The 140,591-nt window shown below is 29.2% G+C and overlaps 12 protein-coding genes across 13 annotated transcripts; 5 read left to right on the plus strand and 7 right to left on the minus strand.

Moving 5' to 3' along the window:
• Positions 1 to 2,672: 2,672 nt before the first annotated feature.
• Positions 2,673 to 10,450, minus strand: LOC114164036 (protein PHOX1-like). Its single transcript, XM_028048497.1, has 3 exons — positions 7,565 to 10,450; positions 7,247 to 7,487; positions 2,673 to 3,044 (listed from the first exon to the last, which is right to left on the minus strand). The coding sequence occupies exons 1-2, from the start codon at positions 9,591 to 9,593 to the stop codon at positions 7,339 to 7,341; spliced, it is 2,178 nt and encodes a 725-aa protein (XP_027904298.1). The 5' UTR covers positions 9,594 to 10,450; the 3' UTR covers positions 2,673 to 3,044; positions 7,247 to 7,338.
• Positions 10,451 to 18,065: 7,615 nt separating this feature from the next.
• On the plus strand, positions 18,066 to 21,441 carry LOC114162243 (protein OS-9 homolog). The gene is made up of 8 exons (XM_028046071.1): positions 18,066 to 18,307; positions 18,443 to 18,546; positions 19,458 to 19,661; positions 19,814 to 19,885; positions 20,545 to 20,660; positions 20,787 to 20,853; positions 20,923 to 21,029; positions 21,110 to 21,441. The coding sequence occupies exons 1-8, from the start codon at positions 18,232 to 18,234 to the stop codon at positions 21,261 to 21,263; spliced, it is 900 nt and encodes a 299-aa protein (XP_027901872.1). The 5' UTR covers positions 18,066 to 18,231; the 3' UTR covers positions 21,264 to 21,441.
• A 1,107-nt stretch (positions 21,442 to 22,548) lies between these two features.
• Positions 22,549 to 27,166, minus strand: LOC114164707 (NEDD8 ultimate buster 1). The gene is made up of 11 exons (XM_028049451.1): positions 26,790 to 27,166; positions 26,593 to 26,715; positions 26,418 to 26,514; positions 25,805 to 25,840; positions 25,138 to 25,325; positions 24,924 to 25,026; positions 23,912 to 24,093; positions 23,769 to 23,846; positions 23,345 to 23,447; positions 23,182 to 23,275; positions 22,549 to 23,093 (listed from the first exon to the last, which is right to left on the minus strand). The coding sequence occupies exons 1-11, from the start codon at positions 27,086 to 27,088 to the stop codon at positions 22,759 to 22,761; spliced, it is 1,638 nt and encodes a 545-aa protein (XP_027905252.1). The 5' UTR covers positions 27,089 to 27,166; the 3' UTR covers positions 22,549 to 22,758.
• An 8,143-nt stretch (positions 27,167 to 35,309) lies between these two features.
• LOC114162797 lies at positions 35,310 to 36,921 on the plus strand. The gene has a single exon (XM_028046772.1). It carries the CDS (start codon positions 35,947 to 35,949, stop codon positions 36,745 to 36,747), a length of 801 nt encoding a protein of 266 aa, XP_027902573.1. The 5' UTR covers positions 35,310 to 35,946; the 3' UTR covers positions 36,748 to 36,921.
• A 1,107-nt stretch (positions 36,922 to 38,028) lies between these two features.
• On the minus strand, positions 38,029 to 38,753 carry LOC114162804. Its single transcript, XM_028046778.1, has 2 exons — positions 38,237 to 38,753; positions 38,029 to 38,072 (listed from the first exon to the last, which is right to left on the minus strand). Exons 1-2 carry the CDS (start codon positions 38,751 to 38,753, stop codon positions 38,029 to 38,031), a joined length of 561 nt encoding a protein of 186 aa, XP_027902579.1.
• Positions 38,754 to 47,243: 8,490 nt separating this feature from the next.
• Positions 47,244 to 49,868, minus strand: LOC114163790 (protein NUCLEAR FUSION DEFECTIVE 4-like). Its single transcript, XM_028048112.1, has 3 exons — positions 49,317 to 49,868; positions 48,207 to 49,102; positions 47,244 to 48,082 (listed from the first exon to the last, which is right to left on the minus strand). Exons 1-3 carry the CDS (start codon positions 49,638 to 49,640, stop codon positions 47,593 to 47,595), a joined length of 1,710 nt encoding a protein of 569 aa, XP_027903913.1. The 5' UTR covers positions 49,641 to 49,868; the 3' UTR covers positions 47,244 to 47,592.
• Positions 49,869 to 69,624: 19,756 nt separating this feature from the next.
• On the minus strand, positions 69,625 to 70,574 carry LOC114162518. The gene has a single exon (XM_028046438.1). The coding sequence runs from the start codon at positions 70,490 to 70,492 to the stop codon at positions 69,902 to 69,904; it is 591 nt and encodes a 196-aa protein (XP_027902239.1). The 5' UTR covers positions 70,493 to 70,574; the 3' UTR covers positions 69,625 to 69,901.
• A 14,114-nt stretch (positions 70,575 to 84,688) lies between these two features.
• On the minus strand, positions 84,689 to 86,121 carry LOC114195918. The gene is made up of 2 exons (XM_028086365.1): positions 86,034 to 86,121; positions 84,689 to 85,419 (listed from the first exon to the last, which is right to left on the minus strand). The coding sequence occupies exons 1-2, from the start codon at positions 86,034 to 86,036 to the stop codon at positions 84,877 to 84,879; spliced, it is 546 nt and encodes a 181-aa protein (XP_027942166.1). The 5' UTR covers positions 86,037 to 86,121; the 3' UTR covers positions 84,689 to 84,876.
• A 6,239-nt stretch (positions 86,122 to 92,360) lies between these two features.
• LOC114164556 lies at positions 92,361 to 94,559 on the minus strand. Of its 2 annotated transcripts, XM_028049271.1 has the most exons (6): positions 94,357 to 94,559; positions 93,976 to 94,284; positions 93,490 to 93,536; positions 93,088 to 93,150; positions 92,617 to 92,743; positions 92,361 to 92,443 (listed from the first exon to the last, which is right to left on the minus strand). In XM_028049271.1, exons 1-6 carry the CDS (start codon positions 94,460 to 94,462, stop codon positions 92,427 to 92,429), a joined length of 669 nt encoding a protein of 222 aa, XP_027905072.1. In that variant the 5' UTR covers positions 94,463 to 94,559; the 3' UTR covers positions 92,361 to 92,426. The 2 variants fall into 2 exon arrangements, with proteins under 2 accessions (XP_027905072.1, XP_027905073.1); XM_028049272.1 differs by lacking the exon at positions 92,361 to 92,443 and having other exon boundaries at positions 92,651 to 92,753.
• A 10,246-nt stretch (positions 94,560 to 104,805) lies between these two features.
• LOC114163862 (repetitive proline-rich cell wall protein 2) lies at positions 104,806 to 105,988 on the plus strand. Its single transcript, XM_028048224.1, has one exon. The coding sequence runs from the start codon at positions 104,832 to 104,834 to the stop codon at positions 105,723 to 105,725; it is 894 nt and encodes a 297-aa protein (XP_027904025.1). The 5' UTR covers positions 104,806 to 104,831; the 3' UTR covers positions 105,726 to 105,988.
• Positions 105,989 to 118,074: 12,086 nt separating this feature from the next.
• On the plus strand, positions 118,075 to 118,933 carry LOC114162467 (repetitive proline-rich cell wall protein 2). Its single transcript, XM_028046373.1, has one exon. It carries the CDS (start codon positions 118,091 to 118,093, stop codon positions 118,712 to 118,714), a length of 624 nt encoding a protein of 207 aa, XP_027902174.1. The 5' UTR covers positions 118,075 to 118,090; the 3' UTR covers positions 118,715 to 118,933.
• A 7,849-nt stretch (positions 118,934 to 126,782) lies between these two features.
• On the plus strand, positions 126,783 to 127,550 carry LOC114162188 (repetitive proline-rich cell wall protein 1-like). The gene has a single exon (XM_028045994.1). The coding sequence runs from the start codon at positions 126,796 to 126,798 to the stop codon at positions 127,297 to 127,299; it is 504 nt and encodes a 167-aa protein (XP_027901795.1). The 5' UTR covers positions 126,783 to 126,795; the 3' UTR covers positions 127,300 to 127,550.
• The last annotated feature ends 13,041 nt before the right edge of the window (positions 127,551 to 140,591 follow it).

Below are 140,591 nucleotides of genomic sequence, written 5' to 3' on the forward strand. Positions count from 1 at the left end.
TCTAATTAAAAACATTAACTAATCAATTAAAAGTTAAAATAATATTTTATTTGATTAAATATGACTTTAATAATAATTTATATGTATATATAAACAAATTTAAAAAATAAAATAAATTAAAAAATTTGAAAACTAATTAAAAAAAAAAAAACTAGACGGGCCAACCCGGCCCGGCCTGTTAGCCCGTCCTATACGGGGCGGGTTGTGAATATTGACCCGTTTCTGTTTGACGGGTCAGCCCGTCCCGGCCCGTTTTTCGACGGGCCACATACAGGCCGGGCTGGCCCGTTTGCCACCTCTACTTATTAGCGAGTCAAAAAAATTTGAACCCGGTTCAACCTACCATGGGTTGATGGGTAAAATGGGTTGACTTATGGATTCACTTAATTAAAAATAAATACAATTTTTTTATTTTTTTTCAATCAAAACTAAATTATAATTTTATTTAAAATCTAAATAAATTTCAATACAATCCAAATACGAACCAAAATCACAAAAATACAAATTATCTATGTGTTGGCTAGGAAAACAACCTAACCTGACGCAAATGCAAAGCCAAACTTAAAAAAAAAAAATACTTGTGTGATCATTTATTTACGAGTTGGTAAGCCAACTCGACTCACCACGGGTTCAACCCAGGTGAGCCGGGTTCTAGGGAGATTGGGTCAAAAGTCAACCCGTATTAAAATTTATAAAAAAATTTCAATCCAACTCGATCCAAACCTATGATAAACCGAATTGGCTCGTGGATTCCGATCCATTTTCACAACTCTAAATAATCCAAACAGATTGAAGCAACTTTCTGTTTTTTGTTAATTTCAGCTTATGCATATGATAGTGAAAGCACTTTCTTAACTAAATTCAAAACTATATCGAGTACTCCATCTCCACTAACTTTATGAGGGTTCATTTTGTTGTTCAGTAGATATCAGAAAATACAGGGTTCAGAAGATAGATTCGAAGGAACTTCAAACAAAACAAAATAATCACTTCCTACACTGGAATATTCCTCATAATAAATCTGTTAATGCTTTCAAATTATGGATGACATCACGTGAAGTGGTTGCAACATTATACTCCTAAATTACTTTCAAAATCACCAAACCAGAGTTCTAACATAACCACACAAATAATTAATGTTTGTGTTAGATGGTATAACAACTCAAATTATTCTCATATATTTTGAAAACTCCATTCAAATTAATCCATTGTTTATATAAATTGTGAATACATTTTGAAATCTTGTGAAATCCAACATATCTAAATGTAGGTCTACAAGTAATTAATGGTGTTCATATGAAGATTGAATTTGGAAATGTTTTTTTTTTAACCATACAAATTTTATGGTACAAATTTGGAATATCAAATCATTATCCTTTGAAGTGAAACTTTAGTTTTGAATTTACTTCTATAATTTTAATTTATTCTATTTTGATTTTGTTTTTTTATAATTTAGTTTCGCAATCTTTAATTCTGCTTGAATTTAATTAAAAGAAAATTTTATTTGAATCTATTTCAATTGTACTTTAAATTTAATTATACAATTCTAATTGATGTTTGTTTTAATTTAATTCTTCAATTTTTAATTGATCCTATATTTATTTTGTTTAGAATTTAATTTTTCAATCTTGATTGAACTTGTTTATTTTTTATTTTTTAATTTACCTCTATAATTCTAATATATTCTATTTTTACTTTATTTTTTGATTTAATTCCGTAATTTTTTTAAATTTAACTTTATAATATTATTTGAATTTGTTTCAATTTTTTAATTTAATTTATAATGTTAATTGATTTTATTTATTTTTAATTTAATTCTGTAATATTAATTGTTCGTATTCAAAATTTATTTAGTATTTAGTTTTATAATTTTAGTTGAATTTGTTTCAATTTTATTTTATTGTAACTTTAATTAAATTTGATAATGGTTATGCTAATTTCGAATTCAATGAATTTATATTTCATAAAAAATGACACACGATATTTTTCATATTACAAATTTTAAGAAATTTGTGAAACTTTTTATAATGTTTAATAATAATTAATGAAAAACAGATCAAACTATGAATTTTCTATACGTAAGTAATATTATATACTTTGCAATTTTTCATTTTCTGAAAATACCACAAATCTAATATTTTGAAATGAGGTTGTGATACTTAAATCTCTTGTTCCATTACTCTTCAATGTCTTTATTTTCTTTATTGTAACTAAATTAAGAGACACTAGCATGTTTTTTTTTTCTCTGTTGAAGAAAACTGTAATATACCTATAATCTCCTTAAAAATAATAATAATAATAATAATAAGTATAAGAGATATGAGTATGATATTACCTAAACAAAAAAATCTAGCTTAATTTCTTCTAAAAAGTGTTAGAAAATAGTCCATGGTATAATGTTAATGACATTATATTATAAATCCCAAAAAATATGTCAAAATTTAATTCATACAATTTTCTTACTGGCTTCGATTTCAATTAACTTACAGTCTGGCAATTATGAGAATTGGTGAAATATCAGAAACAGAAAATTTAAATGACAAATGTTAATCTACAGAAAACAACAATTGACTAACAGTTAAAAAACCAAAATTACTGAGCCAAATTCAAAGGGACAATTTTTTTGTGAATGAATTATGAAGATGTAAGAATTAAAATCTGCTACTCTTTCCTTTCAAACAAATTTAAAATGCCTTTTTCCCTTTAACTTTATGAGCAGAATGTGCAGCAAGTTGAATAATTTAGTACAAGGAAACCTCATGTAGTTAGAAATACTAATTCAACAAGTAGTTACATATGATAAACTATTGAACAAGAGAAACAAGCTCCAACTTTCTTTCAGTATAACTTTAATTTCCTACAGGCCACTATAAATCTAACCATAAAGGGAAGGAAATGTGAGCAAAGGCAGAAAGTAACTAAAAGGTAATTTCTGCAACTCCATCTTCCCCACCTGTCAAGAATCTCCCAAACTTTTAAATTCTTGTGAAAGATAGTTTCTTTCTATAACTACAGTGTTGACTAAAGATAGTAGGCAAAGAAACCTGCAAAATAAGCCAACAAAGATGATAAAGTATAATCCATATTTTATGAACAGAGAGGGCAAAGAAAAGAAGCTAGTAGCAGCAAACAGTATCAATCATGCACATAGCTAAAGGTTGCATGGAAAACCATGTCAGTTGAGTAGTACAATAGCATACAAAAATGGCTATTTGTTTCTGCATCCTCAACCATCTCAAAACCTAAATCCCTTTTAAACTTGGATTAGGTAATCTGAAATATAAATCTTTCATTCTGGATTAACCTTTCTGCAACAAATGCAGACATCCATATGTGGACTCCGGATTAGGTATAGATCATATACCTTGTCCATAAAAGGTAACAGTACATTCAATACAATTGATCTTATGTCTTAAGGTGTTTGGATTCTTGATTCAGGAGCAACTGATCACATGACTAGAGAACAACTCCTTTTAGTCAAAAGTGGTGATAGTGTACTAATGCAGATCTGGAAATATAACTTCAGAAACAACTAATGTATTAAAGGATGTTTAATATGTCCAACAACTGACCAGTAGTAGTCCTATATTTGTGCAGAAAGTTACAAAAGATTTGAACTATTTAGCAACCTTTTTTCTCTTCTTATTATGTATTTCAGAACCTTGCCACAAAAAAGATGAATTCAATTGCTAAAAGGACTAGATTGGGTTGTATCTGTTGGAATCCAAGGACCATAACAAAATAAAGGTCACAATGCGGCAAGCAACATCAAAAACATGGACAAGTTTTCAAACATGGATTTATTATATAAGACTTGGGCATTTCTCATTCAACCTTATCAAATCATAGTTCCTTCATCTATTTACTAAAGAGTCTATTAAGTCTTTTAAATGTGATATTTGTCAATTATTAAAGCATCACCATGCATCTTATCCCATATGTGGTAAGAAGTGTTCTATTTGATTTAATTCATCCTGATGTTTGGAGAACTATTTTAGAATATATTTTTTTATCAAAATGGTTTGTTACTTTTATTGAGGATTGTATTCATTACATGAATATAGATTATGAGAGGGAAATTTGAGGTATTTCATATCTTTGTTATCTAGTTCCGTATTATCAATATGGAAAAAATGTCAAAAGAATTAGATTTGATAATGGTACTAATTATGTGAATTATGAATTCTACAAACTTTTGTCTCATAATAGTATTGTTTGTGAACTAACATATGTAAACACTCCACAACAAAACGAGGTTGCAAAAGGGAAGAATGGTTACCCACTGGTGTCCTAAATGGCATTAGTCTTATTGACTCTTTATTGTCTTTTGTTCCCTTTCCTCCCTAATGCCAAGTCAACCTTGTCTAGTTTTTGTGATTTTGTGATTACAACCTACTTTGATTATCAAAGAAGGAAATAACCCACTTTGATTCCAAAGTAAGAAGAGTTGTCTATCTTACAGGTGAGGATCCCTAGAGATAAAAGTAAGGAGGTAAGTATCATTAAGAATTTACCCATTGCATTGAGAAAAAGGAAAAAAATCATATGTTAAATATCTTATTTCTCAATATGTTTAATCTAACAATCTTTTTAATAAACATTGAATTTTTATTAGTGTCATTGAATTCTCCTTATAACCCAACGACATTATCTTTTTCTTTGTGTTAAAGGGCATTTCATGCTATCATTTGAATTAGAATGTGTCAAATAGTGTAAACAATTCAAACACAACCTGAAATGTGGTTTAACACGTCAAAATAAGTTAACGTTGTTGGGCTAAAAGGATTGTATCCGTCCATTCTTAAAAGTTTGAGGACCTTTAAGGATCAAGATGTATCAAAATTTGAAACAGCAACAAATTCTAATTATGCGTCTAAATTTAGAAACTAAAAACATATTTAAACCTTTTGAAAAATACTCTAGATATCATGTTAAAATCTAGGAAAGAGAGAAACATATAGCTAAAATTGTGTTTCTAAAACAACATGGGAACTTCATTTATATTGAGAAAAAGGAAGCAATACAATAAGTAGAGGAAATTTGATATCCTTTAATAATAAAGATATGATATGAGACTAAGTAAAAGGTTCCTAATATATAGATATTATTAATTTCATAAGATCAGTTCTTTATTGCTATAATCATAACAAGACTCAATATCAGATATTGGGAGGAAAACTTATTTATTAATCACACATGAGCCCAAATATTGTTTATGCAGTTAGTGTAGTAAGTCAATTTATACAAGATCCAAGATAAACATACATGCAAATAGCTAACAAAAATTCTTAAATAGTTGAAGTCAAGCCCAAGAAAGGGGTTATTGTGAAAGGCTCTTGATAAAAATTATACTAGATAACCGAAAAATAAAGTTTGACATTAATTGTATTGTGATAACAAGTTAGCCAAAGCATTGTCATTAATCCAGTACATGATAGAACCCAACATATTGAAATTGACACTCATTTTATCAAGGGTAATCTTAACAAATGTTTTGTGGTCACAACCTATGTCCATTAAGGACTTCAAATAACGAACATGTTCACAAAAGGTCTTTTCTAGGGCAGATTCCCTTGTCTTGTAGGCAAGTTCGGAATGATTGATATATTCATATATCAACTTGAAGGGCAATGTTGTACATAGCAGATTATTAAAATAAAATAAAAAAATCCTCAATGTATCCATAGTGATTAGAAAGAAACATACATATATGTAGAATCTTTCCATTCATCTCAGCATACTTTATTTCTTTATTTTTAAGAATTTGATTATCATAAATAGAGATGATAAGAATGTATTTGGTATAATTATTATCAATAAAATAATTTTTTATTTCCATACGAAGTTCAAGTAAAATAAAACCTGCATGATTGTCGCCTAGAAACAAAACAGCAAACTACAACAAATATTCAAGGTATATATACAATCGTTTAAATTGCAGAAGTCATTTATAAGATAATGTAAACTTTAGTAAGTATAACTTGATGGAAGAAAATCTACAAAATAGCAAATTATAGAAATAAAAATCTTGAGAGTCCAAAGCCTTGAAATGCCCGATTGTATTGTAGTCAAAATACCTTTATCATCTATTTCCAGAGTATGGGAAAGAATAATCACAAAATTACCTCAGATGCCTCACAAATAAAAACTGAAAATTGTTGGTGCATGTATGTACACGTTAAGATCTTAGAATGTAGTCACAATATTAAACCGCTAATGTCAGATTATTAGGTCCATAAATTCATAATTTATTTCACCACAGTCAAAATTTCTGATTTAGGATTTCTTCACTTTCTCTCCAAATCGCCGGCATATATTATTACTATTACAAACATTCAGATGTTTCCAAAAGTTTGTTATTTTCCTTAATGTAAAATTTACAACACAAACTATATATGTTCAAAACATCTTTGCATCTAATCTTCAAGGTAACACACTGTGCTCTAATGAAGCAAAGGCTTGATGTCATCACATAAACAAATTCATTTTCATTAAATCAGCCTGCTCTACAATTGATTCAACTGAATATCAAGTTCTTTAACATTATTTCTCAAAGATTCATGCAGAAGAATTGGGCTATAAATTTATAACCTAGTTCTGGCAAGTTAATTTCAATTAAACTGTGCTTGATTCTTGTGAAAGTATTTCTTCCAAATAATATTTAATCTTCCTCTGGTGAAGATATAGCAATCTAAAATCCTTTATTGAGAAATGGGTTTTGTGTATTGAAGTCCTTGCTAGTAACTTCATATGAAAACCTCTTGTATATGGTCAACAAATGTTTATGCTATAAAGAAAGGATATGTACAGAGCAGCTTGTTCATTTTAAAAATAGATTGCAGAAGTGATTCTAAAAGATAAGCATGAAATTTACAAAACTTCAACACATTGCATATCGATAATCAATGACAAGACTTCATTCATAATTAGAAGGCAGATAGTAAATGTCAAAACAGTGCCAAAAAGAAATTGCTATTTTTTGAGGCACTAATCAGTACCTAACTTCAAGCATAATTCTCAATTTACTGCGATGATCACAAAGACAATAATTTTCGCCAGCTAAATCTAACACCAATAATCTACAGTTACTTATCAATGCTAAAATCTATAAGATACTTTTGCAAGATGCCCCTAGAGTCTCATTCCACAAACATGTACACAAAAAGAGAACAAAAGGTGTAGACTAATAAGCAGGGACAATTAATACTACTAAAACAAAAAGAAATAACATAGGACTCTCAGTTACCTTCATGAAGACAATAGCATTTCGGTCACAGAAGCAACCCATGTGGATGTTGGCTCTGTTATTCCTCAACAACTTGCAGAAAACGATGCAACTCATTCAAGCTCAAAGGCATGGAATGTTTTAGATACTCTTCTTCTAAACAAGGGCTCCAAACGGTATGATGGAACACCTTTCTGCAACTTTTTAGCGTTGTACATCTCATTCCATGGTCGGACTATTTCATTAATGTTGAATCCAAGACCTGTTGGGAAAGTTGTAAGTATATATGAATACATATCTGTTCAGCTATAAATTTTCTAACTAGGAAAGAAAATGTACCGTCTACAGCCAAGTTATTTGAACAGTGATTCTTCAACATTACAGATATATCTTTTGTAGAAATTCCAGCAAGTTGAAACTTCTCAGCTGCAACTTCAAGACTTTCATTCCATCCTGGTAGCCCTAACATGAATTCCACAATTGAGCGCTCATATAGTATGGTACCCCACAGAAGATTCATTTGCGACCTCGTATCAGCCACCTGTGAAGCAATTTCATGTGCTGACATATTTTTGAATAGTTGGTCCAACCCCATGTCCTTTAAATGTAATAAAGTATCCTTCGGATTGGAAGTTTCCAGCAACTTCTGCTCTCCTGATTCTTCCCATATAAGCATTCCTTTCTCCAGACTATCCTCAGCACTGTTGTAAAGCTGAAGAAGCTCAGTGGAGGAGGACCATGTTGATAAATCTACCTTAGAACAGAGTGCATAATTCCAAGAAAGCTTGGCTTGCTCAAACAGCTGTTGGCCTAGGGCCAAGAAGCCTTCATAGAAATCTGGTTTAATTTCAATGGCTGTTTCATACTTCTCCCCAGCTTTTTCATATTCTTCGTGTGCCCATTCATACAAACTTCTGATTTGTTCATGCAAATGCTCCTTAGAAGAATCTCCAGTAAAATAAACTTTGTTCCTTGCGCTGGACATATGCACATTTCCCCAATTCAACAATGCTAGAGCTGCCATCTCTTGGAACTTACCTTCAGCAACATCAAGTAGGCCTTGAGCTTCCTCACTTATAATTGTCTCCTCCACAACCTCTGAATAGAGCTTCATACCAAATTCATGAAAATGTAAATATCTGTCAGCTTCCAACCCAACATGGTTCTTGAACAGTTGTGCAAACTGAATTATCCAATCCTCAATGCAAGATGAGCTAATAATGTTCTTTGCCTTCACAACAGATCCATTCACAGGAGAATTAGCAATACTAACCTTTTCTCCACTCTTTGCATTAAGCTTCACAAAGAATGGATCATGTTCAGGATTAACTTCCACTATGTACAGCCGTATAGAACCCTGTGATCCTGTTTCAGCCCACCTTAATTCTTCATCAGAAGTGATAGTGACCAGATCACCCTCTTGGTCCTTATATTTGACAAGAACTGCTCCCAGTCTAGGGAAACGATCACAAATAATTTCCCTAAGCTGAAAGAGGCTGCAATTAACTGGCAATTCAGCCCATCTTATATCCTCACCAAAAACAAGTTTTGCTGCTTTCTTAGGTATATCTTCACTTCTACCGTTACTCTTTTCCTCAATAACTTCCTTAACATCATCTTTTTTCTCAACATCTTTTTCCTTGGCCTTCTTCTTCTTATATTTCTTAGCCTTCTTATCTTTCCGACTGTCCTCAGCTTTATTCTCTTCTAATTTCTCCTCAGCTTGCTTTTCTTCAATTTTATCAGTAGACCTCACCTTCTCTTTGCTTTTCTTCTTCCTGTAAATCTTTTCTCTGTCAACTTTTTCCAGACGTAAATCAGGAGGTCCGGTATAGTCTGGAGGCAACTCAATTTCCGTATCATTTACTACTAATCCCTTAACTTCAAGAGCTTGCTTCACCTTATCCGAGACCTCCAATGCCATTACATTATTTGGCTCTATCTTCAGAACAGTGCTAACATCTCTCAGCGCAAAATCCAACCTATTTAAAGCTTCATAGCACCTTGCCCTCTTCATCAGAGCTTTACTATATTTTGGTGATACTTCAAGAGCCAAATTGCATTCATTGATTGCTTTAGGATACTCACGAAGACCCATCTGCATGTAGCACGCAGCCATGTTACTCCTCAAATAAGAAATATCTCCATGATTTCTTGGAAGCAAATTCATGGCCTTCTCATACTTTGCCAAAGCCCCTTCAACATCCCGCTTCTGAAACAGCTTGTTCCCTTCATCCTTCAACTCTTGAGCCATTGATATAAACGCCAAAGTATCGTTGTCATATGATCTGGAGCTTTCATCTTCTGTCTTCTTATGATCTCCTCTACCTTCACTTGTTTCTCCTACCTGATTCTTTTTCTTCCCCATTTTGAACCCAATAATCCAACAGTAAATAAACTAATCAAAAATACCACTCCTCCTAGTCCACAACAGTTCAATCCACTCAACAACATAAGAAAAGGAGGCTCTTTTTTTTTCCAATGAATCAATTTCACACCCAAGATAACCAATCTAAAACCAAACGCAAAGCCCTCCTCAGAGAAAAAGACAATTTAATAGGAAAGAGCTTCACAAAAACCTATGAACATAGCAGAAGGAAACAATGGAAAAGATACAACTGTCAGGTTGATATAAGAATCACCTAACCAAGATAACCAGCTTTATATATATAACAGTGGCAGCAACTATGAGGAAACATGCTCAAAACCTCAAAGTTGAAATTACTGAAGAATCAACTGGGCTGGGTTCAGGGAATACAAATGCACCACCCTTCTCTCCAAATCAGGATTTGTTTCTGCTGATACAAATCCCAACTCAGAGAGGGGACAAGGACAACCCAACTCAGATTTGAAGGTGAAGGAAATTACCCTTTGGTTATATCACAGAAAGGGATTGAAAAGAGAGAAAAAAAAAAGACCCAGAATTCGGTAACAACGAAAATCTTATCAGGGTGACAAATTCAGGGGAAAAGGTTCAAGCTTTGGGAAGGAAATCCAAACACCAAGAGAGAGCGAGAAAGTCTGAAATGCGAGCAATGGAAGAAAGCCAAACCATCATAACGTTACGTTGTTCCTTCGTCCCTCTGGAAAAAAGTATTGGATTTTCTTCCCCACCCTTCACCTCAACGCCACAAATGAAAAAATAAAAAAGGAGAAAAGAAAAAAGAGAAAAAGATAGATAATGCCGAATTTGTTGTCTGAACCGAAAATTTCAATCCAATGCAATGCAATACAATATCCCTGGGGAATTAGTTTCCATCACTCTCTAATTAATTCCCTAAATTCTTGAAGAAAAAAAAAAAAAAACAAAATCTGTTGGTGGGTCCCACCATGCAAAATTTTGTAATGAATTAATTAATTAATCCTTTCCTTTAGGACAACCTTAGTGTGAAGTGGCACAAACATGTTGACCTTTATGTCATATCCATCAGTTTGTTAGTTTTTTTATTTTTTATATTTTGGCATATATAATGGAAAGGTCATTCATGTTAGTTGGTGTCTCACAAAGTGTATCACTGTATTTTCCTCTTTCAATTTTTTATTTATAGTTATGTTTTCATTCCATTATTTTAAGAATATAATAACTATGATATATATAAATTAAGAAAGTTATAAATAAATAAACAACTATATACCTATTTAAAAATTGTATATATTTATTTTTGTCATCTAAATTTTTAAAATATAACATTATCTATACTTATGACATTTTATATATGGCCACTCATTACATGATCTAGTGAGATTCATTCTCCATTTGTCACATATCTAAAGTCAATAAAGAAAAAGAAAAAAGTGAGATATAGTTCAATATTATTGAAGCATGGATTGTTATTAGATTGATTGGCACCATTATCTTTGATTAACATGAGTTTAGCAATCATGTAAAGGATGTGTGTTTTGGATAAATCTAAAAAGCAAATGGCTATGCGTGAAATATTGGGAATTAGTTCCACACTCCACGGAAAAAAAAAAGTGTTCAAAAGTTAATGATCTTTTGGGGAAAATCTGATTGCAAAATTCAGTGAAGAAAAAATTAAAAAAATAAAAGTTAAAGTAAAAGTGTTATTTTGATTACAAATAATTTATCCAAATTATGAAAACTCAAATCAAATGTGTTTTATAAGAACCGAAAATCTTTTTGGAAACAAAAATGGGATTGAATCTTGCAATACATCATCGGATAATATTTTTAATATGATGGTTGTATGAGACATAGATTAATATAAAGATAAACGAAAATATAGGTAAGTGGATGCAAAGAAATGTATGATCGTTTTACTTTTTTTTTTTTCATCATTTGCTATCCTTAACAAGATGAAGTAAAACCATTTTTATCTTCTCTTTTTCATGTTTCTTTTTTAATAGTTCTTTTATAATGTTAAAATAAAATAAAGAATCGACTTAATAGTTTACTCATTATAATAAATATTCAAATATTTTACTTATAGTTAAAAAAATAAAGACTAATCACTTATAGTCATTAGATATTAGAGAGAATATTAACGCTAATATGCAATATTTTTCTAATAAACACACGACAATTAAAGACTAATCTTGTATTTAATTATCTTATCCATTAAAAAAGTTCAAATAACATTAATAAGTTTATGCATTGATACTAAATTTTTTTTATTGTACTAAAAATAAAATATGTCAATACTTGCATTGAACCAACTATTTATCTTAAAATGTTTAAGTAAATATGATTATGTATTGGATTTCTGAAAATTCAATAAAATATATTTATAGAATTATTTTAAGTAGATAAGATCGAATTAGATTTTCTCAATCTAATTTAAATTAGATTAAATTCAATTTGCATAATATTTCTAAGTTGGATTTAAAGTAAGATTTTAATTAGTTTGATTTGGATTCAACTCAATTAAATCCAGCCCAATATGGATTTGACTTGCAAAGCCCGATATAAAGTGAACTTGACTCGATTTGGTCTCACCAAGCTAACCTAACTTTGTTCCAATTTGACCTATCTTGACTTGGACTAGGCCCGATTGAGACTAACACGAGCTCAACCTAACTTGAACCGGTTTAACCTAGGTTAGACCCAACTTAATCATAGTCTATCTTAGACTCGACCCAACATAATATAACAAAGGTTTGACATGCTCTAATGTATCTAACTGTAACTTGATCTAATGCAACTTGGGCTCTTCACATTGCAACCTAACCTTGAATAAATTTGGCCTCACCCAAATTTTCCTCGACCTTTACTCAACTATATGCATCCAACTAACTCAACCCAATGTGGGCCCATCCCAACTTGGTCTAACATGGACCAAACCTAACTTGACCTAATTTTGGCCCCTTTTAACTTGACTCGGCTTGGACTTTGGTTAACTTGACACGACCTTCTTGACTTGACTAAACCTCACTTGGGTCTATCTCGATCAAACTTGAAATGGAGTCAAGTTGACTTAGCCTAAATTAGGCCTAGGTTGATCCAAATTGAAATAGATACATGATTGTCCTTAAATGAATGTGCTTGATTTGACCCAACTTGGCCCTATAATTACTTGGCTTAGCCTATCTTAATTTAACATTATTCAACTCTCATTCAGCTTAACTTGGGCCTAACCTTACTCAGCTTAGCCTAGGTACAACCTTATTGGAGGTCCTGACCCAACCCAAATTGACATAAGTCCAATCCAACAAATTTGTCATGGTTCTTGCTGAATCTAACTTAACTTAAATTTGACTTGACTTTAGGTTAGGTCTTCAATTTTTAATTTACTCTCCTAACCTTTTAAAGTAAATTATTAATTATTAATTAAATTTAATATAATTAATCTAATCAACTAGAAAAATATTTTATCTCAAAATGAGTCTAAGCAATCTTAATTTGAACGAAGAACTTTAAAAAATGATAATAATTAAAAGTATTACCAATAATATTACATAAACATTTCATCCATGTAAAAAAGTAAATTTAATATAATTGAATACTTCTAATATGATATTAAATTTTTTTAATATCTTTTTTATAATACAATCAATTTAGAAAAAAATTTAGTCAATTTAGAAGAAAAAATAAAAATAGTCGTGTACGAATTCTGTTAATCTATAATTTATTCATACAATGAACAACAAGAAAGTTGAAACTCAAATTACCTTGACAAAACCTTTTTAGGGAAAAAGGCATATTTTACGCTATATATTCACAATTAAGAGTACATTAGTAGATTAGTTTTAGTAAATTAATTTTACTTCTTAGAATTATAATTGATTGATATAGGTGCCATTGATAATTACGTGCCATATCAGTGGATGATCACATCGTTGCATTGGTTTGCTTCTTGCACAAAAAGTTTCTTGCATACTTTGAACAAATTATGGTTAGTAAGAAAAACTAACATTTTTTGCATAAATATGAAGGTTACAAAGTTGTTCCATAATCAATATCTTCATGGTATCAGTGTCTATTATAAATATAAAATATTAAGCGATGACAGATAATAAGATCTTGTAAACTGACTCGATTGACCTGGATCCAAGGTCAATCATAGTTGGATTGGACAAAAGATTGAGTTGAGTTGGCTTAAGATGAATGTCAAGTCATGTCGACCTAGGTAGAACAAAGTATGTCTAGGTTAACGATTGAGTCGAGTCTCTCCGGGTTATAAGGTTGAGTCGAGTTGGTATGGAACACATGTTAAGTTGAGTTGGTTTGGGTCACATGTTGAGTAAAGTCGGTCTGAACCACAAGTCGAGCCAAGTTGTTCCAAGCCAAAAAAATTGAGCCAAGTTGGCTAAGGTTGAAGGACAAGCCAAGTCTGCCTGAATCAAAGAATCGAGTCGGGATAATTCGGGTCAAAGGTCGTACCGACTTGGCCTGAGCAGAAAAATATAGCCAAGTTGGTCTGATATGAAGGTAGAGATAAGTCGGATTACATCGAAGAATTGAGTCGAGTTGACCTAGGTTAAAGTTGAGTCGAGTTGTGTTGCTAGGTTAAATGTTGAGTTTAGTGTTCCTCAACCAAAGATTGAGCAAAGTTGGACTAGACCGAATTTTTGAGTAGAGTCGTCTTGGATCAAAGGTTGAGCCAAGTTATCTTGGGTCAAAGGTTGAGTTGAGCCTTATCGGATCAAATGTTAAACCGAGTTGTCCCCGATTGGAGAGTGAACCAAGTCGGTACCAGCTAAAGGTCGAGACTAGTCAATGCAAACCTAAATAGAGCCAATAATGCACAAATCCTAATTGAGTCAAGTTAGTCCAAAACACAGGTTGACTTAATTAAACTTTCACTGATGAATAAACATTGTTTATCTCAATGTTAAACTATATCTACATTTTTGGACAAATTTATGCATTTTTATTTTCCTTAAAAAATATTTGTTTATAGTTGGATCCAATCAATTTAATGGGGTGGTTAAATTATAAAAAAAAACATAAAATATATAATATAATAGTCTTGTCATTAAATTATATATAACAATATATAAAGATAATTCTCTCTTTCAAAATTCTAATTTTACTCTTTAAAATATAATCATTTATTAAATTTTTGAAAATTGACTATTATTTTTATCCGTTTTTTATAAAATCGTCTATCTCTACTTCTTTTTTAATAAATATAATTTAATTTTATATATTAACTTAATAATTTTATAATATTATTATCTACTAATATAATATCGTGTATATATAAAAAATACATACACATATATTATCGCATATGTGTTTACACTGGTATTAATAAAAACCGAACACTATCTAAATTTAGAACATAAAAAAAATTCAATCTGGCATCATATATGTAACTATTTTAAAAAAACAACCCCTAATACGTAAATATTATTTAAAATGATCCCACTTTCGTAGATAACCCTCCTAAAATATCATCCGAAGAAGTTAGGTGGATTGGAATATCATCCTGGGAATGTGATTTTCATTTGTCGGTTTACTTAACCAACAACCATCATAACTTTTATTTTTTATTTGCTTTTTATGTTTTCAAGTAAAGGAAAGAAGGTTATTCAAGGTTATTCAAGTTATGGCGTTCCACTACGTGAAAAGAATTATTTATAAATGAAATATTAATATAATATGAACTTTACCATAAAAAGTTTAAAAATTACAAATATTAATAAATATATCTCGTTTTAACTTAAAATAATTTATATTTGTAACATTAACGCTATTTTACATTTTTATTTATATATAACTTTTATAAAAAAAACTATTATTAAAAATAGTCTTATGAAATATTTTTCTTCATCTGTAACTTTACTATAAGCTATTCAGATGGCTTGAGGAAGATGGAGACCACACACGTGACCACAAGGCTCTTTTAGTTGAAAAAGCAGATAAAAGGCAAAGGTATCATCATATCACATCATCACCATGTAAGATTTTATTATTACTTGTTAATTAAAATAATAATAATAAGTAAATAAATTAATAATAAAATATCAAAGAATAATCTTTCATACAAAAAAAAAAAAAGTTAGACATATACTACCTTCAATAATTTTTGATTTTCTAAATCCCATTATCAGTTTCAGATCCAAAATCTAAAATATGGATAAAAGGATTCCAAAAATCTCATTACACCGACTAAAAAAAAGTATATTATATAGATATATGTATATCTAGATATGATGTATTTAAATTTAAGGGTTTAGATTTTTTCCATTTTTGTGCCTACACCTTCTGTCTTGTGTCCCAACTAACTTTACATTTCAATTTCATCTTCTCTGACACTTTATTAGTAGTGGGTGGGAGCAAGTTCCTGAACAAAGTCAACGTCACCAAAATTCATAATCATCACAAATTCATAGAAAAGAAACAACACCAAAATCTCAACACTTGATGAATTTTAATACACTGAAAAACTTATTTTCTAATCCAGTTAACGGAGGAGAAAAATATAAAAATAAAAATAAATTATGTTTAAATATAAGATTAATCTACTAATTAAGTCTATAAATAATCACTCCTCCTTTATATTTTGTCAATATTTCATTTTATTTAGGTATATTAAAGACTTATATAAAACCATTTTTAATAAAAGTAACATCAAGTCATTATTCAAGAAAGATTTTATTGTTTTTTATATGAATCTTAATTTGGTATTTAGACATTTTTTTTTCAAAATTCATCTTCATAGATATTAGCTTAATAAAAATGGTTGTTTTTCTCATAGCTCATTTAGTCCGTGTTTGGATGGAGGCTTTTGTATTGTGGTGATGACAAATTCCGTGCTTCCCTAGGTCAACACAATTGAGACAATTTTTTACGTGGAAAAATTTTATTTACTAGGTCAAATTTAATATACTTTTGGTTAACAATAATTTAAATAATAATAATAATATAAAATTATTATTTAAGAAAATGTATTAGAAATTTATTCTACTAATCTCTTCTGTAAATTTTAATTTTATTTTTGTAATTTTAATATTTTTAAATTAATAATAATTTCAATTTTATTTTAATATAATTTTCATTACTTAAATTTAATTTTATAACAAATTTCTAAAAAAATAATATATTGGTAATCTTCTATTTCTATCAATTAAAATATTTTTCTAATCTATCACACCAATCACATTATTTACAAATTTTGAAAAATTTCTCTTCAAATACCTTCATTCATCCATTTTAATTCTTTATCCAAACAACACCAAAATATCATTTTCATTCTTTCAAATTCATTTACTTATTTTTCTTCGTATCCACTTTCCAAATCAAACAATATTTTAAAGAGATTTAGTTTTTTAGGTTTTGATAAAATATTTCTTACTCAATTTAAAATATTCATAAAGATAAAATTCAACCAAATATATGAAGAGGCACGTAGAATTTTTTGTACATTTTTCAATATGGATGTGAGCTCTCCATCCATGTGGATTTACTCAAATAATCTAGTAAAATCCTTGGTGAAATTTTGCACAATCTTAAAAGCCATGTAGATGTAGCCACAATTTTTATGGTCAAAATTCTAGGACAATTTTTGATAGGTGTCTTCATACCCATGTAAAAGCAACCATATGCTTGTAGTTATTCATTGTTTTATTTTATTTTTTATGAGTATGTCTCACACTATCGTGGAAGTAGTCACACCCTTGTGACAAAATATTTAGCGTAAAGTGCACACCTATATTAGTAGATAATGATTTCTAATGTTGATAATACAAAGAGTTAGTAAATCAAAATAACTTTAATTCAAGTTTTAAAAAGATCATTGACACAATATAATCTTTTAGTGAATTCTCTTTATTAGATATAAGAAATGAACAATCCCTATAACATAAAATAAGAATAAGTATGAGTTATTATAGAAATATGATGTTAGGTTAAAATCATATACACATCCACGTATGAATTCTTATTAGAGTAGTAACAAGATCGTACGATGTTTAATTTAACAAAGAAAAAAGGTGTATTATAGATAAAAAGCGTACTTTTGTACTTAATTATTTTTATCACTTAATCAAAATTATAGAAAGTTAAACTTTTTAATTTTATTATCTTAGGTGGAATAACCATAAAATATTGATATATGCGTGAATACTTAAGCTAAATTAAGTAAATTAATATTGGAGAGATAAAAAGAAAATACAATATGAAGTTTTTACATTGTACCAAAAGTAAATTAAAACTATTAATTTTTCACGTCAGTTCAATGATATTATAAAAATGTAACGTTAGTAGAAAAAAACAAAAATTAAACAGATTAATATTATTTTCTTTTAAAATAAAACATAAGTAAATGATACATCTTAAGAATTAAATTAAAAATCAAACTTAAAAAAAATCACCAATCAAAAACAGTATAAAAAATTTAACATGTGAGAGAGTATATGAATATATGATCTAACATGAGAAGGCCATTCCATTGTGACACGTGGCAATCGTGGATTGGTGAGTAGACGTGGACGGTTTGGCATCACGGTGATCCTGGTTCGAACTTCTTTTCGTTCAGTGCTGAGGAAACGACGTCGGAGCTGGGTTTGGTTGGTTGTGATCTGTGAGGGTAAAGAAGACGATGAGGCCACTCTTTCTGTTCTTCATTCTCTTCTCTTTCACCTATGCCTCCGAACAAATCTTCCCTGCTCATATAGGTCATTATCTTTTCTTTCTCCATTCTTTCTTAGGGTTTCAAATTCAATTATTGCCATCGATTCTTCAGATTTCAGAATCATAATTCTTTCAGCTTTTCCATTTTTTTTTAATTTTCTCTGTTGTTGTCATAACAGGTAGTATATTTGGTGGTGCTGGTGCTGGTGCTGCTGCCGGTGGCCGTTCACGGGAACCTAAATACAATATCGAATTCCATCCCCAAGATTCCCCTTTTGTCCCTGTGAGTTTCTTTATGTTTACTATTGTTAGGGTTGCTATACTGCACTTTAAGTGAGTGTTCCCTGCCCCCTTGGTTTTGGAAAGGAAGTAGAGGTTTTCACGGAGTTTGCACTCTCATGCATGGATAAGTATTGTGTGTCTCTTGGACGATCAAATACGTTTGTGATTGGAATAATATTTACAGTTTATTTTGGTAATACTGGTTCTGAAAACCCAAAGTACTAATCGAAGAGATTGGAAATAAGAGTGCATGGTTCTTTTTGATGGATTAGGAATTAAATGTCCTGTTTGTTTTACTGCAAACATTCATTTGTGATAAACAAACATGTCTTTACTAGTGTGCATCGTGTTTGGTTAATTTTTGAGGTGGATGAAATTAATTTTGTTGAGAAGATGTTAGGATCTAATTGCATGGTATGAGTTCTTTGAAAGGAAATATTTTAGCTTTAAAGGCAAATATAATTGATTGAGGGTTGAACCTACAAAATTTTTAAAAACATCTTAGTTTACGATACACAGTCAGTGATTCTTCTTCACCATCCAAGCGATTAAATTCTTCTAGAGTCTAAACTCACTTTCAACATATCATTCCCAAATACAATTTAATTATTTTTAAACATCAATTGTTTCAACACTGGTTATTTCTATCACAGTTCTTTGAAAATCAATTCTATAACAAAACAATCTAATATAAATAGTACAGACCCAAAATAGTTTAACTAGTTTGACTGACAACTCAGTAACTCACAATTTATGGTGGTTGCCTTTTAACGAACATACTAGGCTTTTTAAGTTCCTTTCTAAGCCTCTGGGCATAACTGGATTTTTTCTTTTCAGGATAAAGTCAATTTCAACTTTATATATGTTTATCTCATGACCTGCTGATAAGAATTTGTGATACTTCATTTGCAGGATGATGACCAGGAATCTATAACAATACCAGATAAAAATGGACAGAAGTTTATCTGTTACTTACCTAAGGTGGAAAAGGAAAAAAGTGGAAAGCCTGTTATCCAACACAATGTTAGCAGTATGATTGTTGAAACAGAGAAACGGATTAAGCAGAAGACACCAGATGAACTGCTAGAAGCATTAAAGGGTCCGTGCTTTCTCAGGGTTAGTATTTGAGTTATTTCCAGTGGTGATTTACTAATTACTATTCATGAAGTTTGTGGTCTGGGTATTTGGGTTTTGGGTTTTGGTGAGTCTTATTTAAACATATGGCATCTATTGTAAATCATTTCCTTACTGGGTGTTTGAATGTGCAGCAAGAAGGTTGGTGGTCATATGAATTTTGCTATCAAAAGAAGTTGCGGCAACTACATTTGGAAGATGATAAGGTACCCTCTTGATTGCATTCAGTTTTGGCCCTTCATGGGTGTTTGTATAAACTTCTCTTTGCTCCGTCCTCTCTTCAGCAGCTCAAAGTGATGATGTATTTGTTAGGGGAATTACATTCTTGAATAAGTTTAAGAAGTACTGACTGAGACACATATGGATACGACACTGACATGGATACCAGGACACGACTAATGTTCAAAAGTGATACTGCTGATTACGCGCTTACACACACACACACACATATATATATATATATATATATATATATATATTTATTTATTTATTTATTTATTGACGTGTGATAGAGACATACAGTGTATCTGTATGAAATTTATACTCCCCAACATAAAGCATGTTGCTCACTGGACAAGAAAATTTATCTCTTAATGGGACACTTTTGTTCCTGCGTAAAAGGAGAGGATCCAATATTTCTTGATAACATCCTTGTTCAATTTTCCTTGCCGTAATTATTGATTGTAGAAGTTAGTCTATAAATCGTACATTCAAAAGACCTATCTTTTAGTTTCTCAATTTTATCGAAGTGCATTTTAGCAGGTTCAACTGTATAATAGTGGATATGTTTTATTATTATTATTTAGAAACTTGTAAAATCATATATCCATGTATCTTAATCAGTGTAAATTTTTCCTTTTCACAGATCGTCCAGGAGTTTATCTTGGGAGAGTATGATCCGGAGGCTACAGCTGCATTTAACCAAAATCTTTCCGACATTTCTACATTGAAGGATCCCCGTTCAAAAGATGCATCTCAAAGGTACCTTATCGATGTCTGTTTCTAAGTGCGAGAATTGGGTTAACTTGGAGAAATGGTTTCACATGATATATGCTGTGGATGACTGAATGATCAAAACAAATACGTAATTATATAATATTCTTTCAGGTATCATGCTCATCAATATACTAACGGAACCATGTGTGATCTTACAAATAGGCCAAGAGAGACCGAGGTATGAAATTGCAGAATTGGGTCTTTTTCTTCCTTCCCTCATCATATTGATTTCATATTTTTATTTTAGGTGAGGTTTGTATGCTCCGAACCCAGAACGATGATTAGTTCAATCACTGAGATTTCCACTTGCAAGTATGCACTTACAGTGCAATGTCCGACGCTATGCAAGCACCCGTAAGTCCTCTGCGCATCTTTCTTTGAAGTTTTTTGTCTCATCACTATATCTAAGTTTTATGCTATTAATGTTTCGGCAGATTGTTTCAAGAGGAGATACCAGTATGGCACACCATCGATTGTAATGTGCTCCCAAAGAAACACATGGGTTCCGAAGTGAGGCAAGAAAACCTAAACATGGAGATTGTTATGGTCACAGATTCAGAAAATAATGACTCAGAATTAGAACAATGATATAAATGTACAGAAAAAAACCGTAGGGAAAGTAAGTGACATGTATTTTCTACAGTAAAGGAACATCTATTTTCTATTAGCCTATGGCTAGGTGGGAGACTAGGTCATGTCTCCCATCATGGAAAACAAGTTTTACAAAGTTAGGTTTTTGTTCAAATTCAGATTGGTCGTTGAAATTTTCTGCTCTCTTTTTCCTTTTCCCAGTCTTTCTGGTATTTATCTTTTTTAATTCTCACTCCGTTTTTTTCTCCTTATCGTCTTTTAGTCTTTTCCATTCTACATTAACCACTGTCTGTGTTTGGATTTTCGTTGGAAAATTAATTTGAGTTCAACTCAATGGGAGTGAAAAAAAAAAACAATTTGTCGTAATTCTTAAATTAATTTTATTTTGAGGTGAATATTCTTTTAACTGGATTTAAAAAGTGTTAATCACACTTGAGAGTTGATTTGGGTATTCCATCTAAAATTCAATCACACTCTACGTTGGTCTTTCGTCATTTCCTTTTCTTCACAAAATTTGTAAATTTTGCTCATGAAACACCTTATTGATGAAACTAGGTGTCCCTAGCCATCGGATACATAACCTACTTTTTCACCTAGCGAGAGCCTTTCAGTTGAGGCAAATTGATCGATCTGGATTAGTTTAATCTGAAAGTTACCGATCTCAGATACTTTCTAAAAAATATTACAGATAAGGTCAAACACGACTTCACTTAAAATTAACCCAACTAAACTATGAACTAGGTGAGAGAATAACATTTCTGAATTTACAAAATCTAGTAAAAATGTGAAAAATTCATTTTAAGAATCTAATTATTAAATTTTAAAATCTTTTAAGAGTGTAAAACAACCTACCCTAAATTAAATTTTGAATAAACATTTCATGTTTTGTTACCATTTTAGAAGATAGGATCTGTGTATGGAAAAAGAAAAAATAACTTCGAAATTTGTAAAAGATATTACGGACAGAAAGCTAAAGAAAGAAGGTTATTAAGAAAATAAGAAGACGGAAAAACGAAAATGATCTACCGGCTTTGACGATGAAGTTGTTCATAAGAACGTAAATGAAATGCAATGAAAGTAATTTCTTTTAATATTCCTTATATATATATATATATATATATATATATATATATTAGAACGACAAAATTCCAAATAATGAAGTTGATCCTTAAAGTTAGACATGAAAAAAAATTAGGCTAGTTTAGGTTCTCACAATGATTGTTTTTCGTAATTTTAATATTTTACTTTTCAATTTTTTTTTTCATACATGTCAACCAAATCATAAAAAAATGACATAAGATAAACACGTCAAATTCGTTATCTATCAGCGGAAGGACAATGTGCTCGTTGGGTGGAGTTTTTATGATACTATTTACATCAAGCTCCCACGAGCATCAAATACGTTGTTATCTATATCAACCTGCTATTTACATAAACTGCTCAATATTATTCTAAATATTTTTTTATTTTTTATTATAAATAATTTGTTTTCCTAGTGGGAAGCAGTTTGAAGCAGGGCCAGGTACTCGGTTATGGCTTCTCCTTCTACATTAACTTCAATGTCATAATCAGCCAAGGCATCTGCTTTTGCAATATCTGCAGAGAGCTCATCTTCCATTTCTTTATCTCGTTCTGTTTTACTGTCTTCAACCTCATCCGTCGTGTTTAGATGATCATCAGAGTTAACATTGTTAGGTAATGGAGCAGATGAAGTAGCACCACCATTGGAGGTGCCCGTTGAATCTGTATTGGGTTCAATCCCAGGTTGTGCTGTCAGTCTTAGCAACACTTGTTCGACACCACCTCCGGCCTCAAAAGCAGCAACAACTACAAAGAAGCAGCAGTATCAGAATAACCCTATATATGCATAAAACTTTGTATAATGTGACTTGAATATCTGTATAAACTTGTATACCTCTTGCTCTATCAAAACCCATTCGCACAACTTTCTCAATTTCATAATCTTTTGCTTGTTTTTGTCTCTTCCTTTTCCTTGACTCGATCGCAACCTTCATATTCATGATAGTAAGTAGGAAAATTGTTTTAAGTGACAGAATTTTGTTAAGACAAATACTAACCTGTAAAGCAGAATTAGTTTCAGGATTCGTCAAATCATCCAATGCTTTCTGAGTATCATTTTCATTTTGTCTAAGGGCTTCAGCAGCAAGCTCCTTGTCAAACCTGCCAGAATAGCAGTGTCAATTCTGATGACTAGTTCGATTATGCAAAAGCAGCATTATAATACTAGAAGAATAAACCTGAAATTCATCCCTGAAGTAGTATCCTCTCTCATATGTTATGTATCAAGTATTACAAGTTATGCATGCTAAGTATCATGTTAATGCAAGGATAGATGTCCGGCACGAATAAATAAATTCTAAGTGCCACAAGCCTAGGTACTTACAATACGTTCCAAAAAAGTATCCCCCCTTATAGACCAATGTTTACAATACGCATGAACAAATATCAATACTCACAATACAGAACATAAATAGCCCTTACCCAATAGAGACCAATTCATTCAATCTCTCTAGATCCACAGCTTTCTTTAAGGGTGTCATTCCATATCGCTTTTGTTCCCTGGGAACAAGCTATTTAGAAAGAGAAACACAAAAAGAAAATAAAGCAGATAAACATTAACTCACTTAATTTCATTTCTTCTCCTCACATCCTCCTCCCGCTTTTGCAATTTCTTTGCTTTCTCCTCAGCAAGGAAATCAATGGCACCTCCAACATCTTGATTGTTCATCCGCAATGCTCGCTTTGCATCGCGTTCAACATAGCCCATGCTCATAACAAATGATAAGGCTTCATCTGACACTTGCAGCTGCAACAGAAAAGAGCATTGCTTACTAGAGAAAACGAGGCAGGGGTCATACAAAACAAAACTGTATATATCAATCAATTTCAAAAACATTTGAAGCCAGAGGGATCCTAACTATCTACTGTTAACTTCAAAATTTTAAATATTAAACTCCTTATACAAGGTCAAGCTTCAGCCACTTCATCTAATTTAATGTGCATTTTGTAAGATTATCATATATGACAACAGCTACGAGAAACTGATGTAACATACATACAAATTATTCATAACTAAAACAATATAAGATTTTGAAAATTAAGATAGTAATTTACAAGCTTAGGGGTGGTTACATGCTAAACTAGAGTGAGATAAGTCAACTGATGCACAAATTTAATTATCTTTATGATACGGCAGAGAAATTTTATTGTATCAACATATAGTCCAAACCCATCACATGAAACCTGCTAATGACAGCTCCTATTAAAGTCTCTTCCTGTAAGGCTGAGAGTGTCTTTCAATTTCCACATGGTTAATATAATATCATACTAGCAAAGAAATATAATAGTCTATATAAAATTTGGATAAAACATTTATATCATGTTAAGAATAATTTATAATGTAAATAATTATGAGTTCTGATTATGGTATACACACACGTATATTAAAAATAACATTGTTTATACAATATATATATATATATATATATATATATATATATATATATATATATATATATATATAAGACAATATGACAAGAATACTTAAAAGGAAATTTGAAACTCTTGTCTAACTCCAACAAATGTGTAAAATGTTGTCTATATTTCTTCTATCCAATTTATCGCACTTTTACAAACCTGTTCAAACTTAGCTCTTGCAGAGGCTAATGCTTTTCTGGATTTCTCTAACTGGCCAGTATGATATGCCACTACCCCTTCAAGCAGCTCTAGTCTCAAATGCCTATAAACCAAACAAATTCATTTACAGGATGAAGAAAAAAATTAGCTATTTATATTTCACCACATACATATTGAGTGTTTTAAGGGGGAAAAAGCAAGGGAAACAACTCACAATGCAAGTTCTGGAAATCGACCACCTTGTAAGAGCCTCAGGCGAAGAGAATCCTTTCCATGAGCCCGTTCAATTCCTATCCTAGCTATTTCAAGACGCTTTCCTGCGTCTGCGAGCCATCTGATGTCTCGTATCATAAAATAGCACCATACCATGTCTATTTGTAGTATAGGAACATTGTCAATAAGCTGAAGAGACAAAATTTGTATTAGACTCAAAACAAAAACATATGTATTAAAAAATTTGGCTCTTCTAATTTTTTTTTTTTTTTTTGTGGGGGGAACTATAGAGGAAAAAATACAGTTATAAACAATTAATAGAAGAATCAACACTCAAAATCTGCTACTTTGACACTTCAACAAATATTTATAACTACGTATTTTCTCTGTCTCTGACTTCAGAGGATTTCAATCCTATATTCCCTCTAAAGATCTGTTTCCTAAGCAATCAAAGAGCTTCATTACAAAATGCATACATGCAACAAAATATTGCCAACGACAAGTAATTTTCAGCAAAAGAAAAGGAATAGGTAGCTAAAACACAGTTTTCAGTGAAATAAGTACACAATTAGACTAAATCATGCCCCATTTCTTTACTTGAGTAAATAATTTGCAACAAAATTCTCTCATGGGCCCAAATGAGGATAACGTTTGAATAAATTACTCACCTCAATGACTTTTGAATCACAAAGAGAGAACGACTCCTGCAAAAATAAATGAAATTTTGAATTAAGAGTGAAATTAATAAAAAAAAATCACTATCCAAGCAACACGGAAGAGAGGCCATGCGCGCAATTTCATGATTTATATATAAGTAATTTTCTGCCAAAATAATAATAATAATATAGCAAAAATACTACTCAAAATGTCAAGGTTAAAGAAAGACAGTAAAAATGTCACAGAAACTATAACCACAAACTCTTGCCCTGACAAAGGCTACTTCCTTCACCACACAATGCTCATAAGTCAGTGCCTATTCGTCACGTATCATTGAGCATAATGATGGTGAGTTACACCGAGCAGCAGTATTGCAGTTCAGGACTCGATTCTCCGGAATTCACCCTGCTTTTTCCCCCGTACAGTAATCCCTCTTAACTGTTTGAATCAGTGGCTTACACTACCCCAACACTCTTTTTCATCCAAAAAGTACATTGCAACAAGTTTAAAAGGCAAGTGTAGAGAGTGAATTTCAGAGAAACCAAAAGCAGTGTATAAGTTTCAGTGTAATTTGCTTATCAGAAAAACACATTCGCAACAAAACATTAACCTATAAAAACTAACCTCTCCCATGCTAAGCACTTCGAGCGCATCTTTGTAATTCCCCTGTTTGATAAGTTTCTTCCCCTTCGCGTGAAGCATCAGTCCCATCATCACTGCCCTGCCACAGAACCCAAACCCTCACGTTCTAATTCAAAACGAAAATTCCAAACACAAAAAGCTCACACGTGCAACACACCTTTGATCAGTCTCAGAGCCTAACCGCACTTTCTGTCCACTCTGATCCTCAACTTCGATATTGAAGTCCTCAATCGGCAACGCACCATCCGAGTGGCGTTCCGCCATCGCAGTCGCAGCAGCCCTGTCCACAGCAAACGCAACCAACTAAGTAAACCAAAATTTTCGCGAAATTAAAACCGCGGCAAGGCGCGTGACCTGATACGCGCGAGTCTGGAACAGCGCTCTTCCTGCGCGACGAGGGATATTCCCTGCTGCGGAGAGGAGGCGCGCGTGGCGAGAATCTTAGCGTTGTTCTTTATGCCGAGTTGGGAAAGGGTTTGAGGTGGAACGGCGTCGTCTCGGAGAATCTTACCGGCGCAGATGAGGTTGATGGACTGCGACGGAGAGTTGGATCGCTCGGCGACGCAGTCGCGGAGCATGGCGAGGGTCCAGGCGTGAAGGTCCACCTCTTCCACCACCCCTGCCCACGTTCCTCCTATCTTCAGTTTCGCCATCGCACAAACACACACACACACACTGAAAACTATGGTTTTTTTAAGCTTTTCGATTTCCAACTCTTTCGTGTCAACAAAGAAACAAATGAGGAATAATGACGGAGTAAAGTAAACTAGTTAGTTAAGAATATTAATTACTTTAATTTTATTTTCTCAATTACTTTGATTATGGATTTGAATGTTCTCTCATAGTAACACAAGATATGTTCTTCTGGACAAATTTTAGTCTTAACTTTAGTTGTAATTTTAATTTCGTTCCTTATATTTTATAATATCCAAAAATTTTGCTCTTAATTCTTTTTTCGAATTTTTTCATTCAATTTTTATTTTTTTCAATTTTTAACTGCTTATTTTTTTTAGTTCAATTATTTACAATTCATCTTTTATTTTTAACACGACAAAGTGAAATTAAGGTCTGTTCGTTTTAGAGAATTTTCTGTTTCAGCGTAAACGAAAGGATGAATCAGTAGGGAAGGATGATGTTCATTTTGGATGATATATGGACGAGTGTTTGCAGTGATTTGGGAGATAGATGATTTTTCTGATCTCGCTTTGTGCAGGTCGAATTTGAAGGATGACTGCAACAAATGACCCTTTTATCCATTGTCCCGTTTTATTATTTACATGTTTGCATGTACCAATATAGCACCTACGTTGTTCAGCTTCAGCGGTGACTATGTGAGAAATTTCAGTGCAGTAGATCGATCTATAGTGGCCTGGAACTGATCCCATTCGTTCTTCATGCATCTTGAAGCTTGGAACAGATCCCTTGAATCTTGGAATCGATCCCAAACATGCAGATCCAATCCCCTCAAGCTTTGGAACTAATCTTCTCTTCGCTGGACTTCGTTGGAACCTTCTGGCAAGTGGGAGAGTGGAATCGATCCCTTCTTTGCGAATTCGATGCATACTCCTGCTTCTATGCTTGGTAAAATTTATTTCAATACTATGAAAATAATTAATTTATTTTATTAAATTTTGTAAATTATTTATTTATTGTGTAATATTAAATAAAAAATTTAAAAATTGATTAAAACTCATACAAATACTAATTTGTACTACTTATTACATAAAGGGCAAAATTATAATCTCTCTTTTAAATATATTAAAATATTTTTTTATCTGTCACATTAATCAAATCACTCACAAACTTTACTTTTAAATCTACTTATAATCATCTCTAAATTCCTTAAAAAAATAACATGCATTTCACTCTCAAATTAACTCAAACTTATTCTTTCCCTTTCCCTTAACCCATCTACCCAAGTGAATAAAGCTTAGATAATTATACTACCGAATTTGATAGAAATCCCTTAATTTTTAATTTTTAATCATTTTATTCAGTTTTAAAAATAAATTGAGTTGAAGTTGTGTCTGGTTAAAGATTAAGAGATTAAAATGTCCTAAAATGTCAAAACCAAAATTATAGATAATTAAAATTTAAGGTGCTAAAATTACGGAAAAGTTATAAACGACTTTGTAAAATAAAAATACCTGAATCGCAATTAAATTTAAACAATAAATAATTAAAACTGTTACAATGAGAAATATACGTATACATTTATTGGATCGTTAGGAGTAAGAGAAAATTTGCAGTTGTGACAGTATCGCTTAACTGCCCATTTATAACCGTCTGATGAATAAAATGAATATATAATTAACTATAATTTGAAATTTTGTTTTTTAATTGATGGCAATAAATGATAATTATTAAATTTTTATTTTTATTTATTAATTATCCACGTATTACTATTATTATTTAATTTTTTGTTTTTTACTCATTTGTTTAGTATATATTTTCAAAACCTTAGGCTGAAATTATATATATAATTGAGTATTGAATTAATTACTTCTCAAATATTTATATTGCTTATTATCTTTTAATGATTTATATATATTTTGCCTAGGTAAGTATGTTTATCAAATATTTTATAGGATAAATGAACATCAAACTATTAATTCTAATAAGTTAAAAAATAAGATGAACCTAACAATAGCATCCAAATTTGTTTTTCAAATATTAAATTAAACATACTTAATAAGACACACAACTAGAATTAATCCAATCAAGTCAAGTCAGTTATAACGTCTTAGCAGTTGAATTTCTATATATAAATACTAATAAATACAATAATATATATACTCACTTAACAGGAAAACAATTGATAAAAGTCAATTAGAAACACTTATAGCATATATATTGTATAAAAATAATAATAAATTACACTTGTGGTACATATACTCTAACAAGTTTATATGTATTTAAGTCAAGCTTGGAAATGAAAGGAAAAGTGATAAAAAGAACCACAACAAAATGAATAAAATTAATCAAGGGTAATGTGTGTTATGCAACACAAATAATTTCAAAGGATATTAGTATTTATTATTTATCTTTTAATTTTTTTTTACAAATATAAGTTAAACTTTTTAATGACCAAAATATCCATAAAAGTAAGTTATCAATTGGTACAGTGTCACAAAAATATTTTCCAACTCGAAAACTCCAAATCTTAAAAAAGAGTTTTATTAAAATTATAATAAAATTTAGGGTTAAATATGTTTTTGATTCCTTAACTTTTAGTAAAAGTTGAAATTAGTTCCTCTTCGAAACTTTAATCCAATTTAGTCCATCAACTTTAGAAGTACGTGAATTTAGTCCTTTTAATCCAATTTTGTTAAGTTTAGTTGACGTTTCGAATGTATTTCATGATAGCATTTGAGTTGTTTACACTATTTGACAAAATTCCACCTCAACGTTAGTTGAATGTTAGCTAAGAAATGCGTTCGAAATGTCAAATAAACTTAAAAATATTTGGTTAAAATAATTAAATTTACACATTTCTAAGTTGGAGAACTGAATTGGGTCTAAGTTTCAAAAATGGACTAATTCCAATTTTTAAAAATTGAAGGACAAAAGACATATTTAACCCTAAAATTTATGACAAAATAAACAACGGACTATCATAACATTTATAAAATTTCACTCATTACTCATTTTTAAATTATATCTATAAAGAAAATTCTAAGTTTTTGCGATCCACATGAAAGAAATAAAAAAACTAAGACGAAGTCAAGGGTTGTAAATTGACATATCCTAGGGAGACTAGCCGTGTGAGTTTAAACTATTCTCTTCATGTTGAACGAAAGGTCCAAGAATTCATTTATTTCAATTGTAGAATATAAATGGAAATTGTCCTCTTATATAGGTGTGAGATGCATTCAATACCCTAATCCGTTTGTTTCCAAGATCATGCTCATGTATCCATCCAATTTTAAAATCCATAATATTCTCACATTTATTAGGTTTACTGTCTTGTGCAAAGTGAGCTTGATGAAGCATTATTAACTAAGAAAAAAAAAACATTATTCCAATATTTTATATTTTTTAAATGGATATTATGTGAAACTTCAACAATTTATGAGTTGATTGATAACTATGAAAAAAAAGATGGGATTGTTAAAGAAGTGAGGTTACAGAAATTACTAAGTATCTTCTCACAAGAAGCTTTGATTTAGTGCTTAGCTATTTTGGTTATGAGTCATACATGTTGAATATACAAGCGTTTACCCCATCTCAATGTTTTAGAAAGTGATTCCTTAACAATGTAAGTATACGGAGATGATAGGGAAACTAGGGACCACGATGTGGGACTAGCAGTGAAAAATGCGGGGTGGTCAAGATCCTGAATCTGCTGGCTAGTACAAATCCGACCTGCATAACTTATGGTTCGTGTAGGCCTGTGACAGGTAGCTGACTTGTGATAAATTTTTCCTAGATGAAAACCTAATGATTAGGTGTTTTTTTTAAGTAGATAACATTAGCATAAAATGAATAGGTTCATTCTTTTAACAGAAATTTCTAAAGTTCCATTTTAAAAACACATTTTCATTTAATTCATGGTGCATTAGATAGAAAATTTTTTAAAGTGAGCCATTAGATTCATGGTGCAGTAGATAAAACAGTGTACTGTATGCCCCATCGGGCCATGTGAAGTCCTCTGGTCCATCGAACAAGGTTGGGAGGGCTCGTATATAAAACATGTCCACCGGTCGAACGACCCCACAGATGAACTATATAGTACCATCAGTCGATCGGCCCTACGCATAAATTACGCGTTACTCTGTAAGGGATCATCGGTCGATTGACTCTACAAACAAATCACACGCTACCCCGAAAAGGGACCATCGGTCGATCGGCCCTACGCATAAATTACGCGTTACTCTGTAAGGGATCATCGGTCGATTGACTCTACAAACAAATCACACGCTACCCCGAAAAGGGACCATCAGTCGATCGACCCTACGCATAAATTACGCGTTACTCTGTAAGGGACCATCGGTCGATCGGCCACACAGACGAATCACTCGTTACCTCGTAAAGGATAATCGGTTGATCGGTCCCCAGGTCGATCGCGCATCAACCCATGGAAACCCATCGGTTGAACAGTCTCATAGGTGGTTCAGGTAGCGCCTTACATGTGACCATCGGTCGATCGGCCGTATAGATTAATTATTCACTTAAGGTTGTTAAAATCATAAGATAATCAGCCTAGTCAAGCGGCTATCGGTCGACCGGCCAAACAAGGCCAGCGAGCTGGATTAATTAACGTTAAACAAGTCAGTAATTTTGATTAGAGGATCATTGGGCCGTGATTAAGAAACCCTAATCTCAGGCCCACATCGGAAACTATAAATAAGGCCCAACGGTAGGTTGGTGAGGATTTTAATTTTGCATTTATTATTGCAGTTACACTTACACACCGATCGGCCCATCAACTGACTTAAGCATCGACGCCTTTTAGACAGGTACCCCGATCGTCTGTTCGACCGATCGAACGAGGAGATAGATTTCTTGGAGAAGAAGCCAGTGCCGTTGTGAAGAGAGGAGATTTCAAGAAGAAAGGAGTAAAATTGAAGAGGTTCTTAGTAGGCTCTTGGTCCTTACACGCGAAACAAAAAGTGTTTGGTGTTGCAATTTTTTTTTTTAAATTCATGATGCAACAAAAGTGCAGGTCAGCCTCCGAGCCATTACGAATGCGTGGTATACCACAGTTTTTAACCCATTTTTGTACAGCAGGGCAAGCCAACTTGACCCGCATTTTTTGGACCTAACGTGGGGCGGGCCTAAATGGGATAACTCAATTTGCATTGTCATCCCTAAGGGAAACAACACCTAAAACTAGTAAAATATGCAATGAAAATAATTTCTTAAAGAATTTATGAGGGGCAAGGCCATACTTTGGATATGAGAAAACTTTTTCAATGTGAGAAATAAAAATTTGGCACATGAGTTAATCAAGCTCCATTAAGATTAAAAATAGATACAAGAAAGTTAAATAAAAGTCTGCCTACAACCACATAATACATCAAAACAATAACGATTTCAAATTTGAAGAATAAATAGAGACCTGAAATAGAGCAAGACTGATTTCCCTAACCACATACCCTTAGTTGAGGATTTGGACGATCAAACGAAGAATCATATGTCATGAACCTTTTGTTAAAATTTTAGCTCAATCCAAGGGACAAAATGACAATCGCAATCTTGCTGAGACGATTAGTTGAATATGTCAACTTTTTTTCTCATTTTCTCTTCCAAAGATTGCGAAAAATAACACTTTTTCGACCTAAAAACCTTCTCTCCACTTAGTTAAATGAAACAAAATGGACTTAATTAGTTTAGATTTTTTAAACACAGTTAAAAGTCCAACCTAAGAATATCTCCATTTGTCAAAGGATTGAAATTGAAGGTGAATTAGGTTATCCCTTTTTACCCAAATCTCTACATATAAAACTCGTATTTTAAACCTTATGAATTTCTTGTAGTTTAGTCACAATCGTTAGCAATGGTGGAAGTTGCAGTTGATGCGACCCTAGTTGCAATGGTGAAGTGATTGTGATCAAAATTTAAAATTGTGGTTAGTATTAACAATCTGATCAAATCATGTTTTCTGGTACATATCTTGAAAAATTATTATCAAAGAAATTTGAAGAAATAAAAAATATAATCAATACTTTTATTCATAATAATGACTATTTTAGTAACAATAATTTTTTATTTTGTAAGTTGGTATCTAAATTCGTTATTATAATGACTAACAACTTTTGGTCATTAAAATTAGTTGTTAATAAAATATTTTCTTGTTGTGATTCCTTGAAGAGAGTGTTGAAAGTTGCTCGATGGAAACAACTTTTTTGAAAAATTTACAATGTTAGTGTTGTAGAGTCAACCAACTATGCCAAACCCTACACTTTACTCAAAGGTGGAAAGAAGCTACCTATCCTAGGTTTTATAAGTCATGTCATATATTAGAAGAGGCCAAAGAAGCTACATACATTTAATCTTACGTCAAAAGCGTTTAATGTGTCTTTAAGCTTCAAGCATGGACATATGATAGTTGAATAAAAATGACTTTAGTTTATCTTCCAATAGCTCCAAAGAATTTATAATGTCTCTTTTTTCTGAAACTCTATATATAGAATATCTATGTTAAGAAGGAAGGTTGATGAAACTCTTGCAACAAGAAGTAAAACAAGATCTAATAATCCTAACCAATCCTTAGCCATATGTTCCAAAAGTTTTAATATATTTCAACCACACATTATTGTGTAATTAACCTATTTTTCACATAATTTAAGGACAAAAGGCTTAAAAGATTACATGACATGTGATTTGAGGTACTCCAATTCAGGGATCCATAAGAAAGGAGATATACTTGATGAATTAGAAGAAGATAAAACTTTTTAACGATGGGATAGACATGACATGTGATTGAGTAGCAAGAAATTTTTACATTATTTTCCAAAATTACATATAATGGAATGTAAAAAGTCCTCCATTTAATTGGTCATATTTAATTTCACAACAAACTAACAAAGAACAACAAAACTAAAAAATAACAAACAAAGTTGGTGTCTAAAATCAAACTAGAATAGATAACCAAAACTAAACAAAGAGTTGAAACAAAAATGAAGAAGTGAAGGTAGCTATGCGTGGTGGAGTATAAGTCATGACATAATTAGGGTTGTGCAAAAAGAACACATTGGATTGGATTGCAAATACGGTCATGAATTGGGTTGAAGAAGAAAAATTGATCACTAAAATTGCACCATGGTAGAGAGTTTTCAATCACAAACTAAGCTCTAGATACCATAATATATATATATATATATATATATATATATATATATATATATATAATTTTAAACCAAAATCTAATAAATATCTAAAAAAAATTAACACAGCTATTATCCTCACAATTAAACTCAAAAAATAAAATTAACAGAAGTTGAGGATGAGACGTTGTAGTGCATATGTAGACATTTCTCATGGGTAATAAAAATAATTATTTTTTAAAATAACAATTATGGGGGAAATTGTGAAAGATAGTATTTTTACTTATTAAAATAGTTTTATTTTTTCTATGGTTAGGATGGTTTTTTATTTTATTTTATGATGTCATTTTAACTTATCGAGAAGTTAAATAGGAGAAATTGATTAACAAAATTTTAAAAATAAAGAAAAAAAAAACTGGACTAAGGCCCAAAGAGAGACGTGAATTCGTCCTGCTCTCATGAATTCGGAACTTGTCACATTTAGCTTCCATTAGGGCATAATTACGAGAAACTTTAAGAAACAAATTTTTAATAAAGTTAACAAAGTTACTAAATAGAATAATTTTTTATTTTTTTTATGAAATCTACAAAAATAAAATAATAAAATTTTAGGACTTTTTTTTACCAAAAATATTTGTTTATCAAAGTTTGTCAAAATAAATTTTGTCAAAGCATCACCTCCCAACTAGGAAAGGTTTTCCCTACCTTGTACCGAATGAAAAACTAAATATGGAAAATATATTAAAAACTGAAATTTAATATTTTTACAGTGAAATTTTTAAATATTTAATCGATTTAAAAAGACAAAAATACATATATTTTATTATTCTAGTTGATTTTATAAATTAAATTTGTCCAATATTAGTTAGTAAAAAAATAATATTTTTTGATTAATTTTATTTATTTAAACCAATTTTATAAAACAAACCATTTAAATTTTTTTATTCACCAATTTCCCATAAGCAAATCCAGGGGAGTATGTCCTATTTCAATTTTATTTCCATGGTGGGTCATGAATTGAGTGAAAAACAGCTGTTCCACCAATTCTGGACACTATTTCGTCCAACAAATTCATAGCAAGATAACAACAAGTATACTATTCTGCTTAATTTTCCCTTAGTTTCTTTCCATTACAGCAAAAACAATCTTCAATCTCTGAAGTCACACAACTTTTGATGTTACATTGATGAAGTCCTAAAGACAACTAAGATAAGCAACAAATCATTTACACTTGTCTACAACATGGGACTTTGTCTGAAAGCATGAAAGAGAGATACATAGTAATTAACTGCTTCAACCTTCAAATTGATTTGCCTTCAATAAGTTCCTTTTTCTTTGGGTCCTCTGGCGCGTCTCACCCACTTTATCAGGCCTCTGTCGCAATCCAACATAACATAGCCGCACATTTTGATCCCTCTTCTTTTCCTTTTATTTATTATATCTAAACTTCATATCTGCATCATCACTTTCGAAAAACGTCAAAATTTCCCACTTATTCTTCTTCACTGTCTCCTCCCGTGTCTCAACCACTATCTCAATTCCATTAAAAGGAAATAAAACCAATAAATGAACAATAAAATCAAAAGCATAGCCATTTTACCCGCCACATTTATGCATAGAGTTTCTAGTTTTCTAGTTTATAAATCCACACACCCACCACACACCTCAACGTAAACTAGCTAATAATAGCTATATTATATCATTGTGTTGCATTGCAGCACAAGGCTTGATCTTGGTGAACCATGGACTGGTTCTCGTGGTTGTCCAGGACCAGCCTAGAACCCTCCCTCATCTACGACTATGGCCTTGCCTTCGCCCGCAATGAGCTTCAGTTGGAAGATGCCATCTACTTCAACCACGAGTTTCTTCAGAGCATGGGCGTTTCCATCGCCAAACACAGGCTCGAAATCCTCAAGCTTGCCAAAAAACAAGATGGGGCACCCAAAAGCAACAAGCTTTCTGGGGTCATCAAGAAGTGTCTCAAGAAGTGCTTCAGCCTGGTTTCGCGTGATGATCATGATCATCAAGACACGATGATGAAGAAGGAGATGCCACCCGAGCCAAACTGGTACCAAGGGAAGTGGAGAAGAGCCAGGCACAACAATGAGGAAGTGAAGGGAGAGAACAAGGGAGTGGTGCAGAGAAGCAGGAACATTGCACTGTCAGGGCCTTTGGATGGAACAAATGGAAGAGTGTTGCATGAGAAGATGATGAACAACAGCAAGTTGATGATGAAGTTGTCTGGTCCTCTTGATGGAAAGGTGAATAATGGCTGTGAGAGAGTGGTGTTTGCAAATGCAAATAGAAGTCCTATAATGAGTTCTGCTCCTGCTAATAATGGAAGGTTCGTTGGCACAGCAAAGAGTCCTAGACTTTCTGGGCCACTCGATGCAAGATCAGTGGTCTGTAATAGAAGTCCAAGGTTACCTAGGCCTTTAGATGAGAGGGCCTACAGTAAGGTCAGAGCTGATGCAGCAGCAGATTATGATGATGATGATTATGCAATTTGGCCTACTTTGTTTGAAGATCTTAAACCAACTTAGATCATATATATTTTGTGTTTGTGTTCTCTCGGCTTATTTTAACACTTTGATGACGAGTGATTGCAACGCTTTTTCGTACAATAATGACAGGTAGTACCACATGAAAATTATTGTGATCTTCACTGCAACTGTTTTTCTGTGTCTCAACTATGAGATCACATCATTTTTCGACAACTTGGCTGATATTAGTCCTTGTCACAGTTACATGTTTCTTGTTATTATCTTTAAGAAAATCTTGTATGATCCGTGGATGAAACAAGGGATGTGTTTAGTTTCTTCGGAAGAATAACGGTTGGGCTTTGCGTGAAATGAAACAGTTAAGTATAACTTTTCAAACAAGGACATCGCTATGATTGACAGTAGTTCTCGAAAACTTTTACCAATTATTCATATTATTTGGTACGTGAAATGGCGTTATTGGTTTTAGATTTAAGTTTTTTTTAAGGCTAAGTTAAGTTTGTGATGCATGCATTTTTAATTGAGATTTTGTGAAGTTAATTATTTTTATTTTTCAACCAAGTTCTTGTAATTTATTTTTTCAGTGACTTGATTATTATCGTGTTCCGTCGTCTTAGTTATTTGTCTTTACGGTTAAAGAAAAAAGATAAGATTTTATGATTAATATAACTCGAATTGGTTTGTAATAATGATCGAACTGCATCTGTTCTAGACATTTACGTCAAAGAAACCTTTTTTTTTCAGTAGACACCAACCCAGTCTTGCACATTTGGTTGTGAAATTGACATTAGATGTTAAAGAATCCAACGAGGAACTTGCATGGTAAGGCAGGGTTTCATTGTTTGGATGAATTTGGAAAGAGTTTGAAGATGAATTTGTGTGAATTTGAGTGGATGAATGTGTTTTTTTTAGTGGATTTAGAGGAAGAGTGAGTAAATTTGAAGATAAATTTTATAAAAGTTAGTAAGAGATTTAATCAATGTAATAGATAAATTTTTTTTGAAGATAGATAGAATTTGAAAATTATCAAAATACCATTGATGAAAAAAGAGAATAATTTTGTAATTTGATGTTATAAAAATAATTAAAATTAAATAATAAGAATTTAAAAAAATTAAAAAATTAAATAAAATATTAAAATACATAAATATAATTTTGTATGAATGGGAAAGAAGTTATAAAATTAAAACTAAAATTTGTACCTAATTTGTTAGTTAAGAAGTTCAAAATATATTGCAAGAAGAAAAAACAAGTTAAAAAAAATACTATCCACACACACATAACACGGATTAGGTAAACGATGTCACTCTGCACCAGGACTAGTTACGGAACCGGTGCTACAAACACACATTGTAACTCTTCTTGTCCTGAAAAACCTCATAAAACATGGATTAAGAAATACTAATATTTACTCATCTACTCATACGGGTTCAAAAGTGGATTTTACACTTAAGGCTTCCAAATATACTATAAATTATGCAGGTAAAAACTATATGTACAATTTTCTCATACATGAGTAAGTGCCACTCACCTGACAAAATGTTATGATACAACTCCTCCACCAAGCCGCCCAGAAAATTGCAAAAGCTAAAAATTGACAGCAAAGTGGCGGTGTCTTCCTCTCCTCGGGCAATACCTATTTGGGCCAGATTATTGAGAACAGTAACCCCAGTGCCGACTCCAACAAAGTAGACCAAAATCAGAAGCCAGAAATCAGCCTCAACTATAGCCTCAGTAAACGTAAAATCTTCTCCACGTTTAGGCCTTCTCTTCTTCTGCTTCACAGTCCCCTCACCCAAGGCAAGAAGCTCAGAAACCTCAGGCGAATTATACTGATCATTCAAACTGCCAAGTGCCCCTGCCGACGAAGAAGATCCAACGTGTTGCTCTGATTTAATCCCATTCCTTGGAAACAGTGTCATCTTCAAAGGGACAGTAAGGGGAGCCATGAGAAGCAGAAACATCACGGCCACCAAAGCATACGAAACAGCATCGCTGAAGGGGTAGACATTACCGAGTATGGTACTGACAAGAAGGTAAACACCCATGATCACACTGGAAACTTGGACAAACAGAAAATGGTAAGGCTCTGCAGGGTCATCACCGATGAAACTTGGAATGATTGTTGTTGTTGGTTTCTGTATGTTAACGTAGGTATGTATATAGAGTTTGTGTGGAGTATGAAGATATAGATTTAGAATGACTCTTGTTTGGTTTTCCATGTTAAAAATAAAACTTTCTCACTTGGAAAGAGAAAATTGACATGGAATACCAGTTGATAATGGCGAATATGTCGATTTATTGAATAATCTATTAGTTTATTCAATATAATATAATAATAATAATAATAGTATTTATAATAAGGAGTTTTATTTCTTATAAATTTCAGCAATTAAAAAGAAGATGAAATCAAAATATTAAAAAAATGTCGTATTAACTTTTCTCTTCTTAGTTTTATTATTTTTGAATAAAATTATATATTCGATATAAGATAATAATCTATGATTACAGAGAATTATCTTTTTTGTATTGACATTTTATAATTTTAATTATACTCTTTATAATATAACTATTTGTTAAATTTTTAAGAATTAACATTTATTTTTACATGTTTCCTAGAAAACTTCTATTTTATTTCCTTATTTTTTTCTTATTCAAAAACAAAAACAGTTATTTTTTTTCATCTTTTTTCCATTCATTTAACTTTGCTTCTAATAAATATAAAATTATTTTATATATTAATTTAATATTATAATATTATCATCTACTAGTATAATATCATGCATATTTTAAAAAATACGTACATATTGTGTCTATGTGTAGACGAATAATAATAATAATAATAATAATAATAATAATAATAATAATAATATTAATATGCATGTGTTTACGAAAAAACAATAATAATAATAATAATAATAGTAATTTTTCAATATAAAATATGAAATTAGAGGTAGAGAAATGAATATGGAATTAGACTTTTGATTCAGAATCACGAAATGTTGCAAAGGAAAATTTGAAAATTTAGGGTTTAAATAAAGTTTTGTGAAATAAGGTGAAAGAGGGAGACAAAGGCATAAACTATTTTAAGAAAAGAAGTTAAACATTTTAAAATCGTTGCCATATATTTTTATTTTTTTTATCTCATACTTTTTAAATATTATTTTCAAATCTTAAAACAATAAGTTACAATAAAATATATATGGTTTAAAAATTTAATAATTTAAAAATCATAGCTTATAAAAAAATAGTAAAATAGCAATAACTTTATGGCAGTTAAGTAAGCTCCTAGAAATTAAAACATTTATGTCGATTATAATACACTATCAGAAAAAACAAACGCTAAAAAGCTTATCTTTTTTTATACTGATAATTAATATTATGTATTTGTTTAAACATTTAAACTATTTTTATTATAAAATAGTATCACAAATTGATACTTACAATATACATTTTTATTAGAATTTATTGTTATATTAATAATATAAATAATTTTTGTAATTTATCTTTAATAACATGAAATAATGAATTTATAAAATATAAATTATAGAAGAAAAAATTATGTAATTGGATGTAACACAAATGGTAATGGGATAAAATAGATGAGATAGGAAATAAACACATCATAAGATGAGTAACATAGCACATAATACTAATAAAATAGGACGCTTCATTATAATATTCAAAAATAATTTAGTGTACAAAGATATTAGTACAGTCTTATAGATAGAATTATAAAATATATCATTTATAAACTTAAACTAAACTAACAAGCTCTATACATAAATAAACTAATACTAAAGCTCCTCAAGACCTACCTATTGTAACTAATGATTCCTCATCCTCCAAAGATGTCTCTAAACGTGCAACTTCATCTGCTCACACCAAATGGGTGATCATCGCAAAAGAAAGATACCAACCATACAAGAAGACACAAAACATACAACAGGGTAAGCTAGTGTACAAAATAAATATTCATACATATATTTAAATCATGTCAAATACCTACAAACATGGTATCTATGTATATAATCACACAAGCAGTTGACAATAAATTCAATTATCCAAATATATGCACTTGACATCGAACTAACTGGTGGTGTGCACCTATAGTGGTTCCCAAACTCTTAGAGTTTGGCCTCAAGGGTTATCACCTAACCACACACAAGGTAAATCTCCTTCGTGCCTAGGACTTGATCAAGTCTATAACTAGGATATCCTTCTTCTCTTCATGACATAACCTACTCTGCTCTACTTAGTGTGAGTAGTTATTAGAGAAAAGATACCTCCATATTGAATTCTTATGTCAATGCATAAACTAAAATACTGCCACATAGATTTTCTCCTTGAAATTCAAGCAACTAAATCATATTTCATGTTCACAATCATATAATCATTCTTAATTTAGTTCCCCACACCAACCATTATCTAAGAAATAATCCATACTTACTACAATAGACCAAGAATTGAACATAAAAATGACTACTAGATTCTGATGACTTACCCAACGACTAGATGACTCACCCAACGACCAGGCGAAAAGTGCACAAAAGTTCACTCGTCCAACGACCAGATGACTCACCCATCGAGTGGATCACTGGAACTCACAAAGGTAAATGCCTCCATAATTCGCTTAGTAAGTGTGTTCTCGACCAACGACTATAAAGTTAGTAAGTTCTCTGACTCTGGATTCGCTCAACGAGCATACACTTGACCAGCGACTCCCAAGTCAGTAAGCCTCTAACTTTAGATTTGCTTAGCGACTCAACAACTACCAAGCCAAAAACTCTCTGACTTTAGATTCGTTTAGGTTCACACTCAACTAGCAAGTCTGCATAATTCTGCAGAACCTGATTATGCATAATTATTTCAGTCTAGTCCAGTCTATACAATCCAATAGTCATTACATATGTCTAAAGCATACCAAACTCAGTTTCAACACAATCATCAATATTAATTGATTTCACACATCACATATCATTCCACTATCATAACATCAAACATATTTACCACAACAACTTAGTTTAATCATCAAAATACAATTAATCACATACATATGCAACACATCAAATCTATCAAACTCATGCATACTAAAACTAATTAGCTTCCCTTACATGACAAATCGGCTCCACAGACCTAAATCGCTCTAAGAACACTAAAACGCTTTTAACTCTACAAGATATTTTATCTATACATAGAAACATCACAAGAACGATCAGGTCATACCGTTATGATCACTGATTGGTAGAGACTCATATTGATGACTAAAAAGGTTCATGCCTGTGAAAGAAGGCTCACATGCAGCGACAAACGTAAAGAGACCAAGAAAAAGAACTGAAACTCAACTTACACAAATAAAAGAAACTGATTAATCTAATTTGAAGAGCTTGTCATGAGGATCACTCCTACGGTGTTAGATCTTCAATCAAATAAATAGAGAGGAAAACCCTTAGAGAGAAGTTAGAGAACTCTAGAAATTTGATTTATAGAGGGATAATGTGTTTTAAAATAATGAAATTCGTTTATAAAAGTTCTATTTATACTAAAACCTTTTAATCTTAAAATAATCGAGTCTCGCTATTTTTAAATCATTGTCACCTTTAAAACGTTATTGATGACTTTTTCTCAACAACTATTTCCCAACAAATGTATTGGTGCGTAGTAGTATCAACAAGTATCGTATTTACAAGAATTTAGCAAGTATATTGATAGTTTGATTTTTGGATTTTTCTAGTTTGTGATAAATAGTACAAGTAAAAAATAGATAATAGTAATTAGATAGATTGAGTGGAGTAGGGGATATGAATTGATTTCATCTCATATTCTTCTACTACACTATTACCATCTTGTTTATTTACTATGCAAATCATTCAATGTCCTGCAAGTACTCTTTTTATGTAGATCTAGGTTCATCCCTGATACCCTAGAACCCAAGGACTTCAAACCAATGTGATTCCTCAACTCCTGGCAGAATGAATCCTTGCTTTAATGTGCAGGACTCTCTTCTCCAGCATCTCCTCTGGCTACTAAATAAGCATAAATACAAGCATGATGATTTGATTGTACCATAGTTTGAGACCAGTTTCCCAACTCAATCCAAACCAGTTAAATAGATGAATGATTAAGTCATCATTAAGCATAAATCAAATCACAAATAATTGAATGAAAACAAAGATAAATACCCAAGAAGTAGGAGTATCTAGAATCAGAATTGATTACATCAAATTTGGGCACAATGGAGTTCAACTACTCATAGAATAATACAATGCAATTCCAACAACATCTACACATAAGATTTACACTAAAAGCACCTCCCCTCGTGCCTCACAAACCCTATTGTACACTACTGCTACGTTTTTCAGCCTCCATTGAATGCTTTTAATGAGAACCTTTTATTTATAGAAAAATTTGAACGGTGCTCAGCCCAACTTTTGGTGCTCAGCCATAAGGGTTTCTTCACAAGTGGGTTTCTTCTTAGCTTAGTCCTTTGTCCTGATGCTTAGCACTTGACCTTTCCCTCTTGGGAGGGTTTCCTTTGCTGCTCAACCTCATGGATTTGTGCTCCATGTTTCCTCACGAGGCTCAACTCCATTTGTTGTGCTCAGCTAGAAAGTCAAAATATGTTGTCTTGTCTTTTCTACCTCCATGGCTCAACTCGAGTACCGTGGCTTAGTTGCATACTTGATATTTTCTCTTATAGTTACTGCAAAACAGAAAAATATCATTACAATTCATAGCACTCTATTTCTCAATACCTCATTTTGTATCTAGAGCTTACGAATGTTCATTTTATACACAAATAATACCATTTGATACATGATAAATGTCAATTTTAGATAGAAAATTTACTTATTCTTGACACTTATCAGTTATTTCCTGGAGTCTTACATTCCTTTTCTTCGTTGTAGTAAAAAATGAAAACAAAACAATAAAACAAGTCATCTAATTTGTACTATTTAAATCCCATATGACAAATAATCCCTAGTGTTTTCTCAAAAACACTATTTATTCAAACTTTTCTTCCATTAACCAATTTGGAACATGTGGGTTGCACAAGAATCAATTTTGAAGAGCATTGATTCATGAACGGAGGTTTCTTCCTGCACCCCCAAAGTTTTTGGGCCTTCTATTTTTATCCTTTAAAAAAAATCAAAATAAAAAATTGAATTAGGTAAAAACAAAAATTAAGTAATTATGAAGTTATGAGGTTGGTGGCTACCATCACAAACATAATAACTAATGTGGTATGGCTTTATGAATGACGCTTTGCACTCCCAAAATTACCTCACACTTTGTTTTCGCTTTGCATCCCCAATTCACTTTTTGAAGAGTTTCCTTTAACTTTCACTAAAGATTAAACCTTTGTGTTACTATCGTGCTCGTGGATTTTTTTGAAGATGAGGATTGCCATTCTCGTGGTCGTTTCTTCATATTTCAGCATCTCCTTACACGTTCGAAGGTATTTCTCTCTCTCTCTCTCTCTATATATATATATATATATGTGTGTGTGTGTGTGTGTGTATGTGTGTGTGTGTGTGTGTGTAAGAGCTGTTACATACATCTTCCGAAAAAAAAACAATTTCCGACAATTACGAAAGTTGACTTCCAGTTAATTACTTCACCGGAAGTGGACTTCTGGTTTCTCTCAGTGACAGAAATGGACTTCCAAAATAAAAAATTTATCACTTGTGGAAGTCAGCATCCAGAAATGTATTCAATCGCATGTCGACTTCCGGTTTAGAACTTTGGCGGAAGTGGATTTCTGTCCACTATTAGCGTGCTTTCAGAAGTGGACATTCAAAAATACAATTAATCGGATGTCAACTTCCGATTTTAGGTCTTTCGAATGTGGAGGTGCGTTGGATTAGTTGAGTGGTTTTTGGTCACGAAAGTGGAGATCCAGAATTGTTACTTCAAATTTGAAATATACTTCAACTTTTTATTTTGTTATAATTAATATTTTTTTATGGTTTATTATTTATTTATTTTATTGTTACATGAATATTTTTATTTTCATATTTTATTTATTATTGTTGAAAAAATTCGGTATTGAATATTGATGCTAGGTTAGGTTGTAGTGGTGAAAGTTATCTAGAATGGAAGATTTCCCATTCAAGGAATCACAACTCATTTTGATTTTCATCTCAAATTTCTCTTCTTCTATAAATGAGATGTGCGGTGGAGACTATACAAATAATTTTACGACTGAAGAGATATTTCTCACACGAGATGACTTGACTAAGTGGGTTCGAGAGATAGCTTTTGATCTCGATTTTGTTGTCATTATAATATCTGACAAAGCTAATGGTCAATCTGGGAGGAAAACATATGTACTGTTAGACTGTGAAAGGGGTGATAAGTATAGGAAGTACAAATCTGATGTTGAACCTAGTGTGTCTAGCACAAGAAAATGTGATTTTCCATTTAAATTTATAGGCAAACCAATTTCTAATGGAGATGGTTGGGTGTTAAAGGTCATATACGTATATCGTAACCATGATTTGTTTCAAACTTTAGTTGGTCACCCATCCGTTAAGAGGTTAAAATCTACTGAACATTCCTTACTTGTTGATATGTCTAAGAGCCAAGTCAAGCCTGCAAATTGCCTCCTGTGTGCAAGGTTTGCATCGCCAAGCTACTCATAAAGATGTGCAAGTATAACAACTCTCCAAGAGAACCTCCCACATGACTGCAAATCTGCAAACATATGCAGGTACGACACATTGATTGAGTAATGCTTTTATCCACAAAAATGGTGCAACCAAGAAGATGCAACATATACACATGTGTTGCAAATTCCCACTGCTCATTTTGACAACACTTAGTGTACTAGACTTTCAACCAACTCAGTCTTACTTGGGGACCACGATATTGCCTGAGCTTAGATGACACCATCACTCGTTCAAAACCTAAAAGAGCCATCAGACTCTCCAAAGCAACATCAAAGTCTAGTGCTTTGTTTGGACAAAATTGTCCCATTATAGGCAAGTGGAAGAGGACAAAGACGTCATCTAGTGTCACGATCATCTCTCCAAAAGGAAGATGAAAGTTTTTGGTCTCTCTATGCCACCTCTCAACAAAAGCAAATATCAAACCCTTATCAGGGTATTCAAAACATATATGACATAGTGGCATCAAACCATAATTTTGAACAATGACTCAACAACCTCATGACACACTCCGAATCATTTTAATTTCTTGCCATACGACACCAACTTCATGTCCACTCGGTCCTAGTCAAAAATATTATATAACTTTGTTATACTTATCCACCAATTTCATCAAAAATATTATTAAAGTACTATACTAACTTGACCATCCTAAATAGCACGCGGGTCGGCCCACTTTTTTTTTTTTAATTTTTATAATAAAACTTTCAATGTTTAAAAATTTGAAAACTTTAAGAAGTTCACAAAATTAAGTAAAGACTTTGGGGAATTAGATGATAAATTGATAATTGAACATTTTCATCATATTCATACTATGACATACACAATGTATTCTTTAAATTTTAGCACATTAAAAATTACATAATATTTGTCTTTTCCAGTTATACAAGAATTTGAAACGTTAATGCAAGAGTCCATAAAAGAAGTAATTAATATACACAAGTGCAAGTTTTTTTTATTTTTTAAATTTTAAGCGAGCTTGCGGGCCGGCTCGTGCGGGTCGCGGGCCTATAAGGCCTTTGGGCTCACTGCCCTGGCCTGCCTCGCATTTTTTCTACGGGCCTATGGGCTGGCCCGACGGGTCATGCCCTAATTGCCACCCCCAAAGGGAATCACAAAACTTCACTTCCGGAAGTCCACATGCGGAATCTTCTCCTCTTCCGAAAGTCCACTTCCGTAGGTATTTCTTTTTTGAAAGTTCAGTTGCGTAAGTTTTTTTAGACTTACGAAAGTCAACTTTCGGTCAGGTTTTGACTAACTTTTCCCCTCCTTTGGATGTCCACTTCCGGTAGAATTGTCTATTCTGGAAGTCCACTTTCCTCTTCTGGATATCCATTTATGGCGATTGTTTACTTTCGGAAATCAACTTAGGGTTCTTCTACTCTTTCGGAAGTCCCCTTCTGTGTCATTCTCTCTTTCTGGAGTCCACTTCCGGCTGCTCTTTTCTTCTCCGAAAGTCCACTTCCGGTAGTTCTGCTCTTCCTAAAGTCCACTTCTGGTTGCTTTTTCAGTTTCGGAATTCTACTTCCGCTGTGCTTTTTCAGAAAATGTTCGCGTGGTTGTGTTTGTGTTGCAAAAACTTAATAATATATGCATTTTGAAATGAAGACATCATGGCAGCCCAAACACAAGCACAACAGAGAGAGACGAAATATTTACGTGGCTTCGTGTGTTAAAACAAAAAGGTAAGATTTTGTGATTAATATAAGACAACTTGGTTTGTAATAATGATCGAACTGCATCTGCTCTAGACATTTACGTCAAAAAAGCCTTTTTTTATCAGTAGACACCAACCCAGTCTTGCACATTTGGTTGTGAAATTGACATTAGATGTTAAAAAAATCCAACGAGGAGCTTGCACACTAGATAAATATTAAAAAATAGCTCACAATTCATGTCTATATGACAAAAGGTTTGGAGCATAAAATCCAACAAAGAGCACAAACATATCCCAGATCATTCTAAGTTCAATGTTTTTCTCTAGATTAAGTAATAAGAGTATCATCACATTACAGTATGTGACTGTCAATGCATATTAATTGGCCTCAATCCTTTTAAGACTAACACACAAATACGACCAAAATTTTGGACCTTACAGTTAATGTCCAGTAACATGTACAATGCACACCACTGACAGATGAAAAGCAAAAACAGCAGAACTGGTATGTAATGAAACTAGGAAGGGCTGAGTTTTATTCAGTGATGAAATTCAGCAGATTTAGTGACTTGAAGATGTCTGAGGGAGCCTGAAAGAGCCTCCAGCATAAAGCATTCGGTAAACAGGCCTAATTCTCAAAGTCACGATAATGCTCAAGATGATGCCAACAGCACACACCCCAGCAAGAATGAGAAAGGTAAGCTTAAAGCAATTTGGACCCAAACACGAAACACCAGAATCAAGAAGCCCTATACCATGCTGTTTTGCTGCCTCACTATCGTATATGTTCCCCGCTAGCAGAACAGAAAACAGCACTGCTCCAATTGGATTCCCCAACCCCATCACGCTGCTCAGTACACCGTAGTGCTTCAGACCGAAAACTTCAGAAACTGTGGGGATGATCACGGAGATTTGCACACCATAACAGACGCCCAGGAATGCAACTGCAGCGTAAAGGGTTCCACTGACAGCATAGGCAAACAGAAGGTATACAATGAGCATAATTATCTGCGTGCACGACATCCACACGGTCCTTGGAACTGTTCTTGTCCTGAAAAACGTCAAAAAACATGGATTAAGAAGTATCAATACTTAGTCATCTATTGATACTGTAACTTATGCAGGTAAAAACTGTATGTAAAACAATTTTCTCAGCATGTGTGAGTGTGACTCACCTGACAAAATGTTCTGATACAACTCCTCCACCAAGCCGCCCCAGAAAATTGCAAAAGCTGAAAATTGAAAGCAAGGTGGTGGTGTCTTCCTCCCCTCGGGCAATACCTATTTGGGCCAGATTATTGAGAACAGTAACCCCAGTGCCGACGCCGACAAAGTAGACCAAAAACAGAAGCCAGAAATCAGCCTTCACTATAGCCTCAGTTAACTTAAAATCTTCTCCACGTTTAGGCCTTCTCTTCTTCTGCTTCACAGCCCCCTCACCCAAGGCAAGAAGCTCAGAAACCTCAGGCGAATCATCCTGATCATTGAAACTCCCAAGTGCCGCTGCCGATGAAGATGCCAGCAGCGGCGCCGCACTCTCGTCTTTCCCTTGAGTAAGAGACTCAGAAGACCCTACTTGTTGCTCTGATTTGGTCCCATTCCTTGGAAACAGTGTCATCTTCAAAGGGACAGCAAGCGGAGCCATGAGAAGGAGAACCATCACGGTCACCAAAGCATACGAAACAGCATCGCTGAAGGGGTAGATATTACCAAGTATGGTACTGACAAGAAGGTAAACACCCATGATCACACTGGAAACTTGGACAAACTGAAAATGGTAAGGCTCCGCAGGGTCATCACCGGTGGCCGGCGTACAGGGCCTAACGAGAAACATCATACTCAAGCAGATAGCAGGAATACCAAGGGCAAGAAACAGGAGAAACCTAGAAGAACTGTTATGAAGCAGAATGCTGTAAATCTCGGTCCAAACGGCAGCACTAAGCCCCCCATAACCTTTCAGAATCCCGGCGACAGAGCCTCTGCTAGCAGGGAAGTTTCTCATGTTGGTCACCAGAACCGCGGTGGTTAACCACGCAGTACTGTTTGCGGCAACAAGTAGACAAAACCATAGCTGCAACCATCACATATCAGTAAAAATTACAGTCGCTAAATTTTCGGCAAAAGAAGCCTGTCCAAGTTTTAAATTTAATTATTTTGATCCCTGAAATTTTGTGACTAACAACATCAGAGACAATCAATTTAGAATAGAACCACTCTAACTGGATTAGTTATCTGAGCAATAGAAATGGAAGCAGAATGAAGAGTAAGTGAGAAATATTACGGACCAGTAAGAAAGGGATGGATGGAAGGGTCTGGGAGACGGCGAGGAAGATAACGCCGTAGCCGAGGAAGGCGGAGAGGGAGCCGACGAGGAGGATGAGCCAAGGGGGGAACTTGTTGCAGGCGATGCCGGGAAGGAGGCTGAAGTTTTCGCCGACGTCGACGGCCACACCGAGGAGCGTGACGTGGCGCTGGTCGAAACCCAGCACTGATTTCAAGGAGTGGGAGTACAGAGGGAAGGTGACGGTGTTCCCCGCCGCGATCTGAACCCAGACGGCGGCGCCCAGCCCCACCCACGGCGGCCGGCTCCCTCCCTTCTCCTTCAACATGGGGTAAGTAAAGCTATTGAATTCACGGTTTTAACACACCTGTTTTAGTTTTGGTGCATGATTGTGAAGGTGAGTGAAGGAAAGAAAAACACTTTTTGATGTTTGTGTGATTGTGATGTCGTTTTTATGGAGAGAGAGAGAGAAGGGAAGAGATGCGATGTGGGAGAAAAGTGATTCCATTGAAAACCAGATTCACCTTAACTGGTTCTGTTTTGTGTTTCGGAGTTAGCGGTTACTGTCTCGGTCAGTGTCAAATATCAATATTGCCACCAACCAAGGTATATTATTCAACCTTCTTTACTTTTAGGAAAAATTTTCCCCATTACCATGTTTTTACATTGCATAATGTTGTAATATTTATGAATGTTTCAGAATGTGGATTAGAATAACGGTTATGTTAACCTTGTTTTCACGTGATCAAAACGGGAAGATTCAAACATTCAAACGAATAAATTATAAGAAAATTCTTATGATATTAAAACAATTATTATTATTTGATTTTGCACGTTATAGTTGTGCGGAAATGAAATTTATGTAGAGTTTGAGGTGGATTTGGAATGATTGTTGTTGTTGGCTTCTGTATGTTAAAGTGGGTATATAAAGAGAGTTAGTGTGTAGTATGAAACGTTGCGAAGGAAAATTTGAAAATTTAGGATTTAAAGAAAGTTTTGAGATAAGGTGAAAAAATAGACAAAGGGAGAAACTATTCTGAGAAAAAAGTTAAATATTTTAAAATCGTTGACATATATTTTTAAATTTTATTTCATCTGGTAATTTTAAATATTATTTTCAAATCTTAAACAATAAGTTACAATAAAATATATATGGTTTAAAAATTTAATGATTTAAAAATCTAAGCTTATAAAAAAATATAGTAAAATAATAACTTTACGGCAGTTAAGTAAACTCCTAGAAATTAAAACATTTATTTCAATTATAATACACTATCAGAAAGAAAAAAAAAACGCTACAAAAGCTTATCTTTTTTACCCTGATAATTAGTATTATGTATTTGTTTAAACATTGATGTTTAAACTGTTTTATTATAAAATAGTATCATAAATTAATACTTATAATATACACTCTTATTAGAATTTATTTTTGTATTAGTAATATAAATAATTTTTGTAATTTATTTTTAATAACATGAAATAATGTATTTAGAAAATATAAATTGTTGAAGAAAAAATTATGTAATTGGATGTTTTCTAAGATTTCCTACTTGCCCTGGTGTTTTATAAGAAACACTATTTGTTCAAACTTTTGTGCCATTAACCAAACAGGAACACGTGAGCTGCACAAGAATCAATTTTGAGGAGCATTGATTCATGAACTACCTCGTCATTATAAAAAATAATTTTTAAATTATCTAATTGGATAAGATTTAAAAGAACAGTTAATATTTAGTTATTTGCACTAAATTTTAAATAGGAGTTAAAGTTCGCTCAATAAACATTTAAAATTAAAATTTAAAAGTCTAATAAATTTTAATATAATTTAATAAATAATTACATTGTTTTTCTATCGAATTTTAGAATATAAACTGCACTTTATGCTAACAAACTAGTTTTTTTAATAGTTTTAAGACATTTAATTATAAAAATTTCGATATTCATCACAAAACATACTTAACATAAAAAAAGGACATTCATGATATACTTATATATGATTGAGCTTCCCAAAAATAATCAAGTCATAGTATATATGAAAAAGAATATGAGCTAACATCAATGCAAAAAATAATTAAGAAAGAGTTGTTTGATGAGAAAATCACCATTAAAGAGTATAAAATCACTTCTTTTGGTTACCAATGCAAGCTCCAAAAGAACTTCATCGTTAGAGTAAAAACCTAAGTCGCAGTAGCAACGTTTGTACGATGAGATTTGAGAAAGAAATGTTTGACATTGAACATATAGCAATCAGAGACGTAAAAAAATCTTTTCCATCTCACCACTATAAATCCAACGTAAATTTATGTTAGAATTATCCTAATTTAACTTTTACCGATCCAACGAAAAACATATTATACTGGTTTTTTTTTCTTTTATGTATATTATTTTAAGTAAAACATAAACTAGGTGATATAGATCGTTAAAAAGGGAATTTAAATCTAATTCAATTTTAAAAAATCAGCTTGTAAAATAAGATTTGTAACTCATTTGTATATTATAAAATTATCTTTTTATAATTAATGTGAAACTTCTAGATGATATTTGTTTTAATTTACTAAAAACGTCAATTTTTGAAATTTAGAAACTAAAATCGTGACATAAATACAGAAAATCAAAATCACAAATTAAAAACTAGACAGAAACCAAAAATACATTATTGTGCTATTTTATACTCAATTATGAATTTAACACTAAAATGCAATTTTTGTCAAATTTATAGGCATTTCCCCTTCTTAAATATAAACATTTCCCCAAATTTATATAATATTCAAACTCATGTTACTAGTGATTAATTAATTTTGAGGTAAATAAGAATAGGAACAAGTTATTCAGTAAAAATAAAAACAATAAAACATACAAAATAATAGAGTTCTCTTCCTATGCATCAGCAAATAGAAAAGGGGTTATTAGCACACTCAAAAAAAAATTAGAATATTTTTTTAATAAATATTTAATTAAAAATACTCAAATTTTTATAAAAGACTTAAACTCAATTAAATTTTAAGTTAATTTAAACATTATAATATTATTTTTTTAATTTGAGTTAAGATCAAGTTAACTTATTTTTGGATTATATATTTTGATATCACTGTAAGAAAACTCTTAAATAATTAATTTTAATGATAAAAAATTATTAGTCATTAATTTAGATGTCAATTTACAACTAAAAAATTAATAGTTACTAAAATAGTCAATATTACGAATCAAAACTTATAATTGGTCTCTAAATGAGTTACTAATTAATTACAAATTAATTTAGTAATTAATTATTTTGGTAGCCAAAATCTTGTATCTAAGATTTGTAGTGATTAATTTGTAAACTAATTATTTGGGTAGCCAAAACTTTGGTATCTAAATTTAAAGACCAATCTAGAGACCAATTGTAACTTTTTATTCAAAATATTCACTATTTTAATGATCAATAGCTTTTATTTTATGAATTGGTATCTAAATTTGTCACTATAGTAATTAAGAATTTTTACTTACTAAAATTGATTGTTAATGGGAGATTTTCTTGAAGTGTAACGAACTAAATTTTACACACACTTTACCTCCACTACTTCAGTCTCCTTTTTTTGTTTATATATACAAAAGTTAACTTTCTTAATGATCAAAACTCCTCTAAAAATAAGTTGTCAACCGGTACAAGAGGTGTAATTTTTTTTTTCCCTTATTCTTTGAACTAAAATTGAGAAGTGGTTGAGGCAAAGAGAGAGGGTATAATTAACTAATTAAGGTATTTAAGAAAAAAGAGTAGAAGATAGTTAGGATGTTGAGTTGTGGGGTAAGTGAGAAGAAAGGTGATAGATGGAAGATGATTGGATTGGATGCAAATGGTGGATCATGCTCTCAAGGTCAAAGGAGCATGTCATGCCATTGCTTTTTCTTTTTCTTTTCTTTTCTTTTTTTCTTTGCTTTGGTGTCTTATTTATTAATTGATTTTTTTTCTTCTCTCGTTTATTTCTTCCTTCTATGAGTATATATATTCATTAAATATTATTTAAATTAAATATGTTAAATATAGTGAAATTCAGTATGAGTGATAACGGATAAATTGTAGTCTTAAAAAATAAGAATAGAATTTGTAAATAGTTATTTAGTGGGGATTGCTTTTCAAAATATGAATGATACTTCTTGATTATTATATGTATCTTTAATATTAAATTAATAATAATATCATTTTTTTATTATTGTAAATTTTACTTTTTGAAAAAAATATTTAGAAAAATATAAACGCGTATATACAAATATACCCAGATCTGAAAAAGACAAAACATAAATTTTTATTGTTGAAACAAACATAAATATAATCATAACTTGATTAGTTTTTTGTCATTTTAGTAATGGTTGTCTCACCATATCCAGATGATGATAAGATAAAAAGAAAGGCACTTTATTTTGGGATAGCAACATAAACACCACGCAATATGAGCACATTTTGCCAACACAGAGTTTGGTTTAGTGCAAGTGTGATTGATTCTACTTCAAATAGGAAAAGGACTTAAACAATTCAAACACTATACAAAAATAACTGAAAAATTAGCAGAAGATTACCTAGAGGTTGATAAAGATGTTAAATTAATTATTATATTATAATATTTGATATCAGTATTTTAAACTAGTTTAGAAATATAATGTTAGATTCGTAATCGCGGTGACAATTTGGACTTGGCTCGGTAAACCAGCCCGCAGATCGCCAAAAAATATGGGACGGTTAAAGATATTAAGTCAGCTAATTCACAAAAGTCTGACCCAAATAATCTATAATTTGTGATTTCCATAGAAAAAATCTTGTATTTGTGTATATTAATTACTTTCATTTTCGACTCCTACATGACCGTTCCACATTATGACTGGATAACACAAGTGTTATGTATTTTTGAATGTAATAAAATTTGAAAAATACATCAAAATATGATTATGAATATGATGAAAATAGTAAATTATCAATTTATCATTAAACTTTCTAAAGTCTTAGCTTAATTTTGTGATTTTGTTAAAAATTTTCAATTTGTTGAACATTAAAAACTTTATCACCAGAAATTTAAATAAAAAAAGCGGGTTGGTCCGTGGATCAGAACTTATCAAGATGAACCAGATTTTTCAACTTGCATTTTCAATACGGGATGGACCAGTCCAACCCGTATTTTGTGAACCAAGTACAGGACAGACTTAAACGGACATGACTGATCCACATTGTCATCCTTAGTTCGCAACCATCACAATAATAAGATAAAAAAAATATTTTTATTAATATTAGAAGATTTTATACACATACAATCTTATAAGATATGGTGTATTAATATCTATTCACGTAACAGTCTCTATATATTATATATAGATCATAGTTTAATGGAATAATAGAAAATCATTAAGAAACTTAATTATAAAAATCAATAAAGGTTTACTGAATTATTCAACAAATTGTTCACTGAACGTGATTTAGTGCCAATAAGCACAACCTTGACAATAAAATAAATAAATTTCAAATCTTAAAGATTATCTATTTAATATTAAATAAAAAAATTAAAATAAATAAATGTTAAATCAAAATATTAAAAAGTAGTATTTTCGTCTTTAGAAATTAAAATTATATATATATATATATATATAAAATTAATTTTTAGGGATACATTATTTTTTTTTAATTTGAAGAACAAAAATCTGTAGCTAAGAATATAATTAAACCTTAAAAAATATTATGTATAAAAAAATCTATTCAAAAAACCTTAATTGCAAAATGAATAAAAATTTCATCTCTCTTTGTCCATCACTAAAATAGGGTAAAGTAGAGCTTTATTTATATATTATTAATTATGGCATTAAATTAGTTATTATTGATATAATTAACTTATTTATAAAATAAGACCCCATCAATTGAATACCAGCAATAAAATTGAAAAAAAGAAACCTAAGAGGTTGTTACCAGCTACCGACACTTTTTGACTTAATGCTATTTATTTACGTTACGGCACGACTCTATTTTTGTTAAAATAAAATAAAATATTACAAACCATGTATTTTTATGAGTATAATAGGTCTGTTTCTTGATTATATGGTCGATTAATCATAATCTTTGAAGTAACTTAGAAATACTAGGAATTATTATAAATATTAATAAATTTACCATGCATAACAATTTATAATTATATAATAATTTAAACAATATATATTGTCATGTATTATTCATTTATATTTTAGGTGTGAACTCTTATGTATTTTAAGTATGGAGTTCCCCTGTAATTTTATAAATATCTAATAAATAATTTCAATATCATTACCTTTTTTTTTTCATCATATCTACTGTATATGTAGAAACAGTAAAATGAAAATAATATTAATATAGTTTATAAGACAATTTTGAAAGAAAAAAAAATGTAAAATAATACGGTATTTTTTTATTATATTGTATATCATAATTATTATCTTTTGAAATTCATTCACTTCTTGAATTCAAATTTATAATATTTTGAAACTATACTTTTGTTAGTCTATACTTTTGGTACAATAATTTATATATAAACACAAGTTTATTAGCATATTTAGACGTATGTAATCTTTTTAGGTAGCCATAAATATGAGGCAAACTCTTAAACAAACCTTTTGTTTTTATCACTCTTAGGCAAGTTTTTATAAGAGGTTGATGAAGTTGTTGAAAGGGCACTATCTTCCTGCACTTCCATAATTTATTCATGAATCTCTTTATACTTAAATTTTATAATTTTTTTAATTTTATATTTTGAAATATATAATTTAAAATATAAAAAAAATATATTTTAAATTATACATTTTAAAATATATTCACAATTATATATTTCAAATTATAAAAATTAAAAGAATGCATTTTGAACTGTATAATTTAGAGAGTATTTTTTATTTGACATTCTATAATTAAAAGAAAATACCACGTTGAAGAAAATGTGGAGGAAGAAGACTAAACCTAAGGAGAAAAAGGCCCTATATCAAGTATAAATGGACTGGGCTTCGGCCATACTAGGCTCAGTCTGTGAAGTTTAATCTATGACCCAGTGTATTTCCTTCATTGCTAATTCTACTATTATTTTTTCTCCTTGAACCTTTATTTTTTTTTATTTCATATTTTTCTCCATGTAAAATTTATATTATTTTATTTATTTTTCTAGATTTAAATAATTTAATGTTAAGACTTAAATACAATAGGAGAATCTAACAAAAATAAAATAAAAACAAAAACTAGTTCACTAGGTGTCAGAGTTTAAAATTTAAGTACTCAAGAGTGAGTTCTAAATTTATATTTAAATTGATCACAAATACCACAAATTTAAAGATCAATTTTTTGGATAGCTAAAACTTCAGTAGTTAATGTTAATGATCAATTTAGAGATCAATTCATTATAATAACCAATTTAGAAACTATTTTAATTACCAATTATTTTTAGTTTATAAATTGATATATAAATTAGTTAAACTTATAAAACTATATACAAAAGTGTTCACAAGAAAAATAAATTAATTATAAAATTTTCTAGGATTGTCTAGAACAATTAAGATGTACAACATTTTCTTGTACCATACTAAATACAATAAAAATAGTCATGATAAGACAAGACAAATACAAATATAAGTAAGCTACTAATTAATTACAATTCAAATACACATGAATATTTATAACACCAATATCTCTAGATATAATTTATCATTCATCTTCACACAAAAGTTATAAATACAATCTAACAAAATTACTTCATCTTCTAATTACATATGATTCATTCCAAACATTATTAGTTTACAAATAATAAAAAAAAACATCTCATAAGCATTTATAAGTTTACAAGTTTGCTCGTGAACTTCAAATGGATACAAAACATAATATAAAAGAATCATATTATGTTTTAACAAAGACTATCACTTTATTTATTCTATTTTTTATCTATATTTATACCGTTTTATTTTTTCTTGTCATTCACTTCTTATTGAACAAGTCCAATCCTTTTCAATTCATGCTTTCAAAGCTTACCAAAGAACAATGCGATACTAATGTCAAATAAATCCTTTGATTTAGAAAATGTTGTGAATTTTGGTTGTCAAATTTTATTAGAACACTTAAAAGGATTTTAGCTCTTCTTTGTCGAGCATTTTTCCAAACCAATGAGATTATTTATGATAGAGTGAATTTTTTTTAACATGTAAAATGAGATTAAAAATATTTTTAAAGTTCTAAGTTTTTTAAAGCGAAGAATAACAAGGAACACAAACAATAATGTTGAATCTTTCTCTCATTTTTTTTTCATTGTTATATTGTTATACGATTGTGACATTGGTTGAAAGAAGCTTTTCTTCAATTTCTTCTTTGAATTTGGTTGTTCAATTTATGAAGTCTCTTTGTAGTCCTTTGCTTTAAAGTGTCTACCATTACTATAGTTATTTGTATGATTTCGAGGATGAGAAATCATAGTAGGTTTTAGGATCCAATTGTAATTTCTTCTAGTATTTCTTAAATTAAGGAGTGCATATGGCTGAAAATAAATCTAAGAAGCTTATGCGTGATCCTGTTTCTGATTTTTTGGTGTTGAAAATTTTTAATATTCAAACTAGGAAAGGTAGGGTAATTTCATTTATGAAAGTAATATGACAAATCTCATCGGTCAATATTAGGAAGAAGGCAATAAAGGAAAGAATAAAGGAGAGAAAAATAGACACAGAGAATTTAATGTGGTTCGGCGTACAATGTGTATGCCTACGTCCACGACTACACTAGGAAGTATTTGTATTTCTGGTGTATCTTAAAGCTTTACATAGAGTCTCTTATATAGTAAAATAGAGAACCACATCTCACTATTCTAAGCGATGTGTGACTAAATCAAGCACCATAATACTAACAATTCTCCCACTTAGGATTTGATTTACATTACCACCTAGTGTAGTGCCTTCATCATCAATTTTCTCGAAGGCCAGTTGAGGCAATGCAAAGCCTCAACTTAGTTGTTGTGACAGTCTTGGTCAACATATCAGCTGGATTCTCTGCACCTGGAATCTTCAACAAAATCAAATCTCCATATTTATCAAGTTTAAGATAAAATGATACTTCAATTCAATGTGTTTGCATCTGGAGTGAAGAATTGGATTTTTAGCAAGACAAATGGCACTTTGACTGTCACTGAACAATGAAGGTTCATCTTGCCCTTTTCCTAATTCTTTTAGAGGATTCTTCAACCATATCATCTCTTTTGCTGCTTCTGAGATAGCTATATATTCAGCTTTAGTGGTTGAAAGGGAGACTCTTCCTTGAAGTTTGGACTTCCAACTGATAGCTGTGCCACCCAACATAAAAATATAACATGTTGTGCTCTTTCTACCATCCAAATCACCTCCCAAATCTGCATCAGAAAACCCCTGTAAAGTGAGATTACTTCTTTTAAAGGACAAATGCATCTTTGAAGTGCCCTTCAAATATCTCAATATCCATTTCACGCCTTCCCAATGCTCCTTTCCGGGATTGGATAGAAACCTGCTCACAACTCCCACTGCATGTGCTATATCAGGTCTGGTGCAAACCATAGCATACATCAAGCTCCCTACTGCAGATGCATATGACACTTTAGACATGTGATTTTCTTCTTCCTCTGTCTGATAAGATTGTCTTTTTGAGAACTTTAAGTGAGTTCCCAAAGGTGTATTCCTGGTTTTAGAATCTCCAACATTGAACCTGTTAAGCAATTTTTCTATATATTTTTCCTGAGATAAATTTAGAATACCTTTAAATCTATCCCTGAAAATTCTCATACCAAGAATTTGCTTGGCTGGACCAAGATCCTTCATTTCAAAATTTTCTGACAATTGTTTCTTCAACCTGTCAATTTCTGCCATATTAGCACCAGCAATCAACATGTCATCAACATACAAGGCAAGAATGATATAACTATCAACATATTTCTTCACGTAACAACAATGATCTTCTTCACATCTGTGAAATCCTGAGTTTCTCATAAACTCATTAAATTTCTTATACCATTGTCGCAATGCTTGTTTTAACCCATACAAAATTTTATGAAGCTTGCATACAATATTCTCTTTGCCTTGTACTTCAAAACCTTTTGGTTGTGCCATAAAGATTTCTTCCTCAAGATCTCCATGTAGGAATGCAGTTTTCACATCTAACTGCTCCAGATGAAGATTTTCTACAGCTACTATACTCAAGATAACTCTGATGGTAGTCATCTTGACAACAGGAGAGAAAATTTCTGTGAAGTCAATTCCTTGTCTCTGTTGGAACCCTTTCACTACGAGTCTAGCCTTATATCGTTTGCTGCCATCTGGTTCTTCTTTTAACCGATAGACCCACCTGTTTTGCAAAACCTTCTTTCCTTCTGGAAGCTTGGTTAAAGACCATGTCTTATTCTTCTGAAGAGACTTTATCTCATCTTCCATTGCTAGCTCCCACTTAATAGATTCACCTCCCTGCATAGCCTCAACAAAATGATCTGGCTCACCAGCATCAATCAACAACAAGTAATGCAATGAAGGGGAGTACCTTTGTGGTGCTACAATTGTTCGGCTAGACCTTCTAGTAGGTAATTCAGGAGTTACTGACTCTACTATCTGTTCAGGTTCTAACCCAAATTCTGACTCGGACTCTGACTCAGGCTCTACTTCTGTATTCTGCCTTCTGTTGGCTACATCACTTTCTGAAATTTCTTCTAATGATACCTGCTCTGACTTTTTATTTGCAAATTCTGCAGTTATGTCCTTATAGAACATGTTTTCATTAAAAGTAACATTTCTACTTCTGATAATTTTCTTGTTTTGGTCATCCCAAAACCTGTAGCCATACATGTCAGATCCATAGCCAATGAAATAACATCGCTTTGCCTTAGGGTCCAATTTATCTCTACTATTAGAGTTCAACAAAATATATGAAGCACAACAAAAAACTTTCAGATGTGAAAGGTTTACCTCATTTCCAGACCATACTTCTTCAGGTAACTGATAGCCCAAAGGAACTGATGGTCCTCTGTTTATGAGATAGGCTGCTGTGCTTATTGCATCAGCCCAAAATACCTTGGGTAATCCTGACTAGATTCTCATACATCTTGCTCTCTCATTCAAGGTTCTGTTCATTCTTTCTGCCACATCGTTTTGTTCTGGTGTTCCTGGAACCGTCTTGATCATTCTGATCCCATTCTCTGAACAAAACTCCTTGAATTGATTACTGTCATATTCTCCACCATTATCAGACTTCAAACATTTAATCTTTAAACTTGTTTGAGTCTCAACCTCCTGTTTCCACCTTTTAAACACAGAAAACACATCAGATTTATTTTTAAGAAAATAAACCCATACCTTTCTTGTAGAGTCATCAATGAATGTTACGTAATACTGTGAACCTCCAAGAGATTTCACTGGAGCTGGCCCCCAAACATCTGTATGCACTAGTGCTAGTCTTTCAACTTTAGACGACTTACTTGTTTTGGAGAAGCTAACCTTTTTCTGCTTTCCAAAGATACAATGTTCGCAAGGTCCAACGTCAACATGCTTCAAGTTAGGTATTTTACCTTTTGAGACCATGAGCTTCATTCCTTTCTCACTCATATGCCCAAGCCTCTGATGCCACAAAGAGGAACTGTTGCCAACTTCTGCAACTGATATCATATCCTCATCTGCAATCATGTAAAGAGATCCTCGCTTCTTTCCACGAGCAACAACAAGATTACCTTTCATTACTTTCTAGTGTCCATCTCCAAAGGTGGTGTAATGACCTTCATCATTCAACTGCCCTATAGATATTAAGTTTCTCTTTAAGGCAAGAATATGTCTGACATTGTTCAAAGTCCACACACTTCCATTAGAGGTTCTGATATTGATATCATCTATTCCTATAATATCAAGAGATTTTCCATCTGCAAGGTAGACCTTTCCAAACTTTCCTGGAACATAGTTAGATAATAATTCTAAGGAAGGTGTAGTATGAAATGACGCACCTGAGTCCATAATCCATGAGTCAATAGAACTATCTAGACTACATAATAGTGCATCTTCAATTTCATCAGTTGCTGCATTTGCTGATTGATCACTATCTTGCCTCTTGTTGTTGTTGTTCTTCCTTGGAGCCTTACATTGATTTGTAAAATGACCCCTTTTCTGACAATTCCAACAAGTGATATCATTCCGGAATTTTAGTTTTGATTTCTCTCTAGACTTTGATCTGCCTCGACCTTGATTACGACCTTTCTAGCTACTTCTTCCTCTAGTTTCAGTACTCAATGCTGAACCAGAACTAGAACTGGAAGATTCCCCTGAACTTTTCCTGCGAACATCTTCGCTTAAGATCAAGTCACGAATGTTATCAAGCTTCAACTTACTATTACTTGCAGAATTACTAATTGTAGTAATAGTTGCACTCCAACTTTCCGGAAGAGATGATAATAAGATTAATGCTTTCACCTCATCATCAAATGTTATATGCACTGATGTCAACTACGCAATAATTGTATTGAATTCACTAATAGGATTAGTAATCGAGTTACCTTCACCCATTTTTAGGTTGACTAGTCTGCGAATCAAATACACTTTATTGGCTGCAGATGGCTTCTCATACATATTTGACAATGCCTTCATCAAATCTACGGTTGTCTTCTCGTTCATGATGTTGAATGCAACATTCTTGGCTAATGTCAACCGGATCACACCGAGTGTCTGCCGATCTAACAAATCCCATTCCGCCTGCTCCATGTCAGTTGGCTTTTGCCCTGTTAAGGGTAGATACAACTTCTTTTGATACAGGTAGTCCTCTATCTGCATCTTCCAGAACCCGAAGTCACTGCCATCAAACTTCTCAATCCTCACATTCCCTTCTTCCAATGCCATTGCTCTTGCTGCTTTGACGAAAGCTCCTGCTGCTTTTGACCAAAACTCCTGCTGCCTTTGACCAAAGCTCCTGTTGCGGCTTTTGACCAAAGCTCCTATTGCCTTTGACCAAAGCTCCTGCTGCCTTTGACCAAAGCTCATGTTGCTGCTTTTGACCAAAGCTCCCACTACTTCTCTAAACTGAGATCCCCAAGAAGAAAAAATAGAAACCAAATCTTTTTGATGTGGAAGATCAGACAATGCTACAACCACAGAGCATACTAAGAAAAATGGCTCTGATACCAATTGTTAGGAACAAGGCAATAAAGGAAAGAATAAAGGAGAGAAAAATAAACATAGAGAATTTAACGTGGTTCGGTGTACAATGTGTATGTCTACGTCCACGACTACACTAGGAAGTATTTGTATTTCTGGTGTATCTTAAAGCTTTACATAGAGTCTCTTATATAGTAAAATAGAGAACCACATCTCACTATTTTAAGCGACGTGGGACTAAATCAAACACCATAATACTAACAGTCAATTGGTTTAAGGTGAATATTGATGTGCAACTAGGGGTTGTCCTGATTTATCTTCCTGTGTTGGTATTTTTAGTGGAAGTCGAGGTGAATATGTGAGTAATTTTTTAACTTTGTTAAAGTACAAACTTCTATTTATGTTGAATTTATAGGAGTCATTTATGCATTGGAGCATGTATGGAGGGAGGACTTTCAAAGGCTTTGGTTGGAAAGTGATTCTTCTTTAGTGTATCATGATTTTTCGGATAAACGAGTGGTTCCTTATAGTATTTGAGGGAGATTATGTCGATGCTTGTACTTTTGTAAGCATGTCCACTTCAAAGTTTCTCATGTTTTTTGTGAAGAAAATCATTGTGTTGATAAGTTAGTTAATTTAACTTTAATTCATATATAGAAAACAAGATATGTGGTTGAATACTTTACCTCCACGTATTTATTTAGATTTTTTTCATAATAGATATAGTTTGCATGTGTTTCATGAGGTGTAATTTTTATCATATGAGTTAGATGTTGTCCCCCATACTTTGTATTCGTTTATTTTATTTTTTCTTTTTAATAAATTTTCATGTGATGAAAAATAATTGATGAACTTTGAGATGTCAACTTAGCTAAGATGTCAAAGTTTATAATAATACCTAATATGACTTATTTGGAGAAAAAGAAAAAGAAAAACTAAAGTTATGAAAGTAATACAAAATAAGAACATCAAATATAACATGGAAAAAGAAAAACTGAAAATTAAGAATAAATAACTCAAAAATTATAGATAACAATGAAAATAAATTATCAAAGAAAAAATAGAAACTTAAAAAGAAAATAGGTGACACTAATACGAACACAAACTATATTTCTTATTTTTATCATATTCCCCTTATCGGTATTACATATATTCAATATAAAGTATTTTAGCACCCTAAAATTACATAAGAATGTGTTGAGCTTACTTATTCTTCAAAGGATTTAGCCTTCTAATATATTTTTGACATATGTATAAATTAAAATATAAACAATTTGTTTTTATTTTAATATATATTTGATATTTTTAAAATTTTTGTAAACTTATAAAAGAATTGAGACTCCTAAAATATTTTCTTAAGATTCCACATTCAACTCCTATATATAAGCATTCTCAACAATACGTGAAGACTATGTTCTTCATTTGTAGTGGTTTGCATAGAGGTTTGCAATCTCCATATCTTTCACAACTTCTACTTCAATCAAATTTGTGCATTCCAACAAAGTTTCCCTTCCATTTCACTTAGAAAAAAAAAATAACTTTATAATTTTACATTAATGTTTATCATCCGACCAAAATTTGATTCTCACCGTACTACAAAGCTCAACCTTTTTTCATAAATTTTATTTATCCCATACTTAAGATTTAAATGAACATATATATTTTCTATTAACCAAAATTTAATTTTAAATCTAACTCTATCTTACAAAATCTTGTATAAAACTAAATATTAATGGATAAATTTGATTTAATAACAAGTAAAATAATAGATTTAATAAACAAACTTTACACAATTAAATTTTAATTTATAACTCTGATATCATGTTAAAATATAAATTTTAAATTTAATTTAATTTTACAAAATAAAGTATAACCTATTGTAACCTTTTATTACATAACACATGTGTGATAGTCATTATAATTGAAATCTTTATAACTCCATTTTCCAGTGAATTAATCATATTTTTTTTTTGAAAAAAAAAATCAAACTACAATCTGATTTCTATAATAATTTTTCCATATTGGTCTCAAAGTGACAAAAAAGTAACCTATAATAAATTATTGAAAGTAAAATAATTGATACATATGTTGTAATTAGGTTCCCTCTCTAATGAGATAATGATGCATGCATGCACATAGAATCAACAAAACCATATCACCAAAACATGTTTCTCCACTAAAGGACAACAATGTCTTCCTTTAGACTCATTGCCAACTCACATACCTATTATCAACATTAACCGCTTTCAACCAGAACTCCAATTTTCTTATATTATCTCTTATTCTATGTCAGAAAATATTGTTTATCAAATAAAAAAATTACGTAAATAAATAGTGATAACTCATGGCATTTTATAATGATAACAGTTTTAAAAATATTTTCCATCTAACTTTATAATTAATCACTTACCCACGTTGAGTATTCTCTGTATTGTATGCAAACAATGGGCTGAATATGACAGCAAAAACAGCACCACCTTTTGATTGAAATCAGAAACATCCCACAGAATTGAGACATTGCAAATGGTATGGTCACAAAACAACCTTTTCAATTTGCAGAGAACGTGAAAGTGTCAACTCACCTATTCACACTTGCTAATGTTGTTCAAACTTTTAGTAACATTGTTCAAGAACTTCACTATCGATATTGACACTTTTAGTAACATGTGTGGTTGAGTTCATATATCTTCCTAATAATGGATGCTAATAAACTATATATAAAAAAAAAATCTATACGTTGGAGTAACGTACAAATAAAAAACTGACAAATCAATGAAATTGTAATGCCTAAACTTAGATTCTTTAACCTAATAGTATATTAGATTAAATTCTATCGTGTTTAAGGGTTAGTATTTACATATGTAGTTGTTTTACGCACAGAATAAATATATTAACTTACTTAAACTTAAAATAAATATCAATTATAATTTTTTTTTTGTAATTATTTAGGCTAACAATCTCGTGGTTTTTTATTTAAATGGATGAAAGTGCAATACTGATTAATAATCTTATTCAAAAATAATAAATTTAAGTTTGGCCACCAACATAAAAAAGAGAGAGGTTCTTATGCTTATTTTCAAAGATCTGGTTTTAAAAATTTAACATATATAAGTAAAACTAGATAATGGTTAAATCATTAAGAAAATGAAGTAACGATTTAAAAAGTGAAAGTTTATTTTGAACATGGATTAAACTTCCAACTTGACATTTTAAAATTAGAACTGAAAGGGCAACATAAAAAAAAAGGAATTAATCTAAACTTATAAGGATGTAATACTTAAAATTTTAAAATTAGAATTGAAAAGAGCAACATAAAAACAAAAACAAATATAAACATATATATAAAGATGTAACACTAAAGAGAGAAAAGTTTAATTAAGTTTCAAGTCTCTTGTAAATTTGTATATTCTTAATTGAATTTTCATTAAATTGTTATCTATCGAGTACTTAAAAGTTTCATATTTTTCGATCATTGAGTATCGTTTAATGTTTTCTTTAAATAATTGTCGTAACTTTTATCTTATCCCATTTTCACGTGTTAAAAAAAGTTAAGATTTTTGTGATTTTATATAATAAGTATTGTTTTATTAATTACATAACATCACAATTTTTTATACATGAAGACAAAAAAACAAGATAATAGTTACATTATTTAATGAAACTTAATTATACACTACACTTTTTTTAATATCCAATAAATAAATAATAATAATAAAAACTTAATTGAAAATATTAAAATTGATGAAGAATTTTAAATTTAATTTAAGTTATAAAGAAAATAAACTTAATAACTTGATATATATATATTTTGGTTAACAGATCATCAAACTGAGTTTTTCATTAGAATTTTCAACGACGGAACAAAATTATTAGTATTATATGAATATTTTTCCACCCAAAATTTCACATTAGATTCTTATTTATTTGCCTATTGTGTCTGTTCTTTGCAGTGAAAATATTTCATTGAAGTCAAAGACTCACAAGTGGTTTATGAGAAGACACTTGTCTGAGAATGAGTATATTTTCAGCATCTTCCCACATTCTTTATAATAACTTGTACCTCAATTAAAGCAACTTCATCGTAGATTTTCTTTAAAAGTAGTTTCATCTTTGACTTTTATAATTTTGTTAAGCTTAAAGCCCTTTTGTCCCTTTCTCAACTATTCGATTTTTGTTCTTTTAATTCAAAATTATGACTCCCACTTTGATCAATGGATCTATGTGCCAACAAGTTATTTTTATTCACATTTATCTAAATCATTTAAAAATATCTCAATTTGTTTCAATTTTTTCTCAAATTTAATTAATAATTAATAAATTAGGATAACTTTGTGGATATACAACCTCTAAGTTTTATTATATTGGTCTCACTACTAAGAACTAACTACTACTAGAAGTTGTTTAAGAGTTAAGCAACATTGAAATCTTTAATCTCATTCAACTCAATAGATTCGATATCTCTTTTAATATATCGATGTTAGTTATAGTTTTGCATCCATTGAATCAAACTTTCTTGTGGATATGTTTCCTTTACCCTCCTAGATGTTGCTCTCTTCATAGGGTTGAAGCCACTATGGAAACACTACATTGTTAATGCTTTTAATCAAATCAATCATAGGGTTGAAGCTAGTAGAGAAACACTACACTGTTATTGTTTTTAATCAAATCACAACTTGGAAGATGGAATCCAATTGTCTAGAAAATGACATGGACTATTTATTTCAAATTATTACAAGGAAAATCTTAATGATGAAGTGATTGAAGCTAAAAACGTAGTTTTTTAGTTTACAGGCTATTTGTTCACTTGTGGTCTATTTAGATTTGACCAAACTTATACAATTTGGCCTTATGACACTTTTTTATTTGTGAAGATTCAAATTGGAGGTTAGAGTAATTTGGGTGAAGCTAAGGTGGAGGTGTTGTTGTGTGTGGATTTTGAAATAGAGATGAAGATTGAGGTTGAAGAGGATGAGGGAATTGATGGAAGTAGAGTGAGATCTGTCAATGCAGATATGTAGAAGGTTGGTTGGGATGTAAGTAATGAAAGAAGTAATTAATTAGTCAGGAAGGAGGTTGAATTGGCCTTTTAAAAAATTTTAGTTCCTTTTAAACTTATATAAACACTTTTGATTGAATCACAATGACCAATAACTCAGTATACAATTACTTCTGGAACATGTATTTTCAATCAATTGAAAACAAAGTTAACAGGTTGATTTCATTAAACAAAGAGTCAACCAGACAGATCATTATGTTTCAACAAATAATGGTTTTTTTTTTTATGATTACGATGATGAGCCTACAAGCATATTATTCAATATAACCAACAAGGAGAAAACTCAAAATACCATGAAAAAAGAGATGGATTCACTTTAGTAGAACAATCATAAAAAATAAATATAACAATTATAGTTATCTCAAATTTGTAGGGAAAAATCACTTCACATATGTTGATAATGTTCTAATCGCCAATAAAAGTAAGTTTGAAATTATAAAAGTAAAGACCAAATTGAAGACAAAGAATTTGATAAGAAAGATAGTAGAGACATTAAAAAGTTTGTAAAGTTTATAAAGTTTATAGTGATTAAAATCATTGTATAAAAAGAACAAAATTTTAAGTGATTTACATAACACATGATGTAATATTGTAAGAGTATTCATGTCAAATCTTCGATAAGCCTGTTGACAAATTCTTAAATTTTAAGTGAATTCTTTTAAGTGGTACTAAGATAAAGCTCAAGTTTAAAAGTTAGTACATAATTATCACAACCACTAAAACTAAAATGAAGCTAAATACCAAGCTGAAAAGAATAACAAAAGAGTCGATCATTTATAATCGTCATCTTTTCACTTGTCTTTGTTAAGTATTAACTTATTTTATGTCATCATTTTTTATTGGCTTAAATATACATTTGATTCTTATTTTCATCATTTTCGTTCAATTTGATCCTCATTTTGGTTTAATATTAAATTAGATCTTAATTTTGGTCAATTTGGTCTTTTTGCTAACGATATTTAAATAGTTAACGTTTGTGATTCGTGTATGCCATGTGTCAACTCCTAATTTTTTTATTTTCTTAAATTAACTTTTTTAATTATTCATGTATCAAGTTACCAAGTGTCAATGTTATTTTGTGGGTGTGTTATTTCCTTTTGTTTAATTTAGTCCATATATTCGTTATTTTAGTTCAATTATGTTCCTATATTCGTTACTTTTGTTTAAATTAGTCTTAAATTTGTTTGCCAAAAAAATAAGTAATTTTATTCTTTTGAAATGGACATCTAACTTTTTTATAAACAATTAATATTTTTTATAAAGTTGATATTTTTATTAATTATTTTTTAATTTAATTATAAATTATTAGATTTAAATATAATTAGTAAATGTTTTCTAATAATTATATTCTAAAATACTAATATTTAAAAATTTAAAATTAAATATAAAATATTTTAGGTTTAAATATCTAAAACATAATAAAAGTTATTAATTGCTTTAGATTCAAATTTCAATTTTAGAAATGTTAGTATATTTTTCTAAAACATTTAATTGTTTATATTTTAATAATATTTTAAATAAAATATTAGATTTAATAAATTAAATCTAAAAATTATATTTAATTTATAATTAAATTTAATAATTTTTAATTGAAATTCAAAAATAATAAATAAAAATATTATTAATATAATATTTATAAATAAATAAATTTAATCTCAGAAAGAATAAAATTATTCGATTTTAATTAAAATTATGACTAATCGAATAAGAATAACGAATATAACGGAAAATAATTACAAACTAACATATACTAACATCATGTGATACAACAGTGATTTGATACATATACAACTTTTTAAAATTTAAATTTAAAAACAATAAAAAAATTAAAAAAGAAAAGAAAAACAGAAAAAGGCATGTGACTGCTAACCGTTTAAACGCAGTTCGCAGAAAAGATCAAATTAACAAAAGTTAAATTTTAATTAAACACTAAACTAAAATAATGACCAAATTAAAAAAAAAAAAAACGACTCAAATATACATTTAAGGCTTTTTTATTTATCACTATTATTCCCGGTCTTTGTTGTTTGTGACGTTATTGTTGAACTTGGTGAAAACATCGAATTTAGAGTCAGAATGAGGAATAGTAGATATAATTTAGAATTTAGAGTTAGACAGAGGAATAGTAGATATGATTTAGAGGTGTTTAACTACTGAGTGACGATCATAAACAAAATTGTTTTGTTGAAATTAGGATCAGAACTTGAAGCATAGCCATTAATGGCAGCCACTGACTAATATATCATTCGTGTTCTATTTTAGATTTATTACTTTGGTATATTCTAATTCCAGATTATGTACACGTACAAACAACGATCTTATGGATATCGGATGTAGAAGTAACAAAAAAACTTAATCCGTTCCCAACCGTTTGACCAAGCCGCCAAATCTGAATCTGTTGCGGCGAATCAGAGAGTTGACAAAATTGAAGACCTTCACGAATGTTCTTCCGCTTTGGACATGAGAGACAGCCTGCTCGGTTGTCGCCGGAAGTCACCGCGGCGGCGCTGCTGATGCGACGATGGCCGGATCAGGGACGCCAAGGCTCTCTTAACGAGGTCGCCTTCCGCGCCGCGGTTTTTCACGAGCAAGTTCGTCATCGCCGACCGCCGCACGTTGAACCGATTCGGCGCATACTGCGGTGGCGCCGGGCGAGAGCCGAAGTTCTTGTGGAGGCTGCACCGGAACGAGCCAGGATGCGTCGACGGCGAGCACATGCAGGTCCGCTTCTGGTGGTGGCTCTGCCGTTTGACCACCTCGCCAGCGCTGGTGGCGGCGACCGAAATGGAACGGTTCGGGGAGATTGAACCGAAACGGGCAGAAGCGGAAGAACCGCAAAAATTGACACGTGTGGGAGACCTGGAGCGGTGGAAGAAGGTGGTGGAGCGTGTGGAGAGGGTTGAGGTTGGAGAGGCTAAGGCGGTGGAAGAATAAGACGCTGACGGTGGCCGGGAACTGCGAAATCTTCCGACTGGCGAGAGGGTTCGGAGGACTGGACCGCTTGATTTTCTAGAAGCTGCCGCCATTTTAGAGAGAGAAGCAAAGAAACGGTTTAGTGTTGGGATTTCTCGAAGAGAGAAGGGATGGACCCTCTGGTTTTGCAAACCTTACTTTACTCAAACAATGTTTATATAGGAGAGTCATGAAAAGGGCAGAGTTGGAAGATGACATGGTTTCGTTATTTTCTGATTGGGGTTTTTTCTTTACGTATTTTCGTTGCTGACCCCTGCTTTTCCGTTATTACTGCAAGACATTTTAGTCTTTTCACCATACATGTAAAAAAAGAAAAAAAACGTGTTTCATATTTAAGATTTCTGTAAGTTTTTAAGGAAAAAATTAGATTTTTTTTAAATGAAATAGATAAGTTATTTTGTATTCTTTTTAATTTATCTGGTTTTGTTTAACTTTTACCTAATTTAATTTAAATTTGTACTAATTTTAATTTTAAAAACACGAGTTGATATTTTGTACGTAATTCTATTCTTAAATATATTATATTTTAATAATGTCTAGGAATATTATTTTAATGATATCTAGTTGATGTTTTAGTAATTTTAGGAACACAATTAAAATTTATTTGACTAAAAAATTAAAATGGTAAAAGAATTGTGAAATAATTATATGAAAATATGTATTATTGTATAACTTTTTTAGAAGTGAAAGTGTTCACAAAAAGTATAATTGATTTAAATTTTATTTTAAACTTATATATAAATTAATTTTAACTTAATTATAAAGAAATAAGTAATAAGCAAATTAGATTTTTTCTTCTATAAATATTTTGTGAAGAAAAACATTTAAAAATATACTCAATTATTGGATTTTTTTTCAGAAGTAACCATTTTATACAAATTAAGGTTCCTTTGTATCTAAAACATCTTTTAGATATACAAAATTAAATTTTTATTGATGAACAGCGTGAAAGAGGAAAAGTGCAAAGTGAAGGGACTTGAATGCAAAAGTTAAATTTGAATGTTTCTTGGTGTGATCAGATAACGTGGAGGCAAGGTAAAACTGACACTAACTTTGGCTCTGACAGCCAACAGGTTTCTGTTCATCAGTTGCAAAACTGTGGGCTGCCCATGATAAAGTAAAATTTCACGTATTTTATATTATTTTTAATTAGAAACTGAATTAATAAAATAAAAAATAGTGTTAGAATTAATTTTGGGTCGGTCTTTATAAAAGTTAATAAAAATATTAATCAAGGATCATTTATCTCAATTTCCCTCTTCAATCTGGATAAAAGTAAAGTAAATATACAGAAGAAAAAGAATAACATTTTTATTTGGATAAAATTATAGAAATATTAAGAAAAAGTTATTATGAAGTTAAGCATAGAATTTATAAAAAAATAGAAAATTACAACCGCTAAAAGATAAATATCTCCATAAATTTCGGGCATTTCTTTTCGAAGATTTATTTATGCAAAGAAAAACTCAAAATACATATGATTTTTCTTTTTCAATTCATTCAGAAAGTAACCAAATTCATTTCAACATGAAGATGAAAACCTTTTCTTAAAATCTAATTGTTTCATTAGAATTTATTGTTTATTTTTTTCAAATTTATGCAATTTTATATTAATTTTCATTTCACTTAAAAGAATTTTTTTAAGAACTGCTAGTTTAAATAAAAAACTCTACTATTTGTACTTTTCTATTTTCTAAATAATGAAATGGTAAATCAATTTTGAATGGAAAAGAACTCACAATTGATAGATTATTTACTTTCTATATTTTAGAATGAAATTTGCAATTGTTTATTGGTAATTCAGGACACAGTGTATTACAATGGTAATGAAGAAAATGTCATTTTCTTCATATTAACTTTCAAAACCTCGAGATATTTAATTATTAAAGTAAAGTGATATAAGTACACTAACACAAGTCAGTTTGAAAAAATATGAAAGAATATTATATTCCTTAAAATATAGTTTTTCTTTTTCATATTCTTGCCTAAAAATTCAGAAGATTCCTTAAAAATAGTTGCACATTTGGATACCTGTACTTTTTTTACAATTATTAGTTATATATATAAAATTAATTTCATTTATAGTATCAACAGTATTAAATATTAATAAGTAATTCATAAAATTCTTAATCATAATATACGTTAAAAGTATAAAAAAATTATTTATTTAAAGACGGTTTAGCAACTAACATATGATCATATAAGATATGGTAATTATTTTGTCAAATTATAATAAAATATTCAAATACTTTGATTTTTTTATTTAATATATTAAAGTATCATCATTATTATACTACATATTAAAGTCATCGACAATATTATTGGTGACTACTCTATATTATTATATATCATTATTGGGTGTAAATTTTTTATTCTAGATATTGTTGTCTTTAGGGTTTTATTAAAATCATTAAATACAATTAGTTTTTGTGAAAAAAATTATAAACTAAAAGTTATTGATATTTAAAATCATTTTTACTATAAATAAAAAATTATAATTAATTTATAAATTATAATTTAAATTGATTTCTAATATTAACTATTAAAGATTTAGTATCTATATTAATATTTAAAATGGTAAATTAGAGATTAAATTCTTAGTAGTTTAGATTAAATATCAATTTGAATTTACAACGATTATAATTTTTTATTCATAATAGATATTAATAATTTTTTTTATAAAATAATATTTAAATTATAGTCACTGATTAATTTTTTTAATTGTTATTTAATATTTTTTAATAATATAATTAATTATTTAATTATTATCACTACTATTTTTATTATATTAAAATAATTAATATTATTAAACAAGATATTATAGTGAAATTTATATTATTTTATTTTATTTTTTCTTATCAATTATTTACCTAATAATTGTTTGTGACTTAAACATTAATTTGCCCTACATTACTCTTCTGGTATTATACTTAATTATGTATCTTTAGAATTTCTTTATTTGTTTTAAACCAATGTTTATAGAAGTGGGGATTAATGGACATGTAAAGTTGTGATGATTTAACTTTGATATGTTTGATCCATTGTTAATGGTTAAATGCAAATCTATGAGTAAGGAAAACACGTGGGTAACTATTGGAGTTATAAAGGTGACATAGAATAAAGATTGGAAAGAGAAAAGGAAGAGATTTTGGGTTCAACTATTTTCTTGTTTTGGATAGGTAAAATATATACTTATGTTAATAAAGAATAATTGGTATCCTCTAATTCTTTTACAAAAATATATACTAAATTCTTCTTCTATATATCTAAAAGGATTTGTTAAGATCAAAGTTTGCATACCAAAACTCTATTATCTTCATATATCTTTCACTACAGTTTTTGCTAAACAAATATAGCTAGAAGGAATACCCTAATGATGGTATTGCTTCATATCAAGTGGATCACCAATTTATTAGACCCACACTGATTTAACTAAGAAAAAAAAGGAACTATTTTTATATATAGACTTCCGGTCCATCATGCAATTTAAATATGTAATCCTTGCAACAGGTGTGTGATGAGAAAAAATAGAGAAAATAGAGTGAGAAACAGAGATACAGAAGTTGTGAGTGCCTCTAGTGAGAAAAGAGAGAAGTCATAAGTCATCAAAGAGAGTGAAAAAGAAGAAAAGAACAACCAATTTATCATATGCAAGTCTGTGCAAAAAAGTTACCTTAGAGAAAATGTTTTATTCCTTTCTCATATATTGAGGTTCCCTCTATTATTTATTTAGAGTACTCACTGAGTTTATTGTTCACCTTGTTGGTGAAGAAAATAATACTCTGTTGATCCTTGAAATTTCTAAGAGAACTTGTGGTGTACCCATTTTACTAGTGGAAGATTTTATTGGACTAGGTCCCGTGAGTTTTTCCTCCATATCGAGATTTTCCCACGTTAAAAGTTTTGGTGTTTATTAGTTCTTCCCTTCTCTGTTTTATGTATTTTATTATTTTTCATATTATTTATTTAGTTATTTAGGGAAGATTTGATTTCGGTTTTGCTTCTGCTTAATTATCTGTTATTTTTTTAGATATTCCCAACACTAGGTTATATAGATGAGAGATTATCTACAACTATCCTATTATTCTCCCTAGTTCAAAGGGTTCATATCCTATGACTCTTAAACAAAGTATGGGACCAAGACACCAATCATAGAATGAGAAATTTATATTTATATTTTTATGTTTCAACCATGTCCATACTCTCACTTAGACTATACTGAATATTTCTTCGTGGTATAGTACAATATTTTGAAAAACAATCTTATTCCTATGTTTCCACAACATACTCTTTAGCAATCCACATCCTCTTCTATAACATATTTCCTTTATGGTTTAAAACAATAAATATAAGTGTTCAGTCCTAAAAATAATTGGATTCCTAGGATTCAACTTCCTTTACTAACATTTAGGGTTAGATCGAAAGGTTTAAAAGAAAAAAGTGAGAAATATTGTTAATTCAACTCCATTAACAACAAAATACTAACAATTCGACAAACTCTTGATTTTTTGAATTAGTAATGAATTGGTTGCATGAGCAGAGGAAAATAACTACCTAAATTGGTGAGTTGCTGAATGGGACCAGTGAAGAAAGTGACTCACACATGAAGCCAGGTCAGGCACCTTCTTTTCAGACCGAAAGTGTCCTTCCAATTATACACAGTAACCACCATTTCTTCCATTGAAAGATTCTCAATTCGAGAAAAATAACTACAAAACAAGAACAGACACGTAGCTTCCATGCAATTCTGACTGTGTTCTCAATCTCAACCTTCATTACTATCCACAGATTCTTTTTATCATCACAACATTTTACTACTTCTATTATATATATACCCTGCATCTAGACTTAAAACCAGTATTATATATTTATCTATATATAAAAGAAAAGAATAGAATTAGTCACGGAGTTTCATTGAGACAGAATGTACATTTAGGCTCGAATCACCTTGTAGAATGATTCAAATGTTTTTTTTTTTTCCAGAAATAATTTATATAAAAGAAAAAATAAAAAATAAAACAAAATAAACTTCTTCATAAGTTAATTTTAACTTATATATAAATTAAAGGTTAAATTTTTTTTTCTCAATTTATTTTCGTCAAGTTTTGTCAAATAAGTCTTAATTTTGGTTTTGTATTCAAATAGGTCCAAATTTTCGTCAATTTTGTTTAATTGGATCCTTTTTTACTAATACTATTTAAAAAATTTAAAAAAACCACGAAGTGACACGTGACAGTCACTATTCATGACCGTTAATGATTTAAACGGTGTTAGCAAAAAAGGACCCAATTGAACAAAATTGACGAAAATTGGGATCTATTTGAATATAAAACCAAAATTAAGATTTATTTGACAAAACTTGACGAAAATTGGGATCAAAAAGATATTTTAACCTAAATTAAAATTGAAAAAGAAAAGAAAAGTTAAAATACGTTAAATTAAGCACGTTGGTAAGTGATATTGATTCTCCATCTCCCACCTAACTCATGCACTTTTGTGTTCTGAAAATTGATTTATCCTTTAGAATTTAGTGGCCAAGTTTTTCCTCCATTCTTCACAACCTGCCAAAGTTTCATCCCCACCCACTCATGCACATTCTTATCCAATTCTCTTTACTCATGTTTCATATCCACCATTTATTAATCTCCATAACTCCTCAATATATCCATCTACATAAACATATCAACACTTTACACCATATTTTTTCTTTCTCTCACTATATATTTCCTACAAATCAACCTAGGTTGGACATCTCTTAGTTTCCAACAATTTACCCCCACATTAACTTGTAGTTTCTCCAAATTTTATTTAGATATATTGGACAACAAATATTGAAAAATAGTAGAAAAAAGAAAATAGTATATATAAAGAGAGAAAGAGGAAAGAGAGAATGAAGTTAGCATGAGCCGCCATACAAATTTAAAGATGTTTATTTCTAGAAAGACAGTGTTTAAAGTAGTTTTTTTCAATTGGTCTGGGCATTGATTAAAGAATGGAAATCAATTTCTTTTATTAGACTTTAAGAAAAAATCTATTAGAAATTTAAAAAAAAAGGTATTTTTTAGGTGGCTAGAGGCTTTAATAAAGTTAGTTTTCCTGATAAAACAAAAGACGTATTGAATTAGTTTAGTATATATGGTGATGCACATATGAAATGAAGTTGTATTAAATGTTGCAAGTTTTAAAACGTGTTCTAAGTGAATTTTTAAGCTATAGTATTAATATGTAACAGAGTTTCATGAGGGCTGTTCATGCATATGGGCTTGAGTTATGCTACTTTACATTCATGAACATTCCAGTCACGCATGGTGTCTTATAAAATCATAAAACTTTCATATTTTTTATAACATAAGTGATTTAACAAAATCTCGAGATAGTTAAACGATTTTTTTTTTTCTTTTCCATCTTGTCAACACTCTATATCAACAACAAGAAGAATCATTATTGTTCTTGAAAACTATCTAATTAAATTTAGTAAATATTTTTTTTGGAGAATATTTAATTTACTTACACTTTAGCATCACTTCTTATTTTAGGTTTAAGTGTGTGTGTTTGTTTTCACATTTCAGAACCTAAACATCTTCTCACGTTCACACAAAATGTTTGACATTTTTCTTTTACTTTTTCATTTAGTACAAAATGCTGGTTGATTTCAAAATAACATTATAATGTTTTTTTTTCAACGAGATTTTTTCGTTTCTTTCAAAGAAACTTATTTTTTTAACTTCAATCCAAACACATTAGATGTCTTAATTCAATTAACATAAAGAACTCACTCACCCACAATTCTGTCTAAAATTAGCAAAAGAAAATGTGACAAACCATTGATTTGGAAAAATATTATAATATTTAAATAAAAAGAATGATATACACTTTTTCTTTAATTATTTATATATTTTTTCACAAATTTATGTTATATCATATTTTCCGTATATTTTTGTTAATGATTTGATCTAGGTGTTAACGTCAGAGACTCATTTCAATATTAATTGAAAATTTATGAAGATTGACTTTTACATTATTAACTTTTACATGCACATTTGCTTAAAAAAATCAAACTTTTCATAATTAAATTGTTTCGTTAGTATTTCCATTTGTAGACATTTTCTATATGACCAAACAAATATTTGATTTTGTTGGACTTATTAAAAATAATACATTTTGAAAAATTTCGCATCGTCTAGGATAACATAGGGATTAGGTAGTAGTGATATAATGGACTTTAAGTCCATGATGTTTCTTGTCCCAGTTAACATATTTTAAGCATGTATTTGAATTTTCTTATACTTTTGTAGTATCTTGTAGTAGAGTGTTGTGAGCTATAATGCATGAATACGATGCATGTATCGAATATGACACGTATCTGATACGTCGATACGTTTATTTTGGAAGTAATATGATATGATACACGATAGTTATGTAATATATGAATATTGAAAAGTGTTAATAATTCTTAAAAATATAAGAAATATATAACTGTTATTGTGTGAATCCAAATTAAAGTCATATGTACTAAAGTCTTCAACACAAAAATATAAATTTTTGTCATCATAAAAATACCACTACAAAAAATCTTTTAAATAATGACCAATTATAGTAACAAAAGATATGTTAGAGACCAATTTTCTAAATAGAGACCAATTATTTTAGTAGTCAAAACCTTGGTAGTTAATGTTAGTAACCAATTTATAAACTAATTTATAAACTAATTTATAATAGAAACTATTTTAGTTATTAATTTAGAGACCAATTATAATTTTCTGAACTATTTTAGTTACAATAATGTTTAGTTTATACATAAATTGATCACTATAGTGACTAATTATATTTTTTCACTAAAATTGGTCATTATTCAAAGATTTTCTTGTAATCTACTACAATTTTATAAATTAGATACTTAATTGTTAAGTATCAATAAAGTATCGAACACGAATACGTGACCTAAATTGAAGTGTCGATGCATCATAGGTTGTGAGGTTCAGGTTTTGCTTTGGAGAGTGTGAGTATACTTGGGGTCAAAGGACATGAGAGGATAATCTATGTATTGTACAAATTTTCATATAATATTATTATCTTGTGGCCGTGGTTTTTCTCTAATTTTAGGATTTTCACCTTTTTTTATCTTATTTCTTTTTTGTTAATAGAATAATTGTTAGAGATAAAGACGATAGTGTTCTAGATTGAAGATTTCTTGTTCCTAATATATTTATTCAAATTGAAAACATTTTGTAAGTTGCTGGTCGAAATAAAGTGAGAAGAAAAAAAAATAAAAACAAGGGAGAGGGGCCAAAAGCACTTCTATAAGGTTCGTCCTTTCCCTATCAAAAATCTTTCTGAAACAAGTTTATCCCTAAATACTTTAATCTGTGTATCACACACCAACCATAAACAAATGGTTTCTGATTAAATGTGTTGATTTAAGCAGATTGAAAGGATTCAAAAAGCTTGTTGAGCCAAGTTTTTGTTGCGTAAGAGGGTGGTGATCACTAATCAATTATTGTGATTAGGTTCTTTGCATCCACTTATACCAAACTAAAATCACCAATTATTTATAGAGCCTTTGAACCAAATCAATCAAAACCAAATCCATCACCTTATATATACCTTACACACGCACATGATTAATTCTTTGTGCTATGATGATTGGGATATGGTTCCCTTTTTACAAAGAACTTTGCTCCAATGTTGTCGCAAAATGCTCATTAAATTAAAGGTTGGACACTTATTTTATATACATCTCCCATCTGCACCTGAATGAATGTCAGACAACACTAATGGCCACTAATAATCGAAGCTTTCATTAATTACTCATTATTAATTATTAAGCTATCTACATACAGAGTAACAGAATGTGCACCCACTTTAAATATTGCACAAATCAAACATGTAATATATATGAATGGGATGTTAGATTCTCAAACAAAGTGATACACAATAAAATATATTACAAGAAAAATGCACTTAGTAATCATAAAACTTTGGTTTTGAAGTAAAGTTTAAGGTCTCCCTCAGTAGTTTAATAATGTTATTATACTATCAATTTCTTTATTACATTGTGACATCTATATTTAGAGGAAGGTTTTGTTTGGTTTATGCAACATCTTTAATAATGTAGACTTTTAAGAGTAGATTTTGACATAGCTATGTCAAAATCAAAATTATCATTATAGTGATTTCTTTTAATGTTTTAGTGTTTCCTGTAAGGTATTTTACTACTAGTTATTATTTTCTATGATGAATAATATATAATTTATATATCATAGTTAAAAAGATAAAAATTTAATCTGGCAACTTATTTTTTTATGTCAATTTAACCAAAAACAAAAAACAAAAAACACACACACACACACAAGACAATTGTCTGTAATAAGTGTCATCTTTCTCCCTCACAGAGTTGAAGGTATCATTTAAAAATGAAACAAGTGTCGGTTTATGTTTCTTTACCCACAACAATCCAAGTCATCATGTGCAAGTCATTGATTATTTCTGTGGGTTGCGATTCCTTCAACTAATATTTAACTTAATCTCCAATTTAAAATTGCTTCATTGCATATAAATGCTTTCATAATTCATATTCTGCAGTTTAAAAAGTTTAGTCCATCACTTAATGATCTACTTTTCTTTACTATATTACTATTATTATTATAAAATAGAACATTATAGAGGATGCTTAAAGACATTATTAATATAATAATTTAGTTTCTGATACATTATGTTCTTGTTTAATATTTTTAATTTCCTTAAAATTTTTCTTTGCAAAATAATAAATATTTAATTTAATGTATTATTTTTTCTTTATTAACCTTATACTACTCGTTGGTATTATTCTTTCCCCTTAATTTTGTTTTTCCTTTTATCATCTCTCAACAAAAGAATAAAGCTTATTAAATCATGTTCTACAAAGTTAAAATTTTGGAAAAATTGTATGATAGAGCTTTTACGCCTATATATATATATATATATATATATATATATATATATATATATATATATATATATATATATATATATATATATATATATATATATGTAACTATTTAGTATAACACAATTATATAAAAGATATCTAAGACTAAATTTATATTAGTACTTAATGTATCTTTGCATCATGAATTTTATATAGTGTTCATATTTTGACGGTTGTAAATAAATCTGTTCGAGATATCTTTATTGCTATTATGGAATATTGTATTTCTTCAATCTCATGGTATAAAATGACTTGATTTAACTTGAGTCTATAAGCTTATGTCCAATGAATGGTTGAGTTTTCTTTTGTTCTTGTGCTCAATGTAAAACAAGAAACAAGGTACAACATAAAATGTCATAAATAATATGTATTTTCCTTTTTAAAAGTGTGAGATAAATGCTCTTACATATAATCATTCAAATATCATGAGCTCATATATAGAAAGTTTTCACATTAGATATTGTATTTGAACAATATTTGTTACAAGTAATGTGGTAATCATTAATGATTCATTTTATAAATTGAAATATAGGTCTTAATAAATTTCTCTAATTAAGTAGTTTAATTAACACGGCACTGAATATATTAATCTCTTAAAATGAAACAGATACTTAACATAGTATGCGTACTAAACAGAAAAACTTGTTATTTTGTTCCACAATGAACAAAACCATTAGTTGTTTAAACTATATTAAATTTGTGTGCAAGTTGGCATGTGAATTAAGATAGTACAAAACAGATATTATGATAAGTGTAACAGTATCTTGGATCTTATCTAAATTTTGTATACATTATTGGCCTGCATCTAATCCTATCTTACATGAAAATTATACATTTTTCTATATATTCTATGTGATTGAAAAGGAATAAACGTGAAGGAGCTTCTACATTGATATTATATAGAGTTTGTGTCACTATAAAATTGACCTCCACTTTGTTTTTACGGAAAGTAAATTATTTTTTACTAATATTATTAATTGACGTGTCCAATTAAATATTAATTAGTAGTTGAGATCCTAATATCCTCAACGTGACGTTACCAACATTAACCATTTTCAAAATGCCATCTGTGATTGCTGTTGTTTCCCTTTGTTTTTTTTTTCTTCTCTTAATAAAATATTCTTGTGTATAGGCTAATTGATTCATTAGGGTAAAAGTTTAATAATGTGAAACAGATTAAACCAGCGAAGCAACAATAGTTGAATAATTGAACAGCAAAATTGGAAGAGTTTTGATGACAGGGAGAAAACGAAAGATTCTTGTCACATGATGACTAGGTTTTAGGTTGTTAGAATATTTCAATTTTAGGGTTTTAGACGACTTTGTTGTGTCAAGGAAAAAGAGACAGGTGACCAAAGAATCAAAGTGCTCATACATAGTGGCATTCTGATAAATCATTCCTTACCATTTTTTTATTTATCAAATATACTTACATAATACTCAATCAACATCTTGCCATTGGATTTCAATATATTGTATTATTTATTGAAACCTACCCTCAAGAAAATAAATAGTTTGTATTTCGGTATATCCAATAAGTTTTATATTATTGCTGGATTGGAAAAAAAAAACCTGAGTTATGTTTAATCTAAACATTTTATCCAAACACGCACTTAATTCATAACCCTGAATATCTTAGGATAACAAAACTTTTCTGGACTCGGAAATGTTATGGAGAAGAAAAGATCTTTCATTCTAGTTAAGTATATATTATTAGAGATATAATATCAATCAAATTATAATATATATATATATATATATATTATTTTATTAAATTAATTTTATAAGATTGAATTAACTGCTAAAGACTATTGCTAACTAAGATTTGCAGAATTGTAAAAATGGAAGAAAATGATAGATTATCATAATTATAATTATGATCCTAATATTAATTTTAACAATCAATCATAGACATTACTCCATACCTATAAACATGCTGTAAATTAAATGTGGAAGCCTACCAGAAGTAGACATTATGATGATCTTATTAGAGCACTGTTGATCTTTCCATCTTCCTTCTGTATTTTCTTATGGTTTTTTCTTCTCCTGATGGGGATAGAGAGAAAGAAACAGGAATAGAAAATTTACGTTTTATCTGTGTGCTCTCAGAAGGGAACCATGACTTTAAATAACCTAATTAGGTTAATTATTTTAAGACTTAATATTTCTAATTTGACCCCTCATCAAACTAGAAATTACCTTATGATTTCTACACAGTTTTTATTTTCATGATGTATGTCTTTAGCCAAAACTTTAATTTAATTAGATCATTTTATTATTTGGCTTACATAAATAATGACTGTAAGACATTTAATTTTGTATCATATATATATATATATATATATATATATATATATGACCCAAAATTAGTAACAGAAAACACATCTTGTATTGTACCTAATTATGAGTTTTATTGAAGAAAACACATCTTATACCAATGCATGCGTATACATATATCTCCTCACATAATGTTTTTAACCTCAGAAAGAAAAGAAGAAGAAAAAAGAAGAAGAGGTTAAGTTAATTATTTACACGTAGAAGCAGATGAAGAAAGTTGAAGTGCATGATTGTTAGCATTCATCAATGAAACCGAGTAGGCTTTGGATGGAAAGTCTTCCTCCGATGAAAAACACGGATTGAAGGCTTAACAAGTTGTTGGAGAAAGGCCTTGAAAGAATGAGGTTTTGGAGGCAAAGATGAGTGCAGAAGATGAGAAATTTTGGAAGAGTTTCTGGGAAGAGAAGTTCTTAGGGGCTTTCTCTTGTGCAGGCTGCATCTGAAGGAACCAGGGTGTGTGGTGGGAGAACACAAGCATACACGTTTGGTGTGAGATCGGGACTTTGGAATTGATGGAGCAACTTTTGATGCCATAGAATAGTTCAAAGCCCAAGAGGGAATGGAATTCAAAGCTTATACTTCTCTTTTTGGAATGTTTTTTAGACTTCCCTAATGGGAGGTTCTGCTTCATCGTCAAGCTTTTCAAGGAGATTCAATGGATTTAATACATTCATCACCTTTTTTTTTAGTTCCCAATTAATTCCTAGTTGGCTCAAGGGTTGTTTAAGTAATTTAGGGGCGAGTATTAGCATTCCTCACATTTACCAATTTCTCCTTGAGAGAACCCCTCTCTATTGTTTTTTTTCATAACCTTTTAATGATAAAATTATTTGATTTAATTTCTTTTTTATCAAAAAATGGTAAGTTGGTTCTTCGGATTTTTTTACTCTTGATTTTGATCTTGATTTTTAAAAAATTAATACAATTAGATATTTTTGTTAAATTTTTAAAAATAAATTAGTTGTTATTACGAATAATCTACTTTGTTGTGGTAATTAATATAATTTAATGTTAATTTTAATGATTTTTTTATCCATTTTAAAAAAATTAACAAAAATAATTAAATTGTATTAACTTTTTAAAATTTCAGTGAAAAAATTGAAAAACTAACATAATATTTTTAGAAAAAAGAGTGACAAAAGATTAATTAAACCAATTTCTTTAGACTAAGACGTGGAAGTAAATGTATCGTGTAATCATAAAACAAGTTCCTCTCGTATGCATGCATCTAAGTTTCAATAAAGTACCCAACAAAATAAGCACTTTTTCTTTAAGAATGGGAAAAATGGGTCAAACTGATTTTCTCTAGTTTCTATGGGGCATCTTTGTCCTGATATTTATATATAACGTAAAGTGTATTGATAAAAAAAATTACAAACAAAATGGAGATAAACAAAAACTAGTTAAGCTTTTATTCCCTTGAATCTATAATAAATTTAGTTTTGGTCTCAGAATATTGTAGTCTGATATTCTTTTTAATACTTTTTCCTTCTTAAGCTCTAAATTCAAATAAAAAGAGACAAAAAGATATTGTATCTTTTTAAATTTGAGAGAACAAAATATTTTCTTAAAAATTTGGAAATTCAAATCGCATTCATTCAAAATTTCATAAACTAAAAATAAATTCAAACATATATATATATATATAAAAGAAAATAATGTGAGACATATAATATAGTTGAGATAGAAAGAAATAAGAATATTATAAAGACAATGATACTATAATTCTTTTTTTTTTTTTACTCTTATTCTTCTGACATAGCTTAGTGTGGATCATTGATTAATGTATTATTATTTTGTTTTTAAAGAATCAAGGACCAATAATAAACCACGTCAGAAAAAAATGGGAATCATATATAGTATAATTTTTGACATTATAAATGTTTTCTATTTAGAGACCTGTCAATCCACATATAAGTTTCAAGATATAACGATGTAATGTATAAATAACACGGAAAATTATACTATAACAACTTTCTCTTATAATCTGAGTTATCATTTTTTAAGTGACTTTCCAAATTTAGTTGTTATACTATCATTATCCGAATAACACAGCTCCAGTACAGAACATCAAGAAAAGTGAGTAATGTGAGATGTTTTAGAGTATGAGATGAAAGATCCATGTGTTGGTAGCTAAAAGTAATGATAAGTAAAACGGCTAATTCTGGGTGCAGGAGGTCGAGGAGGAAGTATGGAAGAAGGTAGATCAGGATCATCACTGTGAGTGGCAGTGGAATCAGCATTAGCATTAGCATTACCATAAATTGGAATAATGTTTGTTTCAATGACCTCTCCGCCACAAGCAGGGCACTCCTTTGCATTTGCATAGGAACATGGCAAGTGATAAAAGCAGGGCCAGCAAAAGATGTGACCACAGCAAGTCAACACAGGATCTTCTGCTGTGCTCAGGCATATGTTGCAGTCGAAAAAACTTGGTCTTCCACCAACTTTCTTACGGTTACACCTTTCCACATCCTCCAATGCTCTACCTACCAGTTTCGCTCCTTTCATCATCATGCGCCTTTTCCCACCTTCGTCTATTCTTTCCTCATCTTTCTGCTGCTGCATTGCTTCCACTTCATCCCCACTCACCGCTGCACCTTCTCCAACCTCCGCGTCACTCTCATGCTGCTCGCCTCTCCAGGCTACTACTTCAAGAAGCCGCCTAATACGTTCCTGCACATGTTCATGGAAAGATGTCAATTCTTTTCATCAGTGACGGAGCTTATGTGTAGGTAAGGGTGTGCAAGCGTATTTTCTGATTTTGTTGGAAGTCTTCCATCGACTAGAGATAAGATCAATTCACGATATATAAATGAGTACAATTCTCATTTTACAAACTAATTTTGTGGGATTGAGTTAGACTTAAAGCTCACTTCTGTCAGATTTTGTTAAAATTATTTTTAAATAAAAAGTTATAAGAGTTGCACCATGATATCATGGTTTGCAACGAGCCAAAATCCTTCCAAGAAAGCTTTTTGTGGTGAAGGAGAAGTGAATCAGAAAGTGATATTGGAGAGTGTCTATAATTTGAATAAAGGATGTGTTAGTCATTCTCGATTGAGTTTAATCTACAGTAGTACCTCATAGATAACTTCTAACCCAAGAAACGGAACACTAGGGATCTTCGTCTAGGCGAAACACAAAAAGTTGGTGATCCAAAATAATAGTGATAACAATAGTAAAGCAACAAAATAGGAAAAGAAAACTCAAATTGAACAACATTTGTGATTTGTGACTGAAGAAAGAAAAAGAGAACGAAATTGAGTGGAAAATTAGAGAGGACTCACCATTGAGATGAGGATTTGTTAAGTTGAAGTTGGTGAGTAGGTGAGAAAAGAGTTGGCTGAGATAAGTGTATCATTTATAATACTCATTAAGGGAAGACGTACGTTACATTGCTTTCTAAGTACACCACCTTTTTTTTTTCTTCCTTGCTTTCTATCTCAAGTATGATTTTAACATTTTTTTTTTCATCCTAATTAAAGACACTAATTAAAAGTAATTAATATGCATTAAATTTTACAAAAATTCACAATTAATTATAATATTAGACGAATTTTGACAAGATAATTATTAATGTAGTTTTACTTTATTTATTAGAAGACAAAAATATCCATTAATGTTGTGTTTAATATCTTATTTAATGCACATCAATACAAAGTTAAAAATTAATTAAATAATAAAATAACTACATTTGTATTTACTATCCTATTTAATAACTACATTTGTGTTTAATATTTAATTTAATGCACATCAATACAAATTAAAAATAGGTTTAATCACATGAAGGTCACCGTTTTCGTTACAAATTATCAATTAGGTCATCAACTTCTAAATTATCTCAATTGAGTCTTATTTTTTACAAATTTGTTCCAATTTGGTCATTTCTGTTAGAGCATCATTGACGATATTAACTGTGTGTCACGTGTCAGCTCGTGACACTACAAGAAAATATCTTATTAGTAACCAATTTTAGTGACTAAAAGTTGTTAGTCACTATAGTGACCAATTTAGATATCAATTTACAAACTTAAAATTTATTGGTTACTAAATAGACACTAATATAAATAAAAAATTATAATTGGTCACTAAATTTGTCACTAATTAATTAGAGACCAATTTAGTAACTAAGTTATTTTGGTAGCCAAAACTTAGGTAGCTAATTTTTAGTGACCAATTTTCTTTGGTAGCCAAAATTATGGTAGTTAATTTTAAAACCAATTTAGTGACCAATTATAGTTTTTTATTCTTAATAGTAACTATTTTAGTAACCAATAATTTTTTTACTTTGTAACTTGTATCTAAATTAGTCATTATAGTAACTAACAACTTTTGGTCACTAAAATTGGTTATTAATGAAGCATTTTCTTGTAGTGTGATTTCTTTTATTTTTATTTTTTTAAATCTTTTTTATTTTTTATTTTTTTACTTTTTTTTCTTTAAAAAATAGTTGACACATGTCAAAATAGAGTCTTGCCACGTGTTAGCTTGTAGTTTTTTTTCTAATTTTTTAATTTTTTAATTTTTTTAAATTTTTAACAAAAGAAGTTGTCACGTGTCAAATTTAAATTTTACGTTAAACTTCATTTAAAATTTTGTTTAATAATTTCTAGACAACTTTATAAATTCAAATGTAAAATTTTCCAACAATTTTATAACAATTACAAACATTTGAATTTTAAAACTTATATAAAAGTATTTTAAAATTTTACATTTGAATTTATAAAGTTGTTTTAGATATTATTAAAACAAATTTTTTGAATAAAGTTTAATGCAAATATTTATAAAACAACTTTATAAATTTTGTAAATATTTATATAAAAATTAAATTTAGTCTCAATTTTATAAATATCTATTATAATAAAAAAAATTATAATACTTATATAAAAGTTAAATTTCTTTTCATTTTGAGAAAGATGAAATTAATTCAGTTTAAAAAAAAATTAGGACTAAATTGAGACAAAATAACAAATACAGGGACTAAATCGAGATTTTTCACATAAATAATTTACACCGGCAAAATTATAATTTGACACGTGATAGTTTTTTTAAAAAAAAAAAACTACAAGCTGACATGTGGCAAAACCCTATTTTGAAACATGTAAGTTGTTTCTTTAAGAAAAAAATTTTTTAAAAAAATTTTTGAAAATTAAAAAAATCATGAACTAACACGTGACACACTGTGAACGTTGTCACTGATGCCCTAATCGAAAGACTAAAGTAGAACAAATTTTCAAAAAATAGGATCCAATTAAGATAATTTAGAAGTTGATGACCTAATTGAAATTTTATAACGAAAATGGAGACCTTCCGTGTAATTAAACCTAAAAAATAATTAAATAATAAAATAATTTCATTTTGATGTTGCTAAAAATTAAAATATAATTAAATGTGAAAAAGTTTAAATTAACAAAAAAAATAGTGTTAAACATCTAAAAATTTTACAAAACAAGTAATTAAAATATTTTTTCTAACTTTTTAGTAGAGACCTTAAAAATTTTAAAGTATTTATTTATGTAACAAAAATATTAATTATAAATTTTAAAAGATATTTTTGTCTTTATAAAATATATGTTATATAAATTTAATTGTTATTTTAATTAATGGAATTAATTATTCCAGATCTCGGTGTAAAAAATATGAAATCAAAAGATTATTAATTTTAATTTAACCCTTATTAGAATTCTTATTGTTTTTAGGATTAAAACTATAATAATTATTAAATTGACTCATAAAATATATATGAACATACTTGCATAAATTTATTACTTTAAGGAATAAATTGGTTCGAGAGAGACTGAATTAATGATAATTTAATATTTTTAAGTTTAGAATAGATTTTCTTTTTTTTTTGCTTTTTTCTCCTTGTTATATTATATTTTGTAGAAAAATTGTGCTTTATTTTGTTTTGTTTCATTTCTTACTTGTTTAATTACTTTTATTTTTTATTTCTTATTAATGAAATGTAGTAATTTAATATTTTACTGGAAATTAATTTAATGAAAATAATTGAGTTTTCCCTTATCGTAACTATTTAATAATTTTGTTGCTTGTAATGTAGGTGGTCTCCTTACAAGAAAATACATATCTAAAGTTGGTTAAAAACTATCATTAATAAATTATAGGTTAAATTATTATATTGGTCTTTATTTTTGTAGAAAAAATTCAAGTAGGTCACCTTCTTTTTTTTGCCTTAAGTATGTTCCTATTTTGGAAAAGTTGTTGTAATTAGGTCTTTTTTTGTTTGTAATGCACTAACCGCGTTAACTATGTGTCTCATGTCATGCAAATGTTTTTAAAAATAAAAATAAAAGAATTAAAAAATAATAATAAAAAAATAGGAGCTGGGACACAGAGCTAACGTCATCCCTGATACACTAACGGAAAATGCCAAATTGGAATACATTTTCACAAATGAATATCCAATTGATACTGATGGAACTTAGACAAAAAATTCAAGAGTGCTGAATGAGATTTTTTATAAATAAATTAGTTTTTTTTAACTAAAAAATATCTATTAATGTCATTCACTATCATATTATAAGATAACCATAAAAAACTATCATTAAATGTCAAAATTACCTAATATAAAATAAACCTAAGCAGTTGAATCCAAAATTGGTATAGATAATATATAAATATAAATATAATTTTAAATTTCATATAATAATATATAAATATAATATTAAAATACATATAAAAAAGAAAATAAAAAAAGTTTGAGGGAATCATGATTCTCTTCTGTCCTAACCAAGATCGCCCTTACCAAGTGGTACAACTTAAAATCTGAAGATCTAATTAAGATTTTAGAACAAAATGAAGACATTTTAAGAGTTTAAACCTAATTATAATGTAAGTTTACATTTCTTAATTTATTATCGTTTTTTTTTTGTACAATTTTTGTATATTAGGATCAAAGAGAAAGAATTATGGGAATTAAATTGATATTAGAGATCATGTGATTCAATTTAAAATTGATATAACAAATAACGAAGGTTCATGAGAATTCACATAGACTTTTTGTTATTTAATATCTATATAATTATAGTTTTTTCTATTGTTATATTTAATATAGGAAAAAAGTAACACATATTTTTACATTTAATATTTAATAATATACTGTTTTATTTACTGTGTTATAAAAAATTATTTAATTAATATTTAAAATGATAAAAAGAAGTGTGATCATTGCCATGTTCTCACGTGATGGATATAAAGATGAAAAAAAATTCAATTAGATTCATAATTTTTATTTGATTTAATTTAGTACTAGTTTTAAAAAAGTGATTTAATTTTTTCCGTTAAATTAACAATATATTTATGTTATAATTTATATATCAAATCATTCCATTTAATAAATAAAATCAATTTAAATATTTAAATTTGTAAGTAAAGTGATTTAATGTATATATTGTAACCAAAATCTAACAAATTGAATCAAATAAAAAATTAGGAATCTAATTAGTTTGACAATAGATGTCTGTTAGAATTTATATATTAAACCACCCCACTTAAAAAAAAATCAATTTGAATATTTAAATTTTTTAAATAGAATGGTGTGATGTATAAATTTTAACAAAAAATTAATATCAATCTAATAAAAATGATCTAATTATATAAATTTTGAAACTAAAGGATTAAATTTAACCATATAAAAAATTAGACATATAATTAAACTTTTTATAAGAATTAGAGAATAAGATTTTAGCCATAATAGAATGTCAATTAATGTTCTACTCAATGTTTTATTATAGTTTGTGGGCTCTTTCTAACACGAGGTTTACAATAAAATGTTGTAAGATTTAGCTTCATTGATTTTTGTTTGTTATTTGTATATGATTTTTGGAAGATAGAATGTGTATTTGTTTTAGGATTAAAACTTGATTGAGAAGAATAATTTCAACCTTTAGAGTAATTAGGATCTTTGTTATTATCATTACTAGACTCATATATGTCTTAAAGAAACTTTATTTATGTGCACATATTTTTTAAATTACTAAAAAATGTATAATTTAAACAAACTCATCGTCTAAAACGAAAAGTTGTCCAATGCACGACTTTCAAATCTATGTAAATTGAGACATACAAATTTTCTGATGGTTGATAAAATTTTCAATTCTAATAGTAGTTATCCGATATAATTGAATTTAATAGTCTAATTTGTTACAATGAGTATTGATATATACAATTTTGATAGTCAAACATTAATTTGATCATTTTAATATTAAATATTAACATTTTATACATGAAAATGGTTTAATATAAAATCATTTATAACATTTTAGTTTAATTACTTGTTGAAATATAAGCATAATTGTTAATAAGCACCTTTATAAATAATCATAAAAAATAAGCGTCTCCGATTACATCGGTGCATGCAGAATGTTTAATTTACGTCGTATTAACTAATTTAAAACTTTGATAATATCACATAATTAAAATTAAATATTCATTATAAAAGTATTAGTTGTATGCACTTTTTTTATTTATCTATAATATTGTAATTTGATTACAAATAAAAGATAAAGTATATTGTTCATTATTAAATTAAAAACTCATAATTATGAGTTATTTACTTTTTGGTTAAAAAATAAAATAATTACTGATAAATTAAAAAGAAATTGCCGTGACTGTTTTATAGAAAATACATATCAATATAATTATTAATATTTCAAAAAATTAATAAATAATTAAATTACAAAGGATAAAATAAGAATAGTAACCGTTAACACAAAAAATAAAATCTTCCTCATATATTGTTAATTATGAGTTATCAGCATACAAAAGTCAATACATGTAAACATAAAATTTGCAGTAACAAAAATAAATACTCAAATTCAAACTACTATTTCAATATACTTAATTTTTTACCATATTATGTTTAATTAAAAATATAAATAATCTTAATATAATTTTATTTAATATACTTCTAAATATTTCAAAATGAATTTTATTCATATACATGTATCCTTCCATAAATACTAAATATAAATATAAAAAACATAATTTTAAAACTAAATTGTATTTTTTATATTTAAGTATAGCATTCGAATGGTTTAATTCCTTCTTGTGGTGTCAATTGAGCCATTCGAATGGTTTGTCTCTAAAATTTAAATTTTACCCAAGTCAATGTAACTAAAATAGACAAGAAACTATAGTCAAACAATTACATTTCGAGAATAAATGTTATTGCTTGATTATAAATTTTTTCTGCACAAGCTTTTACAATTTAGAAAAAAAAAAAAAATATACAACATACCAGTGGTCAGAAAACTAACTATATGCGTCTCTTTGAAATTTTTTCTGCAGCAGCACAATTTGTTTTTTATTTTTTTTATTCCATAGGCAGCATTCTATTACTTATATTTACACAGATAGCATGATTCCCGGAACATGTAAGAATTTAGTTTCCGGAAAACTGAATTCCAACTCCATTGCGCGATTTTTCACAAATACTGAACTGAATTTTTTGCAGAAAAAATTCACGTCACTTCTGGCATAGACCCAGCATCTAAATAGGCTGTCGTTGGCAAAACTCGAAGTATGCAATGCGGACTGAGAAAAAAATAGAAGGCCATAATTTTCAAGTAACCCTCATCTACCATGATATTGAATTGTTCAGTGCACGTAAAGACTTCTAGAGCTTGTTCTCGGAGGACAATAGATTTATTAAAAGGCATTCAACCTTCCTCCGACTCTGCACATCAGAATAGATACCAGGCAAGGATTTGTTAAAAGAATACACATGCATACTTAACAAGGGGGCAATAGGTTGGGTACCACCAGTTTTCATACAATATCGAAAACAACAGACATATGGAAATTATACAGAAAAACAGTTTCAATTTTCAATTCAACCATTTGTCTTACCATTTATGGCTTCCATTTCCTTGAAAACACCTACAGGTGATCCATGAACAGAGAAAAGCATCTCGCCAGGTCTGGGCAGTCTAAGTGTTTTGGGTGTCATCCCAACAGACAACCTCTGACTAGTCATCTGCAAAATGCTTACAGTGCCAAATTAATTTTAGAATTAATTTGGTGCAGTTGGCTTTTTTCTAAACATCACAAAATCACTATAATAGTTGGATGAAAATCAGACAATTCAGATCTCAAATAAATGTTCTAATTATTCCAATCTTCATCCAGCACTCAAGAGTTGTTGACCGTGTCAATGCATAGAAAAACTAACTCAAATGAATCTAGATCCGGTTCATTCAGCTGTTAAAACTTAGGAGAACATGGATATCCTTATTTCTTACTTAGCCAAACAAACCAGAGTTCATAATAAAACAAACAAATATATACACATAATAAAGTAGCAAGAAAGAAGATACCAACCCCGGGAGTCTGAAGACCTTCCTGTACTGCTAGAGTGTGAGTGTCAGATGGCTCGTCCAAAGCCTGTATTAATAATAGAAATTTAGATCTAAACAGGACCAAACAATATCCATTTAAATTGAAGAATTCTTCGAAGCACTTATACATAAGATGGATGAACATGAATAATGTTGTTGCACCGATTTTGGAGTTAAACCCTGTTTATTAGCACATACTCTACAACTGAAGAGTAATAAGGGCATTGGTAACAAGGAAAACATTGAGGAGATGTTCTTTTTATGTCAGGATTTATGTTTTTGAATTAATAACACCACATTCATCTTAAGTGTAATAGTTTCAGAATCGCGCTGCAAAGGTGTATGACAATAGCTAATAAAGAAAGTAAAAGGAGAACAAACATACAATGTCCTTAAATTGAAGGTTACCAGCACCGATAAAGCTCATTCTCCCTGCCACCAAAGAAGTAACTACTGTCAATTGTCAATTGTCAATTATAAAAATAAAAATATGTAAGGTTTTGCAACCATGTATAGGCATGGATAGGATGAAACACATTTTGATTCCAAAGAGCATGAAACGTTGTGTTTGAATAAGTTTCTTCATAAGTGCTTGTACCAGAAAAGATTGAGAAAAAAGTTAAATGAATTTCTTCATAATCTAAAGATGACAATAAAAGATGAAGACTCAGAGAAAGAAAGAAGAATTTGATTTCTGATATTGAGTCCAACATAGAATCTCAACAATGCACAATATAGAATCTCTTCTACAAGTATCTGTGGATAAATTTGTTGAAACCCTTTAAACTAAGGAAACGCAGAACAAGACTCTAATTTTCTCAATTTCAGAACTAATGCGAAAGTGTGGAACATTTCCGGAATTCGAGAGTACCTGCACTGGCAGAATAGTCAAAGCCAGGGAAGCGACGGATGGATTCGATGGACAAACTTTGGAGCAAAGAAGCGCGGACATCCATTCCATCGTTACAACCCTCGTTCTCTCTCCATTTCACATCTATATTCTTGTTGCGTTCGTCGTACACAATAGAGAGATTAGGCAGGGTTTCTTCAAAAACCTGCAACACAAGCTTCCGAAGCTCCTCGCTGCTGAAACGCGAGCGCAACAATCGGAGTTCCGTGAGGCAGTGCTCGATATCCGTCTCGCGACGCTCCCTAATCGCTCCAATTTCTCTCTCCATCGCTGCACAGAAGTTCAATTAAACTCAAAACACAAAAGAAAAAGGAAAACAAAGATTGAAATGTGAACGTGAACCTTGCATTTCGAGGTCCATGAATTGAGGTGGTTGCATCCGAATTTGAGAGTCTGGTATTGATTCGCGTGCTTTCGCAGATTTCTTCGGTCTACCACGCTTCGGCATTTTCTGATTCGAACAATAACAAAATATGAAGGAATACGAATGGACTAAACTCTACTCAATCATCTGTATTCACCCAAACTTGTTAATTTGATCGTTGGGAAAGAAGACGCGGGTAGGAGATGTAAGTTTTGAAATTTGAACATATTAGGCCTTTTGTTGTTGGGCCAACTATTCAGAAACAAGGGCCCACGATCCGACATACGGTGCTTGATGACTCTTCTCATGTTTTATTTGTTTTAGAAAAGCAGAAAAAATATTAGAGAAAGCTATTGGTACCCCCCACATGCTATTCTTTGGTTGATTTAAATTTTATTTCAAATATGAAATAAGTTATTTTTTATAGGTTTAAACCGCTAATATTGTTTAGTTTAATTAAAAAAAATACTCATAATATGATATCTGATGTACTTGTGCTAAATCAAACTATCTCAGCATTTTATCTTTATTCTATTTTCTTTTTCAACCTATTTATTGTTTTTAACCAAAGAATGTTGAGTGTGAATAGAATTGTGATTGGAACTCTCCACCAACCATACTCCTTCACCATTTTCTTTGCACCAAAATCCATAATGTACATGGATGAGAGGAAGCCCAGATACATACATATATAAAGGAAACTAAACATAAAAAAAATGCTAATGCTACAAAACCATGCTCCTAGGGCCATTTTAACAAGGGTTAAATATATTTTTAATTCCTCAAATTTTAGTGAAATTTAAAATTAGTCCTTCACCAAAATTTTTGATCAATTTAGTCTTTCATTTTTTAAAATGCATGAATTTGATCATTTTAATCAAATTTTGTTAAGGTTATTTGAAATTTCAAAGATGTTTTATAATAATATTTGAGTTAGCATTTAAGCAAAAATGAATCAAATGTAAATAATTCAAATACTATCATGAAATGTCGTTAAAATGTTACATAAACTTAACAAAATATGAGTAAAAAGACTAAATCCACACATTTCTAAAGATGAATGACTAAATTGATCAAAATTTTTTGAAAAGGAACCAATTCCAAATTTCTGAGGAACAAAAACATATTTAACCCTCTTAACAATCATCAAATCTTCTACAATACAAATATTGTCAATTGAGAATGCGTACACATAAAAGTGTAATTAATGAATTAACTTATTGATCAACGATTTGGATTTATTAATTATGTTTAAAATTTATGAAATTTATATTTAAAATAATAAGTTTATTCATTAATAAATTTCACAAGCAACTTCTAGACATAAAACGACGTTCCCAGGGTAAATTTCATCAAGTATAATCGTCTTCACTAATGAAAAATTTAGTGACTTGTTGCAGTTTATTATTATTATAACATATTACAAAGTAAAGTTTATTGATGAGATTTTCGTGAAATCATAAACAATGTTTACACATATATTTCTATCAACTTGTCTTCAAAGTGACGGCGAGAAAAAAAAAAGTTAATTAAGTTACGCTAAAAAATAAATTTACAAGACTTCAAATATATGAATAACTTAGTTAAAATTACTTTAAATATAGTTTTTAATTCAAATGAGATAAATTTAACTCATAAAGTAAAATAGAATTTATATAGATAACCGGAGAGATATAACATCAATGACACATGAGTTCAATTTACATATAAGTTATTGATACTATTCTTAAAACGATGAATTGATAAATTTAAGAATCTCCATTCTTATATAGTGCTGAATTTTCTCATTTTTACTTTATGTGAAATTTAGACTTACCTTAAGATTTCATATATATATATATATATATATATATATATATATATATAGAGGTATTATAAGAAAAATAAAATCTTAAATAAGTAGTTAGTGAAAATTCTAAACCTAAACGTCTAAGAAAAATTTAAAAAATGGATTGACAAGTTAACTTGTACCAACATGTTGGTGTTTTACTCGATTGGTACGTTAATCGAAGTGGAAATGTATAAGTTAATATTAAACTACCTAATCTAATATGTTATTCCAAAATGACTATAAAAAAATGAACTAACTTTCAAGGTTTTAATAAAGTATTTATTATATTCTTGATTTATTTCAAATATTTATTAATTAAGTTTGTATTTCCAATATGTTAAATAGTGATTTATTATCAATAAGTAAAATTGTTATTCATAAGTATGAACAACTTTAAACTAAAACCAATTTAGGATTAAAAATTAAAGATTTGTTAATTTCTACAATGATTTTATTTTAAAATTTATAACAACAATCATTTTAATTAATTATTTGATTGAGTTTCAAGTGTATATGATTCATGGTTGATAATATATAAAATTTAAATTCTAAATATAATTGAAATGTGTGCAAATTAATCATCTTCCAATGAATTCACGGTATAAATGTTGTATTTTCTATTTAAAAAATCAAGACCTTTTTTTTTCATTTCTAAAATAGCAAACGTAATTAGTTTCTTCACTATAGATCTTCTTTTGTTTGAAACAAAAAAAAAAAAAACCTTGTATAGTGACTTTATTTAATTTCCATGTTATATTATTAATATAATATTTTTGGACTTTAATATATTTATGTCTTCTGCAGATATTATTTTTTTATTTTAATTTTATTAAATTCTGAAACTTTCTACGTCATTTTTTACTCTTTTCAATTGACAATACTTATTTAATTTAAAAATTTAAACAAAATTACACTGTAAATTTATATAATTAAGATAACAATAATATCTATATTAATATTTTCATATATTATTCAACTACTTAAATAAAATAATTTACTACTTTAACTTCAAAATTTTCAATCCCAAAATTTTCAATATTCTATGAATGAAGGATAATAATGGGACGCACCCCACGAGTTTCATGATCTCGTTCCATCCTCGACGTGAATAATTCTTATATTCCACGATTATAAAATTTGTTTTTCATCTCATCTCTATTATGTAAATGATATATTTATTTCTTACTAATGTAATTTTTTTACTATTTCAATATTAATCAACGAACTTTTATGAAAAAAAAATTACAACAAAAAAGTATATTATATATTATATAAAATATTCAATATAAAAATAATTATTCAAAGTTAAATATTAAAAATAAATGATAATCTTATAAATTTTAAATTAGAAATAAAAGTAAAATAATTATATAAACATTATATAAGCACACATAAATAAAATTTCATAACAATCAAAAACATTTTAAATTTGAAAATGTTAATGAAATAAAGTTGATAAAGTTAAAAAGATTAGTTAGAAAATTATAAAAATAAAATATTAAACTAGTTAAACCGTTGAAAGATAATGATAATTGTTTAATAAAAAAAAATTAAGGATAAAAGAAAATAAAAAAGATAATTTTTTTTATATTACATAATAAAAATTAGATGTGAGAATATTGAGTTGAGGAGTTTCATGTAAATTTAATTAAGATGTTAGGAAATATTGGGAATCATATAATTATAATATAAAATATTATAAGAAGAAACTTGTTATTTTACTTTATTCATATATTATATATATAAATATAACAAAATGTAATATAATATAAAATATAAAGTATTTATAATATCTCAATATTTATTTCTTAATTCTAAAATAATAACTAAGTTCCAAAATTGAAAGATATTTTTTTTAAAAAAATATAAATATTTTCTAAAAATGAATTTAAATAAAAAAATATATTAAGTAAATATTTTCAAAAATTAATGATATAATAATCTCTATAAGAGATCAAATAAACCATAAATGGAATTGTCTTATTGATATTGAATCCCATAATAATAAATTTAAAACTATTATAGATGAAATTAAAGTTAAAGTTGACCATGATGTTATATTCAAATAATTAAAAATTATTATTATTAACTTTGATGTTTATATAAATGAAATTCAAAGTACATTTTTCGAATTTCATCACATCTTATAAAATAGTCATCGAGAATCATACATAAATAAATTAAAAATAATCGTCAAATTATATTATGTATTTTTTTTTCTTAAAATAAAGTCACAGAATAAAATTTTTTTAATAAGAAAATTTACCTTTTCCAAATGCTGATATGAAATAAATCTGTATTATTATCTATTTATAATCTATTTGTCAGATTCAGAAAATACTTAACAGGTCTATTTATCGTCTATTTATCTTACTATCAATAATATTTTTTCTTAATTATCTCTCAGTTCTTTTAATGTCACTTTCACTTTTTGTGTGCAATGATTCATTTTTCAACATAACACTAGTTTAAAAAGTTATAATCTACTTAGACATGTATAATTTACTTTTGATATTATAACTAACTCTGAATGCAATAAAATACACCACATATAATAATTCTTTATAGAAAATAAAAAACTATTGCATGCAGCTTGTAGTTTTAAACTACTGATCGTAATGATTAACAATTATATAATTAATACAAAAATAATAATCAATATTCTTTTTCTATATTTCAGTCTAAAAGGTGATTTTGTCCATATTATATTAAATATATTTTATTATTAACCTTATTTACATATATAATTTATTTTCTAGTGAAAATTATATAATCTACTAAGTAATATAAAATATTGTTATATATGCTTACCTTATTTAAATAATATGCTGGAAAAGGCAATGATCGTTTAGCATAAGTAAAATAAAATAAAATCATAGTATATACAAATTTTAATAACAAAAGTAAATTATACATGTGGTGAAAGTTCTTGCTGGCCAGAAGTCACCATATTTTTTCAAAGCTATTAAGTGCAGAATTAGGAATAAATGTTAAAGTTAGTTAAACTTTCACTTTCTTCAGAGATTTGTGTTCATATTGAAAAGGAGCGATTCCTAAAAAGTTAGAGCTGGATCTTTCTGTTGATCACCCAACTTTTAATGAAAATGAAAGGAAAACTTTAATTATTTGAAATTTTTTGACATTCAAATTAGTAAGAACTACGAAATATATGAGTATAGAATAATTGATAATATCTAAAATCATAAATATTTATAAGTTTTTTAACCTATTAAATAAAGATTAAAATAAACAATATATATAAAAGTTGTTTAAATATAAATATTTTATTATATATATTTAGTTATAAATTTTTTTGGAATATCTCGAAATAGAGTGGTACAATCTGTTTGGTACTAATCATTCTATTTTTAATTTTGTTATAAAAATTTGACTAAATAGAATACCAATACGTGGTGTGTTCTATGTCAAATTTAGTATTTGGATTTTTCTTCAAAATTTTACTTACCAATTGAACACAAATACCTAACTTTGACGCAACAATATAAATGATGTGGAGTTTTTTCTTTTTTCTTGTCGAATACTCTATTTTAGAGTTTGTGTTCCATTTTTTTAATTTATCCATTTAAAAACACCTACCTACTCCTACTTAATTAATACCAACTCTCATATATACACATTTGATTTGGCTTAATCCAACCTCATTTTCAAATCCAAAATATTCAAAAATAAAAATAATAGCTAAGTAATTTATTGTTCCACGTTTCTTAGATAATTAATCATAGAAAAGCCCATGTGTTACAACCAATTATCAACCTCCAAAATTTCATAATTAAACCATTCTTAATTCTAAAAATTTTAAAAATATATTATAATTAAAATAATTACAATATTTAATTTTTATATAAAATGCTAATAATTTAATTATTATATCACTTATTTTTATTTTACAAAATATTTTATGTAGTTTGTTCTTTTTTAGATACTCATTTATTATTTAATTCAGTGAAATATTTTTTACAAATATGAGTACACTTAAATTAAATATACTTATATATTATTAAAATATTTGTTATACTTAATAGAAATATATATATATATATATATATATATATATATATATATATATATTAATTATTACAAACAAGATATTATAATAAATTTAATTTCAAAATATGTATCTATTATTTTATATTTCAATGCTCAAAAATCATTAATTTAAATGAATATTTAAAATTTAAAATTTTTATTTTCAAATAACTTGACGTTTTAATAAAAGTTCAATATCAATTCACCAATACAAAAGCCTTTTTTCCCAGTTATTTTTGTTATTCTGCCTCAGTTTTATAACCGAAGTATATTGGGACAAGGTCAAATGGAGTGCCTTTTAGCTTCGGTTATCACCCGAGGCCGTAGAGGGGCCTTTATGTCTCGGTTGTAAGTGAACCGGAGTCATAGACGTCATTTTATGCCTCGGTTGTAAATGAAAGTGATTATCAACCACAATCAAATATACACCCAATACAAAACACAGTTGACAAATATTCATGAATTTTAATATATGTATTTTAAAATATATATGCACTAATAAACTACTAGAAAGTGATTAATCTTCTTAAACTGTCCAATAGGACAATTCAAGATTCAATACATTTAAATTATCAGTATTGTATCCCTTTATATTAATTTTAAAAAAAATGTAGCTTCTTCAAAATGAAAACTCGGGAACAATACATAATTTTCGTATTGAATCTCAAACGAGAAACTAAGACTAACTCACACTATAAGAAAAGCAAACAACATATTTAAACAAATAATTAACCACATATATAAAACAAACAATATATTGGCATCATAGAAAAATATTAGAATTAAGAACCTGGGAGCGTAAAAAGCGAATGACAATGGAAGATGATGCGATGCAACACGTTCGAGAGCTACAAGAGACAACAAAAAATACAAGAGAACGTCATAAGTAACAAATAAATTAAGACCTAATTCTCTCAAAAAATTACTCAAAACACTCCAAACAATTTCAATCTCAATGCAAATCAATACTCACAATAATCAAAATTGAAAATTAATATATACAAAACGGAAAATGAAACAAAAACGCGTTGGAAATTTACCTTGGAGGAACGACCACATGACAGTTGCCGAAAAACGGGGAAGGAGGTGCACGAAATGGTCGTGCACGAAATGGAGGTGCAGGAAAAGGAGGTGCAGTGAACCAACGAATGCGACGCGACGGTGGCCAGAGCAACATGGTGGCAGCGACGGTGGAGGTGCACGGTGCAGAGAGAGATACAAGAGCGACGAAATGAAGGTGCAACGAATAACCAGAGGCGACGCGACGGTGGCCGGAGCAACATGGTGGCAGCACGGTGTGGTTGTAGAGAAAACGTGGTGGCCGGAGCGTGGTTGCAGAGAGTGAGATGAGAAATGCATAGACGGTGCGTGGAAGAAGAAAAGGAGTTCACGAATTTAGCCCTAATTAAAATCTATGGCCTCGGTTCAATTAATAACTGAGGCCTATTGCCTTATTTGGCACCGTTTCATTGTCACCCGAGGCCAAAGACGTAACGGCTAGTGATATTTTTGAAAAATTCAGCCACGTTTTTGGCTTCGGGTCTCTGGAACCGAGACATATAACCCCTTTTGACACCGATTGTTGATGAATTGAAGCCTACAACCCTTTTTGGCTTCGAGGTTTCACTGAACTGAGGCATAAAAGTTGCTTGGAATTGCAAAAATGTCACCGCGCCATTATATGCTTCGGTTCTTGGACAATCGATGCATATAAGGCGAGTTAAAATATCAAATCTACACTAGTAATTATATTTAATAGTTAATTTAAATTATTACAAAAATAAATTTCAAATATTACAAATGTTGTAAAATTTTGACAACTTTTATCTTTATATTTCTATTTTCTAATTTTTAAATTTTTTCATAAATTCATATTTTTTTTCTTAAATTAAAAAATTAGGCTAGAATGATCTGAATTAATCTACTCTCTACACAAATTTGTGTCTAGTTTCAAGGGAGATTCACATAAAAGATTTAATACTAATACGAGTGATGATATGCTTATACCACGAAATAAAACAATACTTACCTAACAACTCAAAATAATAATATTTTAATTATATTTATTTATTTCTTTTATTTTTTAATTGAAAATTTTAATGCCTTTTTATATTATTAAATTTTTGTCAAGTGAAAGTATTTTTTAAGGAATATCAAAACCTTACTTTTGTACTAATAAATCACAAAGAAATAAAATAATTGATAATAGTACTTTTATCATAATCCAAAAACTTAAAAGATAAATAATTTTTGTACTCTGATTTCTTACTTTTTTTTTACTTAATATTTAAATTAACACCTATATGAAAATTTTTTATATTATTTATAATAAATAATGTGATGACCTTGTATGAAAGTAGTAAGTACTATTTTATTTACAATTCTACCACCGCGACCCTTATTTTTTTTTAATGAATATCAAAATATTATTTTTACACTAATAAATCATAAAAAATGAAATAAAAATGATAATAGTACTTTTACTATAATCTAAAAACAAAAGATAATTAGTTTTTATATATGATTTCTTACTTCTTACTTAAGATTTAAGGTGTGTTTGGACAAATTTGAGAAATGAAAAGAGAATTGTGGTGTTAGTTGGATTAAGAAAAAAATAGTATAATTTGATATGAAAGTTTGTATATGATGTGACACATTAAAAAAATATTTTAATGAATAAATTTTAATGTTATCATTTTATCTTTGAGAATAAAGGTGATATAAATGTAAATATAAATAATGAAAATTATATTAAAATAAAATTAAAATTGTTATTTAAAATTACAAAAATATATTTTTTTATTATTCTTATTGTTACAACCTTTTCTACTCCATAGAATTAAAGAAACATGTTAGTTTTTAGGTATAATTACGGATTTGGTACTCAATTTTTGGGTTAAGTTCAATTTGGTCCCCATACTTTTGGTTTGTTTAATTTAGTACTCCAATTATTTAAAACGATTCAATTTGGTCATCTCGTTAAGTTGGAGTTAACACCGTGTGCGTACAGGACACGTGTCAAGCCATGAAATTTTTAATTTTTTAAAAAAAAATTTAATTTTTTTTAAATTTCTAAATTTTTTTCAAAAAATGTAAAAACTATCATGTGTTAGTTTACCATCGTGCCACGTGGCAGCTTACAATCATGACACATGACAGTGGTAATAGTTGTTTTCAATTTAGTCCTCTATTTAAATTTTTTGTTCAATTTAGTATCCAATTTTTTAAAACATTCAATTTTGTCCTTTCCAATTTGAGACAAAATTAGTAACTAAGTTTAATTATTACTTATATATACACGTTAAAATATTTTTTTTTAATTTATATATTAAATCACTACACCTAAATATTCAAATTATTTTATTTTTTACAAGGGTAAAAAAATTCATGTGTAAAAAATTACAAAGGTAAAAAATGTAAAGAATAAAATAATTTAAGTATTTAGGTGAAACGATTTAATGTGTATATTAAAAAAAGTTATTGTAACATGTATACATAAGTTGTAATTAAGCTTATTTACTAATTTGGTTTCAAATTAGAGAGGACAAAATTCGATCGTTTTAAAGAATTGAGGTACTAAATTGAACCAGAAATTTAAATAGAAGACTAGATTGAAAACAACTATTACCAGTGTCACGTGACAGTTTATAAATTTTTACAAAAAAAATTTAAAAAAATTTTTAAAAAAAATTTTAAAAAATTAAAAATTTCACGGCTTGACACGTGTCCTGTATGGACACGGTATTAACTCACACTTAACGGAAATGACCAAATTGAATCATTTTATACAATTCAGGTACTAAATTGAACAAACTAAAAGTATGAGGACCAAATTGAACTTAACTTAACAAAAAAGATTGGGATACCAGTAATTATAGCTAGTTTTTATAATGGACAAAGCTGAAAACATATTTCATGTCTTACTTGATCAACAAAAAATGGTGGAAAATTACACCTCCAATGTGTTTCCTCTTCGCGTGAAATCAAGCTCTTCCAGCAGCTCTGCGCTAGAGGTCGATTTTTCTGAAAAAACAAGTATCGAAGTAACTCATATGTTTTATTTACATATACCATTATCTACATCAAAACTTGCTGGAAAGTGATTTGAGCTAGTCCAGCAAAACATATATTCAGATCCATCGAAATAAACTCTACAAGCATTACTTGGCCATAATTTGGTATATTAAATTAAGGCTCCCATTCGAAGACAATGCTTTTATTTCTTACATAGCAACAGTGAGTCAAATGATTCAATTATTTGTTATGGCAACTAAATGATCCCTGTTTAATTTAAACGGATATAGGGCGTCGGTGAATTTAAAAAGGAAGAAAATATTCAACCGGTAAAGACTTGTCACTGTTCATGTTTATTTTCCACTTTTGCAACTACAAGAAGACAAAATCACCTTCTCACTGATTGAAATTCAACACCAAAGATTGACCTTTTTTACAAAGGTGCTAACTAGCCACCGCATCATAGAGCAACTAGTACACTGAGACATGTATAGGTAACAGTAAGTCCCCAAACTAGTATAAATACCATGCACTGCTTGTGTTCTTCAGCAACAGAAAAACATGGCTTCCTTAAGCTCCCTAGTTCTGCTTCTTGCAGTTCTGGTTCTGTCCCCTCAAGGGCTTGCTAACTATGAGAAGCCCCCAGTAGAAAAACCTCCTGTATACAAGCCTCCCATTGAAAAACCACCGGTCTATAAGCCACCAGTAGAAAAACCACCGGTTTACAAGCCTCCAGTTGAGAAACCACCGGTTTACAAGCCCCCGGTAGAGAAACCACCAGTGTACAAACCCCCGGTAGAGAAACCACCGGTTTACAAGCCTCCGGTTGAGAAACCACCCGTTTACAAGCCCCCTGTTGAGAAACCACCGGTTTACAAGCCTCCGGTTGAGAAACCACCGGTGTACAAGCCCCCAGTTGAAAAACCACCAGTGTACAAGCCTCCAGTTGAGAAACCACCGGTGTACAAACCCCCAGTTGAGAAACCACCGGTTTACAAGCCCCCAGTTGAAAAACCACCCGTGTACAAGCCACCAGTGTATAAGCCCCCAGTAGAGAAACCACCGGTGTACAAACCCCCCGTTGAAAAACCACCAGTGTACAAGCCCCCCGTTGAGAAACCACCAGTTTACAAGCCTCCAGTTGAGAAACCACCAGTGTACAAGCCCCCCGTTGAGAAACCACCGGTGTACAAACCCCCAGTTGAGAAACCACCGGTGTACAAGCCCCCCGTTGAGAAACCACCGGTTTACAAGCCCCCAGTTGAAAAACCACCGGTGTACAAGCCCCCGGTTGAAAAGCCACCGGTTTACAAGCCACCAGTTGAAAAACCACCGGTGTACAAGCCTCCAGTGGAGAAGCCACCGGTGTACAAGCCCCCAGTTGAAAAACCACCCGTTTACAAGCCCCCAGTGTACACGCCACCTCACCCAAAGTACCCTCCAAGCTCCAACTGATGACAAACGATTCTGAAGTACGTTAAGAGTTGTGTCTGAAGTATGTGATAAATAAAAGCTGTAAGCTCAGAATATGTAGTTTAGTTTACAAATCATGCCAAGGATTACTCCTCCTGTCTTCGTTTATTTTTAATCATTTGTTTACAGTGTTGTGGTCAAGATAAGGGTGTCATGGATGCACGAATGTAAAACGGAGAAAAAAAAAAGTGTGATGTTTTGTAGTGAAAACTCTGAATAATAGAACTTTGTGATTTTGATATTAATTGATGGGTCGACTAAGCAAGCATATTATTAATCCTTAATGACTTGCTTTATGACATTGTGATCAGCTTAAGTATAGATCTTAGAGTATATTAGTTGGATACTCTGTTACCTTTGTCTGAGTTCTATCTTGATTTTGCTGATAAAAAAATAAACGTTAATCTTAAGATTCTTGTCGTACCACGGTGGTGCATGAAATTTAGTGAGGTAAAGACAGAAAGAGTAGTTAAAGAGGGTCTCCACTTAGTATGAAAACGACAAAAGTAAAGTGTTTATTCATTGTACACAGCTGTAAAAAGAGATAAATATAAACAGAAAAGAATAAAGAAAAAAAGAAAAGTCAAGTGTCATGATTTGATAAAAAAGATCAACTTATATAGGTGCACAAACTTTACATTTTATTTGATCAGAATATAAAATCTCTTTATGCACATAGAAACTAATGCAATTCCATCGCTTGCATTGCAACTTAAGTTTAGAAAGAGACGAGGGAATAAAAGTCAATGCAAATAAATTTAGATGAAATGTCTCTCCTACTACAAAGTTTTTATCCTAATTTCAAGTAGGTATTTTAAAACTTTTTTGGTAAGTTGTTAATGAATGTTATTTAATGTTGAAATAGTTATATATAATACTAATATACTATTTGGGAGAATTTAGTGACAACTATCAATAGTAGAGGTAGTTTTAAAAAGAATAACAAGTTAAAATTTTAAGTCAAGTTTAATATAAGTTAGAATTTTATTTTTATAAATTTTATCATAACATTTTTCTTTTATATTCTCTCTATATTTTTTTTAAAGTTTTTTTATACTTTATTTCTTATCCTTTTTTTTTTTCGACTTGGCATATGGGAGAAGACAACAAATAAAATAATATGATATTGTAACAAATTTTGGTTTAGAATAAATCGTTCTTTTCTCGTATCTCAAATTTTCTTTTAATTTTGGACTTCCTTTTAGTTGTTTTAAGGCACATACGTGAGATCTAGACCCCTTAGATGACTCTCTACTTAGTCTATAGTAATAGTTTTTGTGTGTGAATCAAGATCTCTAGGAACAAGACTTGTGTTCTTCTTCTAAGAGCGTAAGATACGATATAAGGAAATTAATAGGTTTATGTCTTAGTAGAATATCTCTACATTTAGGAGTTATTGATAATTAATGGATTTGTGTTTCTATTATATATGATTTTATTGGTGATATTTGAATGTTGATTAGAAATTGTATATTAAAAATGGATTGTTATGCTAAACTTTGTTGTTTTCTATTGTGAATTTTAAAATTTTATATTCTTTTAGTAATATATAGTAATATAAATTCATTAATATTTTTACTTAAAATAAATCAACATATAAAGATATAATAAAGTTATTAATTTATATAAATAAGATATATTTTTAATAATTTATTAAATAAACCTACCTCCCTCAAAGCATATATAGCTAATTAGCTTCAAATTAGTTACGATTTTGTTTTCTCATTAATCCCTTGTTAAACAATGAAAAATATTTTTCCTAGTTAATTCTTTTCGTAAATTAGCTAAGGAACTTTTTTGTCGCTTATACATCGCTAAATAGCGAGACATTAGTGAGATATAATTTCTTTCGCTAGTTTTTCTCACAAATTAGCTACGAAACTTTTTTGTTGCCGATCCCTCACTAAATAACGAGAAATTAGTGAAAAATAATTTTTCTAGCTAATTTCTCTTGCAAATTACCTACAAAACTTTTTTGTCGCTAATCTCTCCCTAAATAGCGAGACATTAGTGAACAATAATTTTCCTTACAAATTATCTACTGAACGCTTTTGTCGCTGATCCCTCACTCACAAATGATTTTTCAATTTTGCAGCCACAATTTTGTATAAACCAAAACATAATAACATTTAGTATTTGTTAATTATAACGGTAGTATTTATTACTTTTGGTATAAAAAACATAATAATGTTACTATTTATTTATTATTGTATAAAGAAATTTATATAAATGCTATTTATGAATACTAATAACAGTTTGTTTATTTTTGATTTATGTTTCTTCTATTATTTTATTTTAGTTGTTTTCGTATTTTGTATATTTTATTAGATTGATCATTTTCTGTTATTTAAAATGTCAACGAATAATATTAGATTAATTTCTATAATAGAATAAATATATATATATATATATATATATTATATATATATATATATATATATATATTATAAAAAGGGAAATCTACGTCCTTGATTTCATGATTTAAGAATATATGAACTTCTCGTACAATTATAGTACAATTATAATCATAATATCAATTTTAATTACCTTGCTTGTAATCTAATTGCAATAGATTAGATCCTAGAACTATTAAATGTGTATGTATTTATTAGTTATCCTCTTAATAGAAAGGGTGAAATAATTATATTTGTTTAACCACTTAATTTGTTAAAACTAAACTAAATACTAATTACGTTTGACATAATCTAATTGCGTATGACATAATGTAACACTCATAAAAAATACGTTTTAATATTGTTCAAAGTAACTCAAGAAAACCAAACCAATGATTTATTAAACTTTAATCTAGTAGGAACTTGTCATCGTATCTCCACTACCATCATATGGCATCCTCGTCACCAAATCTCTCATTACCCGTACATGGATAGATCTAGCAAATAAGGGAATCTACAACCAAATTAAAAAAAAAAATGTTTATTGTTCATTTTAATCTGATTATATTGGTGCTCATTTTAAATCTTTTATATTATTGTTCACATACTTCATTAGATATATTCATCATTGTTTGTCTTCTTTTATAATAAGAGAGTTTAAGAAACTATTTTTCGAAAAATTTAAATCTTGATAGTTCTTAAAGAAGAATTCATTTCCCTTCTAAGAATTTTTGTGTGCACTTGTTGAAGAAGTTGTACGACATATTTTATTTTTAAAATTTTAATTTCAAAGGTGTGATTGTGAGAAGAGGAAGAAAAAAAAAAGGAGACAAGGGAATTTATAGCGGTAGTGTACAATATGGGGCACCTACCCTTCCCTACCCCATAGGTAGACAATGTGCATTCTATGCTAAAAGTTAAGTAATTATTAACATGTGGAGATGAATAATTTGAATATTTTTCTTTCATTGTTCTAATCATAAATAATATTTCTATTTTAATAAATAATTTATTTATGAAAAATAATTATCTTAAATTATATATTTTTATATTATTTAATTTAAAATAAAAAATTTAACTAGTGTCCCGAGTGAATCGATCAAAAGTAGTTTTTTTTTCGAGATGTGTAACCACACACTCAATCATAATTTTTAATGCAACCGTCGTTACTCTGAATTAATTATAAAATTTACTCTGAATAAACAAATTTAATATTTGAATTATATTATAACTAAATTCTGTAATAAATAAAATTTTTAAATATATAAATTATATTGGATTTTAAGACCATAGATATGTGTGTGAAAAAATTAAAAAAAAATAGTAATTAATTTAAGATGAATGGTTTAAATTATGTTAGCTAGTTCATAAATATCACGTGAAATAAACACTTGAATAACGGAAAATACAATATTAAAGTGTATATTTATAAGAGTGAAAAATAATAATTCTAGGTGATATTTGAACAAAAAGTTTTAGAAAAAAATTTAAATAAATTTCGTAAGTCAAAAGTAGTTTATGAACAACTTAAAAAATTAGAAAAATTACGGGACTTTTTACAAACTAAACTAAATTCAGTAAGGAAACCCATTTCATTTTTTTTATTATTATTTTTTCTTGATTTTTTTATAAAACATAAAGTTTCTCCCAGTAAATTTTTTTAACCCTTTAAATTAAAATTATGCATTTTGAGTTATTCGTACTACAAATAGTTTTTGTCACTTGCATGCTGTTTTTTTTTTCTTTGTATTGATAAATTGTCTATGTTAGTTAACATGTCTTTATCATTTGATGTGTTTGGAGAAGAATAACTTGAACGCGGTCGTTTACCAACATGTTTGCTTTTAGAAAAATTAATTCACTTTTTTTCACATACATGATTTTCTGCCCAACTTTCATTTTTTTTTATGTTCTTTAAGTTACGTGATTGATTTTAGTGTAAAAATATGTTGACAACACTACCTTTGCATTTTGTCAAGTGAGTTTCTTTTTCAAACTAATCAATGCATTGTAGAAATTTAAAAGTAAATGTAAGTTTCTTTTCAAGAAATAAAAGAGTGTAATGAGTCTTTTTTTTAATTCAATAAAGTATTTCTAATTTTGTATATATTTATTTTATGATAAACATATATTTATAAATTAAATATTAAATGAAGGATAAAAGTATAAATCATAATAAAAAAAGTTAACTAGTGTTATTTTAACTTTGAAAAGATAGTATACTTAAAATGTAATAGAGGAGTATAATTTTCAATGTCTTTAGTCTATCTGAGATATCAACAAATCTTGTCCTTATCGTTCTTTTTCCTTCATCTGATAAACAAATATTGGTTTTAGTCCATGTAAAATGTTTAATTTTGGTTTTCTTTCTTTCAAAATTTTAAATCACTATTTTTTTTATCTCTATTTTAGGACAGAAAGAAATAATATATTTTAAAGATCGTAATTTTTTTAAGGGCATTATTTATATATATAATAACACGAGTAGTAGAATCACTTGGAATAATAGTCATTTGACTTTTAGCTGAACACATAAAGTGTCAAATAATACTAGGTATAAAAAGACAATGATTTTCAATTTTGAAAAGAATAAGAACAAAGAAAAAATTTACAAGAATCAAAATCAAAACACACTTGTTTTACAAGCCTAAAAAAAATTAAACTATAGATATAATGTAAAAAAGGTATAATTAACATTTAAACATATTTAAGTACTCTTGAATTTAAATTTACTTAATTTTGGTGATAAACTATCAATATTTTATCAAGTTTAATATTTACTGAAAAGTTTACTTACTGATTAATTAATGTGGTTAAAAATTAAAATTTGTATTTGATATATTGAACAATCATCTAAAAAATTTGATGACTTAATAATTTCATAAGAAAATCATATAAGCAATCACAGTCAATACAAAAATTGATCAATATTATTAAAGTAATTATTATTTTGACTTATAATACATGTAATTTTGTAATTTGTCTTTTTGTTTTTTTTTCTTCCTTTTTGGTTTATATTTATCTTTGGTAGCTAACACGTCTATATCATTTGGTAAGTGCTGGACAGACCAATATTTTTTGTTTAATTCCCCCTGTTTATCTTAAATGAGAAAAAAACCATCTCAATTTAAAGTAATATTTTTTAACTTTCAAAACCTGCCTTTATTGAGGAATGAGACCAAATTAAAAATAATAATAATAATAATAGATCTAAGAGGAAATAAAATTGAAATTGAAATTACAAGTTGGTAAAAACTCCTAAGGAATCACTTTATTAATAGAGATATAAAATAAAGATAAGAAAACACATAGACAACTTTTTTATGTCCTTTGACCCTGAGTAAGAAGAGTCAAATACAAGTGTGGAAGTGTCTTTGACTCAGGGTGAGAAACATCACGGACTTTAGAGTCCATTATATAATCACTAACACCCACTCCCTTGGTTGTCTTAGGCGATGTGGAACTTTTCAAAACATGTTATTTTTATCAGTCCAACATTTTCCACCCTGATTAAAATAAACACATATTCATTGTCTATACAAGCAATCATACTCCACCATAAGGGGTATCACTTGTAATCAAGTCGTCCTAAGAATTTCTACTTGGAATCAAGTTATCCGAAGAATTTCGACTTGGAATCAAACCATCCCAAGAATTTTCACTTGGAATCAAACTATCCCAAGAATTTCCACTTGAAATCAAACCATCCTAAGAATTTTCACTTGGAATTAAACTATCCCAAGAATTTCCACTTGGAATCAAACTATCTCAAGAATTTCCATTCGGAATCAAACCATCCTAAGAATTTTCACTTGGAATCAAACCATCCTAAGAATTTCCACTTGGAATTAAACCATCCCAAGAATTCCCACTTGGAATCAAATCATTCCAAGAATTTGCACTTCTAATTAAGTCATCCCAAGAATTTCTATCCATCCTGCATCAATGCTAACCAATACCCGTGTATAATCACCTCACACCTTGCATAAATATTAGCTAATGCTCGCACATAAATACCATACACCCTTTGTTGGAACCATTCTGCAACCCACGACGCAAAACCACAAACCATTGCGAAAAGCCACAGATTGAACATTTGCACTTCGTAGCCACCATGTCGTCTGACTCCCTTGCCGGAGAAGCAACACCTACCAGCGTAGCACCTCCATTGACTCTTGTCTAAACAGATCTGTAAACCGTAGAACACTTCCTCCACACACATTCCGCAAATCGTGGCTCACACAGATCAAGTCTCCATCATACATTACTCACTGGGTCATGCGAGCACCAACTACGATGTCTTTCTTAGATCCAGGAGCATCTCGCCACATGCGAACTTCACTACAAATTTAGCACGACTTACAGTCTTTGCACCTCTACGAACCCAGCTGCAGATTCACTACGTCAACACAACACTGACAATTATCCTTCCATCAAATCTCTCATTGCAACTTCAACAACCATGGACGATTCTCCAACAATACTAAGAAAAAATCTTACCGAACCATAAATCTTGATACCACTGTTAGGATAAACCCCGATAATCACTTTATTAATAGAGAAATAAAATAAACACTAGGAAACACAGACAACTCTCTCATGCCCTTTGACCCCGAATACCCACACTCTCCAAAGTAATAATTTAACCCAAACTTCACAACACTCTTATTAAGAGTATAAGAAATAAGAAGAGTTAAATACAAGCTTGAAGTGTCTTTTACTCGGGGTGAGGAACAATGGACTTAAAGCTCATTATATAGTTACTAACACTCACTTCTTGGTTGTTAGTTGTCCTAGGCAATATGAGACTTTTCAACACATGTTATCTTCATCAGCCCAACAAGTTTTATTTAGTAATTTTTCTTCTTTTGATCATAACTAGTGGCACGTCATTAATCAGTGAAATTTAATCTAATTTTTAATTATTTTTTTTGATTGAGTGGTAAATTTAGTTTTATTATTTAATCAGTTTAGTATATTTTTTTGAATACTTATTAAAAATTATTTAAAATGAATATTTCCAATATTTCTTATGATAATACTCATCATACTTAAATAATACTTATATGATAAAATATAAAATTATAAGATAAATGGTTTTTTTACTTTACATTTTTAAACAGGTTACCTCATTTAATCAATCATATATGGACGTGTTAAATAAAACTCAATAATCAACTCACTAAAATTTAATTAAGTTAAATTGGGTTGGGGTTAGCTTCAGGTGAAACTTTAAGATATTGGTTAAAGGAAAATTAAATTTCAATTAGCATGGGTTTGAGTGGTGTTAATGTATGTTATATATATTTTGGGCTTCTCAATTATAACGTAAAATTTGACAAATTGAAATTGATCCATGAAACTTTAATTATGTTTAGGAATTATTTTGATTTGAGTCTATTGTCTGTGGTATATGATGTACCGATAGTTCAATTTGAGTCACGTATTCATGTCTGACACGTATGGTGTCCGATACTTTATGATATTTTATGGATACTTATCAATGAAGTATCTAATTTATAAAATCGTAGTACATTACAAAAAAAAATTTGAAAAGTGATCAATTTTAATAACAAAAAATAATTAGTCACTATATAGTGACCAAATTGACAACTAAAATAGTTTCAAAAAATTATAATTGGTCTCTAAATTAATAATTAAAATAGTGTCAATTATTAATTGATTTTGAAATTGGTCACTAACATTATATATCAGGTCTTGACTATCAAAATAATTGGTCTCTAATAAAAAAATTTAGATTGACACTAGCAATTACATAATTATTATAGTTTTTAAAGAATTATTATACACTTTTAAAATTTATATATAATGTATCTATCACGTATCATATCCTATTATTTTAGACATAAATATATGATATAAATGTATGAGGTACCTATAAACGTATCGTTATAACCCTTACAAAATTACAAGGGCAATATCAATACCACTGCTGTATTTATTTTTACTATTATTACAACTTTTTCGATTGACTTCACCACAACTATATATATATATATATATATATATATATATATATATATATATATATATATATATATATATATATATATATATATATCTTGAAATAGTTTTAATAGGATACTTAATTTTCAAACTAATTTATTTTAAAACTAAAATTTAAAAGAAAACTAAATTTTAAAATTAAAAAGTATATTTAAAAAATTTGTACTTTTCTTTTTTTGTTTTGTTAAACTAACAACTATGTTTAAACTTTGAGTTCTTAATTTGTACGGAAGGATTTAATTACTGTCATATGCAATTTTTATAAAAACAGTTTCAGAATTACAAATTTTATACTAAATATTCTAATTTTAAGTTAATAATAATATTTGAAGTATTTTTTTATTTTCGAATTTGAAATTTTATAATAATTTTATTTCTTAAAGAAGCATGAGAAAAATTAAATAAAAAAATGTATTTAAAAATTGGACGAATAACGTAACATAAATTTCTAAACTATATAAACTATATGTGATTATTAAACATACCAAAAAAATAAAATTACATAAAAGGAAGCCCAAGATATTTTTAAATATATTCCATTGTTAAATATAATATAAGATAATTTTTAATAATTTTTAACAAAACAAATATATATTTTTTTATATCAACAACAGTTAGATAGACGATAAGAAAATGAGTAACAACAAATGAAAATTATAAAACGGGAAAAAACATAAAGAATAAGAAGTTGATACAAAATTAATCATGGGTTATGAAGATTCAAGATTTAGTTTAAATTTGTTGTATTTTGATAATTAGACAAAAGTGTATGTTTCTTTATAACCTTTTATGTTTGAATGAAAGTGAATCATGCACTCCGGAGTGATTAAATTAAGAATAATATCACATAGACTCATTAGCATACTTCCATTTAAACTTTTTGAGTGTAATTTTTTAACATATTTTAAAAAGGCTTCAATTATAGTATATGGAAAATTATATTGTAAAAATCAGTTTTTGACAACTTTATTTTTCTAGTCCATCATAATTTAATATAATTAATTATTATTAGTGATATAATTCATTACTTTTAGCATTAACTATTGATGAATTCATTTCAAAATATAAACTCCTAATTAATCAATTATTCATGAAATAAAGAATCAATTAAGTTGTTTTAGTTGTATTACACTGAAAAACATTATAAACGATATCATTATATCTAATATATTAAATCTTCTTATAACTATTTTTTATAAATTGTTTTTATTGAGTTTTAGTAATTATAGTTGACACATTACACTCCTTAGAAAATTAAAGAGGTACTGATTTTACATCCTTTTAAAAAGTTTCCTTATGTCAAGAAGTTCGGTGACTTTGATGTTGCGCTAATCTTAGTTTGTTGAATATTTGTCACTTCAGGCCATTTCTTCTCAAAACTCGTGTGAATAATTTTACACATTGTGTAGTTTATTTGTCCATTAATTTTCACATTTTATAATTGCAAGTTTCATATATATAAAGTGTGGTTGTAATTGAACTTTTCAAAAATGAAAATAATTTTCCTTAAATTGCGTGAATTGCAAATAGAGAGGTAGATCAATCGAAAAATCTTTTGCATATATATTTTCTTACACCAACTTTTATTTACTTGATATATTTATTGTGTTTGAGAACCTCAAAGTTTCTAACTTGTTAGATGTAGTAAAGTTTTCCGAACATATTAATAAAAACAAAAAAATTAAACACCGATTCAACGTTCTTAACAGCGTATACTTTTATTCAAAATATTTAAAACATTAGTATTTTCTCTTCACGCTTAAACGCAAGTAAAATAATAATCTTTTATGTTAGTTAAGAAAATTAATTAATATGAAATAGTTTTTAATGATTAAATTTTGTTTTTAAATTAATTTATGTTTGATATAGAAAGTAAAAAGGAATTACTGAAAATGGAATCTTAAATAATTAAATATGCGTACGAACAGGTTTTAGGGAAATCAACCCATTGAATAATTTGAATTTAAAAGTATGTTTTTATTGGTAAAAGGAGTACACAATCATCCATATTCAATGAATTTACGAAGGTGAAAACAATTTCCTTTCTACTTTATTCTTTTTTACTCTGCCCAAAACAGAGCATTAGGTTAAAAAAATGTCGGTGGATGAGACGTCTTCGATCCTAGAATTTCCTCCAATGAAATTAACCATCTATTTCACCATTAGCAATGGTAAATAAATTATGTTTGTGAGTATTTTCTGAACCTAGTTTCCGAAAAATTTAAAATTGATTTCATATAAGTACGAATAATATTTAATATTTTTAAAATGAAAGTATATTTTATTCTATTATTTAAATTTATTAATTTCATTTATTATATCATATTTATGTTTTATTTTTTTTACATGTAGGCGGATAGAATACAATAAAATTACTAATCATTTGAAAAATTAATATATATTTTGATTATTACGAAATTTTAGTTATATGTACTTATTTAGTATTTATATAATTCTTTGTATTTTTTTTAGTTGTTATTTAATATTATTCTAGTTTCAAATTTATACTATTATAATATTTTAAAAAAATATTTTTCAAATACTAAATATTTTGATAATATTATGATTTTTCTGTGATTTATATTTTCCTTTTATAGAAATGATTTAATTGACATTTGAAATTTATACAAACATAGAGATAAATATGAGTATATGAATATATCTATTATTTAATGATGAAACTTCTACGTGTTTTTTTGGGGTTTTGTTTTTGTATTTGAGGTTGGTTTGAAATGTAAATTATAAATATGAGTTGATTTATTTTTACTTTTTATAAAAAAGTTGTTAAGAATCAAAATAGTTTTACAAGTGAAGTCATCATGTTACAAATTTTTTTTTCTTTGAAAAAGCAAAATCGTCATAAGTCATAATGATTTTAGTGGATCAGAAAAGTAAAGTCGTTATGAATCATGACGACTTCACTTTTCAGATTCACTAAAATCATCATAACTTATGACGACTTACTTTTTAAAAGAAAAAAAAAAACTGATTTCTATCGTGACGATTTCACTTTTGATGTCGTCGTCCATACAACTTCACTTTGTTTTGAAAAAAAAAAAGTAAAACGATCCATATTTAGAGATTAAATTCGAAATCAATCCTGAAATTAAAGAAACCTCTTTTGGCATCCGTGGCCCAAACTCACAACAAACTCTTTCGAAGCCAAACTCAAGAACTTAGCCCCATGATCAAGTCAATTTTTTGTGCTTAAAACAAAAGAAAATATTAAGAAGAAAGAGCTAAGGAACTGAGATAGAAATATCAGACGAAGATAAAAATGGTTGAAAAGATGTAGTTGCAAGCTTTCAGGTAAATTTGCCTTAGTTTAAACCTCTTATCAAACAGCATTCATTTCCCAACAGGTTTGCGTGGTAGGTTTCTTTCGAAGAAAAAACGTACTTAATCATTAAGTAATGTTTTACTTACAAATTACCATTAATTATAGTGTAAACTTAAGTAGAAGTGCATAACGAGTCAGCAACAAAATTATACATATGCAAAGCAAAACAGGCTCTAATTCAGTCTCTCATTTGAAGACTCTATTTCTCTGTTAGTAACCACGAGTCAAAACCAAACACTAGCCACTACTCTTCCAAGCCATTCAATTATTTGATATCGCAATGAAATATTATCCAAAATTAAAGGGGACAGCACGTCGGTGCGTTGAAAAATGAGAAACATGTTCCCACTCACAAGTTGTTCTCAGTGTTCCCGTTTAACTTCAAACTTTGCAGCCACAAGAAGACAGCATCTCCTACACAATCATTGAAATTCAACACCAAAGATTGACCTTTTACAAAGCTGCCAACTTGCCACCGCATCATAGAAATAACTAGTAGACTGAGACATGCATGTAACAGTAAGTCCCCAAACTAGTATAAATACCATGCACTGCTTGTGTTCTTCAGCAACAGAAACATCAAAAACATGGTTTCCTTAACCTCCTTAGTTCTGCTACTTGCAGCTTTTGTTCTGTCCCCCCAAGTGCTTGCTAACTATGAAAAACCTCCTGTGTACAAGCCTCCCATCGAGAAGCCACCTGTGTACAAACCCCCAGTTCAAAAACCACCAGTGTACAAACCCCCAGTTCAAAAACCACCGGTTTATAAGCCCCCAGTAGAAAAACCACCGGTTTACAAGCCACCGGTCGAGAAACCACCGGTTTATAAGCCACCAGTAGAAAAGCCACCAGTTTACAAGCCACCGGTTGAGAAACCACCAGTTTACAAACCCCCAGTTGAGAAACCACCCGTTTACAAGCCACCGTATGGAAAGCCACCCGTGCATGAGTCTCAATATGAAAAGCCACCGGTGTACAAGCCCCCAGTGGAGAAGCCACCAGTGTACAAGCCCCCAGTTGAAAAGCCACCAGTTTACAAGCCTCCGGTTGAAAAGCCACCGGTTTACAAGCCTCCGGTTGAAAAGCCACCGGTTTACAAGCCCCCAGTTGAAAAGCCACCGGTTTACAAGCCTCCGGTTGAGAAACCTCCGGTGTACAAGCCACCATATGGGAAGCCACCTTACCCAAAGTACCCTCCAACTGATGCATGATAAGAGGTGTACTAAGTATATGCTAAATAAGAGGCATAGCTATTATTACTATACCATTGCCATGCTCACGAATTATGGAAAGGATTAATCTTAGTTTCTTGGTTTCAAGTTGTCTTTTTTACTGTCTCTGGCCAAGATAAGAATATGCATGCACGGGATGAAATATTTGTGCTTTGTACTCTAGCTTATGAATACAATGTCTTTTAAGACTTTCTGATATTACTTGTCTCGGCAGATTAATTCTTAATGGTAAATCACTTTAACGCAATGTGCTTAACTTAAATATCAGTCCTAAATTCTTGTCGTGCAAGGGAGGTGCATGAAATTTTCTGTGAACAAGAGTGGTTAACTGCCACGGAATTTGCACGAAATATTTAGAGTACCAAATTATATATTTTCTATATATAAATTATTTTTTTTATTAAATAAAAAAAATTATTTCGTCCATTTAAACTATTTTCATAGTTCATATTCTTTCCCATCTTTAATTTTTCTAATTTATTGAATTTATACATGATAGGTATTCAATTTATGTTGAATTCTTAACACAACCGTAAATACATCAATAAAGTTTTACAAATTTTAACATATGTAGCGAAAAATAAAAATTTATCTGACTTAACATTAAAACAAAAATATGTTAAATATAAACAACTCAAATATAATTATAAAATGTGTACAAAATATCAAATAAACCTACTAAAATTTGATTAAAATGATTAAATTTACGTATTTCAAAAGACGAAAGACTAAATTAATTCAAAATTTTGAAATAAACTAATTTTAAAATTTACTGAAAATGAAGAGACGAAAATATATTTAACTCAAAAAATAAAAATAAAATTTCTTTTGAGAGCCACGACTCGTGAACAAGTTCCGCCCTTGGTGATTAATATGGTTACAAAGAAAAGTGGTTAATAAAGGTTACAGAGTCAAAAGAAGAGTGGTTAACGAAGGTGTCTATGTTGTGTTTACTGTCTAATATAAAATGGTTTAAATATTGATTTGCTTTTAAATTTATTTAGTTTTTGCAATTTATTTCTAATATTTTTTCTTCCATTTAGTTTTAATATTGGTGTCATTGGCTTTAATTTGGTCACTTTTTGTAATTTTGTCACCGAGGTGAACAATAATTCTTATGTGTTATTTTGTGGGTTTTGTGGTTTTTTTATTAATTTTATTAATTTTTTATTTTAAAAAAGTATAATATGCTAAACTAGTATTATATCATATATCAATATTAATGTCACGAGTAAAAAACTAAAAAAAATAACAAAATAATAAGGTAGTCAATGTTCAAAGTTAACGATAACAAAAATGATTGAATTAAATAAATTGATAAATATTAAAATTAAAATATTATGATCAAATTAAAAAAACTGAATAAAAATTAAGATCAAATCAATATTTAAACTTAACATTAATTATGTTGGATTAATTTATCTGAGTCAGAAAGTTTTCAGCGGACGGGCCAAAAAATTCTTCAGTTATACTCTTTAACATAGGAAAGAAATAAGGAAACACAATCAACTAGTAAAATAGAATTAACTAACAAACAAAATGTTCCATCAAGCATTCTAAGGGAAAACAAAAAACAAAAAAAAAAACTTGAAATTAGCCCTAAATTAAAATTATTTTTATGCAAAATAATAAACTAGTTTTAGCTTACACAAAAATTCATTTCACTTTTTTCTCTATTATTGCTTTCTGAAAAGTTTTGATGAGGAAATTTATTTTAGGCTTAAATATACATTTGGTCTATTTTAGTTGTGATGGTTACATTTAGTTCATTTTTCATTTTACATTAAATTATATTTTCATTTTTGTCAATTTTTGTCAATTTGATCATATTTATTAATGGTATTCAAAGAATTAATGTTAGTGAACCGTGTATGTCACATGTCAACTCCTGTTTTTTTTTTTTTAATTTTAGAAAAATTGTCTATGTGTCACGTCAATATCGTGTTATGTGTCAATGTCAGTACAACATGTGAGTTTGTGGTCGTATTATTTTCTTTTGTTCAATTTAGTCCCTATATTCGTTATTTTTCTCCAATTTCATCTTTATATTCGTTATTTTTTTTAGTCCCAATTTTAGTTAAAATGAAACAATTTTGTTCATTTCAAATTGACACAAAATTTAATGTTTTTATAAATATTATGCTAATTTTTTAAAATTGACATTTTTATTAATATTTTTAAATTCAATTATAAATTAATAAATTTAATTATAAAATGAATATAATTGTTAGATTTAATTGTTAAATAAAATACAATAATTTAAAATATTATTAGAATAACTTTTAATAATTATATTCTAAAATACTAATATTTTTAAAATTGACATTTAAAAATATTATAAATATTAAAAATATTTTAGAAAGTATACTAATATAAAACATTGTAGATTTTAATATCTAAAATACAAGAAAAATATTAAATGTTTTAGATTTAACGATAAATTTTAGAAATGCAAGAATATTTTTTTTAAATATTTAATAATTATATTCTAATAATATTTTAAAAAATTATATTTTATTTAACAATTTAATCTACGAATTATATTGAATTTATAATTAAATTTACTAATTTATAATTTAATAATTAATAAAAATGTCAATTTTAATAAATTATATAATATTTATAAAAAATAAATTTGGTCTCAATTTGGAATAGATAAACATGTTTCATTTTAACAAACACTAAAACTAAATTTAACAAAAATAAGGAATATAAAAAATGAATTGAACAAAAATAATGAACATAGGAATCAAAATGAACAAAAGGAAATAACACAAACACAAATTGACACGTGACACTGATATTGACACCTAACACAATTGTGATTTGACACATGAACAATTTTTTTTCAATTTTAAAATTTTAAAATTTTTAAAAAATTTTAAAAATTAAATTTAAAAAGAAAATAAAAAATGAAAGTTAACACATGACATGCACGGTTCACTGACACTTAATTATTTAAATCGCATCAGTAAAAAGGATAAAATTGACAAAAATTAATGAAAATAAAAACTTAATTTGAGTGCAAAACCAACATATGATTAAATTGAATAAATCCAACGAAAATAAAAATAAAATATATATATATATATATATATTTAATTTTTTATTTTAATAAAGGAGAGAAACATAAGAATAGTGATGAAAATCACGCCCACCTAGAAGGGACTTTCTTCTTGCACCTCTAAATTTTCTTCTAAACTCCCAAACCTTTCGTCGTTGTCAATTATGTCCTTAAAAAAAAATTACTATGTTATAGACTATACTTACTAATACTCACGCAGTCCCAAGTCACTTTCAACCAAGTGTTTTCTTTCTTCTCGACTTTGAGCCCCTTTCTTCCTTTCATTTAAAGTGTTTTTATGAGTTTCTTACTTTGTTCATCTTTGTATGTTTTTTTTTTTTTTTTTTCTTGCTAGACGTGTTTATTTCTATTGTATTTTTTATTTACCAAAAGTAATAGTATTCACCAGATTTGAAAAAAAAAATAATCAAGTAGTCAGATTTCGAAATCCAATTAAGGAAAACACTATATTTAAAATTTTGATTTAGGAAATCACCGAATTTGTAAAGTTGGTTAAGGAACTTACCCGATTTAGCAACTTATCAAATTTTGATATTAGATTTAGGAAGTCACCGGATCTAGAAATTTGGTTCAATAACTCATAAAATTTCGAAATCCAACTTAGGAACTCACCGGAATTTGTAGGATTTTGAAATTTGATTTTATAATGAAATTCGGCTTAGAAATTCACCGGATTTTGAAATTCAATTTAGGAATTCACCGGATTTGGAAATCTAGTTAAGAAATTCACCGTATTTCAAAATACGATTAAGAAACTCACCAAATTTTGAAATTCGGTTAACTCTTCTCCCGAGATTCAGAATTCAGTTAACTCTTCTCTTGATTTCAAAATTCGGTACATATATAACTTTTTAATTTTTTTTTGAATGGCTTATGCTTTTTTTAGTTTTTTTTTTAATTTTATTTATTTTGTGTGTTCTTTTTAGTTTTTAGCTTTCTTTTAATGTTATTAAATTTTTTTAGTTTTTTAATTTTACTTAATTTATTGTCTTTAAATTTTGTTATTTGTTAGGTATATTGTTTTAATGTTTCTTTGTTATAATTTAGTTATGTTTTAGCTGTATTATTATTTTTTCTTTATTTCTTAAATTTATTTTGCTTGTTTTATGAATTTGTTATCTTTATTTTAATTATTATTGATCAAGTGAGGTATCCTACACTCATGTCATGTTGTAGGTTGTTAGAGTTTTGTATCTAATATGGAAGATTTTCTTTTAAGTTTTATGTAATCATAAGTAAATTGGGAAGCTTCATATGAGATTTCTCTTCTTTTATAAATAAAATATATGAGGGAGATTAAATAACTTTACAACTAATAAGAGGTTTTTCTCACTCGTGATGAGTTAATTTAATGGGTTTGAGGGATTGATTTTAATCTTGATTTTGTTGTTGTCATTATAAGGTCTGATAAGGCTAATGATCAACCTAAGAGAAAGACATATGTATTGTTATAATATGAAAGAGGTGGGAAAATATAAAAAATACAAATCGAATTTTCAACCTATAGTATATCTAGCACAAGAAAATGCAATTGTCTTTTTAAACCAATAAGTAAACCAATTTCTAATGGAGAGGGATAGATATTGAATGTAATGTGTGGATATCATAACCATGATTTGTCACATTTAGTTGATTACCCTTTTGTTAAGAGGATAAAATTCACTGAACATTCTTTGTTTGTTGATATGACTAAGAGTTAAATAAAACCTGCAGATATTTTTTTTATTTCCAAAAACGACAATGAGTGTAATATCACACCCATCAGAAATGTAAGAGATTTCAAAGATAAGGAATTTAACAGATTTCAAATTCCGATTAAGGAGTAGAACATATTTCGAAATTCGGTTCTTTCAAAAGAACAATTTTGAAATCCGGTGTTATGGTTTCCTAGACCTAATTTTGAAATCCAGTATTAACGCTCCAACTCCGGTGTTTCTGTGAGCAGATATGATCTATTACGGATTTTATTCCAGCTTTCAAAAAAAATTAACCATGATCTACCGTTGGATTTCAAATTCTCTTTGATTATTTTTTAATCTTACATTTTTAAACTTATCTTTGAAATGAAAATTAAGTTGAGAAGATTATTAGAGATAGAAAATGTGTTACTTAGGATGTCATTTTTATGAACATAATTGATTAATTTTTGAAATATTTATTTTCTTTTTAAAATTTTTAAAAAAGTTATATATATAAAATATAAAATTATTTTTATTAGTTTTTAGAGAAAATATTCATTTGTTGCGACAGATATTAACCTTACATTTATGAATTTTCATTTACGAAATGTCTCCAGGAACAAGTGTTGTTTCACGCATGGAAATACTCTATGTTCTGCAATAAATTCTTCTGGTCGACCTACTCTCAGTGATAGGAAAAATATGTTGGAAATTTATTCTATTATCTTCTATATGATCCAAATACATGATAGGTGATAAGTATATACTTATTGGTGCTGAAGAACTCGATATAAAAATGAGTTGCTTATTTATTATTTTGCTCACGTTTCCTTTCGTTCTGACATCGTTTTTTTTTTTTTTTTTCAAAAGGTAATATTATTTACATGTAAAATGGTGATTTTGCATCAGTGACACTATAATTTGCTACTTTCGGGGTTAAAAAAAAGATTTTTTATACTACGATCATTTGAAAATTTTTATAATGATAAAATAATCTTAATAAAAATTATTTTTTATATTTTAAGAAGAAAAAATGAAGAATAATAAAAAATAGTATCAAATAATAGTAAAAAAGAGTGTAGTATCAAAATATCAGTGTTCTAGAAATAAAAAAAGTATAAAATTAGTGGAAGATTCATACAGATTCCAAATGAAGTAAAATAAAAATCTATAATCTATCTATAATACCCGTTTTACCCTTAGTTATTTTAAAAATTAATTATTTTATAAATAATTTAATTTTAATCATTTTTCTACAAATCTCTTTTGTCTTAAATCATCATTTAAATTTTCTTTTTACATATCTTATTTTTTTTATAATTTTATATTTAACATCTATTTTAAAAATTATATATTTATTATTGATCTTAACTTTCTTGAAAATTAAAAAATGCAAATACACAAGCGCTGTCGCGCGTGTGTGTTCGCTAGTAATATATAAAGAGGATTTCCTTTTTTGTATCCATATTTCTAAATACCAATTTTATCCTTTAAAATATAATTATTTATTTTTGAAAATTGATCGTTACTTTATATAAAGAGGATTCCCTATTTTGTGTCCACATTTCTAAATACCAATTTTACCCTTTAAAATATAATTATTTATTAAATTTTTGAAAATTGATCGTTACTTTTACAAATATTTTTATAAATTTTTTTTTTATTTATCAACCGTTATTCTCTCATCTTTTTTGATATATTCTCTCATCTTTTTTGATATATTTTCCTCTATTTTTAATAAATATAATTTTATTTTATATATTAATTTAATACATTACATTATTATCACCTATTAATAATATTATATATATTTAAAAAATGCATAACGAGAACGTCTAATAGTTATGTCTATGGTATACATATACATGGGTATTTGTTAGGTTAGTGTAGTTGTTGTTTTTCTGTATGGTGCACACTTTCCCGCTTTCAATCTCGTGTGTGGACTTTACTAGCAAAATAGTTGAAAACAATGAAATTTGCTAACCATCTTTAACAGCAGATCAAACCAGGTGACACTAATCAACTGGATACTATAATTTCAATATAGCCAGCACAATATTTTAGTCCTATTTAGTACATCCAATAATTTGACATAGGTTAAATACGTCATTTCCCTTCAATTTTTTTAGATATCCTTGTTTTAAATGATGTTAGTAGTTACTTTCATTCAATTCCTTTCCCAAAGCTATTGCCGTGGTAGCTTTATTTCTTCATTAAAAAATACAAAGTAATGTACTGGATTCATATTTTTCTTATAATACACAAGTCTTGCTTTTTACCAACCAAACATAGCAAATGATACCAAACTAAATTACATTAAAGTTCAGATTTTCCTGTGAAGACACTTTTTCTTTATAGTAAAGTAGTGTAGAAGCAAAACTGAAACCGGCTACTATTAAATTATTTGAAGTGATTTCACATCGCACTTGCAACTAAACCCCACAATTTTAATTTTTTCCAAAGAAAATGAAAAAAATAGTGAAAAAGTTAAACGCTCCCTTTCAATTTCCAACTTGGCAACTACAAGAAGACAAAAACGCCGAAACTTTATTGAAAATCCAGACCAAAAATTGACCCTTGTACATAAATACCTAGATAGTGCGTCATAGAATAACTAATAAACTGAGACATATATGTAAGTATCTGTTGGGATATGTTTCGAATGCTTTGCTTATTGAGATATTGTGATTTTAGATATATGTATGACATTAATTTTAGGGTTAAATATTTTTTTTCCACGTTTCAGTCAATTTTGAAATTAATTTTTTTTCAAAATTTTATACCAATTTAGTCATTTATCTTTAAAAATATGTGGATTTAGTCTTTTTTACCAAATTTTGTTAAATTTATTTGACATTTTAAACGCATTTTATTATAATATTTGAGTTAACATTGAAGTAAAAATATGTCAAAAGGTATAAATAATTCAAATACTATCATGAAATGCGTTTGAAACGTTAGATAAACTTAACAAAATTTGGTTAAAATAACTAAATTCAAGCATTTTTAAAGATAAATGACTAAATTGGTCAAAAGTTTTGAAAATGAATTGATTTCAAATTTCACTATAACTTGAGGGACCAAAAATTTTATCCTTTAATTTTATACATTTAAGACATTTATACCACTTTAACCTTAAAAACTTAAAGCAATGATTTATTTTTATATAATATTTAACTTCATGTATTCTACGCTATGTGAATTTTTAACTCATAATTAGAGTATCCCAACAGTAACAATGAGTCCCAAACCACTATAAATAGCATGCACTGGTTGTGTCATTCAGCAACAAAAACATGAACAACATGGCTTCCTTAAACTCCCTAGTTCTGCTCCTTGCAGCTCTTGTTCTGTCCCCTCAAGTGCTTGCAAACTATGAAAAACCTCCTGTGCACAAGCCTCCCATTAAGAAGCCACCGGTAGAAAAACCACCGGTTTATAAGCCACCGGTTCACAAGCCCCCAGTTGAGGAAAAACCAGTTCGGAAACCACCAGTGCACAAGCCACCACATGGGAAGCCACCACTGCATGAGTCACAATATGAGAAACCCCCCGTTTATAAGTCCCCACCAGTTCACAAGCCTCCGGTGGAGAAACCACCGGTGCACAAGCCACCAGTTCAGAAACCACCGGTTCACAAGCCACCACATGGAAAACCACCGGTTCATGAGTCTCAATATGAGAAGCCTCCTCTTTATAAGTCTCCACCAGTTGAGAAACCACCGGTTTACAAGCCCCCAGTTCAGAAACCACCGGTTCACAAGCCACCCCACCCTAAGTACCCTCCAGGTTCCAACTGAGCCACCCACCTGTGATGTTCAGAATTGTGCTTTAACTATATGCAGAAATAAGAGGTGTTTGTAACTGCTACCGTTGTCGTGTTTTAGTTTAGTTTGCATGTTCTGGGAAGGACCACTCTTAGTTCTTCTTTTCAAGCATTTCTTTGCCATGCATGGATGCGTAATGTAGAACCGAGAAACACTGCTTTCTACTCCAAACTATGAATAATACAACTTTATATTATTAATCATATCACCTTTCCTTCCTTAAACACTCTGTGTTATGTTTGGGATATAAGTCCAAGGGTACGTTGGAAAGAGTTTATTTGGACTTATGTCACTTACACTTCTATCACTGTTTGAAAGAATTTATCAAAATATATTTTTTCTATAGTTGTTTTGAAACTGTTTAGACAGACTGTTTTTATTTATTAAAAAAACTATTTAATCAAAAAGTGGCACCAAAACTAATTAGTTCTCCTTAAATAGTGAGATATATAATAAATATGTATTTTTTTTATTAATGCGGTAAAAACTAAGAAGGTTGAAACTAAATAAGAAAGTTAATTACTTATTTTTTACCTTTTAATTTTGTACTTGTATAAACATGTGGAAGTAATTTATTATGTAACGAGAAAGACAATAATATTTTAAATCATTTTTTTATATTCATTTTTAATTTACCATTTCAATCATCTTTTGATTATTTACTTTTATTTTTTTAGTGGTGTGATTTGATAAGTTAAGAATAGTTAGAGCGGTGAATTAAAAATAAATCAAAAATAGTGAGTCAAATATCATTAAACAATGTGCGTTTATCCTCACGTGAATTTCGTAACTTAAGATGTACCAAATGGTATCTTTACCAAAAAACAAGAACGCTAATTTTTAACAGATACTTATATCGATTACAGTAGATTTTAAAATATATTAAAAAAAAACTTCGTCATATTCTAAATGGTACTTAATGATTTATAGTTATTGGATTTGAGAATTTAGCTACAAAAGGCTAAGATGTTTATGTACCATTAAGTATTTCACTTCATAGTTGATGAAAGATATGAGAAAATTGTTCATTGGGAGATTTTTTATTTCACTTCATGGAGTCACATATTATTAAAAAACTTTAAGTCTATCTTACCTTTAAAAAACTAGTTTATAATGTGAGATTTACATTCATTTATAAATTGTTAATTAACCTTATTTTTAGTTAATATAAGACTTTTAACACACTTGTTCACATTGAAGAATATATATCTCAAGCGTGAGACTAGACATTGATAGGTGATCTCATAACGGTCCGATAGTGAGTGGAACAATAGATCTAACAAACAATAAACTTCAATAAGATATTATCTAACTCGTGGCTCTAATACTATTTTAAAATGTGAACTTTAAGTCTAATTCAACCTTACAAAATATGTTTGTACGGTGAGGTTTGCACCTACTTCTATATTGTAAGCTGACCTTGGTGATGTAGGACTTCCAACACATAGTAGGAAGACATTTTTATGACCTTGGTCTTTGTGTAAGTTACTTATCCAAGTATGAAACTAATTAATTTACAGGTAAGATTGCTATTTTATGGACACATGACCATCATGTTACCAAAGATACGCCTAAAAGGCCTAATTGCCCAAAAATATTATGAAGAAATTAACCTTGAATCCGCTCTTTGTATTATGAAATGGTATTATGGTTTAGGATTTTCTATTAAAAAGTCTCACATAAACACCAGTGCAAGCAAGGATTTCCACCGCGGTTGTTTTGGTCATTTGCTTAGGTTTAAGACCTGAGGCAAGAAAGGGTGACCTTTTTGTCTCGGTTATTAATTGAGGCATATTTAGCTCTTAGTGTCTCGATTTCTAAGACAATTGAGGCCTAATATGAATTAAAAAATAATCAAAATGGTGTTTTTGCCTCAATTCTAACTGAAACCATGCGAAAAATTGAGAGTACCTCGGTTATAGGACAACGAGGTCTAATGTCCATTTTAAAAAAAGAAATTAGTGTGATCTTTAAGGCATAACACCACTGTTTTAGTTACAATCTAGGCATAAAGTGAGCCTTTTTTTAATGTATATTCTATTTCTCTTAAATACAGTTGGCAAATATTCATGACATTTCAGACATGTATATTAAAATATATATTTGCACTATACTATTAAAAAAATATTAGTCTTTTTAAACGGTCAAACAAGACAATTCAAGATTCAATACTTATAAATTATTACTTCATCCTCTTAAATAAATTTTAAAAAACATATTCTTTCTTAAAAAATCTTCGAAACAGGAAATAATTTTTGTATTGAATCTTAAATGGGAAACTAAGGCTAACTCAATGCAATAATAATTTTAAACCAAACAAAATAAATTAATATATTTAAGCATTAATATAAAAGTTTCCATAAATCAATAAATCAATATAATTAATCACTTATCAAACATACAAAAAATAATTATGGAACCTAAGGGAACACACAAACACAATCAAAATCGCAAAAAAAAAAAAAAAATCTTACACACTAACTGAAATCCTAATAACAAGGGAACATGAGCAACTCGTCCAAAAACAAAAAATGCAAAAAAAAAAAAATTAAAAAACCACTAACCACTGGTGGTTTCGACCATGAGTGTGCGACCTCCCTCCTTCAACCACAATAGCAGCGACGACGACAATGGAGGCGTTACGCAGTAGCGTGGTGGACGCATGGTGGTTGGAAGCAATGGCGATGCGTAATGGCAGCAGAACAAATGCAGGACCATCACGCAGAGGAAAGGTGGCAACAACATCACAAAGATAAGACGAGAAGCAAAGAAGACAAAGATTTGTCAAATTTCCCAATTTTAAGCACTAGATTTAAGATTCTGCCTCGACTTCACCAAAAACTGTTGCATAAACCTCTTTTCTGCTTCGTTTCAGCTAACTCGAGGCATAAATGTGCATTCTGCTTCGGGTATATGACCAACCGAGACATATACTTCAAAAATTATAAATTTTTTTTTATTTCTTGAATTAAGTGACACTATCTTCCTTGGGCACGTGGAAAACCGAAGCCATAAGGCTTTTATGCATTAGTTTAAGGGAAACCGAGCTAGAATCTTTGAGTTTCAGTTTAAAAACGTTAAAAGAGCAGGAATTTTGAACTATTTTATAGGCATTAGGCTTCAGTTGGTATGGAACTGAGGCATATAAGCTTTTCTACTTTGCTTGTTAGCAAAACCAAGGCATAAAAGTTCGCCTAAATTTAGAAAATGTCATCGCGTTTTGATATGTCTCGTTTCTGCAGGAACCAAGGCATAATGATCGAGTTTAAAAGGCAAATATGTACTAGTGAAACTAGAACTGATGTTAATTTACCGTATATAAGAGGGTACAAACTTTACCTTACTTGTAGATTTGAGTTAAACTTAAAGTCCAATTCTTAACATGATATCAAAGTCATGTGCTTGAACTTATTATAGTAAAGTTTGTTGTTTTGTTGAATTTATTGTTCCACCCACTATTGGACCACTCATAAATGTCTAGCATCAACTACAGTTAGGATCATTTTATAATATATATAAGTGACTTACACTCTGCCTTACAAGCTGATTTTGTAGAGTTAAACTAGACATAAAATTCACTTCTTTTATGTATGAGTGTAAAAGTTCATCCTTTTTACTTGAGAGACATGTTCTATTTATACTACTTACCATGTGTCAACACCCAATTTTGTCCGGGTTATAATGTGTTTTACTTCTCATAATCTTATTTTACTTTCATTTTGTTTTTCTTTTCATCTTATTTTACTTTTTTTTTATTATTATTCTATTATTATTTTATTTTATTTTGTTTTATTTTATATTTTATATTTTATATTTTGTTTTGTTTTGTTTTATTTTGTTTTATTATTTTATTTTCTTTCATTTTAATCTTATTTTATTTATTTTTATTTTTATTTACAATTTTCTTTATATTCCTTTCTTACTTTTTATTACTTTAGAAAAAAAAAATGAAATGAAAAAAAAGAGAGAAGACCAAGAGGTTAACGTAAGGTCTCTGATAGTTAGGGGTAGTAGCTAGTTGGCCATGGTCATGATGGCTGAAGAAGAAAGGAGCAGGAAGCAACATCTGCTTACAGCCTTATCCCACTTCTCGAGGTGGGAAGGGAACATAGCAGAGACACAACAAATATCATCAGAGTCCCTTCATTCAGGGGATTCACCTTCTTCACTCAGGAAGGCTTTTTCTCATTCTGTTCTCTGCAAAACAAAAAAAAAACACCTTCATCCTCAGGATTCCAACTAAAACACCATAACCCATCCATGGGGGTAGGTGATGGTTGGTGCCATGAGCGTAGATGAGGAAGAAACCTCTTTAGGGTTTTCATAGTATTAGAGTTATTTTTGGGTTTGGGTTTAAATCTGCTCCCATTAACTTCCAGTACCACCACTTTTAATATTCTCACCCTTCTGTGTATTGTTTCATGTTTTACTCTGTGCACCCCCTTTTATCCTTTATCTCGCACCCCTGTTTTAATTTTTGCTGTGAGTACCCCTGATATTTACTAACATCGCACCCCTGCCACACTTGTTTCATACTTTACTCTACGCACCCCCTTTTTCTTTTATCTCGCACCCCTGTTTTAATTTTATTTGCGAGTACCCCCTGATATTTACTAACCTCGCACCCCTGCCACCCTTGTTTCATGTTTTACTTCGTGCACCACCATAATTGATAATGTTGCACCCCTGTTTATGTTTATCTTGTTTTGGGCCTGTGTTTTATGTTTACTTCATGCACCTCACACATTACTCATGCACCCTATTATTATTAAAAAAAAAATTCTCTTTCTTTCACTTTTGTCCTTTTTGTTATTAAATTTTCTTTTATCCTTTTTTTGTTATTTATCTATTATTATTATTATTATTATTTTCTTTTCTCTAAAAAAAAGAGAAAACAAAAATGTTTTAAATTATTAAAAAAAAGAGAAAAAATAGGAAAATCTAAACATGAAAAATGTTCTCTTTTGTTTTATTGTGTCTGTCCGGTCGCCCGCACCGTGTGACACTCATTTTCAAAATATCAAAAATAGTTTTCTTTATATTTTAGTGTCTGTCCGATCACTCGAATTATATGACACATGTTTTTTCAAATAATCTCAAAAGCATAAAAAAATACAAAAATTTTAAAAATACAAATATCAACATTTTCCAACAAATATTTTCTTCAAGAACTACGTGATCCTTGATTCTCCACTGTGAGATACGTAGGAGCAAGGTTAGTCCTTGTCAGGTTCACCTCCAAAAAAATCAAATCATTTTCTTAATTGTTTTTCAAATATCTTTTAAAGAACTACGTAACCCTGATTTCTCATTTTGAATGAGAATACGTAGGACCAAGGTCAATCCTTGTCGGGCCCAAAAAATTAAAAAAATATTTTGTTTCTTTTAGCATTTTTGTCTTATTATTTTTGCGAAAAATTAATATTTTGAAAATCACATCAACTTTGCATTTTTAATTAAAGGTACCACCCTCGGGCGGGCGCGATAGGTATTCTCTTTCTTTGTCGTTTTTTAATTATCTTGGAGATTTCATAATGCTTACTCTAAAACTTTTTGTTTATACGGATCTTTTTCGTTTCTCTTTTCATCTTCGGATTCCTATCTAACGATCCAGGACGTAATCTAGGACGTGAAGAATAGAATAAGAAAAAAGTGGATTCTGTGTTTTCTTGCTTGTGCGGAATTTTGAAATATTTTTTGGATTTTCTCTATTTTAACATCTTTAACTAGTAAATAAAAAAAACAAGTTCAAAAAAAAAATACCAAATTATCAACGGAAAGAGAGGGATTCGAACCCTCGCTACAAGAATTTGTACAACGGATTAGCAATCCGTTTTACTTTTATGGTTTTCCATAGTTTTCCAGGATAACTATGGTGACGACTCCAAATCTCTTTTTTGGTGATAACTATGGTTGCGATACCATGAACTTCCTATCTTCTTGAATCCAATTGGGCCCAATTGTTGTTGACGTAACTTATTAGTGCTCTAATTTTGATTAACAAAGTGTTTTACTTAATTAATCAAATGGTTCGTTGTTATTAAATGTCCTAATTAACGAGGTTTGATGTGCCTAGCTATTTACCTAGGATGACATCGACAAATTGTGAGCGATTGTGACATGGCGATACTTGTCTCCTCAATTTTCAACCGACGAAAATGTAGGCCATATTATGTAGTATCAATTTTACCATCTTTTTAATTATTATATAAATAAGACCATTTAAGAAGATTTTCAATACCATCAAAGTTATTCCATATTTGTACTAATGTTGTACATCTTAAATAGAGATGACAAATAAACCCGTGCCCGTGGGTATCATCCGAACCCGTCCCCGTTTTGACGGGGAATCCCCGCTTTGACTGGGTATGGGTATGGGTATGGGTAATACCCGAAATTTTCAACTGGGGATGGGGATGGGGATGGGGATATATATATACCCGTCCAAATACCCGTCCCCGCTTAAATTACTAAACTATTTATAATTTATTAAATAATCTAAAAAATATATATAAATAAATAATATATTTACACATAAAATATAATATAATATAATATAATATAATATAATATAGTATATATACATATAAATAAAATATACTTTTATATATATATATATATATATATATATATATATATATATATTTACACATATACATGTAATATAATATAATATAATATACATATAATATATATACATAATAATATAATATAATATATATAATATATACGTATAAAACAAATTAATCATTTAACTAGTGAGATCTTTTATAAACAAATTTATAACATTACAAATTTATAAAAATTTAAAAGAAATATATATATATATATATATATATATATATATATATATATATATAAAAGCATAAAATATCTACGCATATACATATAGTATATATACATAATAATATAATATATATTATTATATTTATATTATTATATAATATAATATAATATATACTTAAAATAAATATATATCTATAAATATATATATATATATATATATATATATATATATATATATATATAAACATAAGATATCCACACATATAATATATATACATAGTAATAATAATATAATATATAATATAATATAATATATATAAATAATTATATATATATATATATATATATATATATATATATATATATATATATATATATATATATATATATAAACATAAGATATCCACACATATAATATATATATACATAATATATATATACATAGTAATATAATATATAATATAATATAATATAATATAATATATATATATATATATATATATATATATATATATATATATATATATAACATATTTCTCATTCTCTTTGTTTTTTGTTATACACTTTGTTTACTCTCTCAATTGTCTGGTTTGTTTTTCAAGATTTAATTTTGAAGGTAATTTTTCTTCTTCTTATTACATAATTTTTACTCTCTGTACATGGTTATGTTCAAATAGGTGTTCCTCAATTTCATTCTATGAAATAATTTTTAGGTTACACATTTGATTATCTTTATTTATTTATTTATTTTCATGAAAATGTTTGACTCTTATTTTGTAGCTCTTCTTTTTGTTACTTTGGTTATACACTTTTTTACTCTCTTTGAATTGTTTGGCTTGTTCTTTAAGGTTTAAGCAGATCTTCAAGGTACTTTTCCTTTTATCATAATCTTAATTATACATTTTTTTTCCGTTATGTTATGTTCAAATGGATATTCTCAAATTTGGGTCACACATTTAATTATCTTTACTCCTTTATGATAATTTTATTTATTATTTATTTTTTGTTTCATGATAATGTTTAATTCTCAATTTTAAGTGCTCAATTGCATAAATCCTTAATTTAATTCAAGATCAAAAGATGAAGAATCTATGTTTAAATTTGAATTATTATTAATTTAATTTTGTTATTTGTGCTATTTCGTTTAAGTGGTATAATATAAATTTTTAATAGTATAAAAAATATTTGAAATATTTTTAAACTTGATTATTGGTTTTCCTTTTATATTTTGTTAAAAAAGAAATTAACCTTTTTACTTTGTTTGATTTTTTTTTGTTACGTATGTTAGTTTCTAGAGAAAATGAGCACAGGAGATCAAGATTTGCAGGTACCAAGTCCACCACAGTGTTCACAACAACCAACTCCCTTTCAAAGTTCCAATAATGACAGTCAATCTCCATTGAATCCATCTACGCAAGCACCTTCAGAAGTTCATGATGAAATACATTCAACAACACAAGTAGAGCCTGAGAAAGGGAAATTGAAAAGTGTTGTGTGGGAACACTTTGAAAAGGTAAAAGTTGATGGAAAATACAAAGCTAAATGTAACTATTGCAAGAAACTGCTTGGTGGAGAAACAAAGAATGGAACAAAGCACTTGCACCATCATACAAACATATGTATTCAAAAGAAGGCTTTAGCAAAAGGAAAAGGGGGACAAAAAACACTTTTTTCTAAGATTTCAAGTGGCAAAAAGGAATTGGCTTGTGGAGCTTATAATGAAGAAAATGCCAAGAGAGAACTTGCAACAATGATTATATTGCATGAATATCCATTGTCAATAGTGGACCATATTGGTTTTATTAGATTCGTGACAACAATTCAACCATTATTTCAACTTCCTTCACGAAATACGATAAAGAAAGAGATACTCGACATCTATGAACATGAAAAACAAGTTGTTATGAAGTTGATAGATACAAATAAAGGAAGAATAGCAATTACATCGGATATGTGGACTGCAAGCAATCAAAAGAAAGGATATATGTCTATCACAGCTCACTATATTGATGACAATTGGACATTGCAAAATATAATTTTGAGGTACACCTTTTTTAATTTATAAATTTTCCAGTAATTTTTTTTATGCACCTCTAGAAAGATTATATGTCTTACAAAATATTGCTTAATTTATAGGTTCATTTATGTTCCCGCACCTCACACAGCTGATCGACTTTGCAATGTATTAGTTGATTGTTTGTTCGATTGGAATATTGATACAAAATTGTCTACTATCACTTTAGACAACTGCAGCACAAATGATAGCATGATTGAAAAAATTAAGGATAAGTTGAAGTTGGACACACTCATTAAGAAAGGGTCTTTGCTTCATATGCGTTGTTCAGCACATATCCTTAATTTGATTGTGAAAGAAGGGTTAGCCGTCCTAAAAGAAGGGGTGGAAAAAATTCGAGAAAGTGTAGCATATTGGACAGCAACTCCTAAAAGAATGGAAAAATTTGAGAAAACAGCTAGACAATTGCGAATTTCTTTCACTAAAAAGTTAAGTTTGGATTGCCCAACTAGATGGAATTCTACTTACAAGATGCTTGATATTGCCATATGTTATAAGGATGTGTTTTTTAGGTTAAAGCAACGTGAAGCTCAATACACTTCTTTGCCAACTGATATGCAGTGGGAATTTGCAAAGGATGTTTGTCGAAGGCTAAAATTATTTAATGACATCACAGAAATCATTTCTGGCTCCAAATACCCAACTGCCAACATCTTTTTCCCAAAGATTTGTGAGATCAAGATTGCAATAAATGATTGGGTTAAATCTCCTGAGATAACCATTCAAAATATGGCAATACAAATGTTAAAGAAATTTGAAAGTTACTTGAGTGTTATTCATGATATATTGGCAATTGCTTCAGTTTTAGATCCAAGGTACAAGATGGACATGTTAGAATATTATTTTTATAAATTGTATGGTAATGATTTTGATCTGAAACTTAGTAGGATTCGTCAAATGTGCTATGATTTGGTTTTGGAATATCAATCAAAAAAGAATGAAACTTCTTCTTATAGAGCTACATCATTGGAGTTGGGAAAGGATGTTGATAATGATGCGAATGAATTTTTAGAGTTTATGGCAAAAAAGAAAAAATCTAGAACTACAGTTATGAAAACAGAGTTGGATTATTACTTGGAAGAAGATAATTTGCCGGTTACACAAGAATTTGATATCCTATCATGGTGGAAAACAAATGGGTTAAAGTTTCCAACCCTTCAAGCAATTGCAAGGGATGTTTTAGCTATTCCAATAACAACTGTAGCTTCTGAATCTGCTTTTAGTACTGGTGGTCAGATATTAACTTCTCACCGTAGTCGACTTCATCATATTACTATAGAGGCTTTGATGTGTACAAGAAGTTGGATATGGAACTCAAACCATCTAGGTAAGTTACTCAAATTTATTAATATTTTTTGTTAGTATTTTTTGTGAATTCTCATCTAATATTCTACATTTGGTGTTTGTAGGTGTTAAAAAATTAAAAGGAAAAGATGTTCTCATGAGTGAAAATGAATCTGATGAAGAAGGTACATTATATTCTAGTAATTAAAATTTTCAATTTCAATTATTATATCATATCTAATTTTTCATTTTTTTTCGATGTGTAGGTGGATCGAATGCAAATGAAACCACTGATCATTTGTAAAATTAATAAATATTTTGGTTATTATAAAATTTTAGTAATGTGTAATTTTTTAGCTTTTATATAATTATTTGAATTTTATTTAGTTGTTATTTGATACTTTAATTTGAGATTTATACTATTATAATATTTTTCTTAATATTTGACATCATGAAAATCAAAAAGAGTATGTTATTTTAATATTGAATATTTTGATAGTATCATGATTCCGTTGGTGTGATTTTTAAATTTTTTTTATAAAAAATATTTAATTGATATATGGAACAATAAAAAAATGGGTATGGGTATGGGTATAAGAAAATACCCGTTACCCGGTGGGGATGGGGATGGGTCAAAAGTTGTATACCCGTTGGGTTTGGGGATGGGATGGGGATGAATTTTTATTATGGGGATGGGGATGGGATCATGATACCCGTACCCGCCCCGTTGCCATCCCTAATCTTAAATTTTCTAGGTTGTGTTTTTTTTTCTAACTAGAAATTGTAAATTAGTATGCTAAAGTGGCGGGATTTATGGGTGATAACTACTGTTTTACAATATTTTTCATGAGACGAGTGTGAGGCTTCATGGCTCATTCATGAAAAATTCATAAAGTACACACCTTTGCAAGTGAGGGAATTCATGTTCATGTGGGTGAGAGAATCAGTTATGGAATCGATTTAGTGTGTGTGAGTCATGAAATCGGCTATGGAATCGATTAAGGAATTGATTTCATATGTGTAAATAATATATATATATATATATATATATATATATATATATATATATATATATATATATATCAATTTTAATTATAAAGGTAAAATTGTAATGTTATATATTAATCGATTAAATTTTTTTTATCTATCATATAAGTATAATCACTTGCAAACTTTGACAAACTTAACCCCTAAATTCACTAAATTTTACCTTCACATCCACTTAAATCCATTATCTCAAAGGAACACACCCTATGATTTCTCTTAACAAACTAATTATTTGTTGTGTCGGCCTGTGCCATGTTCAACTCCTCTTCAACACTTTCCATTTTGGCCTCCATTGAAAAGTTGACTTATATAGCTCATTAGAAGGTGTAAAAATGTTTTGCGATGTTGGAATTCTCTCTAGGACACTCATACATTAGGGTAGACAGTAAGGAAATGTTGTTGCTATCTATTGGAATGGGGAGAGTTGGAGAGAGCAATTCTTTGCTTTTTATAGGAACGAAGCATGCAAATGAGGGAGTATTGTTCTTTATGTTTGTCGGGAGTATGGGTAGCAGAGCTTCCATAGTGGACTATACCAATGTTAGGAACTATATTATAGAGCATTCATAGTGGATTATACAAAAGTTAGGAACTATATTATGATGCAATTTGTTAGTGCAACATATCTTTTTTTTTATATATATGATTGGTAGAGTATTTGGTTTCGCTCATACTTGCACATAACTATGTTTTTTAGCAGTTATTTAACTTATAATCTTAATTGAGTTATCATCTAGTATTTTGATGCAGTTATAATGTAATGGGAGTGATACTGTACTTTTTAAAAGGTTACAGAGCAACTCAAGTGCTCTATTATTATATTTATTAATTCTTCATTGATAAAAAAATAAACCTATGTAAAAAAAATGTTAAATAACAAATTTATAAGCGCTTATCTCAGCCATCTCTATTAGATAATAACAAAACATTTAAATTAATGTTGATTTGCGAGTAGATGAGAAATGACATTTAGCAAATTATTTTAAAAACACTAATTTGTCAGGAAGAAAAGAAAAATAGGGAACTTGGAGAGTTATGAGTAATTACATAATTTACCTTAGGAGCTTCAAATGTTAGGGGGAAAGTTTGTTTCAAGGCAATGGCAATTGAACCAAAAGTGTGTGCACCACACCAACCGCTTCTAACTTCCGACCTCTTCCAAATTTTATGGCTCTCAAACAACCCTAACCAAAAGTGGTGCGGTTTGCAATAATGGATAACTAGTTTTTGAGTGGAACACTTTATTAAGACAATTTCAATTCTTTGTTTTTACTATATAAAACTCTCCATGCATATGAAATTTTAATTTTTGTCTAAATTGAAGTTTCAATTTTATGTATTCTTTTATTTACTTTTTACTTTTTATATTAAATGAGTTTTTTATATTTAATAAATGTTATAATTATAAACTTTTGTTTTTCTATATTTTAGAACAATAATATTTTGCTCTTTATATTTTTAATATATGGTTAAGTTTTTCAATGATAAATTTTGAATAACAATAGTGTTTTAATTGAAAATTAAATAAAAAGTTAAATTGAAATGGAAATTTTTATTTAACACATAAATTAAGATTTTGAAGAAAATAGTACAATAAGCTTATCTATGAGAGTTTGTCTCATAGATTGGTCTTTAAATCTCTATTGTAGTTATTATTGGATCATTTTATGATATCATCGGTCATATCATTTAGAAAGTTGTAGAGAATTGGTGTTCAATAATAGAACTCGCGTCGCGATATATAAAACTAATTTAAATGAAAAAGTAAAAGAAAATTAACAAGGTGGTGGAGACTTGACTTAAAGAAAACAGAAATTATCACATGCAAGGAAACTTTTAATTTCAAAACATTTGAAGTTATCACATGCATAAAGACTTCTATTTAATAATAACTTTTACTATGCAACTTAACAAAGTCGACCTTGTGAAAATAGTTAATATAAAAAAGAAATGTCTTCGCTTAAAGGATAACTTTTTATTGTCCTCTCAAAAATGGCTCATTTTCATAACTTTTTCACATATATTTAAATATGTAAATTCTAAAAAAGAAATCACCATTTCAAAAAATAATGTG

This window comes from Vigna unguiculata, chromosome 9 (genome assembly GCF_004118075.2).
Source record: "Vigna unguiculata cultivar IT97K-499-35 chromosome 9, ASM411807v1, whole genome shotgun sequence".
NCBI lineage: Eukaryota > Viridiplantae > Streptophyta > Magnoliopsida > Fabales > Fabaceae > Vigna > Vigna unguiculata.

Excerpts from the sequence above, each read along its gene's own strand:
- LOC114164036 (XM_028048497.1), bottom strand. The coding sequence starts at position 9,593 with ATGGGGAAGAAAAAGAATCAGGTAGGAGAAACAAGTGAAGGTAGAGGA. Across the intron at positions 7,488-7,564 it reads AAATAACTTGGCTGTAGACG|GTCTTGGATTCAACATTAAT; the intron begins GTACATTTTCTT and ends CTTTCCCAACAG.
- LOC114162243 (XM_028046071.1), top strand. The coding sequence starts at position 18,232 with ATGAGGCCACTCTTTCTGTTCTTCATTCTCTTCTCTTTCACCTATGCC. Across the intron at positions 19,662-19,813 it reads AGGGTCCGTGCTTTCTCAGG|CAAGAAGGTTGGTGGTCATA; the intron begins GTTAGTATTTGA and ends TTGAATGTGCAG. Across the intron at positions 21,030-21,109 it reads CCGACGCTATGCAAGCACCC|ATTGTTTCAAGAGGAGATAC; the intron begins GTAAGTCCTCTG and ends ATGTTTCGGCAG.
- LOC114164707 (XM_028049451.1), bottom strand. The coding sequence starts at position 27,088 with ATGGCGAAACTGAAGATAGGAGGAACGTGGGCAGGGGTGGTGGAAGAG. Across the intron at positions 25,841-26,417 it reads AAGTGCTTAGCATGGGAGAG|GAGTCGTTCTCTCTTTGTGA; the intron begins GTTAGTTTTTAT and ends TTATTTTTGCAG. Across the intron at positions 23,847-23,911 it reads AGGAGAAGAAATGAAATTAA|GGAACAAAAGCGATATGGAA; the intron begins GTGAGTTAATGT and ends GCTTGTTCCCAG.
- LOC114162797 (XM_028046772.1), top strand. The coding sequence starts at position 35,947 with ATGGACTGGTTCTCGTGGTTGTCCAGGACCAGCCTAGAACCCTCCCTC.
- LOC114162804 (XM_028046778.1), bottom strand. The coding sequence starts at position 38,753 with ATGGGTGTTTACCTTCTTGTCAGTACCATACTCGGTAATGTCTACCCC. Across the intron at positions 38,073-38,236 it reads GTATCATAACATTTTGTCAG|GACAAGAAGAGTTACAATGT; the intron begins GTGAGTGGCACT and ends GAGGTTTTTCAG.
- LOC114163790 (XM_028048112.1), bottom strand. The coding sequence starts at position 49,640 with ATGTTGAAGGAGAAGGGAGGGAGCCGGCCGCCGTGGGTGGGGCTGGGC. Across the intron at positions 49,103-49,316 it reads CATCCATCCCTTTCTTACTG|CTATGGTTTTGTCTACTTGT; the intron begins GTCCGTAATATT and ends TGATGGTTGCAG. Across the intron at positions 48,083-48,206 it reads GTATCAGAACATTTTGTCAG|GACAAGAACAGTTCCAAGGA; the intron begins GTGAGTCACACT and ends GACGTTTTTCAG.
- LOC114162518 (XM_028046438.1), bottom strand. The coding sequence starts at position 70,492 with ATGGCGGCAGCTTCTAGAAAATCAAGCGGTCCAGTCCTCCGAACCCTC.
- LOC114164556 (XM_028049271.1), bottom strand. The coding sequence starts at position 94,462 with ATGCCGAAGCGTGGTAGACCGAAGAAATCTGCGAAAGCACGCGAATCA. Across the intron at positions 93,537-93,975 it reads TGACTATTCTGCCAGTGCAG|GGAGAATGAGCTTTATCGGT; the intron begins GTACTCTCGAAT and ends CTTTGGTGGCAG. Across the intron at positions 92,744-93,087 it reads AAGGTCTTCAGACTCCCGGG|ATGACTAGTCAGAGGTTGTC; the intron begins GTTGGTATCTTC and ends AGCATTTTGCAG.
- LOC114163862 (XM_028048224.1), top strand. The coding sequence starts at position 104,832 with ATGGCTTCCTTAAGCTCCCTAGTTCTGCTTCTTGCAGTTCTGGTTCTG.
- LOC114162467 (XM_028046373.1), top strand. The coding sequence starts at position 118,091 with ATGGTTTCCTTAACCTCCTTAGTTCTGCTACTTGCAGCTTTTGTTCTG.
- LOC114162188 (XM_028045994.1), top strand. The coding sequence starts at position 126,796 with ATGAACAACATGGCTTCCTTAAACTCCCTAGTTCTGCTCCTTGCAGCT.